Genomic DNA, 144,179 nt, shown 5'->3' with positions numbered 1-144,179 from the left:
ATAAATATATTTATAAAGCCTCATTAAGACCTATACTGCATTATAAGAACAGTTATAGATACATTTATATTATTTTTATAATCACTTATAAGCCATGCATTTGCCTTTTCAATGTGCATGCTCTTAATCCATTATACACTGGTTTATAAATGATCATATATAAAATAGTTCCAGAGACATTTGTTTGCTGTACCAATTAGTTATGTCTTTAATGGCTAATGTTTGCATTAGAGGTCATGAATTTTAAAATCTATATCTCCTCAGCCATATACATGGTATTGCTTATAGCTGTTTGGAATTATACTTTAAAAATATTGTTGCAGTGTTTTTGTTACAACACAGAAGGGTCGCAGACAGGAGTTCACAAACAGGGTTGTTTATTGATACCAGTAGAGTTGAACAGCAGTGCATGTGAGTAAAACTTAAGCAGTGATGATGAATGGAGTGTAGAATAGTGATACTGTCCTTTTGGTGGTTGCAGAAGTGGAGAACTAGAATGACGCTGGAGGATCTTGACATAGAGGACAGAGAACACTCACACACAGACGGGGTTTCACACGAGGAGAACAGGAGACGCTGGAGACAGGTAAGTAGATCGTTTGGAGTCTTTAAGGTAAGCATACAGGTAAGTCTAGATGCAAACGAGACCGGACATGGAGTGAAGTGTGTGAGTGTTCTTTATACTGATACTGATGAGGTGCTGATGAGGTGCAGGTGCCCCGGTGATCAGTACTCTGGTGACTGGGTGCATTGTGATTGGCTGACGGTGGAGCCTGGCGTGTCTGTGACAGTACCCCCCCTCCCACGGCCCGCTCCTGAGGGCCGAGGACCCCGGCGTCGTGGTGGTCGTCCTCTTCCACGTGGGGCAGGTCTGTCGGGATGGTTGGCGTGGAATGTTTGAAGAAGATTGGGATCGAGGATGTCATTTCTGGGGACCCAAGAGCGCTCCTCGGGACCGTAGCCTTCCCAGTCCACCAGATATTCAAGTAGACCACCACGGCGCCGGGAGTCCAAGATCTCACGAACCTCGTAGGCTGCACCGTTGTCCAGGGGGAGTGGAAGGGGGGGTTCAGCAGGTGCCACGTCAGGCTCTGTGGAGACAGAAACAGAAGGGTGGTGAGGCTTTAAAAGTGAAACATGGAAAGTGGGGTGAATCCGATATTGTGGAGGGAGTTGGAGTTGATACGTGACCGGGTTGATCTGCTTGGTGATGGTAAATGGGCCAATAAACTTGGGACTCAGCTTCTTGCAGGGCAGATGCAGTCTGATGTCCCGTGTTGACAGCCAGACCTTCTGTCCCAGTTGGTAGGAGGGAGCGTGGGAACGACGAAGGTCCGCTGTCATCCTGCGTCTGCGCAGGGCTCGCTGCAGCTGATGGTGTGCTGAGTCCCAAACCCTCTCGCTCTCTCGGAACCAGTAGTCAACTGCCGGAACATTGGATGGTTCCCCGTCCCAGGGGAACAGTGGGGGTTGGTAACCGAGTACGCACTGGAATGGGGTGAGTCCAGTAGATGGTTGACGTAGGGAATTCTGTGCGTACTCGGCCCAACCCAGATACTGGTTCCAAGAGTCCTGGTGGCCGTGATAGAAGGTACGGAGGAAGCGACCGATCTCCTGGATCTTCCACTCCATCTGCCCGTTCGACTGAGGATGGTAGCCGGAGGAGAGACTGACGGTCACACCTAGGAGGGACAGGAAGGCCTTCCATACCCGAGAGATGAACTGGGGTCCTCTGTCTGAGACAATGTCTTCGGGAATACCATATTAGCGGAATACGTGATTAAACATGAGTTCAGCAGTTTCCATGGCGGTAGGTAGACCTCTCAGGGTAATCAGACGACATGCCTTGGAGAAACGGTCTACGACAACCAGGACGCAGGTGTGACCATCGGATGCTGGTAGGTCTGTGATGAAGTCCACTCCCAGGTGTGACCAGGGTCGATCAGGAACGGGCAGAGGATTGAGCTTGCCGGCTGGAAGATGGCGAGGGCTCTTGGAGATGGCGCACTCCCTGCAGCCCTGCACGTACCTTCTGACGTCCGTTGCCATGTTCGGCCATCAGAAGCGCTCCTTCAGCAGCGAGAGGGTCTCATTGACCCCCGGGTGGCCAGTGCCAAGTGACGTGTGGGCAGAGTGGATAAGTGGAGTGCGTTGTGTCCTGGTAATGTAATGCAAGCCTGGTGGACAACCCGGCGGAGCGTTTGTGGAGGCATTGGAGGAGGGTAATGTCTCTTCGGACCAGGAGATAGGGCTCACGAAGATAGACTCGGAGAATAGTTTCTGGTTCTTCATTACTTTCATCTGGAGTATGGAGACGAGATAAGGCATCCGCTTTGACATTTTTGGAGCCAGGACGATAGGAGATGGAGAAATCAAAGTGGGAGAAGAACATAGCCTAGTGTGCTTGATTCAGTCTTTTCGCAGCTCGCAGGTTTTCCAAGTTCTTATGGTCAGTGAGGACCAGGAAAGGGTGTTTGGCTCTCTCCAACCAATGCCTCCATTCCTCCAGAGCCAACTTGACCGCCAGGAGCTCGCGGTCACCGATGTAGTAGTTGACCTCCGCCGGGTTGAGCTTGCGGGAGAAGAAGGCGCATGGATGGAGCCTACTTGGTGTCCCCTGCTGCTGAGATAGAACCGCTCCCACTCCTGTGGTGGAGGCGTCCACCTCTACAACGAAGGGCAGGTCTGGATTGGGGTGGACGAGGAGGGGAGCGGTGGTGAAGGCTTCTTTGAGGGCCTCGAAGGCGTTGGTGGCAGCTGGAGTACAGGACAGAGACTTGGGTTGGTTCCGGAGCAGGTTGGTGAGTGGATGAACGATGGAGCTGTAATTCTTGATGAAGCGACGGTAGAAGTTTGCGAAGCCAAGGAAGCGTTGGAGTTCTTTTATGGTAGATGGAGTGGGCCAGGACTTGATAGCTTCCACCTTCCCCTCGTCCATCCGGATGCCACTGTGATCAATGATGTATCCCAGGAAGTGTACAGAGGGTTGGTGGAATGAACATTTTTCTGCCTTCAGAAAGAGATGGAAGTGTCTCAGGCGTTGGAGGACCTCCGCAACGTGGTGGCGATGTTCGGCCAGGCTCCGGGAGTAGATCAAGATGTCATCTATGTAGACCAGGACAAACTTGTGGAGAAACTCCCGGAGCACCTCATGAATGAAATCCTGGAATACGGAGGGGGTGTTGAGCAGGCCATACGGCATTACGAGATATTTATAGTGGCCGGTGGGCGTGACGAAGGCGGTCTTCCACTCGTCCCCCTCGCGTATCCGGATGAGGTTATACGCGCTGCGGAGGTCCAGCTTGGTGAACACAGTGGCACCACGGAGATGTTCCAGAGCTGCTGGGACGAGAGGAAGGGGATAACGGAACTTGACTGTGATCTTGTTTAGAGAACGGTAATCAATACAGGGCCGCAAGCCTCCGTCCTTTTTTGCCACAAAGAAGAAACTCGAAGCAGCAGGGGAAGTAGACGGGCGGATGTAACCTTGGTCTAGGGCCTCTTTGATGTATTCCTCCATGGCCTTCTCCTCCGGTATTGACAGGGGGTAGATCCTTCCCCTGGGCACTGGCTCACCCGGTAGCAGATCGATGGCACAGTCCCATGGCCGGTGTGGAGGCAGCTTGGAGGCTCTTTCTGGGCAGAAGACGTCACTGAAGGGGGCGTAACATGATGGAATATCCACGGAGCGTTTCTCTACAGGACTTTCGATGGAGGTGGTACAGACGGAGATGTTCTTGGAGCGAGGAGACTTGGGAACAGGAAACTTAGAGAAACAACTATCGCCCCACTTCAGGATCTCACCCGTTCTCCACGAGATGGTAGGGTTGTGCTGCTCCAACCACGGGCGCCCTAGAACCACGTCAGAGGTGGATTCCTCCAGAACCAGCAGGTGAATTTCTTCCAGATGAAGAATTCCAATCCGTAGTTGAAGGGGGCCCACACAACGACTGACCCTTTTACGACTCAGGGGTTTGCCCGTGATTGAGTGGATCTGGTAGATGGTCGGAGAGGCCGAGGTCTTGAGCTTGAGTTGTCTGCAGAGGGTGCCGGAGATGAAGTTTCCTGTTGACCCTGAATCAAGGAGCGCCACCACTGGAATAGATACATTAGCAGCAGTAAGGTTTACAACAGTAGTGAGTGGTTTCATCTTTTTAATGGAGGGAATAATGGCACTCACCACGGGACGAGGAGGACAGATGGGGCATGCAGATATGACATGCCCAGGAGCACCACAATAGAGACAGAGATTCAGGGTCAGCCTTCTTTGACGTTCTGCAGATGAAAGTCTTGAATTTTCTACTTGCATGGGTTCACTGGCTGGTTCTGGAGGGCTGACGGGTTCGGACCGACGAAGGAGGGTGGTGAACTGTGGCTGGCCCTGGTGTTCTTCAATACACAACTGCATACAAGAGCCGACGCGGATGGACAACTGGATGAAGCATTCGAGGCCGATGGAATCCTCGTATGCAACGAGATGCAACCGCACCCTGGGTTCCAGACTTTGCCGGTAGGTGGTGATGAGCGCTTGCTCGTTCCATCCACTAGACGCTGCTAGTGTTCTAAATTGCAAGGCATATTCATTGACAGACATCGAACCTTGTTTTAAATTGTAGAGTTTCTCACCAATGGAAGAGTCAGAGACAAGTTTGCCGAAAACTTCCCGGAAGTGGGTAACGAAGGAGTCATAGGATTGAACAACAGGACCTTTCTGAGTCCAGAGGGAGTCTGCCCATTGCAACACCTTGCCTTGAAGTTGTGAGATGATGAACGCTATCTTGGAAGTGTCATTGGGATAGAGGTCCGGTTGCATCTCCAGGACCAGCACACATTGCAGGAGGAAACCGCTGCAATCCTCCGCTGATCCTGAGTAGGGCACTGGTTTGGCCATGGGACTTGCGTGAATGGTAGGTGAAGGAGTGATGACGGTGTTTGCGATGAGGTGCTGATGAGGTGCAGGTGCCGGTGATCAGTACTCTGGTGGCTGGGTGCGTTGTGATTGGCTGACGGTGGAGCCTGGCGTGTCTGTGACAGTTTTGCAAGTATGTAACATTAAAAAAGATAAAAAATGTTCAGCTGTTTGTAATGATTTATGTGTTTTTATTTTATTTTATTATTGGAATTATTGTTCATTAGTTACATTTACAAGTAAACAACTTAAAATGTATAATATATAATTCACTTTACTTAAAGCCATCAATGATGCATTTATAGAGATTAGTAGCTATTATTACTCACAATAAGTATTTATAAGAACACAACACGGGTATTAATAACAATATATTCACTAATTTGACAGAAATAAATGTGAATAAAAAGTCATTGTAACTATAATATAATAACATTATAGCAATGCAGGTTGCATCTTTATAAATACATTCATGGAACCATACGACTGACTAATTAATACTTATAAGTCAGTGTATAATGATTATGAGCATGAGCATTGAAAAAGCAAATGCATGACTTAGGTCTTAATAAGTCTTTATAAATATGTTTATAAAATAGTAATACTTGCTTATAAATAAGTACAAATGGAGCTATAATTCATTATAAGCATGGTCTTCATAGAAAGTGTTACCGAATTAATTAATTAATTAATCAATACTGAGTGTTCACAGGATGAACTGATGATTAATTGTAATGTTAACATAGCTACATCATGTTAATCTGAGTAACTGTTTCAAGTATTCATAATTAATCATAATGAATAATCATAATGAGTTATGAATAATTATTAATATTTCCCCTTTGAGCTGACATAATCTACCACTAATGTGTTTGTAAAGGTTGAAGGGTTGTTTGCACTTGTGCCATAAGAAGACATTTGATAATGAAAAATGTATATATTTGAAAATTTGTTTTGTAATGGAATTGTTTTGTTTTGTTTTTTTTAATTCAGGAAATAAAGTAATTTGTTTAACTTCTGTTGTTATCTGTGCAGTTAAATGAATGTTCTGATATTTGATGAGTGATTTCAAAGTCAAGTCAAGAGACCTTTATTTATATAGCATTTTATACAATAGAGATGGTTTCAAAGCCGCTTTACAGTGATAACAGGAAAATTATGCATTTCAGCTGTTGTTCAATATTAAGTGTCCCCAACTAAGCAAGTCAGGGGCAACAGTGGCTAGGAACACAATCTCCATCAGGTGACAAAATGGGGAAAAAAACCTTAGGAGAAACCAGACTCAGGTACAGGTTTTATATTTATTTTTGGAATTGATTGATCGTAAACCTTATTTATCTGAGCTCTTGTACCTCAGTTTTTGAGTGAAAATGTTTTTTTGTGGATAATTTTGTCAATTTAAAAAACAAAGAAAAAAAAAATGAAAAAAATTTGCGCTGTTTATCACACTAGTTTGCTTTAATGTTTAACCAGGAAATTTGTTTTGAAAAGGTTTTATTTCAAAAATGGCACAAAGTCTCACTTGTGATGTTCCTGGTCAAAAATGACCGGCCTACAAAAATAGCTTATAAATCTCTTGTTGTACTATTTTATCACCAAATATTGGATTCAATCTTTTTGTCAACTTGTTTTCTTTAAAGTAGGACAGGTTTTGTATTTTTTTAAACTGACTGATCGTAGGCCTCATTGATCTGAGCTTATATTGGTCAAAAATGACCGCCCATTGAAAATGAATGGGGGAGTTGAAAATCAGGAGTGTGTTCATCATGTTCATGTTCACATATATGCATGTGGGCTTTCAAAAATAAAGGCCTCGGACCTGTGCATGTGTCTTACAGGCTTTCTTTTGCACAGAGATGAACTTTATCCTCAGATCAGTGAGGCCTATGATCAATCAGTTTCAAAAATAAATACAAAACCTGTCCTAATTGAAAGAAAACAAGTTGACAAAAAGATTAAATATAATATTTGGTGATGAAATAGCATAAAAAGTGATTTATAAGTTATTTTTTCTGCAGGCTGGTCATTTTTACAAGGCCTGAATTTCGGTACAGGACTGCAGGTGCTCATAATCTTACTCTTTCCTGCAGGTTTCGTGCTCACACCCAAAGCACACACATATAAAGCTACCTCTCAAACAGCTTCTGAGTGAAGTCATCACCTCTATTTATATAGTGCTTTATACAATAAATATTCAAAGCAAAAAAAAAAAAAAAAAAAATCAAAGCAGCTTCACACACACATAAACAAATAATGATTCACTGATACAGAGTTCAATTCTGCTGTAAAACAGCTCTAAAAAGAAAATAGTGTTTGTTCAGCTGAGGTCGGTTCAGTTTTGATTCAGTTCTGTTCAAAAACTGTGAAATATGAAATGAGTTCCATTCAGCGTTCTATAAAGTGTTGTCTATGAGTTCTATAAAGCAGCTCTGTAGAAAACAGAACTCAGTTCAGTTCTTATCCAGTAGTGTCAGTACAGTCAAATCAATAATATTGCTGAATATTGTGTGTCCCCAACTAAGCAAGCCAGAGGCGACAGTGGCAAGGATCCCAGGCTCCATTGGTGACAGAAATGGAGAGAAAAAAAAAAAATCTTGGGAGAAACCAGGCTCAGTCGGGGGACCAGTCCTCCTCTGGCCAAATGAACAAAAATGGTGCAGTTATGATTCAGGGCTGCATCACAATTCAGATTGTGGATTGGTATCATTCAGATTATTTCATCCAGTTCCTTATGTTTGAAGATTGGGAGTCCCAAGTAAAAAAAAAAAGTACACTTCCATAATGTACTTAAAGTGCTCTATTTTCATGCACTAATTTTGTACTTAATATACTAAAAATTCTTCTTTAGTACTTCTTAAGATAATCTTAAGAACATCTAAGTGTACACAACTGTGCTATTTAGAGACACCATGAATATGAACTAAAATGTGCTTTTAACATACTATCTCTGTATTTAAAAAAAAAATGTATTTAGTTACCACTTGTAGTATAGGTTCACTATGGGTTCAAGTGTACTACAAATGGTAACTAAATACATTTTAGATTTATTAGTTTAAATACTAAAGAAGTGCATATACAAAATTAGTGCGTGAAAATAGAGCACTTTAAGTACATTATGGAAGTGTACTTTTTTTCACCTGGGGTACCAGACCGAGTTGTTGTTTTTTTTCTTTTTTTTTGCAGCTTATTGCGCTTAAACGGTCAAAATCTTGGCAACATCTTGGAAAGTATTCATGAAAACACAGTTGGTTAAGTCTTAAGTAAATGTAAACAGCTAAGAAACAGCATGTGTACATTATCAGTACACTGGATCCGTGTGTCTTAAAATGACAGAAGCCTGATATACTGCTGCTGCCTGTAGCATTAATGTTAATCAAAACAGACAGAGAGAGAGAGAGAGAGAGAGAGAAAGAAAGAGAAATCACTCACTGCTCTTGACTGAATAACTTTTGTAACAATAATTGTAAGGATTAATCCATATTTAATTTTTACAATGAAGACTATCCAGTTTTATTTTACATTTACTTTATTCAGTTTCTGTAGCCTAGTACTTCATACCTGAAAACTACTGTTAGACCTACATGAAAATCTTAAAGCACTGTTTATTTCATTTGTATCTTAATTCTATTAAACAAATTGTTCATTTGTTCTTATTTCAAATGATTTCAAACTTTGAATTGAATTTACAAAAATAGACAAGTAAATAGACAATTCAAAATTTAATTTTTTTTTTCTTAGCTTTTAAACAGCTACTTTGTTCTGTTTGTAAGCAAGCTATTGCAACAAAATTACCTCATTGTAAAAACAAATACAGAGAGTGAGCAACATTTAGGTGAGACAATTGTAATGGTAACTTATCAATATTTATATTGAATAAAAGCCTAAATTAAAATCTGTTCATCATATAAAGTGATCCTGTCTCTTCAGAAGACTTGGATTAAACTGCTCAATTCATATAGATTACTGTTACAATGTGTCATGTACTTTTTGAAGCTTGAAAATATTGATTGCCTAGAATTTCATTGGATGGACAAAAATTATAAGATAATATTAAAAATATCTATATGGGAGTATAAATGACAGTTTTTCCCTGTGGTATTGAAAATGGTAAAGAGTATCGATATTTTTCAAGGTACTGTATCGAAGTTAGAAATTCCAGTATCATGACAACACTACACTACACGACAAAAACAAAACTCACCAGAGAACACAATAACAGGACAATGACAGACAAGAGGTTTTGGGTTGGAGCTAAACTCTGCAAGTCAGTGGCCCCACAGTGCCAGATTTAGACAAAAGGACTGCTGGCAAGACAAGGGAAGCAGGTAGACCAGAGCAGGAACTATGGAAATGCTGATTGGACTCTGTCAAGACAGACATGGCAGAACAGGTCAATGCAGACTGAAGGCAGACTGAGCCAGGCTGGTGGATTCAGGCAGGGACCAGGATGAAGAAAGAGAACCTCACAAAGAAGAATGCCCCAAGGGAAGCACAGCCAGAGTAGCGGGTGCAGGGTAGACCATCTTTCAGAGCCGTAGCCTCAAGCAACCCCAGGGCTGGATCAGGGAAGAGTAGGTTGACTGCTGTCACCGGAGACTTTCATGGGTCAACAGCTGCCACAGTGAAAGAAGGTAGGTCTATGCTTGCTGTAAGGACAGAAGTACTAGCCAGGGCTTCTGAAGGGAAGCGCTTAGTGAAAAGGAGATGGGAAATGACCGCACAGGCCATAATAAAGGGCTCAGGGCATTGGGACAGCTTCCGGGGCCATGACAAGAAGCACAGGACCCTTAAAGACCACTGAAAGTAAGACCACCAGGACCATACACTTGGGTCATTAGAGTCGGGTCATCAGAGTCACTTCCAACCATTCCAACTGTAGGGTTTTATGGCAGTTTTATGGTAGGGCCCCTCTCTGACTGCAACAGTGGAAGAAGGTTTGCTACGTTTCGATTGGATCTTGGTGTACTAGCACAAACAAATGTCAAACACCATCAGATTAGAATGCTAGGACAACTGACAGAAACTTTAAACGTGGAAAGGACAGGATTTCTCATTGGTCCACAGGCAGTTTCTGCCCTGCACCCAACTTGAGACTAATCCCTACGGTTTAAGCCAACTACCATAAAACTTCTTTTTGGACTTTTTGGATGCAAGAGCAGTGGATGAAACAAAGGGAGGCCACAATGATCCATCCAATCCATTCATAACCATATCTGGAAACCTTAAAACTGATGTAAACTACACGTATCCATTTCATACTTATTCAGAGAAATAAGTATTCTCAGTGACAGCTATTTGTAATGGGAAAAGATTGAATGCATGACAGTTAAATGCATTGGTAAAACTTTAAAGACACTGTATTAACTGTGTGATTTAGATTATATTGTTTTTAAAAACAATTTTAAAAACTAGAAATTACATATGGATGTGTATTTCAGTTTTGAGGTATAGCTAATGAGAATTGACATAGGTGGTCCTGTTTTATGTGCACTGATTTACAGGCCTCCGAAATTTAACAAGGACTGTATTCAACAATTCTCTGAGTTCCTCTCTAATATTGTGTCTTGTTGTGATTCTAGGAGCTGATTCTAGGAGACTTTAATATTCACCTTTGCTGTCCATCTAAACCTTTGGTGAAAGAGTTTTTATGCCTCATTGAATCTTTAAATCTGTCACAATTAGGTTTTAGCCCTACTCATAATTTTGGGCACACACTGGATTTTGTGTTGTCACGTTTTTTTGCATAACAAATTTGAGAGTGATTAATGCTGCTATTTCAGACCATTTGCCAATTGTGTTTGAATTTGCCTGTGTTTCTCCCACCTCCACTTGCTATCAGTCCAAGTTACTCTCATTTCATTCAACCTTCCACAGCAAGTTTATTTTCAGAGTGTTATCAAGCTAACTTCATGGATGCTGTCTTCTTTGACAAATTAAACACTGAAGAGATGGTGGAGGTTTTTACTAAATGCTGCTCCGTTTCTATAGACTCTTTTGCTCCCCTCAAGCCCAGGAAAGCTAAGGGAAAGGGCACTACTCAGCCTTGGTTAAATAATAATACCTGCTGTCTTAGACAAGAGTTCGGTAAGGCTGAGTGAAAGTGGAAAAGAGGCAAACTCCAAGTCTCGTATGAATGTTTAACTGCATGCCTATCCAGTTAACAAAGTCCAGTGAAAGAGGCTAAGTCTAAATTCCTCTCCAAACTCATAACTGAAAATGCTAACTGGCCGAGAATGCTGTTTAAGACAATTGATTCAGTGCTAAATCTCTAATCAGCCCCTTCTCTTGATCCATCTCTGGAAATCTGTGAGAACCTTTAAAATGTTTTGATAATAAAGTCTTGGAGATCAAGGCTTCCATTAAGCCATCAACATATGATCCATCTTTGATTTGTTCACCAACATATTCACTAGCTTGTTTTCATCCAGTTACCTCTGCTCATCTAGGTGATATTGTTTCCGAGGCTAAATGCTCCAGCTGTGAGTCTGATGTCATCCCAACTCATCTTTTCAAGGAAGTGTTTGAAACCTTGAGCCCGGCTGTAACAGCTATCAGAGGTGGGTAGAGTATCCAAAAACTGTACAAGTAAATGTACAAGTACTTATAGAAATATTTAATCAAAGTAAAAGAGAAAGTAATAATCTTAATAGTTACTTAAGTAAAAGTAAAAAAGTATCCAATGAAAAAACTACTCAAGTAGCTAGTTACTAGTTACTTTGTAAATACACACACACACACACACACACACATGCAACAATACAATAGCATGTTATTTAGATATTTAAATTATTATTATCATATTTAGATTCTTTGCAACACACACAGAAGAGACAAGCATTAATTCTGGTATTTGTAGCCCGAATATCATTGCATGTCCTTTTCTTTGTATAATAATACATACAGAGCTACATTTGAAAGAAGAGAGAGAAAACTCTTTACATATGCTCACGCTCATAACTGCTGAACATCTGAACACAAACAATGATCAAATGCACATTGACGGATCTTCTTCCGTCTGTATTCCAAAATGTAATCAAATGTATATTTCTGCAGGCACGTGTAAACGTGTCTAACGCAAAAGGCGTTAATTTTTAAGACGAACAGGTCGCCGGCGCCGCCACTGCGCAATTGGTAGGCTACCCACAAATCCGCGGGTGTTCATTTCATACTCTCTCATAGCTTATTTAATGTATAAATTAAGATATATGTGCAAAAAACGGTAAAGAAATGCTACATACTTTGTAGTGGTGTTATCGTGGTGTAATAATCTGTTTGGTTGTAAAATGTCGGCTATTGGCTGTATAGCTATTGAAATCAAATGAAATCGATACCTGTGGAATTGTTCACAGACAGCATACGCAGTTCAACTAGGCCTAATAAATATCTTCATCGCTGGCAAACAATAGGACGCATTTGCAGATTTGTTTTTGTAGGTCCACTAAAAGTGCATCCAACGATAAGTGAGAAACCGCTTCAGACGATTCAGTGGTGCAGGGAACTGAACAAATTATTCGAACTGATTCGAGAATCAATTTAGACAGTTTTGCCAACTTGTTTGATCAAGTCTTTCAACAAAATCGACTCAAAAGAGTGATTCATTTGTGAGTGGGGCATCGTTCATGAAAAAAAAGAGAGCGCGCTTAGAATAAACTACGCATTTCTTAACATGTACAGTATTGCATTAAAATAAAGTAACAAGAGGAACGTCGCCCATCGTAGCGAAGTAAAAGTACAGCCTTTTTATTAGAAATGTACTCAAGTTAAAGTACCCACATATAAATCTACTCTTAAAAGTAAATTTTCCAAAAAAAAAAAGAAAAAAAATACTCAAGTAAATGTAACAAAGTAAATGTACTTCGTTACTACCCACCTCTGACAGCTATTATTAACAGTTCTCTAGCAAATGGAGTTGCTACCTGCTAGTTTTAAACATGCTGTGGTTCACCCTCTGCTCAAGAAACCCTATCTTGACGCATCTATCCTCAGCAATTTTAGACCTATCTCCAAATTGCCTTTTATTTCAAAGCTCTTAGAGAGAGTTGTGTATTGTCAGTTGATTTCCTATATCTGTATAGTCCAATATCCTAGATACATTTCAGTCGGGTTTTAGACCAATGCACAGTACGGAAACTGCACAGTCGAAGGTCAGTAATGACCTGTTGCAAGCTCTCGGTACTGGAGATTAAATGTTGGATGGCTAAAAAATTTTTTGCAATTAAACGCAAGCAAAAGCGAAATTCTGATTTTAGCCCCCTCCAGGTCTAAGGTCAGTGGTGTCCAGTCCTGCTCCTGGAGGGCCACTGTCCTGCACAGTTTAGCTCCAACCCTAATTAAACACACCTGATCAAGGTCTTACTAGGCATACTAGAAACTTCCAGGCAGGTGTGTTGAGGCAAGTTAGAGCTAAACTCTACAGGGCAGTGGCAGGACCGAGTTTGGACACCCCTGACTTAGGTCATGCAATCAGCTTCTCTAAACTGTCCCATGTTGTTGCTGTAAATCTAAAGGTGGTCAGGCCTTCTTGTGCTGCAGCACCTAAACTTTGGAACAGTCTGCCCTTAAATGTGAGGTCTACTCCTTGACTAGCCAGTTTTAAATTGGCTCATAAATCTTATTTGTTCTCTCTGGCTTTTTGTTAAGATTAGTTTAAGGGTTTTATGTTGATGTTTTCTGATTGCATTCTGCATAATGTATTTATATTTTGTACGCTGCTTGTTTTCTTTTAATGCTTTCTTTTCATATGCTTAACATTTTATTGTACAGCACTTTGGTCCAACTCTGTTGCTTTTAAATGTGCTATAGAAATACACTTTGACTTGACTATGCAAATGAGTTCCACAGAGGAAAGAAGCGTGGGCTACGTTGTGTGTGCCCCCTCTGATGCCAGCAGCCAATGGCAGCACGGGAGTGGACAAGCGCCAAATTACAATCTACTCCTCATCGGAAAGGGGCAAATGTACCCTATCAACAGAAACTCCTTGTTCTGAGCCTCCGGCCCGTAACAGGGTAGGCAGCAACAGATTGGGAGAGCGGGGCACAACCTAACGCTTTTTGACTTTTTCAGTTTGTGTAAATCTACTTAGGGTTCTTAGGGAATTTCTTTTGTTCCACATTGATTTCACACGCCTTGTACAAATATGTCGCTTCGTTTCATTAATACAGTGTATACTTTTTTCTTTATTTACCCCAAAAAAAGGAAAGTGAAATGTGACAACATACCCCATAGATCGGGCACGTTGTAAAATGACCATATGACAGCTTAAAATGTTATCTGATCCAATAAAAAAAATATATATATACATGACTAATTGAAATGGACTAAAATATTATCAATAAAAGACAATTTTTTTCCCCCCCATATACAGGTGCTGGTCATATAATTAGAATAGCATCAAAAAGTTGATTTATTGCACTAATTCCATTCAAAATGTAAAACTTGTATATTATATTCATTCATTACACACAGACTGATATATTTCAAATGTTTATTTCTTTTAATTTTGATGATTATAACTGACAACTAAGGAAAATCCCAAATTCAGTATCTCAGAAAATTAGAATATTGTGAAAAGGTTCAATATTGAAGACACCTGGTGCCACACTCTAATCAGCTAATTAACTCAAAACACCTGCAAAGGCCTTTAAATGGTGTCTCAGTCTAGTTCTGTAGGCTACACAATCATGGGGAAGGCTGGCTGTTCACAGAGCTTTGTGTCCAAGCACATTAATAGAGAGGCGAAGGGAAGGAAAAGATGTGGTAGAAAAAAGTGTACAAGCAATAGGGATAACCGCACCCTGGAGAGGATTGTGAAACAAAACCCATTCAAAAATGTGGGGGAGATTCACAAAGAGTGGACTGCAGCTGGAGTCAGTGCTTCAAGAACCACTACGCTCAGACATATGCAAGACATGGGTTTCAGCTGTCGCATTCCTTGTGTCAAGCCACTCTTGAACAACAGACAACGTCAGCAGCGTCTCGCCTGGGCTAAAGACAAAAAGGACTGGACTGCAGCTGAGTGGTCCAAAGTTATGTTCTCTGATGAAAGTAAATTTTGCATTTCCTTTGGAAATCAGGGTCCCAGAGTCTGGAGGAAGAGAGGAGAGGCACACAATCCACGTTGCTTGAGGTCCAGTGTAAAGTTTCCACAGTCAGTGATGGTTTGGGCTGCCATGTCATCTGCTGGTGTTGGTCCACTGTGTTTTCTGAGGTCCAAGGTCAACGCAGCCATATACCAGGAAGTTTTAGAGCACTTCATGCTTCCTGCTGCTGACCAACTTTATGGAGATGCAGATTTCATTTTCCAACAGGACTTGGCACCTGCACACAGTGCCAAAGCTACCAGTACCTGGTTTAAGGACCATGGTGTCCCTGTTCTTAATTGGCCAGCAAACTCGCCTGACCTTAACCCCATAGAAAATCTATGGGGTATTGTGAAGAGGAAGATGCGATATGCCAGACCCAACAATGCAGAAGAGCTGAAGGCCACTATCAGAGCAACCTGGGCTCTTTTAACACCTGAGCAGTGCCACAGACTGATCGGCTCCATGCCACGCCGCATTGCTGCAGTAATTCAGGCAAAAGGAGCCCCAACTAAGTATTGAGTGCTGTACATGCTCATACTTTTCATGTTCACACTTTTCAGTTGGCCAAGATTTCTAAAAAATCCTTTCTTTGTATTGGTCTTAAATAATATTCTAATTTTCTGAGATACTGAATTTGGGATTTTCCTTAGTTGTCAGTTATAATCATCAAAATGAAAAGAAATAAACATTTGAAATATATCAGTCTGTGTGTAATGAATGAATATAACATACAAGTTTCACTTTTTGAATGGAATTAGTGAAATAAATCAACTTTTTGATGATATTCTAATTATATGACCAGCACCTGTAAAATAATAGCATTTTTTTTTTTAGAAGTTCAAATTTAAATAATTTTGTAGTTTGACAATGTACACATTGCAAAACACAGCTATACACCCTTATGGAAAAAAGCATTACATGAAATATTCATAAAGTTGTATCCTTTATTTTGTACATATATTGCACATACATGTTCTCATAAATGTGAATGTGTACACACATTCACCGAATGAGTTACAGCAGATTTCTAGTTCCCAGCATGCTTTGCTTCTGACTGTTAAAGGAGAGTAAATGTTTAAACCAAGTATTATTTCATGTGTTTTGCTCAATATTAATATAGTTAGAGATCTTGTAGTATTTGATGTTCTATTATTTTGGAATTTAAAAGGTTTAGTATGTCTGAGTTTTTGGGGTTACCATTGTGCTGAAGAGTAGAGACTGTGGTTAGGTTGATGATTGGCCGAAAACACCATTAAGACAATAATTACTTTATTTGAAAAGTAATGACTGTGCCCTTTCAGTACAGTGATAGTCTTCCTGCTAAATACTTTAGTACATGCAGTTGTGTTTGTTAACTAGCTTGAAAATATAACACATTTATTATGTAAATAATTATAAAATTAGATAAAATCTATTGCACTATATATACTGCATGAGTAAATATATCTGCAATATATTACTGTCACACAACAGAAGGATGCAGACAGGTGAGTTGATAAAACACAGAGTTTACTGAACAGAGGCACGGAACTGGACAGGAATGCAGACTGGTGAGTATTAAAAATATAGAAATAAGATGTAGTCTTAGCTGGTTGATAATAGTAATGTCTTGGTGAATGGTGATAGGGCAGATGACGGAAGACAGATGAGTAGTCCAATGAAGCAGGTATGTATCAGGCAAGGAGTCCGTAGTGTTCATGTGGACGAGACCAGACAAGGGAGTGCAGGAGAAGTGTCTCTTTATAATGAGTGCTGATGATGAGGTGCAGGTGCAGTGAATCAGAATTCCGGGGAGAGTGAACGAGTGGGTGGAGCGTGCTGATCTGGTGACGATCTGATCACATATAAATCTATTATGAAGTGTATTACTGAATATAAAATTACATACATTATGATATATTAGTGAATATATTGTCACATATTTTTCAATATATGAAAAAGGCAATTCCTTGTATTATTCAATATACTGTAATATATGTACACAAAATATTATTCTGTATATTTTCAAATATACTGTTATATCATTTAATATATTTACCATTCATATATAGGGAAATATATTCTTTCCGTAAGGTTAGGTCAAAACAATATAGGCAAACAGCTCAAGAAACATATTTAGACATTCAGAAAAACAGAGCTGAACAAAACACTCCTCTCCCTCCACAGCTCTCACAGAACACAAGACACAAGAGTTACTAATGATTTGCTCTTATCATCAGATCGTGGTTGTATCTCTCTATTAGTGTTACTGGATCTTAGTGCTGCATTTGACACTATCGACCACAATATTCTTTTGAATAGACTCAAAAATTATGTTGGCATTAGTGGAATTGCACTGTCATGGTTCAAATCATACTTATCTGACCGTTATCAGTTTGTAGTAGTAAACGAAGAGATGTCATATCGATCACAAGTTCAATATGGAGTACCGCAAGGCTCAGTACTAGGACCATTACTTTTCACTCTGCTACCCTTGGGAGATATCATTAGGAAGCATGGCGTTAGTTTTCACTGTTACGCTGATGATACTCAGCACTATATTTCTTCGCGCCCTGACGAAACTTACCAGTTCACAAAATTAACAGAATGCATAGCTGATATAAAAAAATTGGATGACCAGTAATTTCCTACTACTAAATTCAGAAAAAACAGAGATTCTAATTTTTGGACCAAAAACTTCTTCACGTAATAACCTAGAATACTGTCTAACACTTGATGGCTGCTCTGTTAAGTCTTCGTCGTCAGTTAGGAACCTGGGTGTGCTCTTTGATACCAATCTTTCATTTGAAAGCCATGTTTCTAGCATCTGTAAAACCACATTCTTCCATCTTAAAATAAACTACAACATATGCTCTCAATGACAAATGCAGAACAGTTCATGAGTTCATGACCTCAAGGCTAGATTACTGTAACGCTCTATTGGGTGGTTGCCCTACTCGCTTGATAAATAAACTACAGCTCGTACAAAATGCAGCAGCTAGAGTTCTTAGTAGAATTTGGAAGTATGACCATATTAGCCCAGTTCTGTCAACACTGCATTGGCTTCCTCTTAAACATCATATAGATTTTAAAATCTTGCTAATCACTTACCAAGCAATGGTTTAGCTCCCCAGTACCTGAGCGAGCTCTTAAAGCATTATAGTCCTTCACGTCTATTGCGATCTCAGAATTCAGGCCAGTTGATAATACCTAGAATATCAAAATCAACCGCAGGTGGTATATCCTTCTCCTATTTGGCACCTAAACTCTGGAACAATGTTCCTAGCATTGTTCGGGAAGCAGACACACTCTGTCAGTTTAAATCTAGACTAAAAATGCATCTCTTTAACCTGGCATACACATAACACATTATCAATTTATGTTTTCAAATCCATTAAAGGATTGTTAGGCTGCATAATTAGGTCAGCCGGAACCGGGAACACTTCCTATAACACCAGATGTACTCGTTACATCAGAAGAAGAATGGCATCTATGCTAATATTAGTCTCTCTTTTTTTCCCGAGGTTTACTGTAGTCAGCTGGATCCGGGCCGTATCCAGGTGAGATTGAGGACCTGCACCTTGACACGACCACAACGCAGCCCTGAAGTGTCAGCAGAGATTGAGTCAACTAGATCATCCACTGTGAAAGCCTCCTCGACACGACAGCCAGTGGCACAGTTCCTCAACAAACTGTCCATACCGGCGTGATGAATACAATCCTCAACTGAATGGAACTGGAATAAATACTTTGACTGTTTGACTATTCGATCCCATCGGACTTATTATGATTCAGGCAGCTATCATAAAGCACTGTTCGCTGTTGGCCAGAGGAGAACTGGCCCCCTGACTGAGCCTGGTTTCTCCCAAGGTTTTTTTCTCCATTTTAACACCTGTTTGCCACCTGATGTCACCTGTTGGAGTTTGGGTTCCTTGTCGCCTTTGGCTTGCTTAGTTGGGGACACTTGACATTTGATATTCAACAGTGTTTTGATCTGCCTGCATTTACACCATTGTGTGCGAACTGAACTGAGCTGGATGATGACATCACTGTTTACTCCAGTGCTGATATAGATAAATTAAGTAAATTAATAACTATTGATTCTTACATTGGAATGAATCAATACTGAATTTACTTAAGAAGGATAATGACACCATTTTCTTTAAGAGCTGCTGTGCAGCCAAAATTACATACCAGTTATCACTGTAAAGCTGCTTTGACACAATCTGCATTGTTAAAAGCGCTATATAAATAAAGGTGACTTGACTTGACTTGACAAATAGACAAGCCAGTACCAATGCTGAACATTGCTTAAAATAATATTTTATGAATGTTCAGGTTCTTCCTCTCAGTCTTTATTCATCTTTTTATCTTCTGCTAGTTAGTGAAACATTAAAGAACTACCCCAAACTGCTAAATAACAGATTGGAGATTAAAATAATATAAGATTTTATTTTTTCTAATTTTAAATAAACACAAAAAATATAGATGGAAAATTAACTTAAGAAATTTACTTTCATTATTGTTAAATAAATGTTCAGTGATATCCTCTAAAGATTTTTGGCACATTTTTTTCTATATACATTGCCGATATGGCAACTAGTAAATACACTAAGTTTCATCATGCTAGCGTGTGTGGAAGTATTTAAACCATTTGTGTAACAACTAACCCTGTGTTAGGTTGTGCCCTGTGCCCTTGTTTTAATCAATGCTTGTGACAAATATTCTGGGTTGCTGTTTCAAATTAATATGATACATTATTGTAGCTGGACGTGTGTAATATTTTCAAATTAATTTGTAAATTATCATTTAAAACTATTGTCCCTGGATAAGTAGAGTAGGCTACTCTTGAAATAAGTTAGCGGTGGCTGGGACAGATCTTAAGTATCAATTCCGCTTAAAAAGACGCAATCTAATCTAATGTTTATGTAATGAAGGGTCGGCAGAGCGGGGATCCATTTGCAGCTTTATTAAGAATTGTATATACACACACACACACAGGTAGACAGGGGCAAAGGCAAGAACATAAACAGGGACAGGCAATGGTCGAGGCAGGCGGCAGACAAACAGTATCGGGTCACAGGCAGAGATCAGGGCAGGTGGCAGAGAATCACAAAGAATAAACAATCCAAACGGAAACCAGGAAACAGTCCACAAGAAAACGCTTAGTAATGATCACCGGGGCAAATCAAGACTTCGCAATCAGGTGGTGTGTGTGAGTCTTTTATAGTCCAGGTAGTGTGCTAAACTGTATGTGGCAACAGGTGATTGGTGTGTAGTGTGCATGTGATTGGCAGGGAGGATTATGGGAAATGGAGTCCAGGAACTGACAGGAACAGACGGTGATCGTGACATAACGCCCCCTTCCGGAAGGCGCGTCCTCGCGGCGTAAATGGCACAGATAGGGAGGGGGGGTGGGTGCATTGGAGACGTGGACAGGAACAGGGTCTCCAATGCAGATCCAGGAACTCAGGCAGCCACGGTGGGTCATGTGCCACGGGCAACCACGGTGGGTCAGGTGGCTCGGGCGACCACGGCAGGTCAGGGTCCGTAGCCGGCCACAGCAGTTCACAGGCAGTTGAAGGCCGTGGGCGTGTACGGTCCCCACCCGCAAGCTCAAGCAGTTCGGAGGCCGCTGATGATCGCGGCCGTGCAGGGTCCCCACCCACAAGCTCCCCACCCTCAGGTATATGGCCCCCCCAAAAAAGTTCTTGGGGAATTCAACGGAGGCCGTGGCGGTTTCGTGGGTAAGGAGCTCGGGTGGCGCCGGCAGGGTGAGGAGCTCGGGTGGCGCCGGCGGGGGCGAGGAGCTCGGCGACGGCCTCCGTGGCCGTATCAGGAAGAGCGGGCTGCTCTGGGACGGCACCGGGCTGCTCTGGGACGGCCTCCGGGCCTACAGCGGGCTCTGGGACGGCCTCCGGGCCTACAGCGGGCTCTGGGACGGCCTCCGGGCCTACAGCGGGCTCTGGGACGGCCTCCGGGCCTACAGCGGGCTCTGGGACGGCCTCCGGGCCTACAGCGGGCTCTGGGACGGCCTCCGGGCCTACAGCGGGCTCTGGGAAGGCCTCCGGGCCTACAGCGGGCTCTGGGACGGCCTCCGGGCCTACACCGGGCTCTGGGAAGGCCTCCGGGCCTACACCGGGCTCTGGGAAGGCCTCCGGGCCTTGAGGGATGGAGGAAGCCTTCTTCCTCCTCCTCCTCCTCCGTTTACATGGTTGAGGCGGTGGCTCTGTGCCTACCTCCTCTGTGAGCGCTGCAGCGGGCTCACGGGTTGGAGCGGACTCACGGACTGGAGCGACCCCTATGTTCCCAGACACAGGCGGGGCGGCCATCGTGCCCGTGGGCACTGGCAAAGCGGCCATCTTGTCCATAGCATCCAGAGAATTTGAGTGCGTAGCAACCGGCGAGCTTGAGTGCGTAGCAACCGGCGAGCTTGAGTGCGTAGCAACCGGCGAGCTTGAGTGCGTAGCAACCGGCGAGCTTGAGTGCGTAGCAACCGGCGAGCTTGAGTGCGTAGCAACCGGCGAGCTTGAGTGCGTAGCAACCGGCGACCTTGAGTGCGTAGCAACCGGCGGGCTTGAGTGCGTAGCAACCCTCGCCGTTCTCGGACAGATCCAGAGACGGAACGTGACTCTAGAAGAACAGCGGGGACGTGACGTTGTTCTGGAAGATCAGAGGAGACGTGACTTGGCTCACGGAGGTCAACTGTGACTTGACTTGGTTCAGGATAATCAGTGCTGACTTGACTTGGTGTTGTTATTATGGTGGCCGCCATTTTGTGAGTGTCAACTGGCGCGGCGGCCATTACATGATTTAGCGAGGTGTCGTATTTCCCCACGACACCCACAGTAAACGGAGAGCCAACAGTCAATAAAGCATAATCCAGAAACTGACTTAGAGATGAACAGGGTCCCTCACGAATGAGTTGTGATTTGAGTGGCTGATTACTGCCCTCACAGAAAAAGTCTATCAGCGCACAGTCCGGCAAGTCTGAATAATAAGCAATGTCTAAATATTCCACAACATATTCCTCCAGCGATCGTGAGCCCTGCTTGAGCCCTAATAACAACAATGCAAAGTTCCTACCGGGCCAGTGTTCTCCAGGAAAGCCGCTGGATCCATGTGTTGGCGAAGTCTTCTGTAATGAAGGGTCGGCAGAGCGGGGATCCATTTGCAGCTTTATTAAGAATTGTATATACACAGGTAGACAGGGGCAAAGGCAAGAACATAAACAGGGACAGGCAATGGTCGAGGCAGGCGGCAGACAAACAGTATCGGGTCACAGGCAGAGATCAGGGCAGGCGGCAAACAAACACAGTCCAGTACACAGGCAAGGTTCAGAGCAGGCAGCAGAGAATCACAAAGAATAAACAATCTAAACGGATACCAGGAAACAGTCCACAAGAAAACGCTTAGTAATGATCACCGGGGCAAATCAAGACTTCGCAATCAGGTGGTGTGTGTGTGATCTTTTATAGTCCAGGTAGTGTGCTAAACTGTATGTGGCAACAGGTGATTGGTGTGTAGTGTGCATGTGATTGGCAGGGAGGATTATGGGAAATGGAGTCCAGGAACTGACAGGAACAGACAGTGATCGTGACAGTTTACATGAAATAAGCCTGCTCACGAGCAGGTTTAAGCTTACGGACCTGTTGCTATGGCAGCAAGTCCAGGATGAGCTTCGAAGAACCGAACAATCCAAGATAATGCCAAAACGTCATCAATCAAATCCAGCTAACCTAGTTAGCGGCGTAGGAAGAACGGGCCAGTGTCACGTAATGTCACATTTACCTCAGAAAAACATATTCATATTCAGTGACCATAAACTCATTAGTCAGCTAGAAAAGTGAACTCTAGAAAGCAACACTCTGATATAGCTATGCACCATTACATATTCATTATGTTCTTCAATATTTAATATTTAATATTTAACGCATGTTTGAATAAATCAGTTATGACAGTCACGATTTAAATGTTTATATTTAAAAAAAAAAAATGAACTGGAGTAGAAATATGATTATGTAATTCTAAACTTATTATTAAAAAAAAAAAAAAAAAAAAAAAAAAAGGTACAATGAAAGTGACTTGGCTTTTAGCTGTGTTCATCACCATAGTAATTTACGCTCCACGGCTAACCTGCTCCGGGGCAGATTATGTTCTGGTTTAGAGATCTCAAACCGAAATTGGACCAATCAGATGTGAGCAAACTGACAATGACACATCCAACGTAATAAAGTCACTTCTCCAGTTTCTCTTCCTCCAAATTAAAGGTCACTATATAGTAAAAAAAAAATATTCAACAATGAAATTGTCTGGCTTTAATGATAATTAGAATTATTTTATGATTTATAAAATTACTATATGATCTATATTATTATCAATCCATTACAGAAGCGATTTTAGTTTAACAGTTATTATTAAGCATCTAGTTTAAATGAATATTAATATATACAGATCATGTGTAATATAAATAAACTGTAAATAAACTTTAAAAATGACTACATGTGACTGTACATGTTTGAGTCTTTATCACTATATAATATCAACTATATAAACTAACTTAACAAGTTTCACTTGCACTGATAAAGCAAGATCATTTCTTTTATTTGTCATCTTTCATGGACAAGTATTTTCTTTAGTGTATGCATTTAAATTCTTCATTTTCTTCAATCTCTTAACCTCAAAAGAGTTTTGAATCATGCTGGCTCTCTCACGAGAAGTGAATCACAGTTTCTCTCTGTTGCAAGGCATGTGATTGGCTGTTCACCACAGATGTCACGCATTCATGTGCACGCGCTCAAAGCCTGAGTAGACAGAGAAAGTTGATGATAAGCATCATGGTACCAACAAAGCCAGATTGGAGTGGTTTGGTTTTGTCAACTCAAAACTAATCCTACAACCCTGAGTTTGTTCAACTACCATCGTTGTACAGGCCCCAGGATGGATTAACTCAGTGGTTTTAGTTCTCAGATTTGGCTCCCTTGTTCTGGAAACCAAAGTGTTTCTGTTTAGATGCTGTATATACAGCGTATCTTTAGGCATATTTGTACCTAGTAAGTTAATTTTAACCTTCAGTATTATAGTAAAGTAGTACCAACTGACTCCCATGTGTAATTTACAGCATTAGTTGGTGGATATACTGATATACTACATCCAAAATAATCGTTATCGAATCAAATCGAAATCGTAATCGAATTGAATCGCAAGCATGCGAATAGAAATCGAATCGAATCGTGAAAATCGTGTCAATACCCAGCCCTACTGTTAAGGCAAAATTCCTTAGCTGGTGCCCCAAGGAAAAGGGAATAAGAGGTCACCTGACACTCTCACACTCACCTTAAGTGATGTGACCAAAACTCACAATATTATTTGGTCCTCATCTAGACCAAATCCTTGTTGTTCATTTTAAACATAAATCACAACACAACCTATTCCAACTGGAACCATTTCTAGCAGCAGATCTTTGTGAGGTGGTGATGTAATTGTTGCAGGTTCAGGCAGGGGCAAGCGGTTCTGTTTCCCATCCAGGTCTGTAGCACAACACATAGTCGAATGCCCCAAGAATCACACTCCAGAATTATGTGTGTGGTGCAGGCATTGGTTTAGATTAAGGTTTCTCTGAATAATTATATTTATATCACAGATCTCACGGAAGTGACTTGCTTGAACTAAAATTAGAATTTTGCTATTAGAAATTTGAAGTCTGAGATTAAGAATGTGCTGTGAATTCTCGTTATATACCAGGGTGAGAAATTAACTTTTTTTTTGTTTTTTTTTGTTTTAGCAATGTTTTATTGACCAACCATATTTATTTTTTGGTCTTTATTACAATACAAACAGAAAACACAGGAAATATGTACACGAAATGTAAAAAAACAAACAAACAAACAAAAAAAAAAAACCCCAAAATGGCTTCTTTAAAGGGCTGGCTGATTATGATTTCACATTTTTAATTATATAGTTCTGGCAAGAAACTGATGATGCAGGCTGATGCATCTTTAACTCATTTGGTAGCGATCACATCATTATCTACACAGCACAGCCGATTGGTTGCTGTTGCATCAGTGGCCAATGAGCTTGCTGCTCAAACATTCAAATATTTGGCATTGATGGCTGTTAGCAGTCTGCAGCACGCTTTCAGAACCCTCCTTCTTTACCAGCTCCACCTGTGTAGATCTGCTACGGGGGTTAATTCATGTATGTTACATGTGCAGCAGCAGCATGTCTTACATGCTCACATCAATGTCTGTGAATGTACTGGCAGTAGCAAGTCTCAGTACTTGCTCTGCAGCAGCGTAGCAGATCTATTCCGCCAAGACTAAATACATTAACATTGTCATGTCCATTATCATGCTAATCTCAATTACCATACCAATATCCCGAGAGTTGTCTTGACAGAACCTTAGTTAGTGTGTAATGTTGCTGTTTGAGCATAAACAACACCTGCAAAGATACAATGCTCAAAGTTCAATGCAAAAGGAGATATTTTCTTTTAAGGAATTCTCTGTTTAAGGACTTCAACAAATGGCTGGTACTACAACAAGCTTCTTCCTGGGTGGGTGACATCACTAACCCTAAAATTTACATAAACCCTGCCCCCAAAATCATGCAACAAAGGGGGGTGAGGGCATGTTGGGCTGCTTTAGAGAAGAGGAAGAGTTGTTGTAATAGAGTGTTGTTGCCATACCGTCATTTTACACTGGACTGCTTCTCAAACAAAGGTCAATTCAACCCTGGATTTGCACAAAAGATTAACATGACGGCACATGCTAGTCGATGAGTTGAATCAACTCCACAGCAACTATATAAATTTATCCACTAACTGTTCACTAACTGTCTCTCCTTCAGTGTCCGACTCCGGTTTGAACAATGTAAGGCTAAACACAATTACTGAAAATTGTCATTTTGGCTGCGTGTGAAGATACTTCATCACACACAAAAACGGTGTGTTTTTGCTCTCAACCAAATAGGGACAAATTTGACAAGCTATACAATAAATGTTCTGTGGGGTATTTTGAGCTGAAACTTCACAGACACATTCTGGGGACACCAGAGACTTATATTACATCTTGTAAAAGGGGCATTATATCACCCCTTTAAGCAAAAATCAGTATTTATTGTGACCTCCTGGGTCTCAAAGAAGAAAATCTGAGAAACTTCTCATCAAATTTAGAACATTTTCTTGGACTTCCAGTCCTTTTCCATTCCATTTAGGTTTAAGAGAGCCAGGTTCCTGCTATTGCTCAAGTGTAAGGGGAGGTCACTAAATACTTGCCACTTTAGCCTATAGAAGTCATTTTTTTTCTGTTTTTTAATACTGCATACAAATTTACTGTATTTTCTGGTTATATTCTATAAAGATACTGAGAAATCACCAATGTGATTTTCAAGTGATCCTGAAGAGCTTAATTAGCTGGTTCAGGTGTGTTTAATTATGGTTGAAGCTAAACTCTACAGCACAGTGGGTCCCCAGGAGCAGAGTTGAAGACTATAAAATGTATCTGTTATCTTTTATGTCAAATACTTAATTGCAGAATTAAAGAGATTACAGTGACTTATCTAAACACCTCTGATTGGCCATTTCATTCATACACTCAACAGAAATGTTTGTGATTGGTTATAATGCTCACTGCTGCAAACGATGCATAAAAAGAAATCTTATGCAATGTGAGCAAATTTAACTGTACTGCAGCAATCTACACTTTTTATTTATTTTCACAATTTACTTTAATTGCGTCATAACAGATATATTTTTATTGTGTACAGGCATTTTTTTTGCCTTTTTTTTTTCTTGAATTTGGGAGACATTTTTGTTCATTTTGGTGCCATTTTTGCCCCAAGCCCCCCTGGAAGCCACCAAAAAAAACTGAATAAACAGAACAGACTGAAACACATGCAAGCTACAGCGACAATGGAGGCCTACCTAGACGAGAGATTGTGCGAAGAGTTTAGAAAGTTTGTACCCTCATTTGTACAACTCTAGCATGAAAGAATACAAAGATGTTTACATGGGTTGTAACTTGTGGTGAGAGATTGCTCAAACCTGCACATGCGTCGAATGCCTGTGTATGCATGAGTCAAATAAAGTATACTTTGCAAGGCTGTGCGTTCGACTGTGCGCATACACTAGCGTACGCGTAAAAAAAACTAAGTATACTTACTGCTTAAGGCAGTGAGGCAACAAGTCTGCCTAAGGCTATGTTCACACTGTCAGTCCAAATCCGATTATTTGTATATAAGAGGGGTTTGCAATAGAGATGTTGTCTTATTTACAACATGACAACATGTAGCCGCGCCGCTGGACTACTGCATCTGCTGCAGTAGTTCTTCCCTCCACCATGTGTAAAGTTTATGGCACGCCCATCTCGGGAATTTGGGTATCAAAATTATTTCCGAACTTCCCAGTGGTAAACACGACATCAGAGGGTGTTCATGTGCAATTTTTACCTAGGAAACTCATATTTACGGTAATTCCAAAAGCATGTGAAGGCAGCATAAATATCCTCCACAAGCATAACTGACATTCAGATCTGCCTCCATTTAGTTAGCATCGCCTAACTTCCTACGATCCAGTCAACTGGACCGGACAAAATCCTGTACGCCCTATATATTTTTTCTTTTATTATTAATTTTTATTTATTTTATTCTTATTTCATTTTAGAACCCAGGTTTTTGTAAGAGTATGGTTTAAGGCTGATTTATACTTCTGCGTCAAGTGTACACCATAGCTACGCCATAGGCTATGTGTAGCACTTGTGTAGCATAGCCTGACGAGCATCTCTTCAAAAATGTAACAACGCGCCAATTCTATTTGGACTGCAAGCACTGTGATTGGTCTGCTAGAACCCCTCCCTCAGGTCAAAAAAAATAAAATAAAAAAAATACTGGTGCTGAGTAAGCAGAGAAAAGTGAGAATTTTCAACTTTCATAGGAATGAAAAAACACTCTGCTCTGTTTCAGGGGACAAGCTGCAACAAAAGTCGTTGTCTATTTGCCGCTATCACTGCTGAAGCTTCTCTGACAACGGCTGAATCCCAAATGGCCCCCTAAACACTTGCGGTCTTCTTCTGAGTCCGCACTTTTGTGACGTAATGCTGCTTTGACTGCCGGGTAAACTCCTCTGCGTAGCTTGCAAACTTGCAGGCTCAGCTGAAGTGTGCATTGAGGGCACATAGCGGCCGCAAAGGGGGCGCTCACGAGCACCCTTCTGAAACCTAAAATGATGAATGGGACACCCTACGGTCTTGTGGACTTAACGGAGACACACACACGGCAGCCATTGTAAGTCCACAAGACTGAAAGTGCATAGAAGTGTGCCATTTGGGATTCAGTCAACGTACATGACAAGCTGCTTCTTCTTCGGCTTTTGGCTTGATACTCAATATGACCACATAGGCGGACACTGCCTACTAGCGGTCTGCATGTTGCACGTCAATGTGGACAACAACGCAGAAGTATAAATGAAAACAGACACATAGCCTACGCCGCAGAGGCTCCGGCATAGGTCAGACGCAGAAGTCAGCCTTTAACTCGTGTCATTACATTTGTGCAAGGCTGCCACCTATAGTATTTAATTTGTATAATATGAATTAATATTGTACTATTACATAGACTAGACCAGTGTTTCCCAACCCTGTTCTTGGAGGCAACACTACACATTTTCGAGCTCTTCCTAATCAAACACACCTGATTCAACTCATCAGCTCAGAAATATATGGGTCAGATAAGGGAGACATCCAAAATGCTGCTGATGTGCCTCCGGTTGGGAAACACTGACACATTTAACTTAGTTTATGCTTTCGGTATTCTTTGCGTATAACAAGGGGCCGGTTGCATAAGCCATTATGTTAAGACTGTCAAAAACTAGAATAATCAGTCTTACTTTTCGGTAAATTAGACCAATATGTTTTGTAACTGGGGGGTTAATAAAGGCCTTTTAAAGCGAAGCAATGTGTTTGTGTAAAAAAAAAAAAAAAAAAACGTATTTAACAAGTAAAATATCTAGCTTCCACCAGACGCCTTCCGTATTACGAAGAAAGTGTAAAACTCTCACAGTTAAAAAAAAGTTTACGCTACGTCCTACGCCTTCCCTATTCAACTTACAGAAAAAGCCTAACTGACGCAACGACAGTTAGTTTTTTTTTTTTTCGTAATTTGAATACGGAAGGCGGTCTGGCAGAAGCTAGATATTTTACTTCATAACTTGTAAATATGGATTTTTTTTTTTTTTTTACACAAATGCATCGCTTCACTTCAGAAGGCCTTTATTAACCCCCCGGAGCCTTGTGAGGTACGTTTATGATGGATGGAGGCACTTTCTTCAGCTCATACTCGTTGATCCCGCTCACTGCCATTATAAAGCTCAGATGTACCAGAATATTTATTAATATATCTCCGACTGTGTTCATCAGAAAGAAGAAAGTCATACACCTAGGATGGCTTGAGGGTGAGTAGCTTGGGGTAATTTTCATTTGAAAGTGAACTAATCCTTTAAAAAAGTTATGAACAGTCTTAAAGGGGGGAGAATAGTCTTAGCAGTTTATTCAACAGGCCCTTGTTTATAGGCTATTTTACGAAGGATGAAGAGGACGTGAGAAATAAAAGGGAATTAAGAAAACATACTTGGCGCTGGAAAAAATGCTTAAATGTCCTGGATTTTCATAAAGTTGTGCCTGTTTGAACCCTGCAGAATATTCAAATTAGAAATGGCGAGTCACACTTGAAACTTTTGAATGTTCACTGAGACATCCATTTACCCATTTTCCAAACCGCTTGTCGTCTGTAGGGTCGCTGGAATTCTGGAGCCAATCCCAGAGCCTCGGGCCGCCTGAATGTAGATGACAAGATAAAAATCTTCATCAGCGTTACTCCTGATCGCACAACCACAATTTGGAGTATTATAAGGTAAAGACTCAATTTCAGTGCCGCCGTGCAGTATTTTGTGCCCTTTATTTAAGAGTTATGTGCTTGGTCATATAACTCTGTCCTCCTTCCTTTGTATGTTCATCTCCAAGTTTAGCATAGTTTGAGCTGTTGGGATGTTGCTTAAAAGGGTTTGAGCTCCCTTCGATGGGGAAATCCTCCGCTAGGTTGCGTCACAGTGACGTCAGCGCTGCCGTCTTGAGCTCGCGCGGACAGAGACGGCCATATTTGTGGGAATAAGCGAGCGGAGCGGCCCGCGCGGTTCGTATGGTCCTGCAAATCGCCCGCGTCACTTGATTTTCATGCGCATTTAATGGTCACTCACGACGCAGAAATGCCTCACGGAATAAGCCTCTAGTTCAACCATATGATATCTTTTGGCCCCACGCAGGAGTCCTCGCTCAAAATGGAGGTGCAGAGCGTCAGCAGTGAGGTATGTCACATATGACAACATTCATTGACCAATATTGATAATCGGTGATGTTAATGACAGCTTTGTGTGTTTTTGGTGATGTGAGCGAGCGTGTCTCTGTCGCGCGGGTGCGCGCGCGCAGTGTGGAGACTTGCGTGACGACAGCATTAGCTCGAGCAGTTAGCATGAGATAATGATGCCACTCATGATCCCTGCAAAACATTAAATCAAATCATGCTCCCATCAATGACATCGTGTTTCTAAAGTGTGTAAAACACGAGCGTGTGAATGTAATGAGTTGATGATAATGACGCTTTTGTTGATCGGATTCACCTTATGAGTCATGACTAAAGCGCACGCACGCGCATACACTATAACACCACAGAGGTTCATCTGCCTTCATCTGTTAGTTACACACTGAGTGAGCTGTCAACATAAATCTCCTATCAGACAAAAGATGTGTGATATAATTTCATCTGCCGTTTATGCATCCGTCCATCTTTCTGGTTTTATGTCTGTTATTCGTTATAAACTAACTAATGTGTTGGTCTCTCTGTGTCCATATGCCTGTATATTTTTCTTAAGCTGTCTGTTGAAGATATTTTCTATACGTAAATATTAATTCTCATAAAAGGTTTGTTTTTGTGTTATTTGACCGATATTATGTGTTCCCGAAACGCAAATCAGTGTGCACTTGTGTATAGACTAAAGTTAACAGTTAAACGTAAACGTTACACAAATCAAATGTAGTCCTTGTCTCGCTAAACTGTAAGACATTGCTAGAGGTAAGTGATGTCTTGTTTGTAGCTTATTCAACTTCGTTTCATAATTGACAAATTTTTTGCAACATCTCTGTCAGGGCACGACATTAAGCCTTGTCATGTGCTTGTTTTTCGGACAAGCAAATCGGTCATTCACTTGTTCGAGTAAAAAAAGTTGCTTGTCCGGTTGCTTGTGTAAATATAATTCATTCGAAATCAATATTCTTTCCGAATATTGCAGTTTCGACATATTTAAATCTGCTTGTTTGTGATACTTACCCCAAGGGCATTTTTTTAAACCTTTTTTTTTTATAAAGGGTGTTTTTCCCCTAATCTTATTAAATGTATGATTCAACTTTCATTTTAAATTCTTAATTTTGATCAATAAATTCGATTAGAATAAGACACTATAGGGCTGTTACCAATCAAATTAAACCATTTACACTGAAAAAATTACAACTGCATTAAATAATGTTATGCGATGAAATACAAATAAGAAATGTTGGGGGAAAAATTATACTTTTAAACATGAAACTAAATCGCCAGTAAGTGGTGGCAAGAGGCCTTTATCACACTTCCACATTCGAAAAGCGTAAGCTTCAAGTAGAAGCGTAAAAAAACTTCGCTGCAGCCTTTATTATTGGCTGTGCCTATAGCACAGGATTATTGTGATTTATTTTTGTAAAATTCAGCACAGATACTTATTGTAAAGCCACCAACCTCTGTTTACAATCATTAATTGAGTATTGTAAAACAAAGAAAAAAGGCGTCATAATATTCCAACGCATATTTTGGGCATGTTAAAATGCCCAACTTTACAGCAGAAAAAAACATGTTTACAGCCTGGTACAAATTGTGGTTTTGGTCTATATAGCTAATTTTGCCCTTCATGACAACTGTGAGGGGGTTGAATTTTTTTTATAACTCATCAGTTTAAATTATATTAAGCCTTACAGTTTTGCATAATTAAGTGACACTTGAGTGACAGGTGGATTGCTGCTGCTGTCACCACTAACGTTTGTCTTCTGCCTTCACGTGACCTCAGCTCCACCCGCCTCTTTGACCATTTTATGTTATCCGGGAGTGACGCACGGTGATGCGCTGCCAAGATGGCAACAGCCAGCTTTAGGTTTCAAAAATGCTCTTCAGAAAACTACGGGTGACGTCACGGACACTACGTCCATATTTTTTTTTTACAGTCTGTGGTCTCAGTCAGCTCCCTAGTTCAGTAGTCAGGGCACTGATCAAGGAGTCAGCCACATTCATTTACACGATATACTGATTCATGACCTAGGAAGCTAGGGAGCTGATTGAGACGCAGGGAAAGTCAGTTATTTATGAATGGGTTATTGAATCTTACTTTGACTCAACTGATTCATTCAAAACGCTCAAAAACACGATTGAGTGTTGCTGTGTTCTGCTGTGATCTTTGTTTGGAACTATTTTCGCTGCTGAAATAGAACAAAAACATACAATGTTTTGTCTAAAATGTAACATTTGACTTGACATTTGATATTCAACAGTGCTTTGATCTGCCTGCATTGACACTATTCTTTTAAGAGCTGCTGTGCAGCCAAATAATGTACCAGTTATCAATGTAAAGCTGCTTTGACACAATCTACATTGTAAAAAGCGCTATATAAATAAAGGTGACTTGACTTGACTTAAGTGACTTAATATTAACTACTTGATTTTGTATGAAATCAGTGTCACATTTTCAGTTGTGATGGTATTCAGGAAGACAGCACTCTTGGTCGTGTGACGTTGCTTATCTGTATCATATGTTATAAATATAAAAACTCCACATTTTGAATCTTTACTGCAATATGTTAACTGAGTTTATTTGTGTGTGCTGTGCTCATTTGTTTTGATTTCTCCTCAAGAGGCTGCGCGAGCCTCAACAGCTTAACCTTGTTACCATCAGTTCAGTACGTTATGTTATCCTCCGGTTTCACAGACAAAGCTTAAGCTAGTCCTAGACTAAAATGCATGATTTGAGCTGTTTTAACTGAAAGTAACTTGCACTGATATATCTTAAAATATGTCAGAGCCATTGTTTTGTCTCAAGATGCACACCAGTAATGTTTTTTCTAGGGTATGTTTATAAAAGCTATTTAAATACCCTAATTGAACTAAGGCCTAATCCTAGCTTAGTCTAAGCCCTGTCAGTGAAACCAGGCCTATATAGCCTATTATTAGGGGTGGGAATCTTTTGGAATCTCACGATTCGGTTCATATCGATTCTTGGGGTAACAATTCGATTCAAAATCTATTCTTGCCCTGCCCCCATGTATAAGAAATTCTGTGCCTTCAATTGATATTAAATACAACTCACAGGTGTAATTAAACTTTAAAGTTCTGTTGAATTTTTTTTTTTTTTCAATCTCATTCTCAATCAGTTTATAATTCAGTTTATAATAGGTAAACAACTTTTGTTGAACTGTTATATTCATAATAAATTAAATTTCCTGCCTTTTAACTTTGTAGGATGTAATGCTAGTTATATTGTTTATATTTGTTCCCCAGGTAGTTTTGCTATATTACGTTTTAAGGGGCTTGTTTAGGTTTTTTGTGATATTTGGCAACCCTTCACCTGTTGCTTTAATGAAGGGTGCTTTCAGGAAGAGTGCAGAAGGGCAATAGCTAGGCAACTGTTAGTGCCAGTCAGTCGGGACTTATTTAATAAAGTAATTTAAATTATACACACCTTTTATAGCCATTATTTTACTCTAGCCCGCTGCTGTCAGTCTTTCATATTTGCCTCTTTGGCGTGAGCAGCGTGAGTGCGTCTTTTTGCATCATTAAAATATGATTATAAAATGGATAATTCCGGACCTTGATTCTGATTGGTTGAGCTGTGTTAGAAGCCGTTGTAAATTACTCTACAAACATACACCTGTGACCTCATTACATCAGTATTACTACGCCACTGTGTCTGCGTGTTGCTGCCGTTCCATGTATTGTGTAATTCATGAAAAGTAACTGTTGTTTATTATTTATAAAAAAAATTATAAATACAACATGGCTAAGACCGTTTCACCCAACGGTTCTGTGTATCACTTTACAACACCCTTAGCAACCACTCTTAGCAACGTAAACATATGTTTGTTCTCAATTGATGTTGTTCATTGAAGCTTACTGTATTATGTAGAAGAGTATTGTTAGAGAGATATCGAGTGACTGAATGTATTACCTGCATTCAGATTTAGCATTTGAACATGCTTTTTGTGTGTAAAAATTACCTGTACGTGGCAAGATCGCAAGAAAAGCTTGTAACTAAACATTATTTAAGGCTAATTTTTATGCATTAAGTTAATGATATAGTAACTGTTGTTGTCAAGTAAGCTTCATTCATAATGCTTCCTCAGTTGCAAGTGCGCTCCTCTAATCTGTCCAGCTGCTGAACTGCTCTCTCGGGTGACTTTCACCTCTTTTGACCTGACAACATCTCGTCATTAATAAATTTTTAGAAAATCGATTTTCAAAATTTATGAATCGGCAGAAATCAGAATCGCGATTCATATATCAATCGATTTCCCCCCCCCACCCCTACCTATTATTATCCACTATTGATCTCCACTCTCTCATTTTGGTGATTCCCTAGTTATTTTTTTTCAAGTTTATTTTTTTGGTATTGACTTTTTAATCAGGCTACTTGTCTGGTAAGGCAAGTAAAATTCTCTCACTTGCCCCTTCAGCGTTAATGTCGAGCCCTGTCTGTTATTGAACTGAGTTGAATAAACATTGAAATGTTGGTGAATAATGACGCTATTGTCTTCTGTAGGGGAGCTTGAACTTGTTTCTTAATTGTTGAACTTTACAAAGTTATTGAACTGAACTAAATCAACACTGAACTGAACTGATCTGAATAATGACACTTTATTGTTTTACTGTACTTATGGAACTGCTTTACAGCAGAATTTGAAGTTTGCAACATTGATTCTGTTATTTTCCTGTTTATTTCCATAAAACTGCTTTGAAACGATCTGTATTTTATAAAGTGCTAATGAAATAAATAGGGATGCATGATATATTGACCACCATATTGGTATTGGCCCAATATGTTCATTTTTAATGTTATCATTATAATGTCTTTAATCATGCAGCAAACAATATTGAAGTTTGAAAACCACTATAGGCTACAGCAATCGAGCCGTCAGCACAGGAGTGCGCGCGGCGTACCTTCAGTTGAGGATGCCGTCTTCAGACAACGGCTCTAAAATTCTTATGGAGCTCCTTGGATTCAATCCACTTTATTGTCTTCATTTGAAATAAAATGACATTACATAATAAACTGTATATAGGCTATATTATTGAATTATTTATTCATTAAATTATAATTTTGAGCTAAGCATCATGTTTGTGGTTTTTATTTATGTATTTTTTTCTGTCATGTAAGCTACAATAGATTCTGACAATTAAAACAAAAATCAGGCTCGTGAATTTATGACATCAGTTACTACATTATTTGTTCAGAAACGGAAGTAATTTAAAATATTATTTGTGTAGCCTATTGTAGACTTTTTTCAGTATATAAAAGGCTACAGCAAAAGTACAGCCTACTTCCAGTAGACTATTTTACGAAGCTGTCAACACTGGAATCTCAGACGGCATGCAGTCAGTTGACGATCACCCCATTCATATATAAAACTAGACCTATATGTTATTAAATTGTATTTATAAAATTACCATTGTACAAAACTTGTTTCCTGTTTGTGTTTTTCCTGTTTTATTTGTTGCACCATTTCTGAAAATTAAATTATCTACACTAGTAGTAGGGCTGCACGATTTGGAGAAAAATTTGGAGATTTTTTTTTGGAGAAAAATTTTGGAGATTTTTCTGGTTAAAATTGCGATTTTATAAAACAAATAATTAAATTAAAAAAAATATAAACAATACCAGGCTTGTTTTGCTTGTTTGTAGGGCTGCACAATTTGGCCCGAAATTTTGTGCTAATGTATTATTTTGACTAATTATTTTTATTATTATTATTATTATTATTATTATCATTATTGCTAAATAAAATATTAAACCAAATAAGAAATATTACTGTTGTAATAACTTTCATTATTAAAGTATTTAGCATTAGTATTTAATTATAAACATAACTATAATAATTAGAAAATAATATTTAAAACTTGTATGACAGAATGTGGGGTTAACTGTTAACATGCAAGCAGTATGTCTATAAATCATTAGAAAGGTCTAAGGATTTATTATCAAATATTATATTATTATGATAAAAATATGTCTCAATTTCTTTATTTTTGTCAGGAGGTATGCAAAATCAAAAATTGAGTCCATGTATTTAATATGAACTATGTGCCTCTTATGCATCCACTGTGGAAAAAAAAACCCTGTACACTTATGTACGCTGGAGAAAAACATTGATTATATGTTCCCCTCAAAGTTCTTTAGAGAGAGGAATTATTTTTCCTATTTTTACCGTGAATAGGATTGAGTGAGCTTTACTTGGCGCTAAACATGTCTGTTTCATACTGGACGCCTGAGGGCGCCCTTGAGCAGATACTCCAAACATATGCAATAACAAACGCTGTTCCAGGAAATCCCCAATGGGCATCATGCTATCGCTGTGACTGAATAAAAAGAAGGTAGAAACGCTTTGATTGATTAAACATGAATAAAATAAACAGACGACTACAACAATAGATGGTGTATATGTTTTCTTCAAGCCTTCTCGGGTATTTCAGTAATAAAGTATATTTATAATCTAATGCTAATCAAAATGCTATTTCAAACACTCAACTGACATTATGAAGTGAGTTTGGAGTAAAAACACATTAAATATTGTCTTTTGTTAGAAAATAAGTTCATAAAGGCTTCTCATGTTTGGAAAGTTTGTATATTTGACGTGTGTTGCTTTTTGTAATGCAGTGCTCTCAGATGGAGCGTCATTTACTACTGATCACACAGCAGCTCTTCACTAACACGCTGTGTACATATTTATATAATTAAAAATCGCAGCCTTTGCAATGTCATAATCGCACTAAGCCAAATCACGATTTCGATTCGATAACGATTAATCGTGCAGCCCTAACTAGTAGTATACATAATTGATATCAATTCATATTCAGAAACTGGTGCCGCTATTTATTTATTTTTTCAACATGATCTCTGTGTAGTAACACCATCACGTGATCAAAATCGGCTAGTGAGTAGCTCGCAGCTCGTGCTGCACTGACATTGGTCCAAACTGATAAACGGTCCACGGAGTAGCGCAGTTTCATTCCGCTTTTATTACGTTTACTTTTTTTTTTTTTTTTCATTAAAACCAAAGGTGTTCATCAGTGAACGTATATCAAGAGCATGCATTTTCTTCTGTGATTTCACCACAACGAATAGCGAGGATCCTCAACATGGTTAAGGCTTAAGCGTTTGAAGAGCTCGTCTGTAGCCAAGTTTCCATCCAGTTTTTGCTGTTTTGTTATTGACAAAGAAAATATGTGCAAAAAAATATTTGCGGCTGTCTCCGGTATGTTTCCATCCAGTTGGTCTTTTACTGATAAAATGGTGTGCGTAATGACGCAATCCCTAAAAAAAAAAAAAAAAAAAAAAAAAAAAAAAAAAATGCATTGTCGCATAAGTTTTGTTATATCGCTAAAAAAAAAATCTGCCCTTGAGACTTTTCCCATACATAATTTTGCGTATATCGCAAATTTGTATCTTTTGCATCCCAAATATTTGTAAAATGTACAGAGTAATGAGACAAGTACTGCGTATTTTCACATATAATGTTATTTAATGGGAAATATAAGAAGATGACAGCAAAGTGTAACAGCTCGTCTAACAGGACTTAACTGCCTTTATTTGACGAAGCACAGGTTTGGACACAGAGTAGCCCATTTGTCCTGTATGCAAAAAAATTTGGGTCCATAAAACGGTACAGTGAAATATTTAGACTTTGCTTACTGCAACAGTCTTTAACACCTTGAACATGCAGTCAAGCCAGTCATGGTTTGACGTGTCCAAGAACGCAATCAAAGCGAAATATCATTCAAAGCAAAAAAGTTATTCTTTCTGTTTCTAGAGTTCAACAACATCAAACCCATAATTTTTTTTCCCCCAGAGACTGTTGGAACTGTGTACTAAAACATTTTGTGTATTTAACCTTTTTTTTTTTTTTTTTTTTTTTTTTTAATAAGTGTTCTGCAGTAGCTTAACTGAGGCTTATTCTCACATAACATTTCTAAAATTCGAATATTTTCGATTCCCAACCTTAGTCCTCTACATGGCACACTGTGATAAATGGTGAACACTAAAGGTTTGTGGGTTCAACTCCCATGATAATAATAGAGGATGTTGTGGAGTGTCTCCTCATCAGTTTAGCAATGCTTGTTAGAATAATCAACTAATTGGGGAAAAAAAAAAAAAAAAAACTCATAGCGTTAGTAGCAGCCATAGTTTGATGTGAATGAAAGATTACTGTCACATGCTGCTGTTTTGTGAAACCCATAATGTGATATTTATGTTTTTAATTTTAGGTTAATGGGCATCAGATCATGGATGAGCCAATGGAGGAGGAGTCCTACACACACTGTGTGAGTAATGCTGCCGCTTGGCCTGTGAACCTCCCAGCACCGTTCCACGTTCCAACGATGTGGGATTTAATTACCCTTACAAAGCAGGATGACTGATGGGTGATATTAAATGATATCAGAATTAATTTAATTTAATTTAATTTAAAAACGGCTCAACAATGAGTGCCCGATGGCCCGGGGCTAGCGAGAAAGATGATGATTGTTTGTTATAAAATTGTGATATGAAATTTTGGGAAAGGTGCTCAGGACAGTTGACGGAATTATCATCACTGGCTTGATTGGTGTTGGTGCCACGAAAGTTTATCATTTGCATGTTTTAAAGTTTTGCAAATTTAAACATTGATTTTTTTTTTTTTTTTTTCTTACAAAGTTCATTTCTTTTTTCAAAGTGATTCATTTGAAATTTTCAGTTGTTATGGTTATGTTCAGTTGTTATTGCAGCAATGGTGCATGTGTTATTTGTTATCTTTAAGATGAATTTTAAGATGAATTGTAAGATATCAAATACAGTGGTCCGAAAAAGCATTTGGAAACTTAAGCCACATTTAAAAATTTATTTGCAGTCTTTAACAACATAACAATCCATGTCAGTTTTTGAATGATACACCAAATAAAATTCATAGTAATCAATATCGTGCAGCATCATGCACTTGAAGTAAATAATCTAGATTTGTTTGCGTTTGAAAAACTATACTTTGTGAGGCTTCAGGACACTTGTCATGATGTCTACAATTGTGTATGTTTGTGTGTGCAGGATGAGGGGGCTTATAAAGAGATCCCCATCACTCATCATGTGAAGGAAGGCTGTGAGAAGGCCGATCCCAGCCAGTTTGAGCTGCTGAAGGTTTTGGGACAAGGCTCCTTTGGGAAGGTCTCTGATTCTTTTACTTTGTCTTAATAGTAGGGCTGCAGCGGTACTCTAAATTCATGGTTTGGTAGAATTTTGGTACAACAAGGAGAACAAAGAATCTGTATTGAAATGATTTATTTTGTAAGCTCAATGGCTATGATGTGCTCATTTGCGCATGACTTGACTATGCATGTGATCCCTCTGACTAAACTATTTGACATAAGCACTAAAATAACTGTAATAAAATAAGACATTAGTAGTGTAGATTTCTGTTTCATTATGGCTGAGAGTGCTAGCATATGAACGAAGCTCTTCTGAACATGACAAACTGTTTGAATAAAAAAAGTAAATAAAAGTATTATTTTCAGGTACAAGTCTTATTGTTGAAGTTTCAAATATTTTTGTCAACAACAAAACTCAGGTTTTATTTTCAATAAGGAAAAATCAATTGTCAGGTATACAGTTTAACACTTAAGAAGTTCCACTGGATGTTATTCTGTTATTTTGTTAGCACTTCAGTTAAGTGCTTTTTCTGTTTGAATGAAAGTCAAGGCTGGGCAACTCTGGCCCTTAAAGTCCACTGTCCTGCAGAATTCAACTCCAACGTTAATCAATCACACCTGCCTGGGATTTTCTAGTAATCCTCAAGACCTTGATTAACTGGTTCTGGTATGTTTAATCAGGATTGGAGCTGTCCTGTGGAGTTGCCCCACCCCTGTTCTAAGCATTTCTGCTTTAGATGGACAGGTGGAGGAATAGTCGTGCCTTTTGTGCACTTTGCCTGAGAAGTGCTATTTGTGTCACATGCAAAATCTCCCCATCAGATGCTCTGACAGATATATCGTGCTGAGTGCTGACAGATACCTGCGCTGTTTAATACTAATGCGTTTGTGGAGTTTTCCTCAGTGTGTAACTTACATTTCACAGGTGTATTCTCCTAGGGCTGCACGATTATGACAAAAATCATAATTGTCGATTATTCCCTTGAAATTGTAATTGCGATTATTAATTACGATTATCAAAATTTACATTGAATGATGCTTTATACCATTGTTTGAAGCAATAATCATGTTTTGCTTGGCCTGCTCAAAGTCGCACTGGATTTTATCTTTAGCGTAAGGTTGAGAAGTCTGTCTATCACTCTTTTCCATGTTTGTAGAGTTAGTTTGTGGAGTAAATCTATAGGCTGTGGCGTTGTCACGATACTGGAATTTCTAACTTCGAAATTCGAAACTTCGAAGCACAAGGAAGCTTGATTTCAAATGGTAAATTGAATTTAAAAAAGGACAAGTAAACAGTAATAAAATAAGAACAAATGAACAAATTACTAACAATAGCACAAATAAATACAATAGAATAAAGATAGAAATTAAATAGACTGCTTTCTTTTTTCAGTTAGGTCTAACAGTAGTAATCAGATAAGAAACTGAATAAAGAAACAAAGTAATGAAATGTAAAATTACATTGGATAATCTTCATTGTAAAAATGAAATACAGATTAATCAATTAAAGTTACAGAAGTTAATCAGTCAAGAGCAGTGATTTTCTCTTTGTCTTTTGTTGTTTTATTAACATTAACAACATAGAGAGCGGCACGTTTATTCGGCTACTGTCCCTTTAAGACATGACGAACGCACAGGCACAATCTTCCTGAACTGTTTTACGTTAATACTCACCAAGATGGGCATTGTGACATTGTGTATTTGACCATTAATAAGCCGTAAAAGAGAGCTTATTTTGGTACTTGTATGTCAAAGGCACCTTTATTATGCGTCTGCACTTCGTGTGAGCGCAAAATCTGCGGGAATGAACAGAATTATGCGCAGTCCCGCGCCAAAATTCAGACCCGGTCACACTAACACTATTAAACTGGAGAGCATGAGACGATTGAATGAGAGGAGGCGCGTGCGTCTCAACCCGCTGTCAGAGAGGAGAGCAAGAACACGCAGCTGGTATTGGTGTATCAATACTGCAGGAAGGAGTATTGGTATCGTTTCAGATATTTCAGTGTCGATACATATCGAAATATCAATATTTTTGACAACACTAGGCTGTGTACACCGCTTTTTAAAAATGGCGGGTGCTGGTGTTTCGCGTGCGTTCGACATATCAGCGTACACCTACGTCACTGGTAGCTCTGTGCTTTTGTGCTGGTTAGACCTTTTATACTCTAAAGTAGTCCTGATTCGCCTTTCGCAACGTAACATGCTCTAAACATACCTCTTAAACACGCAGAATAATGTAAGTGGATATTTTTTCTTGTAATCGCACCTTTGAACGATTACGAAATCGTGGCATCTGTAATCGTAATTGCGATTAGAAATTCGATTAACTGTGCAGCCCTATATTCTCTCTGTAAATTTTAGAAGGTCATGGAAATATTTCCATTTTGCTGTCAGGAGTGGATGAGCCTTATGCAAGCGAGTTACGCTAAACTTCACAGTTCGGTGAACGAGCATAGCCGTTCTGACTAAAATATACATTTTGCTAAAATATTTGTTGTCAAACAATAAATGTGAAATATGTAGAATTTTAAACCTACAAGTAAGAGTATTTTTGTGATAGCAGTAACTGTTAAAGGGTTAGTTCACCCAAAAATGAAAATTCTGTCATTTATTACTCACGCTCATGCCGTTCCAGACCCGTAAGACCTTCGTTAATCTTCGGAACGCAAATTGAGATATTTTTGTTTAAATCCGATGGCTCCGTGAGGCCTACATAGGGAGCAGTGACATTTCCTCTTTCAAGATCCATAAAGGTACTAAAAACATATTTAAATCAGTTTATGTGAGTACAGTGGTTCAATATTAATATTATAAAGCGTCAAGAATATTTTTGGTGCGCCAAAAAAAAGCAAAATAACGAATTATTTAGTGATGGACGATTTCAAAACACTGCTTCAGGAAGCTTCGGAGCATAATGAATCAGCGTGTCGAATCCGCAGTTCGGAGCGCCAAAGTCACGTGATTTCAGCAGTTTGGCGGTTTGACACGCGATCCGAATCATGATTCGACACGTTGATTCATTACGCTCCGAATCTTCCTGAAGCAGTGTTTTGAAATCGGCCATCACTAAATAAGTTGTTATTTTGGGGTTTTTTTGGCGCACCAAAAATATTCTCGTCGCTTTATAATATTAATATTGAACCACTGTACTCACATGAACTGATTTAAATATGTTTTTAGTACCTTTATGGATCTTGAGAGAGGAAATGTCATTGCTCCCTATGTAGGCCTCACGGAGCCATCGGATTTAAACAAAAATATCTTAATTTGTGTTCCGAAGATCAGCAAAGGTCTTACGGGTGTAAAACGGCACGAGGGTGAGTAATTAATGGCAGAATTTTCATTTTTGGGTGAACTAACCCTTTAAGTGACTATTGTAATAGGGAAATCAAAATAGCCTAATAGGCTATAACTAGTCTGTGCTTTTGTTTTTATTTATTTTTATTTTTAGTTTAGTGAATTTATCTTCTGCTTTTAAAAAAACATTTTTATTTTTAGATTGAAATGTTACAGTGTGACAATGTAATGTGCACATATATAGCATAGACTACATGGTTACATTCACTATTCACTTGTTTTCATAGCCTTCAGTATGAACATTGCTTGTAGGACAACATTGGGCAGGATATGAAATAAGATTTTTTTTTTTTTTTAAATAAATAAAACATTTTTTTTTTTCTAAATCCATATAGAAAAATTTAGCAAATACTGAAATATATACTGTATGTCGTCATTCAGCCAAAAAATACAGAGAGATGATTTTTTTTGGCCAACTCGCCCAGCCCTAAGTTCACCCAAAAATGAAAATTTTATCATTAATTACTCCCCTTCAAGTCATTCCAAACCCACTTCATTTAGTATATGTGGACCCATGAATATGCAAATGAGCCCCACCTCCACTCAATCACAAGAGCTCAGAATACCTGATCCACTTTGTCAAATTTACTGTAGTAAATGGTGCAAGTAGTAAAATGCAAGTGGAAATAGTGGTTTAATTCAGTCATGAACCAGAAACTGATTCAGAAGTGGAAGAATGAATTATACAGGCTCGTCTACAAGTCGATGTATCAGAATGCATTTTATCGCTCCCTACAACGTTGGACACATAATGGTAACTGATATGATTAGCCTTTGGCTTGACTATGTTATCAAACAGCTAATAATGTGTTGCTAATGTTACACAAACCATGTTCCCATTCACCATCTCAGAGTCAGACAGCTGCCTTCTAAAAATCGGTATCCTTAGAAATGCTTTGAACCACTTAGAACAAACACTTAGAACAGAAAGGCATATAGGCATATAGTTTATCATGACATTGTAATAAACATCATGTACGTAGTTCACCGGCTATATTGCAAAATGTACCCGATTTTTCATATAAACTGAAAAATATTCCAGGATAACCTGGCTTCTTTTTAGACCCCCCCCTGCTTCTCAGCATAGTGCTAAAGCCCACCCCCCCGCACATTGACGGGATTGGTTGCAACATATTTGTGAAAACAAGGGCGATTTCAGACCGCGTCTTTCACGGCAGTTTTAAGGAGAAAATACTCAGCAATGGTGCTGACTTATGAATTTGCACATGGTTTGTCTTAAAGCATATTAAAATCACCACATAGACATATAAACAACATTAACATTTTTTGTAAAACTCACTGACGCTATTCTCTCACTCCTGGACCATCAAAGCATAGAAGGAAATCATACTGTAGAAAAGGGGTCAAAAAATTACTTGCAGCTACATCTTTACATATGGCTTTATGTACAGGAAAGACCATGAATAATGCCTTTTAATATCAGATATAGTTTATCTTTTTTGTTATTTATAATGTTTAGCACATTATTAATAATATAAAAGTCTGCACATTTTCAGAAGAAACAGTTTGTTTTCCTCATATTACTTTGCAATGTGTGAAATGTAAAACCAGTCTGTACTCATGCTACTCTTGATACATTTACACTTATTTCTACATTTATTGAAAACAAGCAATAAATACCACAAACCACAAAAATGCAATGCTGTGTAAGTACAAAATGGTAAAATTAACCAAATTAATCAAAACTACATCAATTCAAAAGATTGTAGCTGATCTACTATGCTTCACTAATTCAAAAATAAAAATAATGTTAATAAGGAAGGAAAAGTTTTAGAGTGCTGTGAAAACAGACCACTTTATTCCTGGTGTAATCAGTGGGTAATCAAATTAATTAATCAGGTGGCTATCAAATGTGTGTAATCATTCATCTGGATGAGTTGGTCTCAGTTATTAATATGCAAGTAAACAAAACAAACTTAAACAATGCACTAAACATGCTGAGAGAAGGAAATGGGAATACTACATTTCCGTTCACATTCTCTCTCCATCAGAGATATTTATAATGGATTTCAGTCAGGCTTTTCAAGAAAAAAAATAATTTGGAACGAACACACACACACACACACACACACATATATATATATATATATATATATATATATATATAGCCAAAAGTATTGGGACACCCCTCCAAATCATTGAATTCAGGTGTTCCAATCACTTCCATGGCCACAGGTGTATAAAATCAAGCACCTAGGCATGCAGACTGCTTCTACAAACATTTGTGAAAGAATGGGTCACTCTCAGGAGCTCAGTGAATTCAAGTGTGGTATCGTGATAGGTTGCCACCTGTGCAATAAGTCAATTCGTGAAATTTCCTCACTACTAAATATTCCACGGTCAACTGTTAGTGGTATCATAACAAAGTGGAAGCAATTGGGAACAACAGCAACTCAGCCAGGAAGTGGTAGGCCACGTAAAATCACAGAGCGGGGTCAGCGCATGCTGAGGTGCACAGTGCGCAGAAGTCGCCAACTTCAGTAGCTAGAGTCAGTAGCTACAGACCTCCAAACTTCGTGTGGCCTTCAGATTAGCTCAAGAACAGTGAGTAGAGAGCTTCATGGAATGGGTTTCCATGGCCGAGCAGCTGCATCCAAGCCTTACATAACCAAGTGCAATGCAAAGCGTCAGATGCAGTGGTGTAAAGCACGCCGCCACTGGACTCTAGAGCAGTGCAGTTGTGTTCTCTGGAGTGACGAATCACACTTCTCTGTCTGGCAATCCGATGGACGAGTCTGGGTTTGGCAGTTGCCAGGAGAATGGTACTTGCCTGACTGCACTGTGCCAAGTGCAAAGTTCGGTGGAGGGGGGATTATGGTGTGGGGTTGTTTTTCAGGGGTTGGGCTTGGCCCCTTAGTTCCAGTGAAAGGAACACTTAATGCTTCAGCATACCAAGGCATTTTGGACAATTTCAAACTCCCGACTTTGTGGGAACAGTTTGGGGATGGCCCCTTCCTGTTCCAACATGACTGCGCACCAGTGCACAAAGCAAGGTCCATAAAGACACGGATGAGCGAGTTTGGTGTGGAGGAACTTGACTGGCCTGCACAGAGTCCTGACCTCAACCCGATGGAACACCTTTGGGATGAATTAGAGCGGAGACTGTGAGCCAGGCCTTCTCGCCAACATCACTGCCTGACCTCACAAATGCGCTTCTAGAAGAATGGTCAAAAATTCCCATAAACACACTCCTAAACCTTGTGAAAAGCCTTCCCAGAAGAGTTGAGGCTGTTATAGCTGCAAAGGGTGGGCCAACTCCATATTAAACCCTATGGATTAAGAATGGGATGTCATTAAAGTGTGTGTGTGTGTGTGTATATAATATAATATAATATATATATATATATATATAATACACACCGATCAGCCATAACATTATGACCACTGACAGGTGAAGTGAATAACACTGATTATCTCTTTATCACATTGTGGGGTGTTCCCGGTCTGCAGTAGTCAGTATCTATCAAAAGTGGTCCAAGCAAGGAACAGTGGTGAACTGGCGACAGGGTCATGGGTGGCCAAGGCTCATTGATGCACGTGGGGAGCAAAGGCTGGCCCATGTGGTCCGATCCAATAGACTGTAGCTTAAATTGCTCAAGAAGTTGATGCTGGTTCTGATAGAAAGGTGTCAGAATACACAGTGCATCACAGTTTGTTGCGTATGGGGTTGCATAGATGCAGACCAGTCAGGGTGCCCATGCTGACCCCTGTCCACCACTGAAAGCGCCAACAGTGGGCACGTGAGCATCAGAACTGGACCACGAAGCAATGGAAGAAGGTGGCCTGGTCTGATGAATCACATTTTCTTTTACATCACGTGGATGGCCGGGTGCGTGTGCATCACTTACCTGGGGAACACATGGCACCAGGATGCACTACAGGAAGAAGGCAAGCTGGCGGAGGCAGTGTGATGCTTTGGGCAATGTTCTGCTGGGAAACCTTGGGTTCTGCCATCCATGTGGATGTTACTTTGACACATACCACCTACCTAAGCATTGTTGCAGACCATGTACACCCTTTCATGGAAACTGTAGTCCCTGGTGGCTGTGGCCTCTTTCAGCAGGATAATGCACCCTGCCACAAAGCGCAAATGGTTCAGGAATGGTTTGAGGAGCACAACGAGTTTGAGGTGTTGACTTGGCCTCCAAATTCCCAGATCTCATTCCAGTCGAGCATCTGTGGGATGTACTGAACAAACAAGTCTGAACCATGGAGGCCCCACCTCGCAACTTACAGGACTTAAAGGATCTGCTGCTAACATCTTGGTGCCAGATACCACAGCACACCTTCAGGTGTCTAGTGGAGTCCATGCCTCGACGGGTCAGGGCTAATATTAGGAAGGTGGTCATAATGTTATGCTTGGTGTATATGTATGGTGTGTGTATATACAGTATATATGTGTGTGTGTATGTGTATGTGTGTATGTGTATATATATATATATATATATATATATATATATATATATATATATATATATATATAGTGTAGTATTTCTAGTAATTATACCCCCCCCCCCCCCACAAGAGGAATATTTATATATATATATATATATATATATTTCTGTGTGTGTGTGTGTACTTTATGTATGTATGAATGTATGTTTGGAACAACCCTTCCGCATGGCTGCCCTGACTGTTCTCTCTGTGGGGTGCCCTGCACTTTTACTCCATAATCATTTTGGTCTATAAATAACTGATAAAACAGAGATTTGTGCATTACTATTTATTTGAAAATGCATTATATAAATTCTTTCCAGTGTATGCACCAGACCAGAGATTTAAATGTGTTGCAGCATCACTTTCTTAAATTATAACATTGTAAGATTTTCTTTCTTCAGTGGAACACTAAAAAAATGTCCCAGTGTGCTGCTGTCCGATGTTGTTTTGGACCCCTTTGACTTTTGTTCATTTTATCAATATATTCATATTATATTTCCAATATAATAAATATTCTACAGTATAATCCCCCTTTTTATTTTAGTGTGAAAACATGAATTTTTCCATTTTGTGAACAATCAAGTTCTGTTATCATTTATGGTGATATTAGGGAATTTGTATATCTACCTTCTTGTGTCTGTGTAAACTGGAAGGTGATCTGTGAACTCTCCTGACCTCAGGTGTTTTTGGTGCGGAAGTTAATGGGTCCGGATGCCGGTCAGCTTTATGCAATGAAGGTGCTCAAAAAGGCATCTTTAAAAGGTCAGTGATTGTCTTTATTTGTGTGAGTTACACATTTCTGTGATATACTCATGTTTATTCATCATTTGAATGTGTATGTTTGAATGTGTTGCAGTGAGGGACAGAGTTCGCACTAAGATGGAAAGAGATATTTTGGTGGAGGTCAATCATCCTTTCATTGTGAAGTTGCACTATGGTAAGGCTCAGATTATTTGCATTAGACAGACCCTCTGAGTAATAGTTGTTGGGTTGTTTGCTCAACTCCCAACATGTTTGACAAGATGTAGCTTTGTTTCATTTAGTGTAAGGGGGCAATTCTAATGTTGCAGACAATTTGCAAAAATTGGTTATGGAAACCAATTGTTAAACTACTCTAATTGGAAATTTACTTGTTGGTTATGTTGTGTGGTTTTAGAGCCCAAAATCAGGATTTTAGGACAAACTTTTCTAAAGTATAAAAAAAGGCAGTAGACCAAACTTCATTCTGAAAGTCTAAAGCTTTGCTGAGGTACAGCCTTACTTTTAACCTCACTTTGGTTTGGTCAGCCCTGTATGCAGCTCTGTCCAATGATCATTTGAGCCAATTTCTGTGGGAGTAGTGGGGAAAAACAAATACTAAACATTCCAGATTGTATGCTTGGCATAAAAAGTTTCAGCTTATTTGTATGAATATTGTTTTATAAATGTTATGGGCATGACATGTCACTGAAGCCCAGTGACTTTGTAAATGTGACCATTATAATTTCAGAAAGCAGTGCTGTTATGACAGTGTGTGTATATTTTCCTCAGACATTATCTTGTCTATCTGTAAAATGTTAATTGATAACATGAAGTGTCCTCTTTTAAAGCCGTGAATTACAGCTGGCAGATATTCTAGTTATAGTGGTGGATACCTTATATGTATTGAAAAAAACAATGTCATTTACTTAAATACCTTAAATTATATAACACTTCAATTAGTTCAATACAGTAAATATAGCTTTAAAGGAACCAGTTGAAAGAGATTTTGTTCCTTTGCTTTATTAATTTTTTTCTTGGTGTGGCTGACGTTTCCATGGAATTCCCCAGGATTGACATCTAGGTGTGATTGTCTGCTCCCTTTTGTTTTTTTTTGTTTTTTTACTTGCAGCCTTTCAGACAGAAGGGAAACTCTATTTAATTTTGGATTTTCTCAGGGGTGGGGATGTATTTACTCGTTTATCCAAAGAGGTAAGCATCGTGTGATCTACTCTAACTGTTTCTTTGTCCGATTTGTGATGTTGATGTTAACAGACTAACTCTTATAACTATATAAGAGTCTAGTTAACAGACTAGACTCTTATAACTATTTTGTATTGTGTTTTTTTTCCCCACAACAATTAACTGATTGTAATAATGCCCAAATGTCTTATAAAGGGAAATGTCCTCTGCCAAATTTTCACTTGTTCATTTGCAGAGCTTTAGGTTAAAAAAATGTGAGGCCTATTCTCAACCAGAGCGATGCAACCAGAAAATGACAGTAATCGCAAATTTTGCACCAAAATTATACATAAATGAATCTAGAGTGAAATTCTTACATTCATCTACATGCTTGAATGCTGGCCTCATTTGACTATATTTGACAAAATACACCTCTATTGTTAAACTGTACTCTACCACTTGGAAAAACTCGCAAAATAACTGATTCTCTTTTGCTGTCGGTGTGTTGGGGTACATATATGAGAACTTGTCGCAGCGAAAATTTGCATTCATTGTTAAAAGGACTTTAGTCTGTATGCATTGCTAGCCCTTTGTGTGTTTTTAAGTAATTTTTATATTTATTTGTTTGTCTATTTATTTATTGTACATTTTCTGTACTTTCTTAACTTTCTGAACTTAAGATCACATGCTGAATGTCACGGCAGAGGCAGAGTTTACTGTGGCTCTGATGTAGCATTTAGCCTGTTATATTAGGGAATGAGGCATATTTTAATACAGCTTCTGCATGGCATTTTATGCATGGCATTTTATGCATGAATTGCTAGGTTTACCTAGCAACCATGCAACCAAATAATACATTAGCAATCTGAAAATGATGGCTCAATCGGATTGAAAAGCCTTTTATGTAAACACCGCAGTCGGTGAACAGATTATCTGATCAAAAGAAAATAGGAAAAACCGCTTGAATCTGACCATTTTCTTAATCAGATTAAAAAATAGCTTGCCTGATGTGTAGTTTACTTATGAACGTTTGTATGTATTTCTTATGTATGTCTTACGCACTGGTCAGTGGTGTAGACTGAATATTTACTAAAATAGCACTTCTGACGTATATGTCGGCTTTCATTTAGATGTCATCAAGGCAAAAACGACAGTTATACTGACAGTAGCTCCAGTGACTGCTGGATGCATTTACTGGGCTCTATGCATGTACTAAAGTTTTGTTCAGAATATGTAATGCACATGTAAACGAATATGTAAATTGGATTGCAACATTTTAGGGTTCTTATTAAACAGGATTTTCAGAATATGAAATCGGATTGGATTGATTTGGATTGAGGAAAATTAGTGAATGTAAACAAACCTAATGTGGAGGCAGCACAGAGCTGACTTTGCCAAACATGTGCACCCTTTTCAAATGCGGTTTTCAGCTGTATTTGCCAGTAAATGCATTGTTTAAACAGAAAAGTAATTTGTTAATTATTTAAAATAACTGTGTAAATTCCTCAAGTAACACAGGAAAAATAATCCGATTGTATAGCATACAGTAATTGTTAACCCGACATTAATATTCATTTCAAACAAATATGTTTGGCTTATATCCATCTTTTTCTTTGTCGTTATGATGATGTGTATTATATTCTTGTGTGTGTGTGATTTTGATGAGAGAGTAAATTTGTCCAGTTCTTACTAGGTTATGTTTACAGAGGAGGATGTGAAATTCTACCTTGCAGAGCTGGCCCTTGCATTGGATCATCTACACAACCTAGGCATTGTTTACAGAGACCTGAAGCCTGAAAAGTAAAGTATCCCCCTTCACCTCTTTGCATTTCTCTCTCTGTGTTTAGAGTAGAAACCATACTCTCTCTCTTTCTGGCTTTTCACCTGCCCTCTCTTTTTGATCTTTTATTAAGTAAGGATGGATATATCTGACAGAACCAATGTGCAAGATTATAATCGAGAGGTTTTGAATTCTTCGTCTGATTTTGTTTGTTGACTCTTGTTTAGTTCATGTATTTTTGTATCTGTATTGGAGAAATGTGGTCTTAATTTTCAGCATTTTGCTTGATGAAGCTGGACATATCAAGTTAACAGGTACGTACCATTGTCCCCTTATTACATCACTTCGCTGCCTGTCGAACTTGTGCATGTAGAGGCAAATTTGTAGTGTGTTACATGTACTTTTAGCGTTTCATCCTGAATTAAGAATGATTTGAGTCATGTATGGTGTGTTTGAGTCGTAGTCAGATGGGGTTCTTTGTCAAACTCGGCCACTGGAGCACCGCCATCCTGCAGACTTAGAGGATTAGTTCACTTTCAGAATTAAAATTTCCTGATAATTTACTCACCCCCATGTCATCCAAGATGTTTATGTCTTTCTTTCTTCAGTCGAAAATAAAATAATGTTTTTGAGGAAAACATTCCAGGATTTTTCTCCATATAGTGGACTTCACTGGGGTACAACGGGTTGAGGTCCAAATTGCAGTTTCAGTGCAGCTTCAAAGGGCTCTACACGATCCCAGCCGAGGAATAAGGGTCTTGTCTAGCGAAATGATCGGTCATTTTCTAAAAAAAAAAAAAAAAATTTATATACTTTTTAACCACAAAAGCTCCTCTTGCGCTAGCTCTGCGATGCACCACGCATTACGGAATCACGTTAGAAAGGTCATGCATGATGTAGGCGGGCGTACCGATCCAGTGTTTTTGAAGTTGGAGTTTTTCGTCCTACCGCGGTTCTTCCGCCTACGTAAGACATGACCTTTCCAAAATGATTATGTAATGCGCGGCGCATCACAGAGATAGTGCAAGATGAGCATTTGTGGTTAAAAAGTACATACATTTTTTTTTTTTAGAAAATGACCAATCGTTTCTCTAGACAAGATCTGGGCTGGGATCATGTTGAGCCCTTTGAAGCTGCACTGAAACTGCAATTTAGACCTTCAACCCGTTGATATATGAAGAAAAGTCCTGGAATGTTTTCCTCAAAAACCTTAATTTCTTTTCTTTTGAAGAAAGAAAGACATAAAAATCTTGGATGACATGGGGGTGAGTAAATTATCAGGAAATTTTAATTCTGAAATTAACTAATCCCTTAACATCAATTTTCAAGGAAACTCTGCAGGAACGTGTCTCTCCAGGAGCAGAGTCTGCTTTAGCTTTGTGACTTAATGCAAATACGACTAATGTGCTGATGTGCCTTTTGCAGACTTTGGGCTCAGTAAAGAATCTGTAGATCAGGACAGAAAAGCATACTCTTTCTGTGGCACTGTGGAATATATGGCCCCTGAGGTGGTCAACAGGAGAGGTCACACACAGAGTGCTGATTGGTGGTCTCTCGGCGTCTTAATGGTAGGAGCTCATCACAGCAAAACCTTAATGACTATCCCGTTATGAGCATGTTTGGAAAATGTGAAGTTATATCTTAGGGATTAAAGGTTACCGGTTTGACGATAAAACACAATAACATTCCTGTACTTTTTCAGTACTTTCTGTCACTGTTTGGATTTAAATAGGCAAGTGCTTAAGAGTCTATGATTGAATCATAATTGCAGTGATTATTATGTTTCTAGCATGTTATATGTTTGGCAACAGTTCCTCTAACCCTAACTGATGGAGTGTGTAGTTGTTCATTTCTTAAACAACCATGTAGGAAGACACATCATGGCCATATTCCAGGATGACAATGTCAAGATTCATCTGTCTCAAATTGTGAAATTTTCACACATGAATTGGCACCTCTGAGTCCAGACCTTGAATTCTTAAAATTCTTAAAGTCTTTGGGATGTGCTGGAGTAGACTTTACAGAGGGCTTGACTCTTGCGTCGTCAATACAAGATCTTGACCAAAAATTGATTCACCTCTTGATGGAAATAACATCACAACATTTATTTGGTCAAGATCTTGTACTGACAATGCAAAAGTCAAGCACTCTGTAAAGTCTTTGTAAAGGCCTAGGATGATCCTGAAAATGTTTTATGGGCTGAAATGTTTCTCACTACATGGAGATTCAGAACAATAGAAAATTCATTCTAGACCTATACGGTTGTAGAATCATAAGCCGAAACTTAAATATTACCTTTTTGAGCCATTTTTTTTTTTCTAGAGTTGAGTGTCTGGTAAGGTAGGGCTCAAGTGTCTTAGGGAGGCTGGTCTTTATGTATTGACAAAAAACACTGAGACATTTGTGGCATCTTTAGTGTGACATATGGTCTTGATATCTGTTATACCGAGTGCATTGACTAAAAGAGAACATTTACTTTAATCACACATTGGATTCCCAGACAGTAGTAGTGCTTAGATAATTTGCCCAAGTAAATGCGGCTTGTTTGATAGTTGATTATTATTTTTTTTTTCCAGTTTGAAATGCTGACCGGCACATTACCGTTCCAAGGAAAAGACAGAAATGAGACTATGAACATGATTCTCAAGTGAGTGTGGCTACTAAATCATGCCAGTGTGATGCTTAATTGGTCAAATCTCTTATTGAGGCTGCCAGATAGAAAAATGTAATTGACTGGTAAACTGAATAACCTATAAGGAATATTTTGGTTTATTGTTTTAGTGGTCATGATGACCATGCACATAAAATGCTTGTAATATTGTTGCTTTTTCTAATTTTTTTTCTTTTCTGTTTGTTCCTGTACATCAGAGCTAAGCTTGGAATGCCACAGTTTTTAAGTTTGGAAGCACAAAGTCTTTTACGAATGCTCTTCAAAAGAAATCCATCAAATCGTTTAGGTAAGTCACCTGTGTTTCTGTTAACAGTTTGTGAAAATACTAGACCATGGGTTGTTGAATTTTAATGGAAACAAACTGTCACCCGTATGGTAATCATCATAACTGGTCTGTTGCAGGAGCAGGTCCTGACGGAGTGGAGGAGATCAAACGACACACATTTTTCTCCACCATTGATTGGAATGTAAGATTCAGTTAACCCACCGTTGCACACTACTCTTAGCCAAGTGCTCATTCTCCATTGCTTGAGTGTGGTGGCCGGCCAGATGGTGTGCCAGATCAAGCTGTGTTTGATGATGTTTAATGATCACTTGATCACATCATTTATGTTTGTTTAGTGGTTACACATACAGTATATGGGCAAAAGTATTGGGACACCTGATCATTACACTAACAGGGACTAAAATGATGTTGCATTCTAAATACATAGACATTGACATGTAGTTGGTCCCCCCTTTGCAGCTATAACAGCTTCCACTCTGGGTTTCCACAAGATTTTGGAGTGTTTCAGTAGGAATATTTCCTCCAGTAGAGCATTTGTGAGGTCAGTCAATGATATTGGATAAGAAGGCCTGGCTCACAATCTCCGTTCCAATTCATCCCAATGGTGTTTGATGGGGTTGAGGGCTCTGTGCGGGCCAGTCATGTTCTGACACACACAACTCATCCAACCATGACCTTGCTTTGTGCACTGTGGCACAGTCATGCTGTAATAGAAAAGGGCCTTCCCCAAACTGTTCCCACAAAGTTGGAAGCATAGCATTGTCCAAAATGTCTTGGTATGCTGAAGCATTTCACTTTAATGGAATTATGGGGCCTAGCTCAACCCCTGAAAAACAGCCCCACACCATTATCCCTCCTCCACCAAACTTTACACTTGGCACAATGTACTAAGGCAGGTAATGTTCTCTTGGCATCCACCAAACACAGACTCACCCATCAGGCTGCCAAATAGAGAAGTGTGATTCGTCACTCGACAGAATATGTTTCCACTGCTCCAGAGTCCAGTGGTGGTGTGCTTTACACCACTCCATCTGACACTTGGCATTATACTTGGTGATGTGAGGCTTTCATGCAGCTGCTCAGCCATGGAAAAAACATTCCATGAAGCTCCTACAGTTTTTGTGCTGATATTAATGCCAGTGGAAGTTTGGAACTTTTCAACTATGGAATCAGCAGAGCATGGCCGACTTTTACGCACCATTGTGCCTCCGCAAGCTCTGTGATTTTACATAGTCTTCTGCTTTGTTGCTGCTGTTCCTAAATGACTTATTGCAAAGGTGGCATCCTATCACAGTACCATTCTTTAATTCACTGTGCTCATCAGAATTACCCTTTTTTTTTTTTTTTTTTTTTTTCACAAATGTTTGTAAATGCAGACTGCATGGCTAGGTTTTTGATTTTATACACCTGTGGCAATGGGTCTGATTGAAATCAATAATTAAGAGATGTGTCCCAATACTTTTGTCCATATAGTGTAAGCAGAGATTGTATTATTACAGGTGCTGGTCATATAATTAGAATATCATCAAAAAGTTGATTTATTTCACTAATTCCACTCAAAAAGTGAAACTTGTATATTATATTCATTCATTACACACAGACTGATATATTTCAAATGTTTATTTCTTTTAATTTTGATGATTATAACTGACAACTAAGGAAAATCCCAAATTCAGTATCTCAGAAAATTAGAATATTACTTAAGACCAATATAAAGAAAGGATTTTTAGAAATCTTGGCCAACTGAAAAGTATGAGCGTGTACAGCACTCAATACTTAGTTGGGGCTCCTTTTGCCTGAATTACTGCAGCAATGCGGCGTGGCATGGAGTCGATCAGTCTGTGGCACTGCTCAGGTGTTATAAGAGCCCAGGTTGCTCTGATAGTAGCCTTCAGCTCTTCTGCATTGTTGGGTCTGGCATATCGCATCTTCCTCTTCACAATACCCCATAGATTTTCTATGGGGTTAAGGTCAGGCGAGTTTGCTGGCCAATTAAGAACAGGGATACCATGGTCCTTAAACCAGGTACTGGTAGCTTTGGCACTGTGTGAAGGTGCCAAGTCCTGTTGGAAAATGAAATCTGCATCTCCATAAAGTTGGTCAGCAGCAGGAAGCATGAAGTGCTCTAAAACTTCCTGGTATACGGCTGCGTTGACCTTGGACCTCAGAAAACACAGTGGACCAACACCAGCAGATGACATGGCACCCCAAACCATCACTGACTGTGGAAACTTTACACTGGACCTCAAGCAACGTGGATTGTGTGCCTCTCCTCTCTTCCTCCAGACTCTGGGACCCTGATTTCCAAAGGAAATGCAAAATTTACTTTCATCAGAGAACATAACTTTGGACCACTCAGCAGCAGTCCAGTCCTTTTTGTCTTTAGCCCAGGCGAGACGCTTCTGACGCTGTCTGTTGTTCAAGAGTGGCTTGACACAAGGAATATGACAGCTGAAACTCATGTCTTGCATACGTCTGTGCGTAGTGGTTCTTGAAGCACTGACTCCAGCTGCAGTCCACTCTTTGTGAATCTCCCCCACATTTTTGAATGGGTTTTGTTTCACAATCCTCTCCAGGGTGCGGTTATCCCTATTGCTTGTACACTTTTTTTCAACCACATCTTTTCCTTCCCTTCGCCTCTCTATTAATGTGCTTGGACACAGAGCTCTGTGAACAGCCAGATGAATGAATATAATATACAAGTTTCACTTTTTGAATGGAATTAGTGAAATAAATCAACTTTTTGATGATATTCTAATTATATGACCAGCACCTGTATAGGCAGATGAGAGGGTCTGTATCTCTTACCATTGGAGAAAGCATAACGGCTAACTTGGATCACATGCGGCACCTCTCAGCCTATCGTGCAATGGCAGTGACGTCAGTGCCCGCCGTTCAAAGTTTTATGACAGCAGTTACAGTTTACGTCAAACAGTTTCTTGTGGATTAGCAAGCTGGTCTTGTGAATGAATGTTTTATATTTGGTGTTGTATCCATATATAGTAGGACTGCATTGTTTGTGGAATGTGCTTTACTGAGCGGAAAAAAAGAGCGCCAGTATCTTTATTAGCTGCAAAGTTCACTGTAGGGCGCATTAAACCACATTTAAGAGTACTGTAAAAACTTTAATTGTAATTTAATGCTTATTTAATTAATTAATTATATGTAAATGTAACGCAATAATTAAATTATTCATTTTTTCTTTATTCATTATAATGCATCAGTATTTTCTACTTTCTTTATACAATATACAATATCACTCAATATTACTATTAAATACTGTGGTAATGACGTAAATGAGTCCTACCTGTCGCGACATTCCCTACTCTGCCTTCTCTTATAAAATAACCTTTTTATCATAGTAAAATCTACATAGCGTTCCCAACAAATGTATTGTTTAGCGTAAAACATGTTGAAGATTAGCAGACAGGCAGTCGATTCATTAAATGATTAGCTGTTTCCTCACAAAAGCGATTTATTTAGTGTAGTGAAGCCTCTTCTCCATTGACATCGGTTAAAAAAAAAGCATTAGCAGCCACAGCATTAGCATTAGCCGTTACGCTAATGGTTGCAGGCTTGTCATCTAGTGGCTTTGGTGTAAGTTACTGTAAGTAATGCAACCTTTCTGAAATTGTAATTTCTGATGACTAACATGAATGTAACAGTATATTAGATTACAACAGTAATAGCAAATAAGGATAGATTTGAAAAAGAAGGGTTAGCAGTAGGATATGTAAAGATGCTTTGAAGGGTGAACTTGACATTCAGGCCCCCATGACACCCACAGTCCACTCCAAACTCACGTTCAGCTCTGACTCTGTTGTCATATGCAACAAAATCCAGTCCTGAATGTCCTGCTTCACTCATAAATCCATCACATTGTACAGTGGGTTTTGAATGTCGTTTCATGTTGACGTAAGTCTGGCTGATGATCAGGCTTTACCTTTTTGTGTGTCAAGTGGAACACATTTTATTGGAGTAGCATGTGTTTATTTGTGTGTGTCTGTGTAGAAATTGTACAGAAGAGAACTTCAGCCTCCATTCAAACCTGCTGCAGGGAAACCAGATGACACTTTCTGCTTCGACCCAGAATTCACAGCCAAAACTCCCAAAGGTACGATGGAGAATGTGTTCTAGAGACTACATGGGAGCTAGTCAGTGCTGACACATTTGACACATGTATCTGCTAGCAGTACTATGATGACTTGAGTTGTATTTGTGTGTTTCTTGTGAGCAGATTCTCCAGGCATTCCCCCCAGTGCAAACGCTCACCAGCTCTTTAAAGGCTTTAGTTTTGTTGCTCCAGTCTCCCTGGAGGAAAGCAAAAGTGCCCCACTTGTCAACATTCTCCCTATAGTACAGGTAATTCACAATATCTGTAATTCAGTTAGATATATATGTATTGTTTATATTTTTTTGTTAGTGTGTGTGTGTGTTTATATATATATATATATATATATATATATATATATGTATATATATATATATATATGTATATATATATATATATATATATATATATATATATATATATATATATATATATATATATATATATATGTATATGTATATATATATATGAGAGTTATAACTGTATATTCAGGATTTATAAGTATATTTAGAGTTACATTTATACTGTACTGCGGTTTCCATGCTACAATAACCATTTTCAGCTGTAATTATAAAAATAAGCTTCTTGAGAATAATAAAACAATTATCAGTGAAGACAGAGAAATGGAACTTCATCACAGGAAAAAATAAAATTAAAAATAAATGTAGCCTTGGTGAACATCATAATCTGCTTTCACAAACAAAAAATTGTGCTGATACCAAACTTTTGATTGGTAGTGTATGTATGTATAAATATATGTATATAGAGTTTTAAGGCATTTGTGTGCTGTGTCAGATGCATGGTGGCTCAGCTCAGTTTTCTGACATGTACGAGTTGAAGGAGGACATCGGCGTGGGTTCATACTCCATATGCAAACGCTGCATACACAGGGTCACCGCCATGGAGTTTGCTGTGAAGGTGACACATGACATCTCAAAATAATTTCTGATGTCTTATGAGTCTCTTCTAGAAGATACTGTTGAACACAATTTTCACATGAACGTGTATGTCCATGCTGTGTTCTGGTGTAACGTTTTCTCTGTGATGTAATAGATTATTGACAAAAGTAAGCGAGACCCATCGGAGGAGATTGAGATCCTGATGCGGTATGGGCAGCATCCCAACATCATCACACTGAAGGATGTGAGTAACATGATTCTGATTTCAAACTTTTCAGCTCTGTGTTAGTGTAACTAAGGCGTCATTGTGTGTGTGTGTGTGTGTGTGTGTGTGTGTGTCACTCAGGTGTATGACGAGGGTCGTTTCGTGTATCTAGTGACGGAGCTCATGAAAGGCGGTGAGCTGCTGGATAAGATCCTTAGGCAGAAGTTCTTCTCTGAGCGAGAGGCCAGCGCTGTGCTGTACACTATCACCAAAACTGTGGACTACTTGCACTGCCAGGGGGTGAGAGACATACCCATATTCTACAGTCCTGGCACTTCTTATATTTTTTATTTGTTTATACATCATGTGTTTTAGTTTTATGAAAAAAGTGCAGATTTGACATTTTGATAACTCTTAAATCAAGTTTTATCATATCTAGCAGATATTATTTGGCAGATATATCAGTGCCACTTTTAGTGAGCTTGACTGCATGAAAATATTGATGTTTTTAAGACTTATTAGGTCCCCTAGTTGTCACTTGCCCTCTGGTTGAGAACCACTGTTTTAGACCTCTTTATTTTTGATCTTAAAAATGTAATTGATCCATATCACCCAGCCCTGTTTACAAGTTTAAATCATTAGAAGCCACTGGAATGAATTGGTGTTGTGACAGGCTGTGTTCCTGATGCAGGTGGTGCATAGGGACCTGAAACCCAGCAACATTCTCTACATGGACGATTCAGGAAACCCTGACTCCATACGCATCTGTGACTTTGGCTTTGCCAAGCAGCTGAGAGGAGACAACGGACTGCTGCTGACACCCTGTTATACTGCCAACTTCGTTGCTCCTGAAGTGAGGAATCAACTGCTACGCATATACTTAATGTCCAGAACATGTCCTGAACTGAATTGACAGGCTTTGTCTGTTGTGTTGTAGGTACTGATGCGGCAGGGTTATGATGCTGCCTGTGATATCTGGAGTCTGGGAGTCCTGCTCTACACCATGTTGGCGGGGTCAGTGTGACAGTCAAGTTTTTTTCCCTTTTTGTGCTGTTATCGACAAAGTGAAAATGCATAAAATGGTATGCATAATGACATCCTTTAAAAAAAATTGGATTGTTGCATTAGTTTTTGTGTATCACAAAATAAATCTTTAAATCAAAATCAATTACTGCTTTATTGATTCAGATAAAGAAGTAACGTAAAAATTTGTTTATTTTACCTTTCATTTTGTCAACGGTAACTTAGATGGTGCATCTTCAGGTGATGGATGCTTTATATTTCTGACTGATCCATTTGAAACAAACCTATATTTATATATTATTAAATTGTAAATATAAAGTGTGTTTATTTAGAAATGTTGTTTCTTACATTTATTTATTATTTAGTCCATTTAAATCAAGCAAATGGCTATTCAGAAATGGGTGCTGTTTTATCTGCCATTTTATTGACTGTAAGACTGTAAATTTAAATAATTTATGCTTGGTAATATTAATTTTGAAATGAGAGTAATCACTGCCTATTCAGAATGTAATGAAACATTTTAACTTGCAATTTTATGAAATAAAAAAAAAAAAAAATCAAATCGCAAAAATGACAAAAACATGGATGAATGATGCTTGAGGGGCGAATCTTATTCTTACCACAGCAATGTAATTATCACAGCATCAATACACAATCTGGCACATTACAGCAGCCGTCTGAACAGTCTTCTCTGTTTTTTATTAAAAAAAAAAAATCAGAATGTAATAATGTCTTTTGCTTTTATCTTTTATTTTTCTGTGTAGGTACACACCCTTTGCCAACGGACCCAATGACACACCAGAGGAGATTCTGTTGCGCATCGGCAGTGGAAAATTCTCCCTGAGCGGAGGAAACTGGGATTCTGTGTCGGACTCCTCAAAGGTAGCAGAGGAATCCTTTAAAAGGACAATTAGCCCCATTCTCTTAGTTATGATGCATTCATGTCAGAATTATGAAGATTCAGAATTTTTTCTGGTCTAAAATTTATATTACAGATATAATATTTGAACTAGAAATTACTTTAAGTGCAATCTCTATAATGTTTGTTGTTGTTGTTGTTGTTGTTTTTGAAGTCCTTAACTAGTAAGTATGAGCGGTTTGAAAAGCTTTGGGAAAAGCGTAGAAATTCATTTGGTAAAGGTGTGGGAACCTTATACATGGCTTGTCGAGCAGAAATGTGACAATGCTATGTTTTATGACATCACAGCAGTCAAGTAAAAAAAGTTTCATAAGCGTACAGAATATCTAAAAAATATCAAATAAAATGCAACATAAAATATATAAATAAATACAGTAGCGCAATATCCTATGATATCCATTATATGTGATTTTTCCATTATAAAATGGAAATGCAGCATGCCTTAATTGAGAGCCACTGGGGCAAAAACTCATTCTTTCCTGCCTGTTTTTGTTACCTTTAAATAAACCTTCATTTAAACCTGCTTCAGTTTAACAACTAGTAAGTCAGATTGTGCAAGCATCTGTTCTTCTTTAACAGGGTTTGTGAAGTAGCAAAGTAGCGAAAGTATAAATCCTTTACATTAAACGTACTTATGTGAATATAGCTTGTGAATCCTTTGTTGTGTTTTTGTTATGTTTGTTCTGAGAATTGGCATGGATTCACTGTCCTTAATAGCCCATAACATTCTAAGTGAACATTCAAACACAATAAATTCTATATTAAGATATGCATTCTAAAGTAGCATTCTATGCATGCAGCGCTTCCAGGTTCTACGTCAGAAGTGCTACAACCCAGAGTCTGACCCACCTAAATTTGTGTTCAGGAGTCGCTACTGCTTAAAGGCCTTCATGATACCATGTACGCTGGAACTTGATTTTTGATCTGATGGTGCTGAATCTGGTGTTCATAAAAGCCTTGCGTACTCACTATTGTACTGTGAGTCTGTTACTTACTTTCTCTCTGCTGTGACCTGAATCAACAAGCACATTCGTAATACAGACAAACATAAACGTTTGTTACATTTATTCAACTTGGAGCAGATGTAGGTGTTCCACCACAGCATGCACTTCTCAAGACTTACTTGAAGATCTAGATTAGAAGAAAAGAGTATCAAGAGTTCTCTTCTACAGGGTATCTTTGTGCACTATTGTTGTCAAATTTTGTTCACATTAATCCAGTTGTTTTCTTGAACTACATAATATAACAATCCATAGTGGTTATTGTATTTGATTGGATGTCAATAGCACTAGTTCAGAGGAGCACATTCATTTAAGCTAAAGCTAATAAGTGCCAGAATTTTTGCTAAATAAACTTGAGTTTGTTGATCCTTGACCTTGAACAACATTCCTGTCCAAAAACAGTCCTAACCCTGTCCCTAACCCTGAACCTGATAGGAGAAATGATATGTGAAATAAGAATGGTGTAGAAGCCCCTAACCCTTGTTGTAAGCCTAAACTTGTCTTTAACTGTAAACATATCCCTATACCTATCCCTAATATGATTGATTGATTAGAAATGTTGTTGCAAGAAGGATGTTGATCCAGGAACAGGTTCTACTTGGAAAAATCACATTTGCCATTTGTATGGTTGTTTGAGTGCTTTTCAGGAGCAGTGTACAGAAATCCCATCAGTATCTGGACACACTCTGGGTTTTATAAGCAAGTGGAACTTTTGAGACATTGTGTGTTCACAGGACCTGCTGTCTCATATGCTGCACGTGGACCCTCATCAGCGATACTCAGCAGAACAGGTACTGAAACACTCGTGGATCGCCTGCCGGGACCAGAACCCACACTTTCAGCTCACGCGACACGAAGCACCTCATTTGGTCAAGGTATGGCTTGAGTTTCTTGATTCCATGCCTGGTCTTTAGATCGAAGTGCTGCTTGAGTTTGACGGTGTCTCTCGTAGGGAGCGATGGCTGCCACATACTCTGCATTGAACCACAAGACGTGTAAGCCGGTTCTGGAACCCGTAGCAGCCTCCAGTCTAGCTCAGCGCAGGAACATGAAGAAGCTGACGTCTACAGACATGTCCTGAAGCACGTGATGTGCCCATGCTTGTCTCCAATGGTTGGCATTTCCTCTCGAGTTCTTGTACGTGATGCTTCAGGGAGTGCACGACATTTTGAAGGAAATGCACGAAAGCCCCTATGTTTCTCTCTGGTAGAGTGAAAAACACCAGCTCCATTTCTCCATAGTGTCTGAAGTGTTTCACGCATTAGCGAGCCGTTCGAATGTTCTTGCCCAATGGAAACCCAGATTTCATGAAGAAATGTCCGGGTCATCAAGCGCCTGTTTTTAGGTCCATTAAGAACATTTCATGACATTCAAGCCCTTTTCCTCAGACTTCCTATAACTGATGTACAGTAATGAATGTCATCAGGGTTTTTTTGTTTTTCATTAAATTAAATATGTGGTACTTCTAAATACTTTAAAGTTGAAATGAAACTTGTATTTCCACACTAAATGTATGAGAAGGGGATAGGATTTGTTTCTCTTCTGAGAATTTGGGAAAGGAACCTTAAATGTGCTTAATTGTCAAGAACGTTACTGTGCAAACCATCTTAATGGTCCTAAAAACTGGCTTGGTTTTCTTTATACAAGATATAATGATGACTTGCACATTATCCATTTCTAAGCCACTTTTTGTCCTGTTAGTGTTGCGAACCACATGGCATTACCTCAGACGCACTCAGTGTTATGCGTTTCTTTAGCTCGATGTATTATAAACTCATTCATTACGTTTGTGTGGAACCTTGAGCACATTTGCACTGAGGCTTGGCAGGTCGTTGCTTCTGCGAGACGTTTCCTCTCCCTCCATCTGTTCCCGTCTCAGACCGCTCTTTGCCTTTTGTTGAATGGGTAGTACATGAGCAAAAGGTGAAGAAATAAATCTATATTTATAAAATCGAATGAGGTGAATGAATGTAGATGAGATTGAATCCATGAAATCACATCTCTCTGCTCCAGATGGAGGGAAAAAAATATTCCATAAAACTTTTTAAAGACATTGTGGAAATTGTATCATATTGTATTTATTTCACTTATTTTTAAAATTTTATTTTTTCTTTCAGGTGATGTACATATTGACATTAAAGAACATTATTGACATGATGTTTTTTCATGTGTGTGTGTTAATTCAGCCAAACAGGATCAAACTAATTTGTAGAAATACCTTTTGATTTGTCAAACATCCGATGCAAGTTCATATCTTCACCAAGTAGGACCTAAAGAAACTGTATGTTAGGCTAATGCAGGAAAGTACAGTATGTGATTTGAAATCTACCATCTCTTTGTTTGTGGGAATCCTGACCGTGCTGATGGAAAAAGTGCAGTTCCAAACCCTCAGATGGCTTTGACTTTATGCAGGCCTGTGCAGGCCAATAATCATGCTGCATTAGATTTTTTGTTTGTTTTGTGTTCTTGTACAAAAATGACTACAATTATGATACAAAGACAAACAAGAAACATGCAATTACACTAAAATAATTCCAAAACCAGGACACACACTATGTCCAGGAGTATTTGGACACCGCTTATTAAGGGATGGACAACTCTGGCCCTCGAAAGCCACTTTGCTGCAGAGTTGATCTCAAACCCTATTCAAAAACACAAAAATCTAACCAAAGCCTTAAGAATTACAGGCAGGTGTGATTGATCAGGGTTGGTGCTAAACTCTTTAGGACAGTGGCCCTCTAGGACCAGAGTGGACATTTACCAAAAAAAACAAAGTCATATAGGGTTGGAACATAGTGAGTGAGTGAGAGAAAATATTATTATTATTTTATTTTTTATTTTTTTAATGTTACGCCATACAATAACGTTCTAGTCCTTGTGCACTGGCCCTCCAGGACTAGAGTTGCTCATTCCTGTTTTAGAGAATTGTATACTATCAACTTTGTTGCAGCAGTTTTGTAGAGTGTCCTGTTTTATTCCAGCATGACAACACCTCTGCGTACAAAGTGAAATCCATGCAAAAACTGATTTTTGAGTCTAGTACAGTTACATAAAAAAGGAGATGGGGATAGCAGGCATCTCTCACGACCAATTGTAAAGACCTTTTGGCACGCCCATTACTCTGACCTGCAGATACCCACACTTGTAAAACAAACAAACAAACAAAAAACTAGTTTCAACTAAAAGAAATTGGTTTGTAAATAAACACAAAGCTTAATCAGTGTGCCCAGTGAAGTACTGGAAAGAGGAAAAATAATCTCGTTTGGTCTTTCCAAAAACAGCACAATCAAAGGAATCACCTAAAAATGCTGTCATCCTGTGAAGAACCAATGACAGGACCTTCCCACACTGTATGCCTTTTACAACCAGAGAACATGGATAATGTTGAATAGTCTGGCTCGTAACAGGGTCAGTTAACACATTATATGGATCAACACACCATCACGTCCACAGATACATTTATAGGCTACAGGTTTATTTCAGATGTTACGGGCAGATGTATTAAGCAAATGATAACAACTAATAAAGTTTTAAAGCATGGCAAGGTACAAAGGAAAAACACAACGAAAAGAAATCAATGTATACTACGACTAGTAAATAAATAATCCATTAAACCTGCTGAGAAACAAGGAGCAGGAACTAAAATTATCAGTTCCACGCGCATGTGCAGTGAATAAATCAACAGTCCTTCGTCAATGATTCCTTATTTAAACACTTCACGCCTTGGCCATCTTATAGGTAATGCGCAAGAGGTCAAAAGGACAGATCAAAGTCCACGTTTATAAATACAGGCACGTAACCAAATCAAGGTATTATATACTGTAAAGCATATAATCTAAATCGTTAAAATTACAGTTGGACAGAAATAAGGATTTTCATCTAGCCTAACCTTTCTCAGACGATTCCTGCACACAGATACAGATATGATGCGACATCAGCCTTTGTTCTTTGGCTTCTGTTTGTGTTTCGTTCACATCAGTGGATCACAGGTAAATATAAAGGTTATATTGCATTGTAACCAATGGACGTAACACGTATTCACATATATAAAGAGTCTTGTTGCAGCTGCTTTTGCTTTCAAATCTGTTCAAACTAACTCTTTGCTATTAAGAACGTTTACAGACCTGTCGCAATACCAGACGAGGCTTATTTCGCTGAGCCATTTGACGCGAGAAGTCTGGACAGGTTGGTTTCGGAAACCCGAAAGTCTCTAACTGACAAAATACATAATATAGGGGGAGACCGGGGATGAAAGTAACACTTTTTGTTTGAGCATCAGTAACTCAGTGGTTGTTTGAGCTAGATCTCTCAAACTGTGATACACGGTAGCCAAATTTGGCTACTACAAATAAAACTCACTTGGACATATAGGCTACTACACAATCACATAGTATGTGAGTTAATGTCAAATAAAAAGAATTATGCCTAGTTGTTACAACCTATTCCACTACTGGGGTGAGTTGTAACACAAGCTGGGGATAGATGTAACAATGAGAGCTCAATGCTGAAATAAGATCCACACTAATTTATGCAAGAATTTATGAAGAACAAAGAATAATCAAGTGACAATCGTATTTATTTAAATTTGGACTTTAAATTTAGCACAGATTTTAGCATGTGGGTTTGAAGTTAGCATGAATGCAAAGCATTAAATTGAGAGAAACTGCTACTTTATGTAAGTCAAATAATTGTCCTTCCTGAATTTTTTTTTCTTTCTTTTTTTTTTTTTTCCTAAAATCTACAATGTTGCCCACAGTCAAATGACACTTCTCCTGTCAGCTCAAAAAGGTGATGGGAGTGTATGATGTTGATGACATCACAGCTCTTTTCTGACTTGGTAAACTGACAGCGTTACAACTGATCCCATGTTACAACACTCCCCAGTCTCCCCTATATATGGGTGTTTCTGCTACTATGGGCACTTTAAAGTCCCAGCAGTGAAATTTTAGATTTAGGTTAAAATTTGTCATATGATGATTGATAAATATAAACACAGTGTCATTACACATCTTGACATAAAAAAATAATTACTGATAAATGTGATTTAATGAAAAATTATAAATCATTTATAGGTCCTAACAGTATTTTTGTTCATGTCCCACAACTGTGGTCTCAATGCTGATATATGCAAATGAGCTAATTCTTTGACAATATGACTTTATTTCAAATGAATTTTGTTTCATATAAATATTACTTTACACCGTCTTAAAGTTCTTTTTTTGTTTGTTTACTGCTCATTTATGATTTTTTTTTTTTCATCTAAATACACCTGTCCCACACTTTTGAGTCCCTACCGCAACACTGGATATTTTTTTTTAATATGACATTTGTTTGAAGCCAAACAAATCTTGTGTCTATGGAAACAGAAATTAGCATATGAGCACATGGCTGACAGATTGGGCTACCCACATTAGGCCACTCACAAGATCCAGAAAAATAAGATAAAGATCATCTTTTCTTTTGAAGTATTTATTGTGTGTCCTTACCAGTTCAAGGCATTGCCTCAGCCTCCAAATTCCCCATATCTCAATCCGATTGAGCATCTATGGAATGTGCTTGATGAAAAATATCTGAGGCCCAACCTAGCAACCTGATATCACAGGACACATTCAGAGGTCTTGTGGAGTCCATGCCTGGACGTATCAGAGCTGCAATTGGCAGCGTGACGGGAACCTACATGATATTGCAAGGCTTCAGACTGCGACTAAATGGTCACATTTTGCAACCTTTTTTTCTGCCAGTGCCACTAAATTTTGTTAGAGGTCGCACTGGTGTGACCACCACATTGCACAACTGATAAGAGCTACTTATATTTCTGTTTCATATGAGAAACAGCAAACGAAACAAAAATGAAACAAAACAAAGCTACTTGTTTGAGCTGTGCAGTGCAGATCGTTTATCAGCATGGAGCAATAATTAACAGGCAGTGCAGGTCTCAATTGCAGGTCTCAAGAGATAGGACTAACTGCAGAACCGCAGAACCATACGTCATGACAGTCTGAGGACGACAGCGCCAGACTAACAGACTGCGGCCGGAAGTGGGCGGAGCAAATTTATCTTCGTAGGCATTGCTCCATTTGGAGCTTTTTAAAGTTTAAAACCATGTTAATGTCAAATATTTTATTAAAACGATCTAATTGAAATGATATACTCGCATTGTGTTAATAGCTTAATCATATACACACAAACACAAAAAAGTTACGATTATATATATATATAGCCTAAGTTCATCAATTTGTTTTATGTCTTAAAAGATTAACTGAATATAAATTGAACACAAAGCTTAAACAAAAAATTATAAACATTTATTAATTTGTCATAAAATGTATATTTTACTCAAGCATTTCAGAATGAACCATTGTTTTTCATAATATATAATACACATTAATATAATACACATTACACAGTTGTACACTAGATTGCATGAATTAAGCAAATTCAGATCCATCAAACCCAAAAACAAAACACAACAGTTATTTATTTAATTTTAATAAAATGTACTTTTCCCCCTAAGTAGCAAAAGCATTATATAGCTACTAGCTGTGCTTTGCTCTAAAAAATTACAAAATCAAACCAAAGAGTGTAAATTGAACAGCAGGTACATGATGACAAACTAAATCTTTAAAAAAAAAAAAAAAAAAAAAAATCTCCATAAACATGCAATTAATTACAAGACTCTTTTTGTCCAGACACTCATTAAGAAAAATGTCCATATCATTCTTAATTTGTAAGCAAAACGCTAAAGGCTCTTTGGCCAGTTGTCTGTCATCATCCGTTTCAGCCTGTGAAAGTTGAAGAAGGGCTTTTCCCTGGTCTTCCTTTTCAATATCAGAAAGCACAGCTCTTCCACTAAACGCTTGAAGACTTTTGGTTGTTGTGCAGCCATTCAAGTGCAGCGCAGAGGTCTTCTGTGATCCGTGGCTCCTTAATGAGAGAAGGGTACAAACAAATGGGATGACATGTTAGAAGTGTATTTACCAATACTTTGTGTTGTAGTCAGGACGAAATTAATCAATTATGTTCAGTTTTAATTTTTTTTTAAAAGGGCAAGCAATTCACATGGCCCTTCACACTGCACTTAACCATGCATTATCGCCGTCCTAAACACCACTTTTAACCGTGGGTAAAGTAACGCTCCACATATTGCTTGTATATTTACATGCTTTTGACAGTCACAGAAACACTGTGCATTGTATATAAGTAGAAAATTCAGCATGTGAAAGAAAAAAACAACAAATGCTGAAAATGCAACAATTGCAGTGCAGAAAATACTGTTTAATTCTTTTATAGTCTGTAATGTCCATTCAGGATAAACTTGATAGTGAAGTTGACTATATGTAATGAGGTTGTGCAATGCCTGAGCATTTATGTAAACATATTGTGTGCTTTGTTCATCCAATCAGTGACACTGACACTGCAAATATGCAAATAAGGACGTTAACCCAGGGTTTAGTAATGTACAGTGTGAAATACTGCGTATGAATACTCAGAATTAATTGTTAACCCCAGGTAAATGATGATCAGTGTGAAACGTGAATCAAGATGACCCAGGATTCTGTTTACCTGGGGTTTACAATCACCCAGGGTTAACTATTTCAAGTATGAAAAGCCCTGATATTTGTTTTAGATTGTAATGAAAAGAGAAGTTCATACATTTTTAAAAACTGTTAACTTTCCCTTCTTTTTCTTAACATTAACATGAAGATCCCACAGTCAATAGAGCCGGTCAACGGAACATTCTAAAACAATACAATACTATTAAGTTATTCCTGAAAAGATTTGACAGATATAACAACAAACCATCTGTATAAGTAGCTTATGTGTTTATGAAAGTCTTATGAAACTAACCTTGTTTTTGATCAGCTTCCACTGTCCTGGGATGATTCTGCTTGTCAATTTACTGCATTGCAAAATCAAAACAGAAAAACTTAAATATATAACCATAAAAATTGCATAAAAGAGACAAGTTTCGTTGTTCTAAAGTCAAAATTACTACTTACTGCATTGCAAAAACAACATTTTAAATTTAGAATACAAAAGAAACGTTCATACCTCCATGGACAACAGCCTTTTTGAAGTGAATTTGAAGGTGTGCATTCAACTTGTGCTGTCTGGTCGGTTTAAGAACACTGGGCAGTGGAAACTGTTGCAGCACATCTTGCATCGCTGTAAATGAAGTAAAGCGGAGCATCTCCCAATACTAATATTCCTCTAAAAATCCACAAAAACATTGGTCAGTATTGTAAAATGTAACCAATGAAATAAAATACAGCACCAACAACAAAGTAAAATCACAAACCATGAATATATAACCAACCAGGTGAAAAAATACTATAGTGATATCAAAAGACGCGATAAAGTGACTTTGAAGCCCATTCACAAAATATTTGAGTCATGTTAAGTATTAACGATCGATTAAATACACAACAAATAAACGTAATCGATTAAAAACACAACACAAAGAAACTTTTTTTTACCGTGTTCTCTTCTTCCGCCATTGTTTGTTTGTTTGTCGCTAACTCCGCCCACATCCGGCGTGAGACTGGTACTCCGCCCACTTCCGGCCTTAGGCTGTTAGTCTGGCGCTGTCGTCCTCAGACTGTCATGACGTATGGTTCTGCGGTTCTGCAGTTGGTTATTGTTGGGTCTCAATGTCCTCTGACACATCAAGTGTAAAGAAGTGCATCTGTTGACTTCAGTCATGTGACTTTCTAAAAAAAAAAGTTGGACAGTCCCTTTCATGATTTTATGTCTTAGTATTGTTTCAGTGTCTTTGCAGTGGTGGAAACCAGGAGAAACACTATGCCACAAACAAGTCAAGGCTCTCCAGTCCACAAATCAGCATGGATTTAATGTAGTAACGCTTACTAAAACCATTGTATTTTGGCAGAAATACTTGAGTGCTTTTACATTATTAATTTCAGGGTTCATGCAAACTTTTGAGAGTGAAATTCAAGCAATTTTTTAAGGACTTTTTAAAGTGCTTCACACTTTTTCCAGCACTTAAAAGCTCTAAATATTATCCAATTTTAATGTTATTTTTAATGTAATGATTTGTAAAACTACAAGTTTAAAGATGAAGGAAAACTAACACTTCTAAGGAAACAAACACTTAAAAAAGACATAAAATTACCCAGAATTACACAGAAAGCAAGTAAAGAGTGCTCCTTTTATAATCACTGAAGCTGTCGGTCGATTCAGTACATTTAATAAGAGTAGAATATTTACATTTTTCCCTATAAAAATGTTTTTGCACGTTACTGTTAATAAATTAATTTTATCTGCATCTCAATTCAAGCTCAGTGCTTTACTGTCAAATTTCCAATGAATAAACATGTGATATTATTAGTAACTGCATGTATTAATGCAAAACAATAGTAATATGATTAAATTACCTTTATTATTAAAAAAAGAAACCCAGCGCCACCAAATCAGGTGCTGGTGCCACCTTCTGTAGAACTTAGTGGCACCAGTGCCACTGCTCTCAAATGTATTGTAAGTCTGGAGCTCTGTATTAGTCAGGTGGTTTTAATCCTATGGCTGATAAGTGTATAATGCAAATACTAAAGACACAATATGTAATTTTTCGCCACTAGAGGTTGCCTATTCAAAACAAAGGCGTATGACACTGAGATTGAGCGTGGAACTTTTATTATGCCACAGATGCCACTTCCGTTTCTTCCGGTCAAGCATATGTGGGGTAACAGCCCTGTTTTATCATATTAGATACATTTGAGTGTGTTGAAAATCATGTTATAACGTTACTCTGTGTGTTCGCTCGGCGGCTGCTATGGGACACTTGCACACTGAAGTAAGTTAGGTTGATATTAGAATGTCATATTAATAAATGCTAAATGGAATGCATTTAATTTTAAAACATATTGTATGACAGAGAAAATGCTGTATTACTGTTAATAAAAATAAAGCTGCATTTGATTATGCTATGTTAGCCGCTTGACAAAATAGTGTTTTTGTCTGAGGCATGGTAAATCATGGTCACGGAAAATCAATAAAACGAGATTTAAACAATAAGACTAAACGTTTTCAGCTATATAACAATGATTAGTTTTCTGTCTGTAAATGTATCCAAACAGTTGTTCCCATGTCTAATAAAACGTATAATATATGAAAGCGTCTTTGGCGTTTCCATGGTTTTTACAAAATAAAACCGGAAATCGAGTATCAGGTATGATGTCATTGATAGGCGACGCACGGACACAGTCCATGTCCTGGTTAAAATTGCTTATTTCTCTGGATTTAAACATTCTTGGAAATATCTGGGATAATGTAAGTACACAAGTCAACAAAATATATAACACTTGTTTGAGTGGTTTTTGGATATTTTAATCCAAAACTCTTACATATTGTGCCTTTTAGTCTATTGTAAACTAAATATAAACATGCGGTTTTTGCAACCCTAGATGATACCCGTAGGCGTAATTTGCAGGTGGGATGGGTGAGACAAGTCCCCACCACTTTTTGCCAGGGTCGATATTGTCTCCAGCACTTTGAAACATCTCGCTGCACAGATATACCCAATGCAAATGAAACGTATCCAGTTGACGTTCATTTGTGTCAAATAAGAGGCAATCTGGCTCTGGAATTTGTTGTTTTTGAAATCATGAAGTGTTTGTTGCCGCTGTTATCAGTGGTGAAAGGCTCATGCACAGTATTCACACAGAAGAGCACATCAATCTATTGCTTAATGTCCGTTGAAATCAAAACAAAATGCACACAAACTTGTAACTGCTCTTGATATACAAACATTGATGAACATCTTTGATTTTAATGAGGAAAAAATAAACTATACGAGGGCAGATTAGAACCCGGAACCTTTGACACGCTTAGCAAAAGTTCTACCACCAGACCATTTGGAAATTCAAACACTAATTGTGGACCTTTTTATTTATTCACAGACGTGAAGAATCTCGGGACTAACAATATATTGTATAATAGATATAGTAGAAGACTGAAACTATCACATTAAATGAGTTATCAATGTACTATTGAAATTGAATTCCAGACACCATAATGTTACTTTTAAATTTTTTTTTACAATTGTTTTTGTACATATCTGATATAGCTCCCCCCCACCCCCACCCCCACACACACTCCTGACCCCCCTTTTTTTTAAACAAAGTTACAGCACTAACAATACCAAATTCATCTACAATAAGATGACAGAAATGCAGAGAGGTAATGATAAAAGACTCAGATATGATGAAGAGTTATGGAAAAAGAGCAGATAAGAGTGTCTCCTAACTGAAAAATCTGAAAAGACAACAGTGGTATGATGAAGAGTTATGGAAAAAGAGCAGATAAGAGTGTCTCCTAACTGAAAAATCTGAAAAGACGACAGTGGTATGATGAAGAGTTATGGAAAAAGAGCAGATAAGAGTGTCTCCTAACTGAAAAATCTGAAAAGATGACAGTGGAGGATAGACAAAAGAAACCAGAGGACAAAACAATACCGAAGGCCTCAAATCAGTTTGTTGTTACAATAGAAGTTCATAAATATATTATTTTTTTAACCATGAAAATCATTTTGACCCAGTCTTTACTGCAGTACCTCTACTGTTTTTGACACAATTCCTTCTGTTTTGCCTGTTACTGTTTTCCTCTACAGTAGCCTATTGTCAAGGTTAGATTATTTACATGCGCCATTAACATTGTGTCATTACTAAAACAAAATGTCATTACCGCTGCAATGTTTTATTTTAATTATTATACAGATTTTTATTTGCAAAAATTATTTTAGCACTTAAGTAGAGATTTACACATTAAAATTACAATATCTGTCATAAAAAAATATTTTATCTTTTGCGTGTATGAAAACAATTGATATCTATGGTTACTGTTTAAATTTTCCATGGCATAACTAAAATCATAAAATCTAGTAATTTTAAATGATTTTTAATATCAGTAATTTCAAAAATGCACAAATCTTGAAAATAATAATTTAAATGTCTTACATTTTCATAGAAATTAAAAAAGAAAAGTGAATAAAATTAATTGTTATTGTAATGTTGCGGTAAGGACATATGGTAAGAAGAGACGAAAATCATGTTCCAGAAAGTCTTAATGACTACATGCAATTTTGTGTAAATTTTTAAATGCATTACAGACTGTGATGGTTAAAATTAAAATTTAAAGGGTTTTTTTTATTTGGGAGAGTCAAAAGTGACCATAGTTGCAGAAACACCCATATAAATAGTATGAAACATTCATTACGTTAGATGTGTTAAGTACTTTTATGTCCAGTTATTAAGTGTTGATTGCTCATTAACATCAAATGTTATTCCCTGTCTCCTTGTTTGCACTAAAGAAACTGGGTTTTGTCCAAAGCGGTGAAAGATGAGCAACTGAAACTTCTCAAATATAATGGTATATGCATTTTTTGAATATAAATTTGAATATTGAAACTTATGACAAAACAATGTAGCAGTGGCGAAATTTGAGTTACACAGTCAGTCATTCATTATAACAAAATAACCCCCTGAAGGATGATCCGGATGTGATGGGGGTCTGAAGCTAGGGGTTTATTATGCAGTAATGACCTGCTGACTGTACTATATAGTCTATTATCCTTCTTGTTACAATGCCACGCACCAAATACATGCCAATATGAAAAATCTTTATTTTACACAGGTGAGTGGGTTGTAGAGGAACCAAGTGAACCAAGACTTTTGGGAAACAGAGGCCTAGTCCTCAAATCCCCTGGTAGACATCACGCCATATCTGCATACCTGCGGAAAGTGTATTACTTTAAAGACACACCTCTTTGCTTACAGTAAGATATTTTGATCAATCTGCCATTATCCTTAAAACACAAATGAAGTTGCTTGACTAAATCTTCTTTTGAAAATATCTGCAGGTTTGAAGTTTTCTTCCAAAAGGTGGTTGATTGTGGTGGAGCCTACATTAAGTTGCTTTCTCATTCAGATGATCTCCGTTTGGTAATACCTACATTTCATGGCACATGATACTGTTATGCACTGGAACAGGTTTAGCTTAGTGTTTTAAAACACAAAAAAACAGTTTATTAAATGAAACAAACAATAAAGCAACAGTCAAATCTTTACATTTTAAAAAGATATTCACAATAATAAAAAATAAAAAAATACTGCTTTTTCTACAGACAGAATACACTGCCGTGATAATAGTGTTGTCATTGTCATTTTAGAGCCAGTTCAGTGATGCCACCCCATACACAATTATGTTTGGTCCAGACAAGTGTGGCAGCACACACAAGGTACATTTCATCTTTAGTCATCGCAATCCCATCACAGGAACATATGAGGAAAAACATGCTCGGCAATCAGAAATGGATCTTAGTGACTATTTTATTGACCGGCACCCACATCTCTACACTTTAAGTGAGTAGACAGTAAAGAAATACAGTGTCTTCATGTTCAAATCAATACTGTTATTTGCATCTGAAGTAAGTTTACATTCCAATAAACTAGACAGCTTAATTTTTAATAGCATATCTTGTATGAAAAGTGTCTAATCTTGCATAATGACATTTTGGTTGCAGTTTTATTTTAGTGAAATTTTTCTTTTCAGACTTATATCCTGACAACACTTTTGAAATCTTCATTGACCTGACACTTATTAACAAGGGAAGTCTTTTGGAAGATATGGACCCAGCAGTTGCGTCTCCTCACGAAACACAGGAACCTGAATACTCATCTAATGCTGCCTTAGTGGATGGGTTTCAAACTTCTGACCTAAAGTTGGAAAATGAAAGGTATGCTGATTTTTTAATACATAACAGTTATTTATACACAACTAATCTGAGAGATGAGTTGTAATAGCTGTGCAGTACAGTGTTTTGAAACCTATTAAGTCCTAAGTCAGTTTAACCAATCTTCAGTCACGGATGAAGTCCCTAATTTGAACTTGGGGGGAAACCAACATTTACTCTCGTTGAACATACAACAAGGGTGCTCTCTCTGACAGTTCTCTAAAATCTGATAAAGCTCTTCTTCAGAGAGCATTTAGAAGAATATAAGACACATTTTGGTCTTTCTTTTTGGAATATTATGTTTATTTATTTAAATTTAGGAGTGTTAAATTAAAACAGCTGCAAGACCTTCCCAATTTTGAGTGAACAATGACTTCCAAGTTGCATCGGCAAAATTTGTATGTCAACGTGCCATATGTGAAATGAAACTTAATACTTAAAATTGATCATTCAGTCTTTAAGTAGACTTATTTGATTTGTGATTAATAAGTTTTTAATTAAACTCAAAAGCCTTTTTTTTTTTTTTGCAAGTTCAGAACAATTCGATTCACAATCAAATTTAATTACTAATAGAATCTAATACCAGAAATACTAGCTTAGGAAGACTATTTTCGAACTTAGGAGCCAGGTAAAGGATCTGCCTCCTTTTGTCGATTTTGATGTTCTGTGTACCAGATAATTTAGTAATATCTAGATATAGATGCTTTTCAGAATCAGAAACAGGGATCATATGTCTTAGTTTAGCATAATTTCTAAAGCCCCGTTCACACTGTCAGCGACACACAACGACAAAGTGACATGATCCCATTCATTTCAATGAAGCGCTGGCGACTTCCGGCGACACGAGCGACAGTGGCCATTGGCGACAGAATGTAGGCCTGTCAAGCAACGGGAGACATGCGACAAAAGTTCAGAAATGTCAACTTTATGCAAATGAGAAGCGAATTTACAACCAAGAGCAGTGAAGGCTCCCTGGAGCTCACGTCACCATCTCGAGTGCAGGCAGGACAGACAGGACATAGTTCCGGAGCGATTTCACTGTTTTATATGATTTGATTGTAACCACATACATGGATATAATAAAATGATGGAAAAGAAGTGGTCGGCATTCTTGTGAGTTTGATTCATACACTGATAGTTTGTGTGTTGTTAATTATATGATGCTGTGAGCAGTTTAGCACTGCTGCAGTTCATATTACAGTTTCCCAATGCATTATGTTCATTGTTAGGGACAAGAAAATTGATAATTTGTCAAATTTGAATAAAGTTTTAGTCATTTTCAAATTAAAAAGATTTCTTAGATTTATATATCATTAATCATTTTTTTTTGTATAGATATGGCCAGACGTGCAGTATACCAATGACATTAGAGTGACAGCACTAGGAACGCCCACAAGCGACTTCACAGTACAGAGACTAGCGACATGCAGCGAAAAAGTCGTTGGCAGTGTGAACGGGGCTTAAGGTGGAAAAACAAGATGGGCGGGGTCAAGACAATAGACATGAGAGAACAAAACAAAAACACAAGCACATGGCCAGTGAACACAAAATCACAAGCCATGTGCTCAAACAAAACAAGACATGAGCACGCAGCTAATGAGAACTCATAAGCCACGTGTTCACACAAAACAGGACAACATGAATGCACGCAGCCAGTGAAAAACACAAGCTGCATGCAGCACAGCACAAGACAAAACAAAACACGAAAGCACAAGGCCAATGTAAAACACGAACTGCATGCTACACAGAACACAACAACACACGCGGACAGAAGAGCGCACGGCCCGAGCAAATTCGAAACCGAACACAACAAGACAGAGTGCACGACAATGAGTGAATGCTCATTGCTCACAAGAGACAAACACGAAGCATGAATGTCCGAATACTGACACAAAACCAAACCCAAACTAGACCGAAGTGCCGGGATCTGAACACCACGCCCTGCACACAAGACAACTCACAAGGACAGAAGAGCATACGGCCCATGTGAACTCGGAAACGCACGCTCAACATGACAAGATGACAATAGCAGTGTCAGAGCTCTGAGACAACAGAGACAAGGAAGGAAAGGGAGAGGAACCAAGTCAGAGCCAGCATGACAGTACAAGAAGTCTTTAAAATGAACCAGGGAGGGATGGTTGATCCAGGGAGGCTCAGGCAGGTCTGGAGTCCTGGCTGAGGACCAGGGCGGAGCTGGAGGGACAGACCAAGGAGGCTCTGTCCAATCAGGATCCCCAGCAGACGGCCAGGACAGGGCCAGAGGGACAGACCAGGCGGGCTCCAGCAGATCTAGAGTCCTGGCAGAGGGCCAGGGCGGTACCGGAGGGATGGACCAGACGGGCTCCAGCGGATCTGAAGTCCTGGCCATGGGCCAGGATGGTGCCAATAAGTCATTGGACTTGACTGGGGCTGACTGAGCAGGAAGCTTGAGTGGGACCGGCAGCACAGGAAATTTGAGTGGGGCCAGCAGAGCAGGAAATTTGAGTGGGGTCGGCAGGGCAGAGGGCTTGGGCAAGACAGGTAGATCAGACTCTGACATGACTGGAATCAGGGTGAGAAAGGGGAGCCCCACAAAGATGGCTACACCAAGGGAGGCATGGCTGATGTAGTGGGCACTGGGCAGACAACCATAGTAGGAGAGAGTGGGTTCAATGGCCTCAGGGAGATCAGGCTGCTCGGTGACAGCCTCCGTGGCCATATCAGGGAGAGCGGGCAGCTTTGCGATAGCTTCCGGGCCAGCAGCAGGCTTCTCTGGGGCGGCAGTGGGCTCAGGCTGGAAGACTGGTCCTTGGTCAGAAGAACCTGAGTGCATTTTCCACGCACGCAGGACGGCCGAAACATAAAAGGCAAAGACAGCCCTCTTGGCCATGACAGGACTGACAGGGAGAGCATGCGGCTCTGTTACCTCTGGGACCACCGGACTACGGAACTTTGGGACCACAGGACCAGGTGAAACAGAGGAAGCCTTCTTCCTCTTCCTCTGTTTGCGAGGGCAAGGCAGTGGTAAGGAGCTTACCGCCTCTGGGGGCGCTGCAGCGTCTATGGTCTCCTCTGGGTGCTCTGCAGCGTCTTCGGTCACCTCGGGGGGTTAGGGTTAGCGGTCACAGCCATCACTGGAAGATGAGGCAGACCTGTTCATCCTCTTCCCTCTCCCCGAAGGGGTCATCGGAGGACTGGGGACTTGGAAGTTTGTGAGGGGAATGGGAGGTGGGCCAAGAGGTGGAAGGCCACCCTCTTCTCCCCGATTGTATACATACCCCACAAACTGCCAGAAAGACAAAATCCCCAGCATTCCCATCTCCCAGGTGCTGACGGGCTCGTTAAGGCTGCTGTTAAAAATATCCTTGAGTGCTGCATTGCTGATGTTGAGCCCCTCCGCTATAAACACAAACTGGTGAGCAAACTCCTTCACACTGGCAACCCCTTGCCGAAGAGAAAGGAGCTTGCTGCTTTGACCACCATCTGCTGAGCGGAATGGCAGGGAGATGGGAAAAGGAAGATTTTTCTGGATCGTATCAAGGATGTGGGTGAAGGGATGAATTGAGGACTCAATCACAAAATAATGGGCTTTTAATCAGGTACAAGATGGGTGGGGTCAAGACAATAGACATTTTGATTTTCTGGAGTAAAAACAGACGCATCATCTTTTGTGTGATGTACAATAAACTTGATAAAACTCATCAGTAAAGTTTTGGCCATCATTCGGATGGGGTCCACTACAACAGGTTTGTACTAATAGTGGATAAAAGCAAGATGACAACATAATTTAACCGTAATTAAACTCCATGCAGCATATATTCTCTGGCTCTGTAGGCATCATTGTCTGACTCCGGTTCGAACTGAACACTGCTGCTGAGAGTTTCGGACATTTTCAGTGCATGAGATTGTCCTGTTTGTTTGTTGCATGAGCTCTTGAAGCCCCGCCCTCTTCTTGAAAGTGGGCTAGGAGCAGCAGCTCATTTGCAATTAAAGGGGACACACACAAAAATGGCTTGTTTTTCTCACCCCCCAAAACTGGCTATTTTAACATGCTATAAAAAATTATCTGTGGGGTATTTTGAGCTAAAACTTCACATACATACTCTGGAGATATCAGAAACTTATTTTACATCTTGTAAAAAGAGGCATAATAGGTGCCCTTTAATTCATTTTTGGTAATCTACTGTTGAGGTAATATAACACAGTAAAGCATTATAAATATATTATAAAAAAAAAAAAAATTATATATATATATATATATATATATATAGCTGTGGAAATGCATCACCACAATCTGTGAAGAAAAAAAAAAAATAACAAAAGAATCAGTTTCTTTTAAATTATTGGTGAATTTGGAACTTTTGGAATTTTTGAACGGTAGTGTAAATTTGATACAATAAGACGCTAATTATCATATACCTCATAACATCTGAGATATTGTGATTTACTCAAAATGTATTCAACATATGTGTATTAACCATAAGTATGGTGTATTACCATAAGTCATTCATTGAATATATTCAACATATGCATATTCTTGATTTTGTAAAGCAAAAAAGAGTCCCTTCCTTGTCAATAAACTTGACTTAGCTTATGTTTGTCCATTACAAGCCACTGGGCAACCAAAGTATTCTTTATCAATCTATAGTCGTGTTTATGTGTATTCGTTTCCTCCTTTGAACAGGTCAGATGGCGTGGAAGGACAGTGGAAGGACTGTACTGAGGCCTCAGACTGTGAGAGCTCATCTCATCCTGCATTATCAAATTCAGTCTCTTCCAAGCCAAAGAAACAACCCAGCAGAAACCCTAATGATAAAGTAGGCTCGCACTCCAAAATATCTCATATTTGCATTTGACGTGTGCAGTACATCATTGTCTTTCTATGGTTGTTGTGTTAGGGCAGCAGAGGAGAGCAGCCGTTCACACTAAGCCCTGTCGCTGCTGTAGGATTTGAGCTGTGGACCATCACTGGAGATGTGATGTTTGACAACATCTTGCTCTGTGACAGTCTGGAAGTAGCCAGGCGTTGGACAGAAGACACGTGGGGCCAGAGACAGCCAGTAAGCACTAGGGCTGGGACGATACAGCTATCTCTCAATTCGATTCGATATTGCCATGTATGGTGATTTTTATTTGCTTTTTTAACTCTAGACCAGTGGTTTTCACTATAGGTGTCCAGGGGGGGCACGAGATAACTTAAAATGAATTTAAATATATTAATATAATTCATTAAATTACTTATTAATACGTTACATTAAAAAAAAAAGATAAATTAAAAATGATCAGCCCAGGCCGTTTCTCATTGCGCTGCTGTGAAATACTGACTGAACGGTGGCTCAAAACGCAAACTCTCTCAGTTGGAAAACCAGTGTCGCTAAAAAGGTTTTGATGGATGATGATTGTAATGAAATTGGTCAAAGTGCTGCGTAGTTCAAAGTAAACTAGTGAAACACATGAAAACAGCACTATTTGTTCTGTATTTGTTGTTACTGACCGAGAAACAACTACAGATGATTTAGTGACAGAGCGATCCGAACGAATCCAAATCGTTTCAGATCGTTATGCAAGCGCGTTTGGCCAATTCACGGAAAAGAAAGAATCGAGACAAAAGAATGATTAATTCACAAATGATGGGTATCGCTGGTTCAGACGACAGAAATACGGAACACACATAATTGCTGAAATATTTGCACAGAAAACGTTTCCCGGGTCAGTCGGAGGAGCGTGCATGGTACGAACAGTGCATATATAACCGTATAGCTGCAGGCGCCACTGCTGCCACGTATCTAACGATCTAACCAAATTTAGCCGCACCGCCAGGAAAAGAGGAGGAGGGAAATTGGGGTGCCGCGGGCCGGATGAAGATGATTGGCGGGCCGGATTTAGAGGGACATGTCTCCCCAAAAATTAGGAATGGCCAAATTGTTCCTCAGTATTTGATATGATGCTTCTCTGCACTCCATTACGCACAGCTCTGTTTGTTATTTGGATGACAAAAAGTTTTAAAAGTTTTTAGGTTGCTCTGTCTCAACAGTCTAACAGTGCTCGTCAGTGTCAAAATTAGTGAGATGGCCAATCAAATCAAAGAAGACGGGTATTACTGTTTACAGAAGATGAGTATGAATTCCAGCACAACGCTTTAGTTTTACCTCTGAAAGAGTGCGTGGAAAGTAGCAGCTAGACATTGATATTTAACTGTTTTACAAGAGGAATGCTGAACAACCGACAGTAATATCCAGGGATGCAAGCAACTCAAATTTTTAAGAAATGTCACTGTTTTGAATGTAAATTATGATATAATTTACATTTGATTCAGGTAACTCATAACTGAATGTGACGAGACAAGAAACGCTTTGTGTTTTCTACATATCAGATATCAGTAAGAATTGAACGTGTGCATATTTTAAAACAAAATATTATTTGCAAATAGTTTAAATTGATCACTTCACAACTGCTCATTTTATTATAAGCTTATTTTACCATTTATACTTTTATTTATTCCCTTAATCCTTTTCATATGTAATAATTATTTAATTCCTTTAAAACAACAACCCAACCCCCAAGGTGCGCTCGTGGCCTGTCTGCCAGTAGGTAACCCCCCCCCCAAATGTGAAACTCCACCAATGATGGTGTAGGTCATATATATCTGTAGATGTCTTTCCATCCGCCATTTTTCACTTTCTTGTGTCCACTAGTAAGAGACGTGATGTCACGTAATAGTTACTGATACAACGCATATTGCCCTGCTGAAATAAAAGAGGTAACTTTCCTCCACCTCCTAAAATAAAGCAATTTATTATGAATTAATATTAATTCTGGAATTAAAATCGTAAAATAATAATAATAATAATAAAAATCATGATAGTTAGGTGAATCGATTTTTTCCCAGCCCTAGCAAGCAGCAGCTAAACAGTCCCATGATCCTTTAACTAACTAGTATCTGTGATATTTGGGCAGCTGAGTTGTCCTGCGGTGGTGACATGCTATACTCTGTCTTAAACTATTTGAAACTGCATTTCTCATTTTATTTCTTAATCTTTCAGTAAGTGTGCAGCACTTATAAGCTCACATTAATGAGAACACATGCATTCATGTGAAGAACAGAGGAAATTTGATTGTAATATATATATATATATATATATATATATAATTAACAGTAAATTGAACACATCTATTTCACATTATCCTCTTGTAGCCTGGAATGATTGAAAAGCTGTTGGTGGCAACGGTCAAGCGGCCGTGGCTCTGGGGTGTCTATGTATTCACTGTGGGCCTTCCCATCATCCTCTTTGTTAGTTTCATGTGGCCTAATAAGGTAGGTAAATAAATAAATAAATAAATAAATAAATAAATAAATATTCAGAAAATAATATTAAATTGGTTTTTTTTTTTCAATATTGTGTATGTGTGTATTTTTTTAGCGGTTTGGTCCACCAGATCAAGATTATTACTATAAAAAAACAGATGAGCCTCAGACAGATGGACCTCGGGACATGGAGGAACACATCATTCCTAATGATGGTGAGAGTTGTTTACAGGACCTGCAAAACTGCACTATACTAGTAGTAGTCATAAAATTCACTACGTCTTTTTTTTCTTTCTTTCTTTGTGTTTTTAAGGTGTAAATCAAACAACAGTTGAGGCTCACAGCAGAGCAGTCAAAAGGGCTCTAAGAAACTCAGACATAACAAGTTAACAGTAAGTATGATACAGACAGGGTAAATCTCATGTGCAGGTCACTTGTCGCCCAAAAAGATAATCTGCATTCTCATTACTGTAATGCAGACAAAAAGAACAGTTTAACTGCAAAATATGAATACATTATTATGGTAGTTGCTATTGCCTTATACTGTCAGAATCAATGTATTACTGTTAAAGGGGAGCAGATTACTGTCACAATAAGAATCACCACTGAGAATAATGAGCATTACAGTAAACTTAAATGTACAGGGTGCCACAGGTACTTAAAAATTCTTAAGTTCACTTTTAAAAATTTATTAGAAAATTGCAATAAAATACTATTTATGGGGTCTTCATAAAATAACTCTTTTGTTTGTATTGACCAACACAGAAACTGATTGCATTCTGACTGACTTCACAACACCGAAACATAGTAGGAAGATTTAAATAGATTGAAGATTTAAACGTTATGAAGCTATATTTCACCCTCTCAATAAAAACCAGTGTATTTAAGAAATAAATCATTTAGTGTGCATCATTTAGGGGAAAGTAGACATTAAGGAAAATTATCTCTCATTATGTTAAATAAACATGTGAATACATCAGTATATTTCATAGGTATTCATTTTAGTATAATTTCCTAAAAAAATCTGATTACTTTATTAATAATCAAAATAATTGGCCAAATACTCAATCATCAAAATTGAGAGACATTTTGAAGTTCCCTGTCCCTTATACTTTATATTTAAACACTCTTGCTCCTGGTTTCACAGACAAGGCTTAAGCAAGTCCTAGACTAAAATGCATGTTTGAGCTGTTTTAAATGAAAGAAACTTAAATTGACATATCTTAAAATATGTCAGTGCCATTGTTTTGTCTCAAGATGCAAACCAGTAATGTTTTTTTTGTTAGGGTACATTTATAAAAGCTACCTAAATGCCCTAATTGAACTAAGGCCTAACCCTGGCTTAGTCTAAGCCCTGTCTGTGAAACTGGGCCCTTATGTATTCAGTGCAGAATTTAGTACATATGCCCCTGGTTTCAAAGCTTAAAGGGTTAGTAAACCCAAAAATGAAATTCTGTCATTAATTACTCACCCTCATGTCGTTCCACACCCATAAGACCTTCGGTCATCTTCGGAACACAAATTAAGATATTTTTGATGAAATCCAAGAGGTTTTTTTATCCTCAATAGAAAGCAACGAAATTACCACATTCAAGGTCCAGAAAAGTAGTAAAAACATCGTTAAAATGATCAAAAAGTCAACGTGACTACAGTGGTTCAAACTTAATGTTATGAAGCAATGAGAATATGCTGTCATTGCAGCACTTCCAGGTTCTACGTCTGAACCCCAGCACTGAGCCGGCATTCTGATGTAGAACCTGGAAGTGTTGCAATGACAGTGTTACACTCACACACCGTTTGGACATTGTTTTCAGTTTAGTTTCCCTTAGTTTGTTGTCATGGTTGTTAATTGATTTGTCATTTAGTTCAGCTGTGCACCTCATTATCGCCAGTACTTAAGTTCTCTCTGTTTCTGTTCAATTATGTCCTGCCTCATTTATGCTTTGTGGAAGTTACCCTGTGTTCCTGTTACCTGAGAGTTCTATTAAAGTACTTTTGATCCTTCATCATTGTCTTTGTGTTCATGTTTTTAAGTGGCTAAGTGGTACTCAGTCACTTAAAAACATGAACACAAAAAACGATGATGAAGGATCAAAAGTTGGCTTCACGTCACTTTCACTTAAGTGGTCATTAAAGAAAAAAAATAAATAAATAAATTCTTCCTTTGATTTTGGGATGACATATGGCCTAGACATGTTTTCGTGGGATTTGACCCATGTTTCTATCATTCCATAAATGCTGACAGTCCAATTGGCTAAATGTATATTTCATTATTCTTTCATTTTCACAGTTCACGGGGTCAGTGGCAAACTTCAGCAGAGTGACTTCTGCCAGGCCACGTCAGTCAAGCTTGCATCAGCTGACAATCAGCTGTTTCTGACATGTACCAATCCCATTTTGACACACATCACAGTGGTTCATTTAAATCCTCATTCATTCAGCCACTCTTTCATTGCTTGGCTGCACATTAAATTTAACTCCCCCCTCCATCCCCAACTCCGCCTAGCCTGGAGATCTGTGATTTAATCTGATATCTGTCTTGCGATTGTCTTCAGTAATACCAGTGAGTTACATTGTAATCATCCTTCCTCATGTATTTTGGCTTGTTTACAACAACTTGTGTTAAATTTTGTGAATTGTAGTTATGTATGCATGATTACTGGATTTATTCTGTTGCCCCAAGGGGGGTTTGACTTGCTGCTCTCCCCGCTTTGTCCAGGCATGGCTGCATGGACAGGCATGTGGAGTTTGCCCAGACCAGAACCATACTGCCAACACTAACTGTATGCATCTTCATAAAGTATACATTTGACAAAAGTGTTTTCTCATTCCATTAATGGTTCATTTGGAAGCAGTGAATTTAAATTGTAATGTGACATCATTGCACTGAAAGTTTCCTGTTGTTACAGATCCTTACATTTTCGTGACAATGTATTGTTGAGTCACTTCAGGGACTTGAGCTTTGTATTAATAGCATTTCTAAGACAGTGCAAGAACATTTTTGATCATATTTGTTTTAAAATATATTTTAATCTATGAATGACAAAATTGACAGGAAGCAAAATCAGTGACAAGTGCATTGCTGAAAAGACAGAAAATTAATGAAAAAACAAACAAACAAACAAAAAACAATTTAAGAATGTCAGTGCTAATATGGGCAATTCCAAATGGAAGTGAGCATCCCTATGCCCTACTCCCTCCGAAGGGCAGAGCCTTTGAAGTGGGGATTTTGGAGGGACCAGGGCACAGCCATTTGGAATGCACTTTGCAAGATTTAAAATGAATCGCAAGTACTTGTCACCCTGTGTCACATGACCATAAATGATTTAATTACTTCCTTGAAGTGACCATTGCATGTTTTCTTCCCTAACCAACTTATGGAAATGCCTTTTGTGAAGGGATTCAGTTTTTCACTTTCGTTTGGAAAGCCCCTACAAATGGAGTCTCCTTTCCAAGGAGGATTTAAAATAAAAATAGCAAAATGTGTGTTGCTTCAAGAGAGCAACGATACATCTGTGCTAATTTCTTCATTTTGTTTTATCATTAATATTATTTAATCATATTATTTATCATTTGATAATTTGTACCATTTATCATTTAATCAATTATGATTATTAATTATGTTTTATATTACTTATTTTTTTTCTTGATCGACGGTAAATGGCCGAATTGCAGTTCACCCGCACCCACTCTACAAAATTTCCCTGAGAACCGACGCTGGACAGGCGAGCGTTTGTGTGCTCGTTCAGGCTGGCGAACAAAAAGGCGCACAAGGAGCGATCTGGAAAGTTTGTAGGCTTTATAGACAGACAGATTGAGAGTGACTCTTGAAGGACCATTGGTACAAGAGGATGTGGTGCTGGTCCTTCAAGAGTCACTCTCAATCTGTGTCTATAAAGCCTATAAAATAAATGTTGTCTTCATGTATTTTACAACATTTTTTTAAAAACAATTTATTTATTTAATTAATTATGGATTTTTTACCTAACCTAAGTCTCTGAGATCCTGACACCTTGCACTTCTGGAGACTCCAGGTAGATTGCAGTTCTGGAAAATAGTGGCGCTGGAGACTAAAGGGTTCCTGATGGTTTCACACTTAATTCTTCACCTTAATTTTTAATTCTTTTGCAGTTAACGTGTCTTTTCTTTTCCACCTGTTTTTGTCTGACCCTGCTGACCCAATGAGCATTTCACTGTCCAATGGTCATGCCTTAACTGCAATTTCTAGTATTGAATTAGTATTGCATCCTTCTCATAGGCATTTAATAATTTTTGACTTCTCTCTTTTTTTTTTGGCTCATTTTGTCTGTAAATGAAAACATACCTAATAATTATGCACACCTGAATATAAGGCGTTTTTCATTTCCAGTCTTCATGAACAATATATAACTTTTAAATGATTAAATACAAAATTAATAGCAGTTATTAAGATTAATGTGGTTTGGAATTGATAAGATGTGCCTGGAAAATAAAATATTATCAGAAAATCAACTTGCCTAATAATTCTGCATGCACTGTACATGAATGCATAGGTAAAAGTTCAACATAACCAGTGATGTTTGGTCTTTATGTTTTCAGCACGATGCCTAGGTTAATCTGAAATTGGTTTGGAAAGTGAATTATGCACAGGAAAAACCTTAAAGACATTCTTCTAAACATGAACTTTAAGCTATGCAAATGAACCTCATGCAAGAGAGGGGCCATCCAGTGGCCACCTCTGACAGCATCAGCCAATTAAAACACTAGATCTGAAAGATGCCAATTTGCATTTCCCTCCTTCTCAGGACAGATTAAAAGACTTGTCTCTGAGAGAATGGTTCCAGTTTCTGGGTTGCTGCAGTTTCCATTTCTGGTTCCAGGCTCCAGTTCCTGTTCCAGTCCTGGCTCAAGGTTACGGTCCCAAGATGTGCTAAGCTAAGTCAAACTTTATGGAGTTGTAAAGTTGCTCTCTCAAGACTCTGAAGCTCTAAAGAGAGAAACAAGGAAGTTCTGCAAGAAGTGAATTTGGAGAGTTTGAAAACTTCAATGGTGACAATGAAAACAAGCTTAGCCCCCATCTTTAAAATATCTTCTGCACCAACTTGTGGCATGGCCACAAGTTCTTTCAGCCGGCTCACCCATCTCCCATTACAAAGACAGCACATGTGGTGCAAAAGAAGGGATCTCAAGGTTATGCAGGAGAATCTAATGAAAGTATTTTGCAAAGACCATCCCATTGCTAGACAAATGTTCTGTAGACATATCTAAGACCAAGCCCAAGATGCAGCCAAACCCTTAGAGGAGTGGGCACAAACACCGATAAGGCAGTTCGCCCTCTAGGAAGCATAATCCAGACAGATGTCTTCTACTATTCAGTGAGAAAGCGTCTGCTTTGACATCGGAAAGCCTTTCTTAGCTTTTTGAATGGCATTGAGAGCACTTAGGTCCATAACCACGTCTAAGTGTAAGCCTCATTATACGTTTTTTTTTTTCAGTGCTCAGCACAAGTTGGTATTGTAGAGGGATGAGAGGATATTACCCTTCTTGTGCCATTCTAAATTATTATTGCCAGGACACTCGGCCGGGCTATTGTAAATATGATGGTGCCATGCCATTATAGTGGCTATACAGCATGGAGGGCAGAGTACTCTTGCATAAAAGACAAAGTGATTGACACGGGGCAAATTTCCACCAGGCCTTTGTCCCATGTTCTACACCACATTACTGAGATAAGCAAATGCCCATAAAAAATAGACATATTTCAGGTCCACTGACATAATCCAGTCCCTTGGCCACTCATGCGTGAAGGTCTGTTTCAGTGCACTGATTGAATGAATGCTTTGATAGCGCTTCCGTATAACATGACCAAGGCCAAAGCACTTTGTGCTTAAAACAAGCCAACTCGCCACTCAAAGGCAGGGAGATGCCATACTATGAGAGTAAGGAAGAGCAGGAGGAGCTCCCATTCTGAAGCTCTTAGTGTATACATATAGATATATCTTGACCTAATGTGCTGCACAGCAGGCTGGTTGGAACACAAAGACAATTACTGTTGAGCAGAGGGATATGAGAAACAGATATAAGAGAGCAGACAGTCTTGGTGCTGTCGTCATGAGTGTATGAGAGCAAAGCGGTGGTGGTGGCACTTGCTTACGTCACAGCACCACTGAGCTACTGGACCTAGCTGAGCACCATGGGTGAATGACAGCAAACACACTCCTTAAATGAAACATGATCAGCCAATCATTCAGATCATTCAGCACACAAACTCCACTTATTTTTGTTTGCTCATTTGTAGGGACTGCGAATCGGCACAATGTGCCTATGAAGCAACCTCAGAAACATTCATGATGAGGGCTATCTGAATACAGAAGTAGGCATATAATAAGTCAGTCAAATATCAGTCAAAAAGCAGTTTGAGGGAGCGAACTGATAATGAACTTGTAACGCTGGGGCATTTTATAGCTTCATATTAGCGTTATGACGTAGAACCTGGAAGCGCTGCACTGTGATTACTACGTGATCAGCGCAGGAGACTGACATGGAAAAAAAGTAATTGTTGAATAAAGTCATTATTTTTGTTTGTTTTTTGCACACAAAAAGTATTCTCATCAACATTAAGGTTGAACCACTGTAGTCACATGGACTATTTTAACAATGTCTTTACTTCTGTGCCTTGAAAGTGGCACGGATTTCATAAAAAATATCTTATTTGTGTTCCGAAGAATGAATGAAGGTCTTACGGGTTTGGAACAACATCAGAGTGAGTAACCAATGACAGCATTTTCATTTTTTGCTGAACTAACCCTTTAAACATCTTATTGATTTTTTTTTCCTTGTTGCCACAGTCACTGTTGTCTAAGTGCTTTGAAACAACATAGATTGTGAAAGTGTTACACAAATAATTAATTAATAAATGTAGGATGTACTAATTTTTTTCCATACAAGATATGAACATTTCTGTTTATTTAAGCTGTACACAATTACAAAATGTACAAGTATCATTTGTATGTCCTATGTTGGGAAAAAAAAAAAAAAAACCCAAAAAAAACTTTCACAGCACTTTAATCTTAAATACATTATGTAAAATCAAATGCATTCACACTGCCTGTACATATTCTTGCCATTTCTGCACGTTACATTCAATACTCGCATGTATAGCAGGTCTTCTGTCCATGGTATTCTGTATTCTATACATGTTATTTTATTATTCTGTGTAGATGTTGTATTTTATGTATGTACTAGAAGCTTCTACATGATTTTTATTTCTTGTGGTGATTTTAGGAAAATGTCATAATGCAAAATAATAATGGTCCTAAATCGTATTCATTTTCTTTATGCACAATATAGTTTCCTCTTTATTTAATGTTGGCATGAAACATGTTATTGACAGATTCACCCAAAAACATGTAAGTTGTGAATTAGACTAGTTCTGTGCTGCATGAACAATATCACACATGGATACTGCATAATAAAGATGACTTTAAAACAAATATGCTACTCAATCAATCAAACACAAGCCATCTTAGTGACTGACATTAGTTAAGTTTGTAGAATATAAACTATAAATGTGAAAGATTAACTTACAAATTCTGATATTGTAAGCAGCATATATCCAAATATAATTAAAACAAAGATCAAACAGATGTGCCAATTCATTATTAAAAATCATGGATTTCTATTTAATCACAGTTATGCTCTTCTCCTTTAAGACATGAATGGGGTAGGTAACCACTGGCTTAATTAATATACTCATAATTAACCAATAAAGTGTCCTGCATGTAAAGTGACAGATTGGGATGTGAAATATCTTTAAGATGCAACAGCAAATGAGAATTAAGTGCTACGATAGACGGAAAGATCTTCTGTCAGTTGCAACTTCAATTTTGGTTCTCACACAAAGCTATTATATGGGTTCAGAAAACACTGCATATGGTGCATGAGTAATATTGACAACTTTTATGGCACTTTTTAAAACTTAACAGAATAAATTTCCTTCTAGTTTGATAGTATGGAAATGAGCATCATGAATTAAATGGTTAGTTCACCCAAAAATGAAAATTATGTCATTTATTACTCACCCTCATGTCGTTCTACACCTGTAAGACCTTCGTTCATCTTCGGAACACAAATTAAGATATTTTTGAAAAAAATCTGAAGGCTCAGTGAGGCCTCTATTGCCAGCAAGATAATTAACACTTTCAGATGCCCAGAAAGTTACTAAAAACATATTTAAAACAGTTCATGTGAGTACAGTGGTTCAACCTTAATATTATAAATCCACGAGAATACTTTTTGTGCGCCAAAAAAACAAAATATGACTTTTCAACAATATCTAGTGATGGCCGATTTTAAAACACTGCTTTGAAGCTTTACGAATCTTTTGTTTTGAATCAGTGGTTCAGATCACGTATCAAACTGCCAAAGTCACGTGACCTACTGAAATTTCCAAACACTTATGAAGTAACAAAGCCTCGTTTACTAAAATCACGTGACTTTGGTGCTCTGAACCACTGATTTGAAACAAAAAAAATTTGTTAAGCTTCAAAGCAGTGTTTTGAAATCGGCCATTACTAGATATTGTTGAAAAGTCGTTATTTAGGTTTTTTTTGGTGCACAAAAAATATTCTCGTCGCTTTATAATATTAAGGTTGAACCAATGTACTCACATGAACTGTTTTAATAAAGCAATAAACCAGGTGTCAGCAGGGCATGGGAAAACCCATTAAAAGTTAAAAGGACAAGATCACAGCGGACATTCAAACAGATTTTTATTATGAACATAGGACTGACCTGAAGGAAAATGCTAAATTTGAATGCAGGTAATACACTCGGTCACTCTATATCTCTCTCACAATACTCTTCTATATAATGCAGTAAGCTTCAGTGAACAAAATCAATAGAGAACAATCATATGTTTTCGAGTGGTTGCTAAGACAGATGCAGCAACATACACATTCAGTGGTGCAGCGATACTTATGTAATACGGTCAGCTGTATGTTTTTGGGAATTTTACAACGGCTTCGAAAGCGGCTTAGCCAATCAGAATCAAGGGCCAGAAATATCCATTTTTTTAGTAATATCCATGTTTTTAGTACCTTTTTGGACATCTGAAAGTGTTAATTATCTTGCTGGCAATAGAGGCCTCACTGAGCCATTGGATTTCATCAAAAATATCGTAATTTGTGTTCCGAAGATGAACGGGTGTAGAACAACATGAGGGTGAATAAATGACATAATTTTCATTTTTGGGTGAACTAACCCTTTAACATCTGTGTTTTGCAAAAAAAAAAAAAAAAAAAGAATGCTGAGGAATATTCATTTATTGGGTGACTACTCTTTTAAATTCTCCATCTAGTTAAACTGCATTACAACACTATGAAAAGGACCGAAAGAATCAAAACCATACGATTAGCAACAACATGAAAGGACAATAATTTGGAACCATACAGGAAACACTGCAGGAGTTTAGTGTTGTCCTGTGTTTGTAAGTCTCTGTAGTCCAATAAGGACGAGGTGAGTTGGGCAGAACGAGTGGTCTTGCATACTAAGGGAGCATCAAAGGTTCACTACTGCTTCCGACAGTTTGGCCAGCTGAGTCCTCCACAGGCGGCCGTTACGATAAAATACAGCACCACCTGAGAGGACAAGACAAAATATTATTTAGAATCACTGTCTACTGTACATCTGGCCTTCTCACATGCAGCCAGTTAAATACTTCTATGGGGTCCCAAGCCTTTAGTCATGAAGCTCATTTATGGAACTTGCTGCCACAGGATGTGCAAAACAAAGACTCAGTGTTTTTAAATCTCGCCTTAAGACCCATCTTTTTAGGCAGGCTTTTATGTGATTACTTTTATGTTTGTATCCAATAATCATTATTTGTTTAATGTTGATTGTTCTATTTTGTTTGTAAGGCACCTATAAATAAAATGTATAATAATAATATGTTTTTCCCCCAGGTCTGTTTTTGGAGAATAATAAACATTACTAAAATGTTCTCTTTACGACACCAGAGGATGTCAAAAAGTGGCATGAATGATTCCACAGATATTCGCTAAATACCAATGAGCACTACTGAGGACAGTTAACAGTATTAATTGCAATCCTTCAATGCAACAGCAAAACAGAGCATGGATAAATGATAATGAATTTTTTTTCTTGACTCACACACATCATAAAAAAATGCAATATCACAATCTTCAAAAAATTTGGAGAAGTCTACCTGCATAGTTATAGAACTACAAAATAATGTAGGCCCTCGTGAAAAAATGCTGTAAAGTGAGGATGCTTTCCAAAATAATGTCATAAATAGATTTTAACAATTAACTTCTATGAACTAAATCAAATCACCCTTTACACCCTTACACAGGAGGATTTCAGTACAATAAACATTCAGATTTTAGTTTTTCATAGAAAGTGTTTGTTTGTTGTATCAATCTAACACAGGTTCATTAAATAGTTTGCCAGGTCTACTTAGGTAAATGGAAAACCTACTTAAAGAGATTGTTCTATATTATTAAGCAAGTCACAGTTCTCATGAAATATGGGGAGCAAGAAAAATCTTTCTGAAGATGAAAAGCATGAAATGGTGCAACATTTTGCAAAAGGCATTAAAACAACTAATATTTTGCAAAAACTGAATAGAGACTATCAAATTGTCAAAAGATTTGTGAGTGATTGTAGAGCACAGAATAAAGTCAGATAAAGTTTCTGTCAAACAAATTAATTGTATTAAAAAGGCACTGTTGAGCAGCAGACAGCTATTTGAAGCTGCTGGAGTCGCAGGAGTCTCAAGAACCTCTCCATGCAGCCATCTCCAATTCAGCCATCTCTAACAAAAATTAACAATTTTTTTAATTTTATTTCTGATGTGATTGTCTGTAAGGAGTGTTAAAACTAATGTACAGATAGTTCCAGTCAAATTAACGCGGTGACTTAATTGATTACAGTACAAAAGTTTAATAACAGTTTAACTGCACTTCAAGACATGCATCAGATATGGCAGGGAATCTAAACTCTAATGGATTATAAACTGCATCTATTCAAGCCAGTGTGCAACTGGCTGCTGTTTTTACAGATATTTTTAACACCTCCTTAAAAAGCTCAACTGTACCCACCTGTTTTAAAAGCCACATCATCATATCTGTGCCATAGAAAAACAAAGTGAGCTGTCTTAATGACGACTGCCCAGTGCCACAAACCAACCATTCTTGGGTGCTTTTTGAAGTGTGTTTAGGGTAACTGTCCTCCTGGAAGACCAATAAACTTCTGACACTGGGTCCATCATTGTGCTCCAAAATTCCTTAGTAATGTTTAGCTGATTTCATGATGTTGATGTTTAGCTAATGTTTCATGTGGTGGTGTGCATGGCATTTTTTGTAACTGTGCGCGCCTCTGGAATAAAAACTGAACGACTTTGAGGTGACTCTGCCTGAGCATGTCCGTTTATACCACCATCTCTATGATCCATCAATGCAGGACCATAGGCCCTGTTTACACCTGGTATTAAGATGCATCCTAAGTAGATCTAGATCCCGTATTTGCCTGTATTTAGCGTCGTCCACTTGTGATCTGATAGACGAAAACACATCTTAATACCAGGTGTAAACAGGGCCTATGGTCCTGCATTGATTGATCATCACACACACTTCATACAAATCTAAGACACTGAACAGATGCAGGCAATTCACATACACTCGCTTTCTCTGATTCATTCAAATTCACTTAAATACACTTTAACAAATACACACCACTTTATTTTACTTCTGTACTCTACATCTAACACCTCATAGATAAAATAACTAACAAAAGTTAAGCATTCAGTCAGTGACAGCTTGAACTTAGCAAGTGATCATGGTAAAAACAGGATAAATCTCTCAGGATAATACTCTGTGGAGGCCCAGCTTCACGTCAAGTGGTTCTTTGCCTCTGCTCCTCTTGTGCAAACTGCATCATTTCTCACATATTAGCAAAGTGTGTAACTCTTTAGATTACAGCCTGCAAAGTACTGTGTAATTAAGATGAATTTATAGTGTACATTTCTGTAATTATAGTGTACCTATAAAGTATTTCCGTAAGTATATCTAAAATACTTACAGTATAAATAATTTGTTAATTTTCCTGGTTGTTACCCCTTTATTCCAAGAACTTTACATATTGTTCCCTTATACTTACACGTATGTACTATAGTTATGCTGTAAATTTGTTTAAATAATGCAATACTTTGCGGGCTGTAATCTAAAGCGTTACCAAAAATGTCTTTTCGGAACTGCTGTTTTCAATGGGATTAGAACAGTCTTAAATTTTGTCTCCAACCATTCTTGGGTGCTTTTTGAAGTGCGTTTAGGGTAATTGTCCTGCTGGAAGACCAATGAACTTCTGACATTGGGTCCATCATTGTGTTACAAAATTCCATAGTAATGTTTAGCTGATTTCATGATGCCGTGCACACGTTCAAGGCACCCAATGCCAAAGGCAGCAAAGAAACCCCAAAACATCACTGAACCTTCTTCCATGTTTAGCTGCAGGGAAGGTGCAGGGAAAGCAGTTGGGCTTTTGTATGTATCTTACATAAAGTTTTCTCTTGTGGCCGCATTCAGTGAGTTTGGCTACAGCAGTGCTTCTCAAACCTGTCCTGGAGGAGCCCCAGCACTGCACATTTCTGATGTCTCCCTCATCTAACACACCTGATTCAATTCATCAATCAAGACTGTAAGACTTGAATTGGGTGTGTTAGGGCCTGTTTACTCCTGGTCACTTCATGCGTTTTCACTGATCGGATAGCTATAAATTTAGAAGAAAATTTAGAAGAAAAATATAAATCTTGAGATATAGTATTTTGCTATATAGTTAATGCGGTGCCACTTTTGGGCATGTCCATTACTGCAGTGTGACGTACTGACGTTCAACCTACTGTAAACTCCAGAACTTACCAGCACGGCTATTATGATAATGACTGTTAACTTCAGGTTCTTCATACACATTGCATGGGCCAGGTTCCGACTTGTTGTTTTAAAGGTGACAGACTGCACATACAAGAGGTATATTCATCAGCATACATACCATACAGTGACATAAACAAATATGTTTCAAACAGGAAATAGTACCAAAACTCACAGAATCCATCAAGTTCTCGGTTTTATCGATGAGCAGCTCGAGCCTCTCTCCTCTCTGAGCTACGAGATCTACAGTAGTACAAAGCAGCACATATTCACTTAAATGTTCACTGGCATTTATATAAGTGATTAAAGTGATTCAGTCTCACCAATGTTCCGGACCATAATGCCTTTCAAGTCGTCTACGTGCATCTGTGTTTCTGTCAGTCTGTCTGAGCCTTTGGGATCTGAGTGATGTTTCTAACAACAGCAAAGCACATGCATGTTAAAGACACACATGTTAAAGAAATATTGTATTGGGCATAGCTACTCAAAAATGAGAATTATTTTGAGTTCTGCAGAAGATAGAGAAATGCATAAAAAAACATGAGGGTGAGTAAATGATGACAGAATTCATTTTTAGAAATTATTAGTTTTAGGAGTTATTTATGTTTTGCACTGCAGTGGAGAATGGTCCTTGGCCATGGCAGTGTTGAATTAGTTTTGGGCTGAGGGCCAGATTGGACAAATATTCTTCACTCCAATTGACATGTTTTCTGTCACCTTTTGACATTTTTTCCCCATAAAACGCTGAAACTACTGTTTATGCAACACGCAGCATTTCCCTGACTATCCAAAGCATGTCAATATGAGATATGCGATTGGCTGTCTGTTTCTAAGCATCTAGTTGTAACATTCTAACAAAAGAAAAACGGTGCTAACCCTGCTTCTACAAGTGTGAAACGTTCATCTACCCAGAGTTAAAAGCAGGGTTTAGAGCAACGATAACACGGGGTTAAGTGCAGTGCGAAAAGCCCTCAATGGCTGGTCAAAGTCTGCCTGTGTGAGACTATTTTGTGGTGATCCTGTCTTTTTTGCCTGTACATGTCAGGTAAAATCATATTTGATACCCAAAAATTAGCATGGGATTGTGGGTATTGTTTCAATCATTCCCACAAATCATTCCACTACATATGAATTTGTTTTAACAATAATGTGAGAATTAGTCAAATAATCTAAACAGATGAACAAATCAAGACAATAATTTAGTCTAACACAGTGCAAGGACATCTGCATCCTCTCTCTCCCAAAGCGTCAGCAGTTGACTTGGTGCTACTACACAGTAAAGCAGTGAAGGAAAAACACTTCTCAACTTCTGTCAGGTAGATGAAATGTACATAGATTTGTTGGCTCTGCTTAGACATTAAAAATTAGCTGCTCAATACAAAATGTAAGTAAATTTGACAAGCAACTGATTTAAAAAGCCAAAGATTAGAGTTTTTTTTATATGAAATGAAATGTTTATCATAGCACAATCACAATATATTATAAAATATATAGTTATATATTAAAATATACTCAAATAATATATAATTATACACTAAAATACAGTTGAGCTGCCAAATCGTGCATAATCGCATAATTGAGAATACTATCTCAACAGCCATTTATGAGCATTTATTTACAACACAAGTCTAAGCTAATCTTTTAAAAACTCACAGTGTACACTACAGTCTACGGGCTCACGGCATCCTGGGCACCAATATTTAAATTGAAATCACTGTATGGCCAAATGAGATTTCGCTACAGAGATAAAGCTTAGGATCATTATTTTTTGGTAGTACTGCAGCACACCGTGAGTATTTATTAGCACTGTTTGCTTTTGGGACAACTAATCCTGACTCACTGGTCAATGGATACTTATGTTGTGCTGTAGCAAAAGCTGGAATTTTCTCAACTTTGTTTCTACTATCAGTGCAGTGCATTAATGCCTCTGAAGCTGGGTTACTCTGTCAGTTTCATATGTTTACTGAAAATCACTGTTGAATTGTGTAAAGTTACAAAGTGCCTGCTAAATGCATACTTTTTTTCCCATAGGCTACACTTTTCTAATTAATACTTAACACAGTCATGTGAAAAGCATTCAATAAGGTCTCTAAGCTAAATCACAGGCTTCTTAATCCTAAACTTGTATGACCCAACAGTAGTGTAGTCTAGGGCAGGGTTTCTCAACTAGTGGGTTGCAACCCAAGTGGGTCACAAGACAGTTTTGAGTGAGTCATGGAATGTATAGTCAAAGAAACAACAACCATAACACAAAAACATAATTAGGGGCTCAAACCGTATTGTAATTGTTAGAATTTCCAAGGATCATCAATCTACTCTAAAAGTGATCGGGCAGACCAAACCATTAAACCACCAAATAAACCATTAAAAGATAATGCAGAAAATGGAAAACCCAGAATTAAATGGAAAAAATAAAGCGTTTTTCATTTCTTTTCATTTTGGCTTTATTTAAATAGTAACACTGTGGTATAGGGAACACATATTCACTATTAACTATGACTTTTACCTCAATAAACTTTTAATTTACTACTTATTAATAAGTAGTAAATTAAGGTAAGGTAGTTGTTGTAGAGTTAAGTTTAGGTATGGGGTAGGATTTAGGGATTTAGAATATGGTAATGCAGAATAAGGCATTAATATGTGCTTTATAAGTACTAATAAACAGCCAGTATGCAAGCTAATAAACAATTAAAGCTGCAAGCAGCGATGAAAGGGCCCTCGCACCCGTGCCACCTCCACCCGGTGGCTTTAGGAAAACAGAGCATGGTGGGTAATATGCATTTAAGTATATAGATATAGGAGGACTATGTCAGTCATTTGTATTTGCCATATTTCCTGCTGCCAGCTGTTGGCGCTATGACTATAACTAAATTTTGCCGTGTAGATGTCTAGATGTAGATGTTAGGCCAGGGCACTTATCAAACATGTGAAGTTTGAGGCAGAATAGACATTGTATGCTTGAGTTACAACAACAATAGCATGCTTAATCACATTCAGCTAAGTGTTGCTAGCATGTTTTAGAATGTTTCTAGCATGTTTAGTACTCAATTGCATATTTTAGTATGTTGCTAGTAGTGCATCACAGTGTTAAACAAGTCACTTCCTGTTGCCAGTGGGTGGCACTATTACTATAACTGAATATTGTCATGTGGATGTGTTCAGGGCAGGACTCTTCTCAAACACGTGAAGTTTGGAGCAGATTGGACATTGTATGCCTGAGTTACAACAGCTTCCTGTTTTGTGGTGTTAATCGCATACATTAGCACTTAGCCAAGTATTGCATGTTTGGCACTTCATGGCATATTTAAATGTGTTTCAGGGAATAAATTAGTGTAAAACAAGACATTTCCTGTTGCCCGCTGCTGGCGCTATGACTGTCACTGAATATTGCCATGTAGATTTCTTCAGGCCAGGATTCTAATAAAACGTGAAGTTTGGGGCAGATCAGACATTGTATGCCCGAGTTAAAACAACTTCCTGTTTCAAAATCTCACTTCCTGTTGGGTTTTCAGATTTTGCTGCCAGGGGCTGTTACATGTGTCCACCGAATTTCATACTTGTATGTGAAATGTAGCGCGAAAGGCGCTTAATTGAAATTTTGTAGGTGATGCCATCGAGCCATTTTGCCACACCTAATTCTGAAACACATATCAGACGTAAATTTTCACCACTTCTGACTCGTGTGCGACGTTTCATAAGTTTTTGAGCATGTTTAGGCCCTCAAAAATGCGATTCATTTCGGAGAAGAAGAATAATAGATCGAGCAATTACAATAGGATCCTCACACCATCTGTGCTCTGGCCCTGACTAGTTAAAGGTGAGAATTGTTCCCCATACTAAAGTGTTACTTATTTAAATGCAGTTTAAACACATTTGGTCATTTCAATAGCATCCAGATGGCAGAGAAAATCAAAAGCAGCCTTTCAGAGTAAACTGGTTGACAGAAGTTGTGTACTTCACCATGAGAAAGCTTTTTGCAAATACTGCAAATTCATTCTTTATGTACAGTTTAAGAACGCATTTAAAGTTACACCCTCAACTAATGCACCTGTATGGCTCTGTTTATCTGTTTACTATTGTATATGTAGGATGATTTTGTGAAACACTGAGACCTTTGAGGGCGGTTCTGGAGCTTTTCAGAGAAAAGAACTTGGCAACCCTGGTGATCAGCTAACTTTTGCGCAAACCTCATTTTTGTGTCTCACCACACAGACATAAAAGAGAAGTATGAACAGGCAATAGTGTTTAAAAATACGTGTTCAAATACGGCAGATGCACGTACCATTTGTGCAGCCAACGTGCTGGAAAACTCACTGTTCATGGCGTAGGGCAGCGCAGTCTGTGCTCGTGAGCCGTAAGTTGTCTGAAATCTCTTTTTCACCTCATTCAGGAAGCCGAATGCACGGGAGCGCTCAAACTCCTGCAAGAGAGACGGACATCTCAGTATGTGAGTGGAGCCATAGAGCCATAAAACTTACATGCTCACGTGGCAGATACTCACATCATCAGTGATACACAGATAGACAATCCTCTCGTGGCAGATGTAGTGGAACAGATAGCTGAAAAACAACAGAAGTGGATCATAACATCAGAATAGACAAACGTCACTAAACATTCACAACTGAAAAGCACAATGTCAGTTGTACCTGCCATGGGAATATGTGAGTTTGTTGTTTTCTGATGGGATTTTAGCCAGGATCTGTTCCGTCACCTCCAGAAAGTTGCCAGAGAAACACGCATGTTTAGCCAGAACGGTCGATCCTCGAGCCACCACGGCAAACAGGATAGCCATCACCGCAAATAAACCTGATCGAACACTGAATGGTTCACAAACAAACACATGTGAGACAACATGGACAACATCACAAATGCACACAATATACCGTTAAGGTGAAAAATGCAGAGCGCATTCCTGAGAGTGCTTCTATTTCAATACAACACATTTCATCACAATTTACATTTTATAATACAGTATACCTAAAAATATTGGTGAATTATGCTTTGCAATGATAGAAAGTGTCGACATCAAAGGACCAATAACAAACAAGCTCATTATACCTGTGGGAATTTTTGGTCACTTCCTGCCAGAAGTGCTGTGCCCACTCAGTCTGACAAGGCACATGGATTTTGAATGCAAATTTCTCCCTCAAAATATTTTTACCTTAATAAATTTCCAAGATTCCAAGATTTTTGTGGGTTTAATATTATCAGTGCTGCAAACTTGTGGCCTTGGGGTGAAAAAAATCACCATTCTGAATCCATGGTGGTTTGAGGCAACAAAAGATGAGTTTGTCACCACAAGACTACCAAAGAATTTTTTTTAGAATTTTATTTTGGGAGATACTTATTATACATCCACTTAAATGTCAACTTTATGTGAAAATGTCAAATTTTGCTTGGCCAATCACATATTTGAGTACAGCAGTGGTTGGTTTAAATCTTCATGTAAGACATAGAATACAAGGAACACTGAATTTATGCAGGACTCGATAACAGACCTTATTCAGGGCAGTACCATGACAGGTATGAAAGCGAGCCTGTGAGGGACAGACTTGTAAAAGCGGTATAAAGCTCCAAGATCACTAATTTTCCACAGCTCATGTTGTGTGGAGTTTTTTTTATCTACTGACATTTCTTGGAAACATATTTTTGCAGTGTTTCATTAGCAGAACAATCCAAAAATACATTAAGTAACAGCACAACCCACTGAAGAGATGTATGTCTATCCCCCACAGCCTCACTTTCATTCCTGTTAAAAATCAAAGATGGCGCTGCTGTGAATAAGGTATGCTGTGAATAAGGTAATATGAATAATCATAATTCAAAAAAATACAACTGAAACTGTTTGACATTCTACAGACATTGTGAAACTCACATACTAAACAAAAAATACACCATGCCCATGGTCATGTGTCATAGTCATAAACCATATATGGCTCATGGCTAAATGTGGGAGTCTTCTGGTAGACAACAAACAATTATGAATAATCTTACTGCCTGCAGACAATAAATTCTGTTTAAGAATGTAGTGTTTTGGGTCAAACAGTGTCTCTCTGGGAGTATTACCCGGTGGATATATACTACATACACTAAATGTGCCTGTCAAATGAGTGCACTTGAGTGACAGATTAAAAAAAACAAAAAAAAAACAACAACAACACATACTTCAGATTTTCCAGTTCCTGAGACTTTTATTCTTAAAGTCACCAAGAATATTGCAGTATTTATTATAAATTATTTATCCGTGCACATCATTTATAATATTTGAAATACATGTGCTTCACTCTTTGGTCAAAATAACTTCCCCTCCCTCTTGCAGTGATATCTCTTCTCTTCTCTGATGATGTGTTTACGAGAGCAGGACAACCGGTCATTCACATGAGATCCACCAATAGCAAACCACAACGTTCCAATCAATTCCCCATGGAGAAATCAAGACCCTCTCTACATTTGTTCTTGTTCCAGAAGCCGTTTCACAAGGATATACGTGACATTAGGGAAGAAAAGATTATCGCAGCTTCCGGTTAATGTCGACTTTGAGATTAAACATTACAAAAACAACATTTCTTCTAAGAAAGAGTTTGGGTTGCTTAGAACTTTCATTTCACAAGATTTGTAATGCAAATAATGTATAAACCTTCCCCAACACAAGAGAAGACATCAAAATGTTTCTAAATATGCGAAGTGTTTATCGCGACTTCAAAATAAAAGTTAACCTTCACACTGAGTTTGCATGTTTTGATGTCCATATGTTCTTGTTAAATAAGCTGCAGCATTTCTATCACAAATAAGTGGCCAAATATTAAAGATTAAGTGGACATTTGAATTAAATGTTGTTTGGCGAATATTAAACAAGGATTTGATCATGCTGTAGTGTAAATTGTAACAACAACAATCACCAGGCCATTGGCGTCCTCTGCAGGCATTTGTTATAATACGTAATGTACATAAGTTTATATTATGTATATTAGATTAGTGTTGTTTAATAAAACAATATGATTACTTGCTTTTGAATCGATATTTGAACCAATTATTGCCTCATTCTTATTTTAAATCATTCTTATTAACACAAAAAAAAAAAAAAAAAAATCAGATTACTTGTGTAATCGTCAAAATAATCAACCAATTACTTGATTCAAAATAATAGTGACAGATATTTCCCCAGATATTATTAGTTTTTTTTTATTTTTATTTTTTTTTATTATTCTTTAAAATAATTGTAAAACATTATGCCAAAGTACTTAAGAGTATCTTTTCAACAATCAACTTTTAATTTTTTGATTTATCTATTTCAGATTTCATTATTAAATCATTATAAAGCGTCTCTCTGGGGCTTGAAGTTTATTATAATACGCCTATGTGTTTTTCAAAGAATTTTGTTTGTCTTTTTTGCTGTTTACATATAGTCAGATTTTATTGTTCAAGCCTGTTTTCATAATTGGAAAGGCTAGTTTACTCTGGATGTGTTTTGTATTGAATAACATGTCTACTACTAAGTTGATTAGAGAGTATTACGTCGCAATTTAATTTACTGTTACATTAAACATGTACAGTGTTTTGATTTGTATCACCTGCCTTTGCGAGCTTTTAGTTTATCTGACTTAACGTCTATCTGAGATAGTTAATGACATGACATGTGTAAATTTCAAATGTCATATGTGGGAAAGTGTGTCTTATTTTCATGTGCTTAAGTTAGCAACCGAACTACATTGAGAGCTGCTGTCAATCATAGGTCTAGTTATTATGGATTAGAGGGAATCAAAACGATGAGAAATCATAAAATACCATTTCCTGTATGAGAGTAGTATGATAAGAAATGATTGTGGATTAGAAAAAATGATCTGATGACATGATCGATCATCATGATTTGTGTACCTGAGATTCTGATGATCAAACAGCCGCTCGTGCTCCGCTCTTTGATGTCTTTAAACGGTAGTGGCATAAACAGTACTTTCATTGCCTGACAAACATTCTTGAAATTCTAAATAAATGCTACTATTAAAAATAACAGCGGTCTATGTAAATAGAGAAATGAACAAACGTCACTGTTTTCCGCGATACGTCACACCCGTGCGACCACAAAAAGATTTCCGTATTGCGTCACATATGCGCGCCCGGGGCGGGGTTCTTGGTTTAAAGGGATAGTTAACCCAAAAATGACAATTCTGTCATCATTTACTTACCCTCAAGTTTTTTCCCAAACCTGTTCCAAATTTCTTTTTTCTGCTGAACACAAAAGAATATTTTGAAGAATGTTGTTATCCAAACAGTTGACTTCTATAATGTTTTTCTTTTCCTTACTATGGACGTCATTGGGGCCCTTTAACTGTTTGGTTACCCATATACTTCAAAATATCTTCTTTTGTGTTCGACAGAAGAAAAAAAAAATCATACAGGTTTGGAACAACTTGAGAGTGAGTATAAATGATGACAGAATTTTCCTTTTGGGGTGAACTATCCCTTTAAGGGGACTCATTTATTACTTGTAAATTATCCATATGAATTTTTTTTTTTTTTTTTTTTTGCACCATTCTGTATGCCTATGGGTGTGTTTAGGTTGTTAGGGAAATCTAAAAAAATAAAAAAATAAAAAATTTCACTCACCAGCCAATTTGGCTATTAAATTTTTAAGTTACCAACCATTCGAAACTTCTACTAGCCAACACAAAAATACCAGAAATAAACCAGATTATCGAAGGCAAGGCAAGGCAAGTTTATTTATATAGCACATTTCATACACAATGTTCATGCAAAGTGCGTTACATAGAAAATGGAATTGAAATAATCATTAAAAATGATTACAACATTTGCATAAGAAATAAAAATATTATGCCTGACTACTTGAATTACTAAATTCAGGGCTCCCCTGTCTGAATGGAAGAGTCAGAGGGCTTATGTTCACAAGACACACTAGTAGAAACGACACCTTCTGCCTCTGATGGCTTCAAGTTTCCCTCCGACCCATCAATAGAGTGGAGTCCCCCGACCCCTTAATGAAATGGATTTATTACCAATCGTCTGCCTCTGGTGGCTTTTGGTAAAACGCTAGCCTGCAATGGGTCAATTTACGCTAGTCTCCCGAGAGAAGCCTCGAAACATGCGTTTATAATAATAATAATAATAAACTTTGTTTTATAGCGCCTTTAAAAGTTGCATCTCAAAGCACTTTACAATAAAATACAAATACAAATAAAACACAATGGAATAGGGGAAATAAAAGATAGAAACATAGCCTTCATCAAAACACACTGAAAGACACACACACACACACACACACACACACACACACACACACACATATATATATATATATATATATATATATATATATATATATGTCTTTCAATGTGTTTTGATGCATGTTTCCATTTTATTTGTATTTTCTTGTAAAGCGCTTTGAGATGCAACTTTTAAAGGCGCTATTTTAAAGTTTATTATTATAAACGCATGTTTCGAGGCTTCTCTCGTGAGTCTAGCATAAATTGACCCATTGCAAAGCGCCATCTGCTGTTTTGGAAGAGGAAATTGCTCAACTGCATTTGTGAGAAAATCAAGCTGAGAGATCCCATAAAAAGACAAGTGCTTTACAATTGTAACAGACAGGTGTGCGTATGTATGCACTAGATTTGGTAGTTGTTCAAAGGTTACATGCCATTTGTAGGATGGTTTGTATTTATTTGTGAAATATGATGTCGGCTCATTTATTTATATTTGTAAAACACAATACATATATTTGTTACTCCTCTGTGTTTTCGCTCAAACTGACCTTTGTATTTGCACTTCACTTTGTTTGTTTGCAAGTCAAGTTTTCCTTTGTGAAGCAGATTGTGATTGTTTGCAAAATGCTGGATTTGTTTATTTCATTATGGCTCAATATTTACTCCATAGTCTAGAAACCACTCTGATGTATCACATGCAGAATGAGGCCTGTTTTTGTCTTGCTATCCAGAAAAGATGTCATCTTGATGGCAGTTTTTGTCTCTGTACAATCCAAATACGCCTTGACACAAATACCATGAGAGATGTTTTCTTTTGCACCTGTTGCTAATGAAAGTCTGGATGGTCCCTTTCGTCTTTGGGACTGAGAACTCGATGTCAGTTTTTTTCCAAAAACAAGCTGAAACATTGACTCATCTGACCACAGCACACATTTACACTGTCTTTTAGACCATCTGAGATGAGCTTGTGCCTAGAAAACTCAATCCTGTTTAACTTGGATATTGGATATCTTTTCACTTTTATTTTGCTTCTGTCCCAACTTTTTTGGAGTGTTGCAGCCATTAAAATTAAAATTTGTTTATATTCACAAAATACAATTTTGTTGGTCAGTTAAAACATTGGAAATCTTTTCTTTGTACTTTTGTCAGTTAAAAAAAAGTTTCAAGAGAATTAACAAATCACAGATTGAGGTTTTTATCACATTTTACAAAATGTCCCCACTCTTCTGCAACTGAAGTTGTAGAAAAATGTGTGAAAACTGATTGCCTTAAATTTCACAAGTAAGTTGTACCACCTTCCTAATATTGTGTTCGTCCACTTTTGCTGCCAAAACAGCCCGGACCCATCAAGTCGTGGACTCCACTGGACCCCTGAAGGTGTGCTGTGGTATCTGGCACCAAGATGTTAGCATCAGATCCTTTAAGTAATGTAAGTTGCGAGGTGGGGCCTCCATGGATCGGACTTGTTTGTTCAGCACATCCCACAGATGCTTGATTGGATTGAGATCTGGGGAATTTGGATGCTAAGTCAACACCTCAAACTCGTTGTGCTCCTCAAACCATTCCTGAACCATTTGTGCTTTGTGGCAGGGTACATTATCCTGCTGAAAGAGGCCACAGCCACCAGAGAATATTGTACATGGTCTGCAACAATGCTTAGGTAGGTGGTACATGTCAAAGTAACATCCACATGGATGGCAGGACCCAAGGTTTCCAGGCAGAACACTGGCCAAAGCATCACACTGCCTCTGGCGGCTTGCCTTCTTCCCATAGTGCATCCTGGTGCCATGTGTTCCCCAGGTAAGTGACGCACACGCACCCGGCCATCCATATGATGTAAAAGAAAATGTGATTCATCAGACCAGGCCACCTTCCATTGCTCCGTGGTCCAGTTCTGATGCTCATGTGCCCACTGCCAGACCGCCTTCCGCATTCAACTTAGGAAGAAAGCGTAACTGACGTTGCGTCAGTTAAGCTTTTTTCATAAGTTGAATACGGAAGGCGTAGGACGTAGCGTAAGTGTTTTGAACTGCGAGAGGCATTACACTTTCTTCACAAGTTGAATACGGAAGGCGGTCTGGCGGAAGTTAGATATTTTACTTTATAACTTGTTAAATATGTATATTTACCTTACACAAACGCATCGCTTTGCTTCAGAAGACCTTTAGTAACCCCCCGGAGCCATATGGAGTACGTTTTGCTTTGGATGGATGCACTTTCTTGAGCTTTATACTGGTTGGTCCCATTCACAGCCATTATAAAGCTTAGATGCATCAGGATATTTAATAATATAATTCTGATTGCATTCATCAGAAAGTCATATATGGCTAGGTTGGCTTGAAGGCGAGTAAAGCTTGGGGTAATTTTCACTTGAAAGTGAAATAATCCTTTAATGCAAGAATCTCGTAAAGTAGTGTTATGATTACGTTAATTTATTTGCCATAAGTATCAATATGTAAAGCTTGGGACTGTTAATTAGCCTGACATGGCTGACTTGTGTTGATTTAACGTTGTTAACATTATTTCCACTGAATCGAACATACTTTTTATTCCAAATACAACTTGTATAATGCTAGTAACATTACCATTTTGCCATTATGTTTACTCAGTTTGCTGGCAAAGTTTATGTAATCTGTGCAGATTTAGCACACATACTCAACTCATGAGTCAATATGAATATTAAATATAGCAGAATTGAGCAGCACCTTTGCAATTCTAGCTTACTTCAACACAACAGTCAAAAAGCAACAAATAAAGGCGCACTGCTTGTTTGCTTTGAAGGGAATAGTGCAGACCCAAAAAACTATAATGTGGGGTAACTAACCTCAGTGTAAAAAGAAAAAAAAACACCTAGCAACAATGAAGCACATCTACCAATTTTTAGCAGACCCTGGCCAGATATAAACATGTTGCAGCAGCGATCAAAATGAGTAAATGACCTTTGACGCTTCAAATAAAGATTGTATGACATTGTTATGCCAGTAGGTGGCGACCAGTGACTGTTAAAATATATTTGATAGAGATTTGTTCAAAAACTCTGGACGAAACAAGCCTTCATTTATTAATTTCAAACAATTATTTACATAATGGATGCATTTAAAATAATATTTTTAATAGACCCATTTGTAATATTTTAGACATTAAAATAACATTAAATGGAACATTTTGTCAGAACCTCAAGTAAATGACATTTTGTTTAGATGTCTATTGTTTTCAGAATCGTGGGAGAACTGTGATCTGTATTTTTTTTTTTTTTAAATACAGATTATCCAGAATCATAAATTAAGCTTAAAAAAAAAAATATATATATATATATATATATAAATATATATAAATATATATATATATATATATATATATATATATATATATATATATATATATATATAAATATATATATATATATATATATATATTATACACATACACACATATACAGTGTTCTCCATAAGTATTGGAACAGTAAAGACAAAATTGCTCTGTTACCTGTCAAGACATCTATAAATATGATTAAAAGATTAATATGAGGCAGAAGTACAGAATGTCACATTTTATTATTGACTGTTTCAACCAAAAATGTTTTAACAACTAAGAAGTACAGCACTTCTAGAGTTTCATCCCTCTGCCTAATGTGAGCATATTGGGATGGTTTAAAGTAAATTTAAAAGTGTAAAAGCTAATATTTAGTTGTAAATCCCTTGCAAGCAATCACAGGAGCGAGTCTGCAACCCATAGACAACACCAGACTCTTGGTTTCACACTTTAAAATGCTTTTCCAAACCTTTAATACAGCCATTTTCAATGGTTGCTTGTTTTAGGGAGTTTCTGCCTTTAGTCTCCTCTTCAGCTGGTAAAATGCTTGTTCAATTTAAATTTAACAACAAATGTACCGTCTGACTTGTCGATTGACACAGTTTTGTGATTTCATGGTGACTGCTAAAGCAAATTCAAATAATTTAGATTACTCGACAGCCTTAGTTTTCAATCTTAGCCATGTGAAATCTGTTGACTAAAATATTCTTGTGTGTGCTGCTGATATGAGAGTGATATAAGCATAAACATCACATTTAACGCTTAATTATTTGAGACTCACACACATACATTACGATAAATCATCTTCAATCAAACAGGAGCACTGGAATCTCGGCTTGATGACAAAAGAAAAATCTGTCATTAACTTACATTTTCATTTTCAAGAATGCTGATAAACAATTCTGGTAGTAAATGACAGAACTCTCTTTTTTGGGTAAACTATGCTTTTAATTCCACATGTGGCACGAGAACGTTACATGCAAAAGCTCTCTCGCTCTCTCTCAAAAAGTAGGAATAAAGACTTGCAAAAGACATTACATACATACTGATTATTGTTCAGGAATGCTATATCAAAATGAAAAATGTGAGATCAAAGCACATGTATCACTTATTTGATGTATCATAACACTGCTGGTAAATATTAATCCAAGACATTTTGTCTGTGATTTTTATATTTGAAAATGCATTACTTGCGTTATTTTAAAACATATTCTGAATCAAATACATTTTTACAACTATTTTCATACTTTTTTTTTTTACTGGATATATACTATTGCTATAGGTTCTGAAACTTATTAGTGCGCTGGCACTATTTACCAATGTTCATGTACCCACAAAAAAAGAAAAGAAAAGGATAATCACATCAATATACAAATTCAAACAAATACAAAATGCGTGTGGAACTGCCAAGAACATGTTTGACTGTCATTTACTTGAGAGCTACACATTCCATTCCTTCCTAAAGCTTCTACATTCTTTAATCCTGAGGAAGCTGGATCAGCAGATCAATGTCCGGTACTGTACAAGTGTTGATCTTCATGCCATTGATTCTTCTTTTTCCTTGAATGCTTTCATCCGTGCCTGTTTAAAACAGGATCCAAGAGAAACACAACATTGTTTCAGTCTTGTAATAACAAATTGTATTTGCAAATGACTTCAGAATCAATGCCTGAAGGCCTGTACACACCAGGACGAATATTGCGCGCTTATCGCCAGCGTTTTGAGACGTTTTTTGTGTTCATACAATACGACATCATACTGCTCAAAAAATGAAAACGGCTTGTTCTGAGACACTGCTTATGATTTATGGGGATAAAAAAAAGGAGTGGGTGGATTTTTATCATTACAGGGCGGCTGTGTACACACACTGCCAACACACATTTATGTTCAAACACTAGGGCCGCCTCCTTATAGTCGACTAGAAGAGGATTGGTCAACCAAGATGGTATTAATCGGTTAGTTGCAGAAAAAAAACAAAACAAAAAAAAAAAACAAAAAACAAAAACACAGGAAGTGGTGAAGTCACGCAGTCCATGAGGGAGAGCTTGTTAAAGGGAGAATTCACCAAAAAAAAGAAAATTCTGTCATAATTTACTCACCCTCAAGTCACCATCATGCGCATGATTTAATAATCGAGGGAACAAATTAGTAAATCGTGCGCACGTACTAAAAAAATATTCTCGCCTAAAATAGAATTTAAGAGACAAAAAACAGGATATTTTGGAACGAAAAAATCTAACACTTCAAATTTGAAAATTTAACTATTATACATACACTATATTGCCAAAAGTATTGGGACACCCCTCCAAATCATTGAATTCTGGTGTTCCAATCACTTCCATGGCCACAGGTGTATAAAATCAAGCACCTAGGCATACAGACTGCTTCTACAAACATTTGTGAAAGAATGGGTCGCTCTCAGGAGCTCAGTGAATTCAAGCGTGGTAACGTGATAGGTTGCCACCTGTGCAATAAGTCTATTCGTGAAATTTCCTCACTTCTAAATATTCCACGGTCAACTGTTAGTGGTATCATAAATTGAAAGCAACTGGGAACAGCAACTCAGCCACGAAGTGGTAGGTCATGTAAAAATCACAGAGCGGGGTCAGCGCATGCTGAGGCGCACAGTGCGCAGAAGTCGCCAACTTTCTGCAGAGTCAATAGCTACAGACCTCCAAACTTCATGTGGCCTTCAGATTAGCTCAAGAACAGTGCATTGAGAGCTTCACGGAATGGGTTTCCATGGCCGAGCAGCTGCATCCAAGCCTTAAAGCGCCGGATGCAGTGGTGTGAAGCACGCCGCCACTGGATTCTAGAGCAGTGGAGACATGTCCTCTGGAGTGACGCATCACGCTTCTCTGTCTGGCTATCCGATGGACGAGTCTGGGTTTGAAGTTTGGTTGAGGAGGGGATTATAGTGTGGGGTTGTTTTTCAGGGGTTGGGCTCGGCCCCTTAGTTCCAGTGAAAGGAACTCTTAATGCTTCAGCATACCAAGACATTTTGGACAATTTCTTGCTCTCAACTTTGTGGGAACAGTTTGGGGATGGCCCCTTCCTGTTCCAACATGACTGCGCACCAGTGCACAAAGCAAGGTCCATAAAGACATGGATGAGTGAGTTTGGTGTGAAGGAACTTGACTGGCCTGCACAGAGTCCTGACCTCAACCCCATCGAACACCTTTGGGATGAATTAGAGCGGAGACTGCGAGCCAGTCCTTCTTCTCCAACATCAGTGCCTGACCTCACAAATGCACTTCTAGAAGAATGGTCAAAAATTCCCATAAACACACTCCTAAACCTTGTGGAAAGAGTTGAAGCTGTAATAGCTGCAAAGGGTGGGCCAACTCCATATTAAACCCTACGGATTAAGAATGGGATGTCATTAACCCTTTCAAGCGGGAGTTTAAAATATTCTAACTGACCCCCCAGAGTGAGTTTTTTTTAAGGCGACCGTTATTTTAGAATGTTTGCCCTTATTGTTTCCATGGCGACGCGTCATGCGTGTCACGTACGCTGAACGCAGCCACAATAACACTGTATGACAGATGGATTGCTATTATTTTGTTTTTCCTTTTTTAGTTAAAATATTCACAAAATTGCTTACCATGTCATCAACTATCTGATATTCCGATTCTCAAATATGTGTGAGTGTGTATTTTCAAACAGCATATTTTTTGTTCTGAATTCTTAGACTGCGTGGAAGAAATTTTGAGTTTCTGTATAATTTCCATATGATTTTACTTATATGCTTATGGTTAAATGATTTTGTTTTTCTCAGAAGTGTTTAAGTATGCATTCTTTGGGTGACTCAGGGTGACAGGTGGAAAAACACTGAAGTGGTAAACATGTTCCTAATATGGTAAAAGGACAGAGGCTTCAGCCTTGGAGGTTAGAGATTTAAAAGTGAGGGGAAGCTTTCATTCTTTGTCTTACACTCCGCAGCTACTTGTGTTTCTGTATGACTGTCTGACCTTTCTTGCAAGAAATAAAACTTTCGAAAGACAATTGGATGAGTTTGTCTCTTATGCAGTAAGAGTCCTTTTGATTTTTGCCACAACTGCAAATATTCACTTCTTAAAAATACAGCTTCAAGTTTTCAACATGAAGAACAAATTCAAAACACTAAATTCAATATTCTAAAATTCAAAACGCAGAAATTCAGATCATACTGAAAGTAGGTCAGAGGTCCAATTTCTGGGTTTCACAGGGAAGAGTAGAGGATCTCGGAAAAGTCAAACGGTCGCATTTTGGCCAATTACAGAGTAGCAATAATTCTCAGCATGTGAGACATTTATCTCTGGGGGTCTCTGCTATGCCTATTTGTTTTAGTATAATGTATATTTATGGAAGTGATTAACATGCATAACAGTCCCACATAACACTATAATTACTATATTTCTGCTGCATTTATCGAAGTTGGATGTTTCACTCGCTGGCGTTTTGAGATCAAGAACGTCACAAATGATCATTCAGATGTGTGCGATTGCATGATTTATTTCTGCTCAATATCATGCAAATTGTAGGCTTATTAAGGCATTTAAAGGCTAATTAATCCAAAATAAACCATAAACACAATTGGATGACTGTCGTGTTCACGCACAGCAAAAAAACAAAAAACAAACCAAAAAAAAACCTCTTAAAAAGCTCACTGCTGAACAACCAACAACGAACCATTTTAAGACTGCACAAAGTAAAATGATTCTTCATCTGTGGAGTTGTCAGATCAGCCATTCTCTACTGGTTATCTCTGCTGACTTCAGACAGCAGCTGGTCCCAGTCAGGATAATGTCAGGTTCAGTAGGCTAGCCTATATTTTCGTTTAAAAATAATAATTTAACATTATTTGTATTGTGGGATTTTATTCATTAATACAGTTCATTCACTATGGTTTAAAAAAATGGTAATAAAATATGACAAGATCTCAGAGTTAAACTGTGTCAGAAAAAATTGACAGAAAAAAATCTTAATTATGTCAGATAACACTTAAGCAAAACATGGTCAGGTCAAAGTGTCTGAATAATTTTTGGTTCCAATTTATTATCAATTTTACTGGTAGTCCACTGTATGAAGAATTTTGGGTATAATGTGTCACAGTTTACTTTGTTTTGCTATCCTCACTTACATAAATGAACTATAGTGTCCTGCACCCACTAGTAAAAATATATCAAATATCTAAAATGTCTGAATAATTTTTGGTTTGACTAATGTGTGTGTATATATATATATATTTATATATATTTTATATATATATATATATATATATATATATATATATATATATATATATATATATATATATATATATATATAAAATATATATATATATATATACACACACACACACACACACACACACACAGATCAGGCATAACATTATGACCACCTTCCAACTGGATTGAGATCTGGGGAATTTAGAGGCCACGTCACCACCTCAAACTCGTTGTGCTCCTCAAACCATTCCTGAACCATTTTTGCTTTGTGGCAGGGCGCATATATACACTCATTACATATTACAACACATTATACATTGTGGGAACAGCGCGTGCACAAAAGGAGTTACACATTCTGACTGACTAGCACGTAACGTAGATCAAGTTTACTTGTGTATGCGTCATTTTGTGCAGCTATACATGCAAGTCATGATATTAAGATTTTTTATGTAGTATAAATATTCTATATGAGATTAATCAGATGTGTTTATTTGAGGTAAATAACTCGCTAGCAGAGCTTCATTGTACAGGTTATCTTAAGCTTCAGCGTGCAGGCTCAAACAGCAAAGCAGAACATTAATAACTATGAATGGGGCTGTCATATACAGAACATTATAATTGTATACACTACTGTAATAAAACGTTGTTAATTCTTTGGGTTTAGTTGCCGCATTTGCCGTCACTGTGCATGATTTTGTGCAAATATAAGTTGTATTATTATGTTTATTTTGTATAAATATCTGATTTATCTTATATAGGAAGTGTTAGGTTGATTTAATTCACCTCCTAGCAAAGCGCTTCTTATTACGGGTGTTCATTCTCAAAGTTCATTTATTAAAAAAAAAAAAAAAAAAAGAAAAAGAAAAAGTTGCCTGGCAACTGCCGAGTAACTCCATTTCAATGCTGATTTTTACTCTCATTTGGCGCTTTGAACCCTGGCTAACTTGCTAATAGTGTCACTGCAGCCCTATTTCATATCACCATGATATCTATAGTCTAATTGGCCAGCATCAAAGCAGACATTGATATATCTTTAACCTTTAACCAAAAGCAATATTGCAATAAAGCAATAAATAAATAAATAAATAAATAAATAAAATTAACAGTACTCACACGCTCTGTATGTGCACTTCGGGGGTGTGTGCACAGAGAAAAACGTCTCAGGTTACGTATGTAACCCTGGTTCCCTGAATAGGGAACGAGACGCTGCGTCGAGATACATTGGGAACGCTCCTTGCGTCACAAAGCACTTGTGAAATCGAACCAATGGCGTGATGGAACGTCAGAGGCAGGTGACATCACAGACCAGGAAACTATAAAGCATAGCCAGAACAAAGAACGCTAGCTTCTGATAGGCTGAAGCAATGCGCTCACAGGCACGCAGGGAGTATGGCAAGGCGACGCAGCGTCTCGTTCCCTATTCAGGGAACCAGGGTTACATACGTAACCAGAGATGTTCCCTTTCATGGGAACTTCGAGCTGTGTCAAGAGATGCATTAGGAACTCTATCCGAACTATGCCATAATGCCAAGTGCCTGTCTATTAACTTATGACGAGAGCACAGCAGATGTGTGAGAGAGAACCACATTGGGCAATGAGTCGTTTCTTTCGAAGCAAATAGGTTGACTTCCGCTCGGCCGAAGTTCTTCCATAGGAGTCCACCACCTCGGGGTGGAGTCTCCATTCCCCGGGCCTCGGCCCCTGCCTCAACAGGATGTCTGCCCCCACATTCTGACGCCCTGGGATGTAAGCCGCTCTCAGTTCTCATCTCCAGCATCGACACCCACAACGTCCAACTCCTCAGAGCTGGATGGTTGAAGCGCCGGTGCCTCTCTCCGGGGGGAAGAAACCACAGCGCGTGCTTCCACCACCAGAGTACAGACACTGGGTCTGCCAGGTGAGGGCAGAGAAAGGGCTGAGCCCGCCTCAAACCCCTCTGACAGATCCATTTGTGAACCCCACAAATGAAGTCGCCGCTCTGCCTCAGCAGAAGCGGGACCCGATCCGCGGGGAACACTAGCCGAGGCACCCTCCTTTTTAAGCTTCGGAGCATAATGAATCAGCGTGTCGAATCAGCGGTTCGGAGAGCCAAAGTCACGTGATTTCAGCAGTTTGGCGGTTTGACACGTGATCCGAATCATGATTCGATACGCTGATTCATTATGCTCTGAAGCTTCCTGAAGCAGTGTTTTGAAATCGGCCATCACTAAATAAGTCGTTATTTTGTTTTTTTGGCGCACCAAAAATATTCTCGTCGCTTCATAATATTAATACTGAACCACTGTATTCACATGAACTGATTTAAATATGTTTTTAGTACCTTTATGGATCTTGAGAGAGGAAATGTCACTATGTAAACCTCACGGAGCCATCGGATTAACAAAAATATCTCAATTTGTGTTCCGAAGATGAATGAAGGTCTTACGGGTGTGGAACGGCATGAGGGTGAGTAATAAATGACATTATTTTCATTTTTGGGTGAACTAACCATTTAAACACGCAAGGCTTCAAAATGCATGAAAAAGATAAACCTCTGTATCGATGCAACACTGCAACGTCGTCATGTGAGCACAATCGCAATGTATACCGGTTGTCAAATGTCTTCCAGTATATCGCCCACCCCTAAGAGGAAATAATACTTTCCATGTTCAGTCTTACCTCAAATGTTTGCAAGACATGTTTGCACACTTCAGTCAGGTTGTTCAGCCCATTGCGCAGAGGTTCAGTTGCTGGAATTCCTTCTGCAATATTGATCAGAGAGATAATAAACACTCTTTTTATGTTCACTGAAAATAAACATGTTGACATGCTACCTACAGTCATACCTGAGTCTTGGGTTCTGCAAGTTTCAGATATACAACGGTGATTCTTCAATTAGGAAAAGTTCTGTCCAATATGACAATTTTAATAGAACAAACTAATGCTTAATAAAACTTTTGAGACTTCTTCGTTTTAAAGAGTGATAAAATCCAGCATTTGCTGGAATTATTATTATTATTATTATTATTATTATTATTAATAATACATTTTATTTTGAGCTTGTCACCTTCCCAGACTTTTAACTTCTCATCTATAATCAATTTATAAAAAAAGCCTTAAAGTTACAATATGTTCATTTTTAGGTCACCTATTCAAAACAAAGGTGTAGCTTGATGACGCAGAGATAGAGCGTAGAATCTTAGGAGATGTCGTCTTCACCTCACAGCCAGTGGAAAAGAATCAGGACGGGACTCGAGCAGAAATCATGTTCATGGATGAGATTATTAATGTTACTGTAGTATGAAGCAGGGCTGAGTGATGTTGGAGCTGAATGAGGCTGCTGGAGAGATTGCTAATGAGAGACGAACGCGACATGCCTCACGAGCAGTGGAACTTTTATTATGCTGCAGTCGCTGGCTCCACTTCTTCTGGTCAAGCGTATGAGGCAACACAGCGCTGTTTATCATATTAGATACATTTGACTGTGTTGAAAATTATGTTATGACGTTACTCTGTGCGTTCGCTCGGCAGCTGCTGTGAGACACTTGTTGCACACTGCAGTAAGCTAGATCGATTTTAGAATATCATAATAAATGCCGGGTAGCTTGTGTTGATGAATGGTGTTGATAAACGTATTGTATGATAGTCAAAACAGTGTTTTTCTCTAAGGCATGATACTCTCTGTGAAAAACTTCTCACAATTTACAAATAGTTGGAAATATTTGGAATATTGTAAGTACTCAACAAAACATAACACTGGCCTAGTGGTTTTTGGATATTTTACTGCAAAAATCTTACATATTGTAGCTTTAAAACTAGGGGTGTAAAAGGTACACAAAACCAACGGTTCAGTATGTACCTTGGTTTTGAAGTCACGGTTCGGGTTCGGTACAGCAGGGGGAAGAAAACTAAACATAAAATTGCTTCTTTTTTTATTATTAAACAGTGGTTTACTAAACAAATTGTGTCTCTGTCTTTAAATAAATTAAACTATAACAAAGTTGCTTCAGGATAAAATTATCTCTGCTAATGTAGGGAGCCATTACTTGAACATTACTATAATATTAATATATTAACAACAGAGCCCAAAATATTAGCCAATATTAAAATTCAATTTAGATATAATCAACACTCAAATAACAAACTGTACGCAAACTGTCAGCTGCACATAAGGCAGTTTTTGCATTAACTTCTAAATCTAATTATTATAAAATGTTTTTACTCCATTTCGTTGTTGAAAATCATTTATACACAATGGCTGTCATTTTCATGACAGATTTATTTAAACATACATTAAATAAGACATCACTAACAGGTTAAGTAAAATATAATGAATATATAGGCTAATACAGTGTATATATTAAGCGAAAGAGTTAATTTCTCTGGTTAACTAACAAGCTGTGGACACTGAATGGCTTTTCTGAGGTAAATGCTACGTGACAATGTTTACAAGCGGTTTTATTGATGTCTTTCCGCCGTTGAAACACTGAGCGATTACACGAGATATGTTGTACTGTATCTTTCAACACACCTTTATATGTTCATTCATGTTTATTCTGTAACTAGTATTACCGAGGAAGAGATGATCGCCTTCACTTGCGCTCCCGCTTGAACTGAGGCGCCTATACAGAGATTGATCACGCCACATTAAACGCGTCAAAACAGCATTTTCTGTTTGAATTTCGTGATAAAATGGACAGATTTTAAAAGATGACACTTTGTTTCTTGTTGAAAGTAACAAAACGCAGAGCTTCTTGCAATTATTGGTGGTTAATGGTGGTGTAGAAAACTCAGAAGCGAAGACCAGGAGACTAGGTTCTATCTTCAGCTAAATTCTTTGAGAACACGTGCTGTTGGTCGATGCAATCAACAATCCAACAGTCCAACTAAGGTAGTGTTTGTGTACTTTGTAGTTTTACACACATTTTAGGGGGCAGTCCTTACAAGTGAAGACAAAGAACTTAAGTGATGACCTTAAAGCATGCAACTGAAGTATTTGGGTATAGAAACCCAACCCAGCTTCACCCAACCCCCAGTCAGCATAACTATTCAACAAATGGGACAGGGGCTCCAAGAGCCATTAAAGACACAAGGTTAGAGTCTCAGTAATCTGGCTCATTTGACTTACAATAAAGAGAACAGGGACTGACAGAAAACTCTTGCTGGAAACTTTGCTTAACAGAATCTTTTATCTGATGTCATCATCTTTACATTAAAATGCTAAATACAATGTACTTCACCTTAGTATTTCATGTGATTTTATGCCAGGACATAGGATCAGCAGATCCTAAAGCTGCAATATGTAAAATTTTTGCAGTAAAATATCCAAAAGCCACTAGGCCAGTGTTATACATTTTGTTCAGTTGAGTACTTACAATATCCCAAATGTTTCCAACTATTTGTAAATCGTGATAAAATTGCTATTTTAACAAAGGATCCGGGACGTGTGAGGGACTCGTCTATCAATGGCGTCATATCCGCGTTACTCTCGGTTTCCGGTTTTATTTTGTAGAAACCATGGAAACACCAAAGACGGTTTAATATATTAAATGTTTTAACAGACAAGGGAACAACTGTTTTGTTACATTTATAGACAGAAATATACAGAATCTCACAAAAGTGAGTACACCCCTCACATTTCAGCAACCATTTTATTATATATTTTCAAGGGACAATACTATAGAAATGAAACTTGGATATATTTTAGAGTAGTCAATGTACTGCTTGTATAGCAGTATAGATTTACTGTCCTCTTTTTAAAATTTTTAAATGTTAAACAAATTCAGTTAGAACAATAAAGACCCAATCAGGCTACTACCTCTCAAAATAAATCATCAAAAATCTTTGCACTGCAGAGGTGGCACAGAAGCTCAATCTGAAGTGGTTTTTAGACACATTTACGTAGACTGCTTAATGCAGCTCATTGGTAGATAATGTTGTACGAATGTTTTTTTAAATATAATTTTGAATTTAGAAATATGTAAAAAAATTCAACTTTAAAAGTTTGATATTTTAAGTAAAAACAGTCTATGTAAAGTGTAAATATGAAAATAAATGTATTACATTTACCACCAGTAGTTGGGAGTAAATCTTAATGTGCGAGTCATTCATTCAGTCATTCAAAACGTAGATTCATTCACCGTTGCTTGGAGATGCGCAACAGTTCTGGTGTGGCTTTGTTTGAAACTGTTTTCACAAAATAGAGCAAAAACAGACACTATTGTTAAATCACTTAATATCAACTTGTTTATTTGATCTTCAATAAGATCAGTAAGTATCATATTTGCAATCATGCCAATACTTGGAGAAACAGGAGTCTACTCGTGTGATATTACTTAACTTAGGCTACATATTAGGCTTGCTGAGATCGACAGGGTTACCGGTGTTCATCCGCAACAACGGTTATATCACTTGACCACCGTGACCACAGCACCGCCCCCACCGTCGTTTTGATTTTTTATAGTAATAAAAATAATTTTGTTTAGTTAGAGAACAGATACAGTTAAAAACTGAACGCTTCTGCTCAATTCAGTGAGAGCTGAACGAGAGTCGCAGCAGGAGTCAGATTTCACCTCACTTTGGCCATTTCGCCTCACTTCTCTGAATGACGATGGATGAAGATTTGGTTGCAAAGCGAAATGTAAAAGCATATTTAAGCGAGTTTGTCATTGTACTGTTTTTTTTGTTGTGTTTTTTTCATTAAGAATAATAATGAACCCACCCACCATTCAAGCAATTGCCGCCTCCGAATTGCCGCTACTTTAAAAGCAAAAGAAAAGTAAATGTTTTTATTAATTTTTGCCCTCAAGTCCCCGTTAATTTCAGACTTTGCTTATGATAATCCAAATGTATTTCCAGTTAATTTGGCTGAAACATCAGCAGCATGAGACGGTCTCGTTTCACCTTGTAAACAATATTTGGAGTGTAGTCCATCGCGCACATCTTTTGCACTTGCTCGGCTGACTGAAGCAGCGTCTTTGAATGAAAGAAAGAAAAGCAGCCCACTGCTGTGCGAAACATAACTCTTGTTCAGTGTAGATGCATTGTATCCGTATCCGATTGTATTATAGTTATATTCATGAGAATTGATTGGGTCAAAATATTTTTTTCACGCTCGCACGCAGTTATTTTCAGGCGCAAATGCGAGCGAAATGCTCGCACTGTAGAGCCCTGGTTAGGCTACAACACTGAGATTGAACCATATTGGGCCTTAAAAATTAAGGTTCCAAAAGAAATGTTTCAGAACAAGAATCTAAAATGACATTAAGATATATTTAACACTTATTGAATTCAAGACATAAACTTCGCAAAAATGTTTGTTTTTCGTACTCAGAAAGATGTTGTATTCAATTGTTTTGATAGAAGGAAACAAGATACATTTCTAGTTTCAGTGTTATTTGTTCTTCAGACATTCTTCTTTAATCCCTTAAGCCCTGAAGGCATTTTTAGACTTGTTTTTTGTATCACTCTGGAGACTGTAAGCTGGATCACAAACAGTACTGATCTATCCTTGAGTAACAACTTTTTAGCACAACCTATGTTTTTTTATTGTCCCTTTGTATTGACATTCGTTCACAAAGCAGTTCGGTGTGAAATGATTTGCGCAGATATAAATGAATTTCGGTAGAGTTGAGGGAGCATTTTCTTCGAAAACAAAATTAATCCACCTCGTCTTCAGCGGCTCAGTTTTAGAGAGTAAATGGAGAGAGCTATGTAGATTAATCCATCCAGATACAGAATACCTAAAACGCTTGGGAGACATTCTCGTCAGTGCAGCAATGGCAGACTGTGTACAACTCGCTGTGAACTCGCTCAGGGTGGTTCTATGTTAAAATGGCAGTGTCTGTCAACATTCGTGGGCGGGGCCTGTGGCTAAAGTGATGTCACATTGCCACATTTTGTCACATTGCAAACGGCTTGTTCTGAGACACTGCTTATGATTTTTGGGGATTAAAAAAAAAAAAAAAAAAAAAAAGGAGTGGTTGGATTTTTATCATTATAGGGTGGTTGTGTACACACACTGCCAACACACATTTATATCCAAACACTATGCAAAAGTGAATTCTGCATAATAGGTCCCCTTTAAATTATTAGAATTTCAGTATCAACCTTGGTAGCCTACTTGGTGTACAGCTAACACAAACTGTCAGATATGACATGCTGAGGTGAATAAAGGAGTTCCCTCACCTCGCGTTTGTATCCGAAAGTTGATTTTGCTTTCTGATGGGTGTGTGATGCTGTATCCACAGAATTCCACATCCTGACTGAGGAAATAAAGTCACACATGAATTAAATTAAACACTGCCAAGACAGACAGACGCAGAAATACAATTTTTAATGTCCACATCACTTGTTTTGACAAAGTTCACACTGATGTCACAAAGGCATCCAATGTTGGTGGATAAACGAAACAAAAATTTTAAAAAATTGCATCACGTTCAAAAACAGACATAATGTTAAATCTCGTAGCTTATCTTACCTCTTTATGATCATGTATCTGAGCGAGTTGCCGAGTGTGTGGTCCTCTTCATGGAGCACAAACGTCACACAACCCTCATCTGCTCCATCTGTCCGTACCTATTCAAAAGTAGAAGACTGCTGATATATCGACAGACACAGTTGTAGAGACTTCCAGACAGAAATGTGATGCCTAATATCACAAATACATTTGGACTTTCAATATTTTTAAGCTTGAATGGCGATATACATTTCTGTCTTATCTAAGAAGTGGACTAAATGTTCAAATGTTCTTTGTTCTCATAAGGCCCACCATGGGTAAATGAAGCTTTGTTTTTTTGGTTTCACAGCTGGAGTTTCAGCAACAACATGAAGTATCATTCGTGGCCTAATAGATAGAGAGTCGGACTTGTAACCCAAAGGTCATGGGTTCGAGTCTCAGGTCCGGCAGGGATTGTCGGTGAGGGGAGTGAACGTCCAGTGCTCTCTACCCTCATTACCACGACTGAGGTGAGACCCTTGAGCAAGGCACCGTACCCCCACCGCAGCATTGGCTGCCCACTGCTCCGGGTGTGTGTTAAACTTGTCTTTAGTGTGCTCTTCGGGGGCTATATAGCATTTATATATAGTCTATACAAAGCTACTGGAAATGTTTTACCACTTTGACAAGTCAGTACAAAGTAAATATTTTTTTAAGATACTGTTAATGTATATCTGCTTTTATATTTGCTTTTATATATGTCTGAAAAGCGGACCCGGAGAAGTGCTCAATATCGATATATTAATAATATCTATATTACAATATAACATAGACGAATATATCTATACAGGTTCTTGGCGTTTACATTTTGGAAAGGAAAGGTTTAGACGCCAATATTATATAGACATTATTAATATATAGATATTATGATCACTTCTCAGGGGCCGCTTTTCAAAAATATAAGAGCAGATATGCATTATTAGTATCTTGAAAATATTTACTTTGTACTGACTTGTCAAAGTGGAGAAACATTTTAAGCTTCACAGACAAATCACCAGTGACACAGCCTAGTGATACAGTCCACGAATACATCAAGACACAACATCCAAAATCGTCAGATTTACCAGAAGTGGTACATAAAATGCATGGACGAAGTTTTACTTGCCATCTCCAACGCGCGTTTCTGCCCAGGCTCAGCCATGCTGTAGTTGTGGTGTTGAGCCGCACATGCGTAGTGTTATCAGCTTGTTCTGCGTTTCATTTCGAAGGCTTCTTCTTCTTGTACAGTTTAAAGGCGGTTGACAAGCCAACTTATGGTGTATTACCGCCACCAACTGGACTGGAGTGTAAAACAGCAACGAAGAAGAGAGAGAGAGAGAGAGAGAGAGAGAGAGAGAGAGAGAGAGAGAGGAAAATGTATGCCATATGTAATTTAAATTCTACTTAAATTCCAATCCTGTTATTTTGAGATAACTAACCGTGCGTCTCAATCAGCTCCCTAGCTTCCCAGGTCGTGAATCAGTATATCGTGTAAATGAATGTGGCCGACTCCCTCATCAGCATACCTGTCAACACTCCCGTTTTTGCCGGGAGTCTCCCGTATTTCACACCCATCTCCCGCCCCCCTCCCGTTTTGCTATTTCTCCTGGGAATCTCCCGTAATTTGTATGGCCCAAACCAATAATCACATAAATATATTCCAAGGTTATTCCAATCAAGGCAAGCATCACAATAAACCTCACAAGAATCAAAAATGGGCTACTTTCCCATAAACTGGAGTGAGATCATAGTCGTCTCCGTCGCGATCTTTCCTGGCGTTCTGTGGCGCGTGACACTGCCATTAGATCAAGCAGAGCGCACGAACCGATCATCTCTTCCACTACTAGTTACAACAGGGGTTCTCAACCTTATGCAAGCTGGGCCCCCCCAAAGCTGGTTCATTGCAGTTGGGGCCCCAGTGCAACCCCCCCCCCCAGCAACTGCCTAGCAACACATGTTTATTTTATAATTTTGGATGTACAGCACTTCTGTTGTTTTAAATGTGCTCTAGAAATAAACTTGACTTTGACTTTGACATTAGCAACTGCCTAGCAACACCCTAGCAACCACACAGGACACTTTAGCAACTGCCTAGCAACACCCTAACAACAACCCAGAACACCTTAGCAACACCCTAGCAACCACCCCGGATATCCTAGCAACCCCCTAGCAATCACCCAGAACACCCTAACAACTGCCTAGCAACACCTTAGCAACCACCCAGAACACTTTAGCAACTGCCTAGCAACACCCAAGCAACCACCCAGAAGACCCTAGCAACCGCCTAGCAACACATGTTTATTTTATGATTTTGGATGTACAGCAATTTGGTCAACTTCTGTTGTTTTAAATGTGCTCTAGAAATAAACTTGACTTTGACTTTAGCAACCACCCAGAACACCTTAGCAACTGCCTGGCAACACCCTAGCAACCACCCAGAACACCTTAACAACCACCTAGCAACGGCCTAGCAACGATGACCCAGAACACCTTAGCAACCACCTAGCAACCACCCAGAACGCCCTAGCAACTCCCTAGCAACCACCTAAAAACACCCTAGCAACCGAGTGGCGAGTTTTGCCACTGCAAGCACCACTCACATTTTCTTCATTAAATGTACATTCTAGTTATAATATATTTTCATGGTAACAATTTACAATACGCTCTCATTTGGAATGCATTAGCTAACAATGAGCAATTTATTTTTACAGTATTTTTTAAATCTTTGTTAATGTTAATTAAAAAAAATATAATAGTTCATGTTAGTTCACAGTGTACTGTAAACTAATGTTAACAAATGCAACTTTTGATTTTAAAAATGTATTAGTACAGGGGTTCTCAACCTTATGCCCCCCCCCCCCATATTCTGACTAGTTCATTCGTTCATATATATATATATATATATAAAACTAAATACGACCTCACGTTTTATACGTTTGCAGCCTCTGAAACTTCCGTCCGTCATAAAAATTAATTCGGATGGTTCGATTTTCTGCATTTTTCGCATCCGTAGCAAATATTTTGAGGGGTGTTTTTGACAATTGAGAGCCACCAAATGATGAATATGAAAAAATGAATACGACAGTTTCGGACTCAGTCAGGGTGCAAGGACCTTAAACTTTTGAGGCTTGCGCAGCTTCTCGAGGAGAAATCAAACAAATGAGCGCCGTTTTCTAAAGTCTATGAGCGCAGCACACACAAATAAACTAAAGTAACATACTGCAGTTAAATTTCAAAATGTGGTGTTTTTATATTTATAACATTTGAATACAGTTCAGCAACATACATCACACGACCTGACGACCAAGAGAGCTGACAATTGACCATCACTTAATTTACCATCACCTCGCGATTGAAAATGGGACACTGATATGACAGTTCAACAAACAAGTTAATAATATTAAGTCACTTACATTTTAGACAAAATAATGACTGTTTTGGTCTATTTTAGCAGCGAAAATAGATCCGATGAATCCAAACAAAGATCACAACATAGCGCATCTTACAGCAACACTCAATCGTGTTTTGAATGATTCAGTGTTTTGAACAAATCGTTTGAGTCAAAGATTCAATGACCCATTCACAAACATCTGTCTCATTCTTGATGAATCGGCCGTTTGAACGAATCGTGAATGAACGACTCAATGACTCGCTTAATAAAACCGCTTATCACCTGCATTTGCGCTCACTATCGACAAACCAATCAAATTTGTTCAAAACTTTTTTTTTTAAATCAGTCCAAACACATCTTAATTTTATTCAGGAGTTATGTATATACAAAACTATAACTTTTTATGACAGTAGTTTTTGCAAAATTTGCAATTTTTTTTTTTTTTTTTTCAGGTTTTTTTTCCTCCCATCCTGTAGCCTACTCGCGCCCCCCCCCCCGGGTTGAGAACCACTGAGTTACAACATGAAATAAACATGAATGAACCTCCGAAGGTATGTTGAAAGATACAGTACAACTTAACAAATCCGTATCAATCGCTCAATGAGTGTTTCAACCGCGGAAAGACGTAAATAAAACAGATTGTGAAAAATATCACGTCCCATTTACCTCAGAAAATCCGTACAGTGTCCAAAAACTCGTTAGTCAACTACAAAAATGAGCATTTTGCTAAACAGGCTATATGCACTATAGGCTATTGCATATCCCTTAACCTTTAATAATATAATGATGTACCAACTGTCGCTCCTGTATAGTTTACAGCATTAGTTGAGAGATATTTTTTTCCTTGAGGAAATTTGCCATGTACTTAACCTTATAGGCCCCAAATTAATCAATACTGAATCGAAGGTAATCAAATCAAAATCAAATCGCAAGCTCCAGTCCTGAATCGAAATCGAATCCAATTGTGAAATTTGTGTTAATGCCCAGCCCTATATAGCCTATATATATAGCCTATATATATATATATATATATATATATACTTTTTTTTTTTTTTAACTTGAATCAAATGTTGTTTTTCCCATTTATTTTCTTGTCAGAGTGCACCAAAATGCTTCATTTACATGTTAAAATCACAAAAATGTTCTCATGGGGGACGATTCCCCCAGACCCAGGGCCGCCGCTACCTATAGGCAGAGCAGGCAATTGCCTAGGGCCTCAGGTTTTGAGGAGGGGCCTCCATAACCGCAACATCCCCTGGACGCTAGTCCACCAGTCAAGAGTGGAGCAAAATACTAGCTTCTTTGTTCATTGGATATACAAACCCGATTCCAAAAAAGTTGGGACAAATTGTGAATAAAAAAGGAATGCAATGATGTGGAAGTTTCAAATTTCAATATTTTACTCAGAATACAACATAGATGACATATCAAATGTTTAAACTGAGAAAATGTATCATTTTAAGGGAAAAATAAGTTGATTTTAAATTTCATGGCATCAACACATCTCAAAAAAGTTGGGACAAGGCCATGTTTACCACTGTGTGGCATCCCCTCTTCTTTTTATAACAGTCTGCAAACATCTGGGGACTGAGGAGACAAGTTGCTCAAGTTTAGGAATAGGAATGTTGTCCCATTCTTGACTAATACAGGCTTCTAGTTGCTCAACTGTCTTAGGTCTTCTTTGTCGCATCTTCGTCTTTATGATGCGCCAAATGTTTTCTATGGGTGAAAGATCTGGACTGCAGGCTGGCCATTTCAGTACCCGGATCCTTCTTCTGCGCAGCCATGATGTTGTAATTGATGCAGTATGTGGTCTGGCATTGTCATGTTGGAAAATGCAAGGTCTTCCCTGAAAGAGACAACGTCTGGATGGGAGCATATGTTGTTCTAGAACTTGGATATACCTTTCAGCATTGATGGTGCCTTTCCAGATGTGTAAGCTGCCCATGCCACACGCACTCATGCAACCCCATACCATCAGAGATGCAGGCTTCTGAACTGAGCACTGATAACAACTTGGGTTGTCCTTTTCCTCTTTAGTCCGGATGACATGGTGTCCCAGTTTTCCAAAAAGAACTTCTAATTTTGATTCGTCTGACCACAGAACAGTTTTCCACTTTGCCACAGTCCATTTTAAATGAGCCTTGGCCCAGAGAAAACGCCTGCGCTTCTGGATCATGTTTAGATATGGCTTCTTTTTTGACCTATAGAGTTTTAGCCGGCAACAGCGAATGGCACGGTGGATTGTGTTCACCGACAATGTTTTCTGGAAATATTCCTGAGCCCATGTTGTGATTTCCATTACAGTAGCATTCCTGTATGTGATGCAGTGCCATCTAAGGGCCCGAAGATCACGGGCATCCAGTATGGTTTTCCGGCCTTGACCCTTACGCACAGAGATTGTTCCAGATTCTCTGAATCTTTGGATGATATTATGCATTGTAGATGATGATAACTTCAAACTCTTTGCAATTTTTCTCTGAGAAACTCCTTTTCTGATATTGCTCCACTATTTTTTGCCGCAGCATTGGGGGAATTGGTGATCCTCTACCCATCTTGACTTCTGAGAGACACTGCCACTCTGAGAGGCTCTTTTTATACCCAATCATGTTGCCAATTGACCTAATAAGTTGCAAATTGGTCCTCCAGCTGTTCCTTATATGTACATTTAACTTTTCCGGCCTCTTATTGCTACCTGTCCCAACTTTTTTGGAATGTGTAGCTCTCATGAAATCCAAAATGAGCCAATATTTGGCATGACATTTCAAAATGTCTCACTTTCAGCATTTGATATGTTATCTATATTCTATTGTGAATAAAATATAAGTTTATGAGATTTGTAAATTATTGCATTCCTTTATTCACAATTTGTACAGTGTCCCAACTTTTTTGGAATCGGGTTTGTAGTTGAATTGTCACTTAATGTCGAACAATTAATGTCGCCTTGTCAGAGTGGGTCCGATGTACCAAAACGAACACATTCTGTGGGTGATGCGAAGCAAAATGCTAAGCTTGCCACAAAAAGCCTGCAAAAGTAATGATTATGAATGTGACAAAAACAGCAAGGAGACATTTTAATTGTTTATTAATAAACTAGTGTTTTCTGAATCAGTGTCTGCTGCGAAGATGAAGTTGACATTGCTGACTCTCATCATCTCCGTGGACAAGCCTAGAGAAAGAATGCACATTTTTTTCGGATGATCATCAGAGAGCCTATTTTTTTTTTTCGTTTTGAATTATTTCGTATAAAAGTAGACATCTAAAGCTTTCTATAGATATATTTCTCATGCCTGTGAGGCAAGCAGCCTATACGCTGAGTTTCGGTTCATTCAAGACGCGCTCCAGTTCACGTGAAAGAGAAATATAGCAGACAATATAACCATGTCATGATTATATTGTCTGCTATATTTTCTTCTTATTTATTAAATCCAGGCAATTGGTTGATTAAACATTGATTAAAATTAAGATACAATTCATACAAAACAAAATTCGCTTTAAAGAACGTCTTTCTAACAAAACTTAATGAAGTGGTCAAAATCATGTCTGACCCACTTCATGTCTCCAGATATATTGCGTGTCTTATGATGTATCTTATCTTACTCATGCTGTTCAGTTTTCATAATCAAATAGATAAAATTTAAAAATAACATAATAGGCCTATTTAAAAATAAATATTAAACTAAATACGTTTTCTTTAATGGCTACCAACACGTATAGTCAGGGGAGGATTAAGGTGGTCAGGGGCCCCTAGGCTGCTCTTTGTGTGAGGCCAGTAAAATCAAATTTGCGCAGAACGTCACTTTCAATGGACAAGAGAGACAGGTGATTCAGTCGGTTTTGGCCCACTGTGGATCTCAGTCTATTTTTAATTAGTCCCAGTTTTGAAAAAGAGCGCTCCCCGCTGGCGTTGGTTACAGGCAAAGTCATAAATAGCCGGAGTGCTATATCAACATTTGGGAAACACTGATTGTAGTTTCCTTGCTCTTATAAGTTGCAGCAGCGCCCTTGCTGAGGTGTCTTTGTTTTCTTTGATAAATTGTCTGAATTGAAAAATTTCATCCACAAAATCCTCCTCTAGATCACCTGCATATTTCTTCTGCAGATTAGCTGCTCCTGTGTAAAGATCTTGTAGGGGGATGGATGGGATCTCGCTCAAAAATCCAAATGTCTGCTGAATATCTTTGTAGGAGTGATACCTCCTATCCAGCTCAGCAATGAGACGGTCTATGATGGCAATAAAAACAGTTGTTTTAAATTTGTCACGTCCTGACTGCTCATAATCAGGTTCAGTGGATTCATCCACTTGTTTATTCCTTCTCCTGTGTCTCTGCATGTCCACTTTGTAGACTTGTTGGGACAACGATGGAGACATGTTTTTTGCATCACTCTCAAACTTGTCAAATTCTTCTCGAAGACTGGCTACATAATCCCTCAACGAGCTGACCAAATTAACAGCAGTACATAAATCTAGGTCAACTGCCTGTAAAGCAGTACTAGTCTTGTGGAAACGCTGCAGTATGTTATTCCACATATTACACAGAATGGAATTCTCTAGCTTGTCCATCTTCACATACAGTGTCCTGGCTTCATCCCGTGCAGTAAGACATTGGTTTGTGTCATTACTGATCTTTTGCAGCGACTCCTGGATCCTGGCGTAATTCTAGTGCAGTGCTTTTTGTTGCTTGTGCGTGAGCTGACCATCTAGTGTCTGAAAGACGTTTCAACGTCTCGATCCTCTGGTTGTCATTTGGCTGTAAACCTGCTGTTATTGTCTGCCAACGGGATGTGGATTTGGAGGAAAAATTAAAAAGTGTCTGCACTAAATTAAAAAATTCCTCTGTCTCAAGGCAGCAGTTAACACTATTAACTCCCACTAAATTGAGTGTGTGTGCAGCGCACGGTACCCACTCAATTAATGGGTTTACCTGTTTAATGCGTGCTTGTAGGCCACTGTAAAGACCAGACATGTTGGCTGCGTTGTCATAACACTGGCCTCTGCAGTTACTGACATCAATGCCCAAGTCTTGTAAAACACCAAGGACAGACTGGCAAAGCGACTCTCCTGAATGACTCTGGATTGTCAGAAACTTGATAAAACGCTCTGCGATGCAGCCATCAGGTGCCACATACCGCATGATGAATGTGAGCTGGTCGGTGTGTGTAATGTCAGGAGTGGAATCAACACTAATTGAAAAGTACTTTGCCACTTTAATTTGACTGATTATCTCTGCGAGGACCTGTTCTCCCATCAGTTCAATAAATTCAAGGCATGTTGTTGATGAGAGGTATGATGGCATTCCCTTTCCAGCATTGCCATATTTTTCTATATGGGATTTCAAAAAGGGATCAAACTCACTGATAACTTCCAGCACACCCATAAAGTTCCCATTATCCGGTTGCCCAAAAACTTCACTGTGTCCCCTAAGCGGTAGTCCTTGTTCTGCTAAAAACTTCACCACCGCAACCACCCTCTTTAAAACCTCAGCCCAATATTCACATTCATTGTCAAATTGTTTTTTTAGTTCTGAATCTATCTGCCCACCATCAGCACAGCGCATAACATATGCGAGCATTGCCTTTCTGTGGCTCTCTGATCCTTCATGTTCAGCTAGCACAGCTGCATTTTTCCAATCACTATATCCTGTTGTCAGTGCAGATTGAATGTCACTGTCCCCAAATAATTTACATGCGAAACAAAACACGGTGCCTTTTGAGGGGGAATAAAGAAGCCATTCTCTTGGCTGAGTTTCACCATTTGCCAGTTTCCTTTTAAACAGGGTTTTGGAAAAGTACCGTTTTTGGTGTTTATGTTGCCTTTCGGAGGCAGCAACATCTGCATCTTTGTTCTGGCAACTTTCAGGTCCCTTTTTAATCCAATATGTCCGCATCTTGTCTTCATCAATTTTATCCCAACATGCAGGATCTGAGCTATAGGTAGCAGGATTTGCTGCCTCTTTTTGTGTCCTCTCCTCCGCAGCAACAGGTGGATGGGGGGCAGGGATTCCCTCCATCTCTGCCGGGGGTGCGGCTGACCCACGAGCAGGAGAACTGTGTCTGCAGCATGGCGGTTCGAGTGGCGGAAGTGTCTGACTCGGTCCCTCTGTCTCAGTCTCAGACTCCCTATCTGAGTGAGAAGGTTGTGAGGCTGCTGCATTGTCGCGGTGGTCATCCTGACTGGTGTCTTTACATCTATCACGGATAACATGGGAAAAAAAAAAGAACCAGCCTTAAAAACCAACCTGGCTGTGTAATATGTAGGGCTGCCCTGGACTAAAGATTTTTCTTATTGACTAGTTGTCGTTCATTTAAGCCATTAGTTTACTAATCGCGCGTTTATATTAATAAGCCATAAATCATAATAAGCCTTTAATTGCCAATATAATACATCGCCTAATCAGCGCTTGAACACACGCATAAAGTTTGCCACAGCGCAACAGCAAACGTAATGAGTAGTGAATAACTATATTACAGTACATATGAATATGTAGTGAAAAACAGCAAAGAGACTGTCTAAACATTTTAATAATGTATTGATAATGTTTTCTGTTTCTGGCAGCAGAGAATAAGGCCACGATGCTGATTGATTCGTCATCTCCTCAGGAGTGGACGCGCGTCATGCGCCTATGCATATGTTTCATATGAATTACATAATCTGAGAATATTTATTTTCCATTTTAATTGGTTCGTTTAAAAGTACTAATTTCAAGCTTTTTATAGGTATATTTCTCGTATCTGTGAGGCTATAGCTTTACGCTAAATTTCGGCTCGTGCTTTTTTTGTGTGCTCAAGTTCAGAGACCGAGACGACCCGCGAATCCTGATTGTTTTCATTATTTTACAAAAGCACAACGTTTTACTGTTATTGTGAGTTTACAGAAATAAATATAGATCCTTTACAGTTTGCATTACTCTTATCTGTATGACCAAAATGACGGAGTATTTTAAGTTAAATGCAAGTGATCGCACCGGCGCCTCCATGTCATGCAATAAGCGTGGTTAGCAGACTATTAGGGGCCGGGGCAGCCCTAGTAATATGCATATCATTGTGGAATAATTACTATAATATATTACCGATGATATGATGAGCTGGCTGCTGCAACAGCTAAGGATCCCGCTGCAGGTGTTTCAAACGCAGCAACGATATTAGCCGATGCTAGCTGGCAGTCCTTCTCCTCCTGCTGTGGATCTTGTCTTCGACAGGATGAAGATTCAGCAGCCTTGAAATATCCAGTCAATTTGGTAATTTTTTTTAGTATGTCTTTGTCACGTTGTTCTTTTAATTTCTGTATTTTACGTTTTTGCGCTCCACTGTCGTATTTTCGTTCCGACATTTTGCTGCTGTTCCGTCTAGCAATAGCAGTGACGTAAAGGAAAATTATGAACATGATTTGGCCAGCAGCTGATTGGACAGATGTGACCCACTTTGTCACATCTATCCAATCACCTGCTCATTTTTTTTAATGTTTCTTATGGGCCAATGAGTGTCTTTTTTATTCGCGCTTAAATATATATATATATATATATATATATATATATATATATATATATATATATTCTGGCCAATCCGGGGCCCCTTCACACGTGGGGCCCCTAGGCTGCAGCCTAGGTAAGCCTGTGCGTTAATCCGCGCCTGCCCACTAGGAATGTTCAAGGATTTCCGTATACCCACTTAAAAAAGCGCGAGGATACGTAACCATCTAATAAATCACAAAATATGATTTTGACATGAAACAAAGTCTCATATTTCTCAAAGTCTCAAGTTTCATATTTTTCCCATTTTACTTCGGAATAAAAAAAAAATTAAATACCGTTTTGGCGCTCTTTAATGTGATCGTGACAGATCACAGCAGTTCAAGAGAGGCGGCGGCCTGACGCGCACGTAAACTGATCCTCTCCTCCGCTTTAAGTTAACAGTTACAGCGCGAAATAAACATGAATGAACATCTCAAGGTATGATAAAAGATACACTACAACTTAACGAAATCCATATCATGTCTCGTATAATCGCTTAATCAGTGTTTCAACCGCGGAAAGACGTTAATAACAGCTTGTAAACAATGTCACGTAACATCACATTTACCTCAGAACAAACATATTCAGTGACCATAAACTCGTTAGTCAGCTAGAAAAATGAACTCTAGAGAGGAACATTTAGCTAAATATATACACCATATTACATATTAATTATAATTTTTAATTGTATTATGCATGTTTGAATAAATACGTCTAGTTAACAGCCACCATTTAAATGTTTATATTTCAAAAAACGAATTGGAGTAGAAATAAATTTAAAGTTAGTAGGCCTATTATAACTTTATTATTATAAAAATTTCCTTAAGTGTAATTTAAGTTTGTATACAAATCAGTTCTTTTTAACCTTCAATAACCAACTGATTCCCATGTATATTTTACAGCATTATTTGAGATTTTTTTTCTTGAGAAAATTTGCCATGTACTGTACCTGATATACAGTATATCCAAAATAACTGATATTGACTCGAATTGCAAGTTAGTGAATTGAAATGCATAACTATGATGACAGACTGGCAGGACATGGTGCAAAACAGAAAACAAAGTCCAAACAGGGTGATATTGTGACATACTGATAAGCTTCATCTTTCCATTATTGTCACACTCTAAAAAATGCTGGGTTAAAGTTGGGTTGAAAATGCACAAACCCAGCGATTGGGTTGTTTTAACCCAGCAGTTGGGTTAAATGTTTGCCCAACCTGCTGGGTAGTTTTTTAACCCAACTATTGTTTAAAAATGACTATATGTCTGGCTTAAAAAGAACCCAAAATAGGTTGGAATTTGAAAATCAGACACATAATCACAGAGGCAACAATAATAAAAGGTGAACATTTATTAATAAACGATTTAATAAATGTTTATTGTTTAACTATTATATTTAAAATTAATAAATGTTAATTTCCAACATATTTTGGGTTCATTTTAAGCAAGCAATACAGCAATTTTTACACAATAGTTGGGTTAAATAAAACTACCCAGCAGGTTGGGCAAACGTTTAACCCAACCGCTGGGTTTGTCCATTTTCAACCCAACTTGGGTTGTTTTTAACCAACATTTTTTAGAGAGTAATAATAGTTGCAACTTGCACTCTTAAATGTGCATTGAAACTTGCCAGCTGATAAAATATGCTCCAGGGACCATATTCATATAACATCTCAGGCTATCTTAAGTGGCTGAGTTAGATGGTGATTGACACTAAACAGTAGAAAACCAGTCCAGAGTCTCTTCAGCTGTAAATGCCATTTTGTTGATTATAATAAATTGACATGTTGATAAAACACACATAAGCAGTCTTTCAGAATGCTCTCAATTACATATAGCCTAGATCAGATGCATACTACATGCATTAGTGAGTGTGGCAGTGCTTATGGGGTGTCTACACCACTGCAGACCCCCCTACAATTATTTAGTTTGTCACCCTTTTCACCTCTTCTGAGTTTGCAGGTCTGATTTTTACCTAGGAAAGTTGTATTTACGATAATTCCGAGAGCACGTGAAGGCTGCATAAATCACAAACGGCATAGAGGGGCACAACGGCCATTTCGACCTTCAGTGTAATGTTAATGTATGTGTAATGTATTTACCCCCACCTTTTTTGGTAGCTACTCAGATGTTGACAGGTATGCTCATCAGTGCCCTGACTACTTATTTCTCTCTGTATTCTTGACTGTCCCGAGGCACAACGTAATAGTTTTGATAGATTGCAATTCATCAATGGGTGCTTCTCAAACGGAAGGCTGCATATAGCTGTTCACATGTCGCCATTGTCGCGTCTTTTGCGCGCTCAAGTTCGTTATTTCAAATGTAGACGCGCGGCAAGCGCGCTCATAACACGTTTGAGATTAGCAAAATCTCCGCAGAATCGATCACCGGTGATCACCGCAAGATGCATACAGGTGTTGTGCCAAAATCGGTGTCCTATCAAAAACCAGGTGTCGCTGTTCAGAAAATGTTCGCTCGGGAGCGCGCTGACGTGACGTGCGGAGAGCAGACGCTGAAGCGGAATGATGCTGTAAAATATGGGTTTTTATTTATATATTTATTTAACCGTCCAAGCTAGATATTGTGACGAGCATAGACATGCTTGTATAGAGAAGAAATTAAACATTAATGCTGCGCTGTTGTTGACTGATGCTGGACTGTGTTATACAAAGAATGGTTTCGTTTTTTTATAACATTATTCTCATTGTCTGGTACACGTAGGCTTATCTTTATTCTTATTACTATTAACTAGAATTACCCAATAATATTGGAGATCCTATAGTTTGTTCCTTACAAATGCATTACTCTGAGATATGACACAGCATAGGTCACAAAATCCGGTGACCGCTCTTTATTTCACCATAACTGACTGTGATGTTCAATAAAGTGACTCATGTGATGTGTGACCACGTCACCTTTCTGTTTTATTAAGCATATTGATCAGATATTGATAAATCTATAGGTACAGTAGGGTCACAAAATCTGATGGGTCAAATTCATAGCTACTGAAATATGTGACTGCTCTTTATTTCACCATAACTGACTGTAATGTTCAATAAAGTGACTCATGTGATGTGTGACTACCTCCCCTTTCTATTTTATAAAGCATATAATATATTGATATAGGCATTTACACATTTGCAATTGTACAACCTCAGGTGCAAGTTCTGTGCCATCTCTCAAAAATTTGTTTTGTTGTTAGGGATTTTGTTTGATTGGTAACAGCTCTCATAGTGTCTTATTATAATTGTATTTATTGATTAAAACGAAGACATTTCTCATGCAGTACATGTGTGTTACAGACAGAAGGGAGCGGAGACACAGGTAAGGATTAACAGGTTTATTTCAGGTAAAGCAGAGCGTGAGAAGAGTGCAGGTGAGTGATGGCAGATGAATGGGTCGATGAGCCGATGAACAGGAACTGATACTTGTCTGTGTTCTCTAGGGAGCGTGGATGCCGGGAGACGTGGAGCAGACGAACACACAGGAGAAGCACAGGAGACGAGGAGACACTGGGAATCACTGTAGACGCTGGAGACAGGTAAGTAGTCGAGTAGGGGAGTCCTGGAGGTAAGTGAACACTGGTATGTGTTAACGAGACCGGACAGTGACTGAGTGAACTGGCGTGACTTTTATGTGGCTGTGGTGATGATTGTGAATGAGCGTCAGGTGTGGCTTGTCAGTACTCAGGAGAGGGAGTGCGATGTGATTGGGTGAGTGTAGAGCCTGGCGTGTCTGTGACATTACCCCCCCCTCCACGGTCCGCTCCTGAGGACCGCGGACCCCGACGTCGTGGTGGTCGACCTCTGCCTCGGGGGCCTGGCTTGCTGGGGTGTCTGGCGTGGAAGTCGTCAAGGAGGCTGGGATCTAGGATATCATTCCTCGGGACCCATGAGCGTTCTTCGGGACCATAGCCTTCCCAGTCGACCAGGTATTCAAGGGACCCACCACGACGTCGGGAGTCCAGGATATCTTTCACCTGGTAGGCTACCCCGTCTTCTGCGATGAGTGGAGGAGGGGGATCTTCGGGGTCGCCAGGCTCTGTGGAGGGAAGAACAGAGGGATGGTGAGGCTTCAGGAGTGACACATGGAAAACTGGGTGAATGCGATACTCAGGAGGGAGTTGCAGGTGATAGGTGACGGGGTTGACTTGCCGGATGATGGTGAAGGGGCCAACGAACCTAGGACTCAGCTTCCTACAGGGCAGGCGCAGCTTGATGTCCCGGGTTGACAGCCAAACCTTCTGCCCTGGTTGGAAGTTGGGTGCGTGGGAGCGTCGAAGGTCGGCTGTCAACCTGCGCCTGCGTAGGGCTCGCTGGAGTTGCAGATGTGCTGAGTCCCAGACCCTCTCGCTCTCCCGGAACCAGTAATCCACCGCCGGAACGTCTGATGGTTCCCCATCCCAGGGGAAAAGTGGGGGCTGGTAGCCGAGCACGCATTGGAAAGGTGTAAGGCCTGTAGTGGGTTGACGAAGAGAGTTCTGGGCGTACTCGGCCCAGCCCAGGAACTGGTTCCAGGAGTCCTGGTGGCCGTGACAGAAGGTACATAGGAAACGGCCGATCTCCTGTATCTTCCTCTCCGTCTGCCCGTTCGTCTGTGGATGGTATCCGGAGGAGAGACTTATGGTCACACCTAGGAGTTTGAAGAAGGCCTTCCAGACTCGGGAGGTGAATTGGGATCCACGGTCTGATACAATGTCTTCAGGTAATCCAAAGTAGCGAAATACATGGTTGAATAATAGTTCTGCCGTTTCCATGGCAGTGGGGAGTCCGGGCAGGGGAATTAAACGACAGGACTTGGAAAAGCGGTCGACGATTACCAGCACACATGTGCATCCATCGGAGACAGGAAGGTCGGTGATGAAATCCACTCCTAGGTGCGACCAGGGACGAGTGGGAACGGGCAGAGGCTGGAGTTTTCCGGAGGGAAGATGGCGTGGACTCTTGGAGACGGCACATTCCCTACACCCTTGCACGTACCTTCTGACGTTGGATGTCATGTTGGGCCACCAGAAGCGCTGTTTTAACAGCGAGAGGGTTTCGTTGACCCCGGGGTGGCCAGTGCCCAGTGAAGTATGGGTTGAATGGATGAGGGGTGTGCGTCGTGACCGGGGTACATACTTCAATCCGGGGGGACAACCCGGCGGAATGCTGGTGGAGGCATTGGACTCGGGGAGCGTCTCTTCCGACCAGGAGATGGGACTTACTACGAGTCTTTCGGGGATGATGGGCTCTGGATCCTCGTTGCTCTCGTCGAGGCTGTGGATACGAGATAGGGCATCGGCTTTCACATTCTTCGATCCGGGACGGTAGGAGATGGTGAAATTAAATCTCGTGAAGAACAGAGCCCATCTGGCCTGGCGGGGGTTTAGTCTCTTGGCTTCTCGTAAGTATCCTAGGTTCTTGTGGTCTGTTAAGACAACAAAAGGGTGTTTGGCTCCCTCAAGCCAATGCCTCCATTCCTCTAGGGCAAGTTTGATGGCGAGGAGTTCGCGGTTGCCGATGTCATAATTGACTTCCGCCGGGTTGAGTTTCCTGGAGAAGAAAGCGCATGGATGGAGTCTGCTGGGATTCCCCTGCTGCTGGGATAATACCGCTCCCACTCCGGTGGTTGAGGCGTCAACTTCGACGATGAAGGGGAGCTCTGGGTCAGGGTGAGCCAGGAGGGGAGCGGTCGTGAAGGCGGTTTTGAGGGCCTCAAAGGCTTGGGTGGCTGCTGGGGTCCAGGACAGAGACTTGGGCTTACCACGGAGGAGGTTGGTGAGTGGACCGGTGATGGAACTGTAGTGCTGGATGAAACGGCGGTAGAAATTGGCAAATCCTAGGAATCTTTGTAACTCTTTAATAGTGGAGGGAATGGGCCATTCTTTTACAGCTGTGACCTTCCTCTCGTCCATGCGGACGCCACTGTGGTCGATGTTGTAGCCGAGGAAGTGCACGGAAGGCTGATGGAAGGTACACTTCTCGGCTTTCAGGAAGAGGTGGTAATCTCTCAGGCGTTGTAGGACCTCCGCAACGTGTCGGCGATGTTCGGCCAGGCTCCGGGAGTAGATCAAAATGTCGTCAATGTAGACCAGGACAGACCGGTGCAGGAACTCCCGGAGCACCTCATGCATGAAGTCTTGGAATACGGAGGGGGCGTTGACCAGGCCATACGGCATAACAAGATATTCATAGTGGCCGGTAGGTGTCACGAAGGCGGTCTTCCACTCGTCCCCCTCACGTATTCTGATGAGGTTGTACGCGCTGCGGAGGTCCAGCTTGGTGAACACAGTGGCGCCGCGTAGATGTTCCAGGGCTGCTGGGACGAGAGGAAGGGGGTAACGGAACTTTATGGTGATTTGGTTGAGTGCTCGATAATCAATGCAAGGCCGCAAGCCTCCGTCCTTTTTGGCCACGAAGAAAAAACTAGAAGCAGCAGGGGAAGTGGACGGTCGGATGTAACCTTGCTTGAGAGCCTCGTCGATGTACTCCTCCATGGCTTTCTCCTCCGGGACGGATAGGGAGTATATCTTCCCTCTGGGCACTGGCTCACCTGGGATGAGGTCAATGGCACAGTCCCATGGCCGGTGAGGAGGCAGCTTGGAGGCTTGCTTAGGACAGAAGACATCTCTGAAGTGGGAGTAACAGGCTGGGATGTCCGTGGAACGTTTCTCGAGAGGGCTTTCCACTGTGGTAGCCCCGACTTGGATTTCATGGGAACTTGGAGAACTGGACGCTGGGAGTTCGGGAAAACAGTCCTGGAAACATTGGTTACCCCACTTCAGGATCTCTCCTGTCCTCCAGGAGATGGTGGGGTTGTGCTGCTCAAGCCATGGGCGCCCTAGGATCACGTCAGATGTAGACTCCTCCAGAACCAGCAGTTGTATCTCCTCGGTGTGAAGCACTCCCACTTGGAGACGGAGAGGTCCCACGCTGTAACGTACCTTCCGTAAGGGTTTTCCTGTTATCGCGTGGATCTGGTAGATCTTCGGCGTTGGGGTGGTCTTGGGACGCAGCTGGCGACAGAGGGCTCCGGAGATGAAGTTTCCAGCTGACCCAGAATCGAGGAGCGCACTGGCTGGAAGACAAAGTTCAGCAGCAGTAAGTGTTACTACAATTGTGAGTGGTTTCATTTTATTCAGAGTGGGCAGGACGGCACTCACCAAAAATCGGGCAGGACGTAAAGGGCATTCAGCGATATAATGCCCGGCACCACCACAATACAAACAGAGATTCTGGGTCAGCCTCCTCTGTCGCTCAGCTGCTGAAAGGCGTGAGTGCTCAATTTGCATGTTGTCGTTTGCTGGTTCTGGGGAGCTGACGGACTCTGGCTGGCGGGAAATGGAGGGGAATAGCGGCTGGCCCTGGTGCTCTTCTAAGCACAGCTGCATACGAGTGGCGAATCTGATAGACAGCTGAATGAATTTCTCGAGCCCGATGGAATCCTCGTATGCAGCGAGATGCAACCGCACACGGGGATCGAGGCCTTGACGATACGTGGTTATTAAGGCCTGCTCATTCCAGCCACTAGCAGCAGCGAGGGTACGAAACTGGAGGGCATAATCAGACACAGTTAGTGCACCTTGCTTTAAATTGCATAATCTCTCACCAATCGACGAGTCCCAGGCGGGTTTTCCAAAAACTTCCTTGAAGTGGGTTGTAAAACTTGACAAGGATGATACAACGGGGTTGTTTAGGCTCCAGAGAGGTTCAGCCCATCGCAGTGCTTTCCCGTGAAGCTGAGAGATTATGAAAGCCACTTTTGAACGATCGTCAGGATATAAGTGCGGTTGCATCTCCAGGACCAGCGAACATTGCAGGAGAAAACCGTTGCAATCCTCCGCCAGACCAGAGAAGGGCGCCGGTTTGGCCATGGGACTGGCGACCACGGGAGGTGAAGGAGCTGTGGCGGTGGATGCGGAAGTGTTCGCTGGTGGCGTTGTCATGGAGGTGCTGGTGAAGGTGCGACGAAGTGCATCGACCAGCTCTTGAATGGGATCCGGGGTGCTCATGCTGTTACCTGGACGGTGTTGGTCCGGTCTTCTGTTACAGACAGAAGGGAGCGGAGACACAGGTAAGGATTAACAGGTTTATTTCAGGTAAAGCAGAGCGTGAGAAGAGTGCAGGTGAGTGATGGCAGATGAATGGGTCGATGAGCCGATGAACAGGAACTGATACTTGTCTGTGTTCTCTAGGGAGCGTGGATGCCGGGAGACGTGGAGCAGACGAACACACAGGAGAAGCACAGGAGACGAGGAGACACTGGGAATCACTGTAGACGCTGGAGACAGGTAAGTAGTCGAGTAGGGGAGTCCTGGAGGTAAGTGAACACTGGTATGTGTTAACGAGACCGGACAGTGACTGAGTGAACTGGCGTGACTTTTATGTGGCTGTGGTGATGATTGTGAATGAGCGTCAGGTGTGGCTTGTCAGTACTCAGGAGAGGGAGTGCGATGTGATTGGGTGAGTGTAGAGCCTGGCGTGTCTGTGACAATGTGGAGCTTTCAGATAAATTTAGTGTTGGTGTGGTCTAGGTCTTCTCTTGGTCTCAACCCCTCAAAATCTTGGTCTTGCTTTGTCTCAGCACATATTGTCTTGGTCTGAAAATATCTCATATAATTTACATTTATGTTCCCATATCAAGAATTTGTAACCATCATAATTATATTTCACTAAGATTCCCTCAGGAGGATTTTCTGCACAAGAAGAGTATTCCTACTAAAGATTTCATTTTAATTTTGAAAAATTAGAAACAAGTTAGGGTTCAATCAGAAAAAAGTGGGATACAATGTGTATTGAAAAAAAAAAAAAAAAAAATCACACTCCAAAACAAAGCAAAACTAAAACTTTTAACATGCAACCAATTTAATCTTGATGAACTATATACAATTGGAACAGACTAATTGGATAAAAGGTTAGAAGGGTGTGCATTGACAGGTTACATGCATGCTGGGCAAAGGAACTCCTCAATCCCAACACAGTCCTGATGGTACCATCTGCAGCATTTTTTCACATTGAATCTAAAAGAATAATAATAATAATAATAATAATAATAAAATAACAGAAGGCCACAAAACAGACCTATAAATGTTTTAATTTCAGTTCTGCTTTTTATAATATCTCCACTTATTACCTAATAATTTTGTCATTTTATGAAGTGCATACTTTGATATGAATAACAAAAACTCATGTAAAAACAAGCTAGTTATTATTGTTTTTTTTTAATGATTAAGCCAATTAATACAATTAATATAATTAATTCCATACACATTGCATGTTTTTATATATCCATGTTTTAGATAAATTTTAAGTAGCCTACTTATTTTTGTCTACAGAGCAGAACTGAACAACAACAACAACAACAACAACAACAACAAAAAAACGGTTATGAAAACACATATAGTGATGATACACTGACATAAAAATTGTGTAAACAATTTGTCCAATAAAGAAACCATTTACACCCAAATATACTCTGCTGAAATCTGATGCAGTATACGGTCTTACCCAGTTGATATTGGAGCAACGATTTCTCATAGCATGTACATAACTGTATAAAATGCATAATTTAGATATCCTGTTTTATTTATAAATAAGAGTTTAATGTAATATGTTAAAAGACATATGTGGTAGCCTATGTGTTACCTATTAAATATACTGATTACAAGTGCGGGAAAATGTGAATATTTCAGTTTATTAACATTTTCTAATCTAAATTAAGCAAATATGTAGAGTAAACCAAAGGGGAAAAAGTCTCTTTAAGAACCATGCATGCTATTTCCTTCCTGTACTTTGCCAAGTCTACATTACTTGTCGGGAATTAAATTCAGTCAACGGTCTCATGTTCGGACCTGTTCGGAAAAGTGAATAAAAATAAATATATATAAAATGTTAAGTTGTGTGTTAAAATGTTAAATGTGTGTTAAAATGTTAAGTTTAACACACAAACATATCACAATATGTCCCTCTCTATATAAGGGTTTGTGCCCATAGTATTTATCTACAACATAACTGTCACAGACAGGAGACAACAGAGGTAATACAGTTCACAAAGGTTTATTATTGCAGGTGGCAGAAAGCGGGAGAATAAACAGGTGAGTATATTGAATGATGACAGGTTGAATGAACTTAGCTGGATGATAACAGTCTCTTTGTATTTGTAGATGATGGTAACTGGCAGGCTGGGGCTGGAGCCTTCACTGGACAATAGTCAAGGGCTGAGGGAAAGGAGGGAAGACAGGACGATGAAGGTGAGAAATCTTATATAGAGAGTGCCAATGAGTGATAACGAAGGTAAGTGCTGGCAGGTGCTGGCAGGTGCAGGTGATGGTGAAGTGTGTTCAGGTGATTAGCAGAGAGGATCTTAAGAATTGTAGCGCTGAGGGTGATTGAGCTGGTGACTGAGCTGGTAACTGTGACAGTACTTCCCCCTCCCGGAAAGTGCAACCCCACGCAAAATGGATTCCATCCAGAGTGTCCTGGAGCTGTGTTAGGGGTGCCTCTGGACTGAGCTCTGGGGCGGAAGCGGGCTCTGGACTGAGCTCTGGGGCGGAAGCGGGCTCTGGACTGAGCTCATGGGTAAGCTCGGGGACGAGAGCAGACACTGGGGTAAGCTCAGGGATGAAAGCGGGCATATGACTCTGGTCAGGGGCTGGAGCCTTCACTGGACGATAGTTAGGGGCTGGAGCCTTCACTGGACGATAGACAGGGGATGGAGCCTTCACTGGACGTTAGTCAGGGGATGGAGCCTTCACTGGACGATAGTCATGGGCTTGAGGGAAGATGAAGGTGAGAAATCTCAATCATGAGACAAACAGGTAAGGAACCAAGTGGAGAGGTATACATCAACGAGACCAGACAATTGTGAGGTGACAGGTGACTGCTTATACAGGGAGTGCTGATGAGTGATAATGAAGGTAAGTGCTGGCAGGCGTAGGTGATGGTGACGTGTGTTCAGGTGATGAGCAGAGAGGATCTTGGGAATTGTAGTGCTGAGCGTGATTGAGCTGGTGACTGTTGCAATAACGCATACTTT

The 144,179-nt window shown here is 38.9% G+C and overlaps 4 protein-coding genes and 1 long non-coding RNA gene across 6 annotated transcripts; 2 read left to right on the top strand and 3 right to left on the bottom strand.

The window, feature by feature from the left end:
- Positions 1–30,062: 30,062 nt before the first annotated feature.
- On the top strand, positions 30,063–64,268 carry rps6kal (ribosomal protein S6 kinase a, like). The gene is made up of 22 exons (XM_051860351.1): positions 30,063–30,326; positions 38,570–38,626; positions 39,381–39,497; positions 47,977–48,058; positions 48,153–48,233; positions 49,167–49,246; positions 50,910–51,016; positions 51,273–51,310; positions 52,422–52,564; positions 53,573–53,643; positions 53,865–53,953; positions 54,070–54,134; positions 57,965–58,067; positions 58,191–58,315; positions 58,860–58,982; positions 59,118–59,207; positions 59,310–59,468; positions 59,860–60,021; positions 60,106–60,182; positions 60,956–61,073; positions 62,846–62,986; positions 63,064–64,268. The coding sequence occupies exons 1-22, from the start codon at positions 30,261–30,263 to the stop codon at positions 63,190–63,192; spliced, it is 2,223 nt and encodes a 740-aa protein (XP_051716311.1). The 5' UTR covers positions 30,063–30,260; the 3' UTR covers positions 63,193–64,268.
- Positions 64,269–65,492: 1,224 nt separating this feature from the next.
- si:ch211-274f20.2 (calnexin) lies at positions 65,493–85,960 on the top strand. The gene is made up of 12 exons (XM_051860964.1): positions 65,493–65,519; positions 65,995–66,100; positions 74,760–74,901; positions 74,986–75,067; positions 75,295–75,487; positions 75,678–75,861; positions 80,522–80,654; positions 80,736–80,897; positions 83,033–83,152; positions 83,259–83,358; positions 83,457–83,535; positions 85,434–85,960. Exons 1-11 carry the CDS (start codon positions 65,493–65,495, stop codon positions 83,531–83,533), a joined length of 1,326 nt encoding a protein of 441 aa, XP_051716924.1. The 3' UTR covers positions 83,534–83,535; positions 85,434–85,960.
- Positions 68,395–70,739, bottom strand: LOC127494472 (uncharacterized). Its single transcript, XR_007924884.1, has 4 exons — positions 70,589–70,739; positions 70,164–70,322; positions 69,960–70,011; positions 68,395–69,035 (listed from the first exon to the last, which is right to left on the bottom strand). It is a non-coding gene; the product is annotated as an uncharacterized LOC127494472 (long non-coding RNA).
- Positions 85,961–90,447: 4,487 nt separating the features above from the next.
- Positions 90,448–104,159, bottom strand: sybl1 (synaptobrevin-like 1). Of its 2 annotated transcripts, none has more exons than XM_051860394.1 (8): positions 103,942–104,159; positions 100,713–100,883; positions 100,568–100,625; positions 100,349–100,486; positions 96,390–96,480; positions 96,242–96,309; positions 96,058–96,150; positions 90,448–95,908 (listed from the first exon to the last, which is right to left on the bottom strand). In XM_051860394.1, the coding sequence occupies exons 2-8, from the start codon at positions 100,856–100,858 to the stop codon at positions 95,894–95,896; spliced, it is 609 nt and encodes a 202-aa protein (XP_051716354.1). In that variant the 5' UTR covers positions 100,859–100,883; positions 103,942–104,159; the 3' UTR covers positions 90,448–95,893. The 2 variants fall into 2 exon arrangements, with proteins under 2 accessions (XP_051716354.1, XP_051716353.1); XM_051860393.1 differs by having other exon boundaries at positions 90,448–92,760.
- Positions 104,160–109,522: 5,363 nt separating this feature from the next.
- polr1d (RNA polymerase I and III subunit D) lies at positions 109,523–123,513 on the bottom strand. Its single transcript, XM_051860396.1, has 5 exons — positions 123,388–123,513; positions 122,265–122,362; positions 121,973–122,049; positions 116,465–116,547; positions 109,523–110,177 (listed from the first exon to the last, which is right to left on the bottom strand). Exons 1-5 carry the CDS (start codon positions 123,421–123,423, stop codon positions 110,133–110,135), a joined length of 339 nt encoding a protein of 112 aa, XP_051716356.1. The 5' UTR covers positions 123,424–123,513; the 3' UTR covers positions 109,523–110,132.
- Positions 123,514–144,179: the final 20,666 nt, after the last annotated feature.

The sequence above is a fragment of the Ctenopharyngodon idella genome, chromosome 14, assembly GCF_019924925.1.
Source record: "Ctenopharyngodon idella isolate HZGC_01 chromosome 14, HZGC01, whole genome shotgun sequence".
Lineage (NCBI taxonomy): Eukaryota > Metazoa > Chordata > Actinopteri > Cypriniformes > Xenocyprididae > Ctenopharyngodon > Ctenopharyngodon idella.
This window is presented reverse-complemented; position numbering and strand designations above follow the sequence as displayed.

Coding starts and splice junctions, on each gene's coding strand:
- rps6kal (XM_051860351.1), top strand. CDS start 30,261: ATGATATCTTTTGGCCCCACGCAGGAGTCCTCGCTCAAAATGGAGGTG. Junction 60,022..60,105: donor CCAACTTCGTTGCTCCTGAA/GTGAGGAATCAA, acceptor GTTGTGTTGTAG/GTACTGATGCGGCAGGGTTA. Junction 62,987..63,063: donor AAGCACCTCATTTGGTCAAG/GTATGGCTTGAG, acceptor TGTCTCTCGTAG/GGAGCGATGGCTGCCACATA.
- si:ch211-274f20.2 (XM_051860964.1), top strand. CDS start 65,493: ATGTTGAATAGTCTGGCTCGTAACAGG. Junction 75,488..75,677: donor CCCACATCTCTACACTTTAA/GTGAGTAGACAG, acceptor TTTTCTTTTCAG/ACTTATATCCTGACAACACT. Junction 75,862..80,521: donor CTAAAGTTGGAAAATGAAAG/GTATGCTGATTT, acceptor TCCTTTGAACAG/GTCAGATGGCGTGGAAGGAC.
- sybl1 (XM_051860393.1), bottom strand. CDS start 100,858: ATGGCTATCCTGTTTGCCGTGGTGGCTCGAGGATCGACCGTTCTGGCT. Junction 100,487..100,567: donor ATCTGTGTATCACTGATGAT/GTGAGTATCTGC, acceptor TCTCTCTTGCAG/GAGTTTGAGCGCTCCCGTGC. Junction 96,481..100,348: donor GCACGTTGGCTGCACAAATG/GTACGTGCATCT, acceptor TGCTGTTGTTAG/AAACATCACTCAGATCCCAA.
- polr1d (XM_051860396.1), bottom strand. CDS start 123,423: ATGGCTGAGCCTGGGCAGAAACGCGCGTTGGAGATG. Junction 122,363..123,387: donor AGAAACGCGCGTTGGAGATG/GCAAGTAAAACT, acceptor ACTTTTGAATAG/GTACGGACAGATGGAGCAGA. Junction 122,050..122,264: donor AGATACATGATCATAAAGAG/GTAAGATAAGCT, acceptor TTATTTCCTCAG/TCAGGATGTGGAATTCTGTG.